The 116840-nt window shown below is 40.0% G+C and overlaps 1 pseudogene across 1 annotated transcript; it reads right to left on the reverse strand.

The window, feature by feature from the left end:
- Window positions 1-443: 443 nt before the first annotated feature.
- Window positions 444-101773, reverse strand: LOC308527734 (serine/threonine-protein phosphatase with EF-hands 1-like; annotated as a pseudogene). Its single transcript has 3 exons — window positions 101704-101773; window positions 33691-34227; window positions 444-557 (listed from the first exon to the last, which is right to left on the reverse strand). The product of its transcript is annotated as a serine/threonine-protein phosphatase with EF-hands 1-like (transcript).
- Window positions 101774-116840: the final 15067 nt, after the last annotated feature.

The following is a 116840-nucleotide window of genomic DNA, read 5'->3' on the forward strand; positions in this document are numbered from 1 at the left end:
TCTTTTTGTTCACTCTTCTGGAGAGATGGAGTAATACCTGCCAGCATCAATCATCTGGACCTTTGAAATAGTTTGAACTAGCAATCTTTCCGTGAATGAGTGGAAAAGGGCATTGCGATGAAATATTGGCGTAATTCTGTTAGACCTTATTGAGGGGATTAGTGAAGTACAAAATGAGGAAAAGTGCGTGCTTTTTATTGGAAATGAACTGGTTGAGTGGACTTTCATACAAATTAGAGAGGGGTATTATAAATATGGCCTCTAGTGATGAGGATGAAAATCTGAGCATTTATTAAGAATGGGAAGGTAATAAATGCTCTAAGAGACTGCAGAAAGATGACTATAGGGCTAGAGGCAATGGTTTGGCTGTGCTGAGGTGTCACCCACAGGAAGTGGGAGAGAAAAAGAACAGGCGCTTCCATGTAGGCATCTCTGTGCCTGAATTAACCGAGGTTGCCATGTATCTGTCGCTTCTGACAGTTGGTGTTTTTCTGGGCTGGTGATTTTATCTCCTGTGTGTGCTCATTGGCAGGGTGGCGGCTAGTATCGGGCAACCACTAGAAAAGAAAAACATTTAAAAATTTTGAAATGTCATTCTTTGATAACTTTTCCAAGTATGTCTTAAAAGGTAGAAACAAATGTCCTTTGAAATTTATTTTTTCCTTCACATGCTATTCTTGGCCTATCTACCAGCCTAGAGAATGACTACTCTTTTCTTCTCTCTTACCACCAGTGAGCCACACTTCAGTTTTGGAACTCTTAAAGAAGTTAGCAAATGGTTCCACAACCCCAGAAATTTCTCCTGTGTGCTACTCTCCCTCATCACCCAACACACACTTTCAACACATGCTGCTGAGTGCTGGCTGCATTAACCCTGAACTAAGCCTCCATATCTCTCTCTCTCTCTCTCTCTCTCTCTCTCTCTCTCCTCTCCTCTCCTCTCCTCTCCTCTCCTCTCCTCTCCTCTCCTCTTCTCTTCTCTTCTCTTCTCTTCTCTTCTCTTCTCTTCTCTTCTCTTCTCTTCTCTTCTCTCTCTCTCTCTCTCTCTCTCTCTCTCTCTCTCTCTCTCTCTCTCTCTCTCTCTCTCAGTTCCCTGTCAGGATGGACTTGAGTGAACCTCTGCCAGGTAAAATGGATGTTTCTCATTAATGAGACTTGCTCACAGTAGATCCTAATTAGAAGGCCAATGAATAATTGATGTTTTCATTTTTGATCGATTTGATAGCAAAAACTAAAATGCCCGAGTATTTGAAACTGTAAAAGGGATTCAATTCTAAGTATTACACGGACTGGTTTTCATCGTTGGTAGCATCTTCATGCCCAGAGAAGGTATATGTGAGGTGGTGCTGAAAGGTTTTGACAAGGAAGGGAACGGAGCAGTTCAAGTTAAGGGCACAGTGTGAACACAGGAAGGAAGGCAAGGCATTGTATTGTATACACAGCAAAAGGCAAATAATTTGGAGAGGCCAGTGTGTAGGCTTTGGGTAATATTGTGATGGGACATGGAATTGGAGATCGACTTTGCAACCATCTTCGGAAGTCCTTAAATGCTAGACTAAAAAGTTGAATTTAATTCACTAGGCAAGAAAAATTTTGAAGACGGAAAAGATCTAACCCATACATTAGGAAGAGAATTTATAAAATAATAAATGTAACTTTAGTGTACAGAATGCTCATGTGTACAGAGTTCTAAAGTTTACTTAGCTTTTCTACCTACTTTGAAAACATTTAATTCTGTAGAATGAAGTAGTTAAAGCCTTAGGTGAGGCTGGGAATTTGTCTCACACAAAGTCTATTTGAAATCACTGCAACTGACCCCCACTATTTGAATGACTCTATATAAAAAGGGTATAGATTTATTCTGTATTGATTCCTAGGGAATGCATAGACCTAAGAAGATTAATTCAACTCCTCCAAAAGTCTTTAAAAGTTAGTAAGATGGAAAACACAATTAAGTAAATAACAATTTAGAAAACACCAAAAGTTGTCTCCCAAAGACAACCAGTTTTTTTATGTGTGTGTGTGTGTGTGTGTGTGTGTGTGTGTGTGTATATATATATATATATATATATATATATATATATATATAGATTTCAGAGAGGAAGGAAGAGAAAGAGAGAGAGAGAAACATCAATGATGAGAGAATCACTGATCAGCTGCCTCCTGCACGCCCCCTACTGGGGATCAAGCCCACAACCCAGGCATGTGCCCTTGACCGGAATCGAACCTGGGACCCTTCAGTCAGCAGGCTGATGCTCTATCCACTGAGCCAAGCTGGCTAGGGCTAGTTTATCCTTTTTACAAAATTATCATATATTCCCATCCTATTCTTAAATTAATATTTTAAATTATCATTACATTGTTTGCACTTGCTATGCTATTATAGATGTATCATTTGCATAATATTTTACCTTGTGGACATCACATATATTTTTTCTTCTATTAGACAATTAGATGGCTCCCAATGTTTTTGCGATTATAAGCAACTTTGCCATAAATTATATACCTGATTTTTTCTACATTTTAGATTATTTTCCTAGAAAATATTCCTATAAGAATTTAGAGCCAAAGGGGCAAACATTGATAAGGTGTGGTTTTTTTTAATAGTGGTTATTGCTTAAGAAAAAGTGCAAAATGTATTCTCTATTCAGCAGTATAAGAATAAGCCCATTTTATAACAACCTCGCCACATTGGTCATACTATGAAAAATTGATTTGACATGACAAAAGGAAGCTGATATTCTTCATCTTCATTAGAAAGGACTAGTCAATGGTTCCAGTGGTCAGAAAATGCAAGGGGCTATCTTCTGCTTTTGTGACCTCCTTGCAACTAGAGTTGTGGAAGTCCAGACTGAATTACCCTCTGATTATCAGTCTAGAAGCACTGTACAGTCTCCATTATTCCTTGGGGATTTTGCCTCTCTTCTGTAGCGGTGGTCCAAAGGGATCACTAATGAAAATGTGCTATTTTGTTGATGATGGCTAGAGGGTCATTTGATAGGGAAACATGGAGCATGTGTGGAAAAAGGAAACTTTACATAATCCACGTAGCCTATCATTGGAAACAGGAGAGAGGCTTGCATGACTTAGGGAAGAAATGCACGAGGAGAAACAGAGCACCTGTGAAAGCAAGAAAGGCGGGAACCCGAGGGCTCAGCAGTTCTAGAGACAGGACAGGTCGCCAGGGCGTCTGCTACAGATATGCCACAAGTATTAATTGCTTTGTTAGGAGAGAACCGGCCTAAAAATATGTGAACAAAGCTGGGCCCTAGAGGTACTAATGGCAGTGGGAATGGTTGCCATGACAACGGCAAGGAAAAGTCAACCAAAGGAATTACTAATACATCTGAGTGTAAATGTGTCTGACATTGAATAATGTGAGCCAATTCCTTGGCAGATTCCAACACTATTTTTGAACCTGAAGAAAAAAAGTTCCAGCGTTTATCACATGCAGCTTTTAGTTTACGCATTTTGTGGTAAGGAGTAACTAACTTTTTGTAAGAGGTGAGCTTTGATTTTAAAATAACTTTTATGATAAGACTATCGAGGAACAGTAAAGGGTATTTTCAAAGGGAAAAAAAGAAATTGTTTGTCATCCTCCCTGTGGATACAACAGCTTGCCTTTTCCTGCTTTCCTATATCCACCTGCACTTTTACTCATCTGTAATCCTAATATTCTGACAGTTTTGCATTCTCCTTTTATCATTTAGCCTCACATCCTGAGCATTTACCATCCTTTAAAGTCATCTTTGTAATCAACAATGAAAATTTCTGTGCATCAATTACATTGTATCAATTACTAAGCTCTTCACCTATTGGAGGAAATTAATGTATTATTCCCAAGTTGTGTTATAGGCAATGCAGAAGGAATAGGTGGAGTTCAGGTTAATATCACTGAAACACTGGCTCTCAACATTACACAGAGTTGAGCTTGTGTTTGGGCCACAGTGCATTATGATACACAAATATCTGCTAGCTGGAGGGTGGGAGGGGTCAGTAATTCTGGATTATCAGGTAGTGCCAATAATTAATAGGATAGGGAAGGATGCTTTTCTCATTATACCACATATTGCTTTATAATGCACATCTGCTCCCAGACCCGGGGCTCCGCTGAAATCACCCAGTGTTTTTCTGAAAGACCATTTCTTACCCCAAATGAATCTGTCAATAATAATTATTGTGGTAAAAGTAAAAACCCCAGATAACATGATTGAAACACTTCCTCATAGTCTGCAGTGAAGAGAAGTAATTATATATCACAGGATGACGATTGTCTCTCGCATTCATGGTAAATCAGGTGTCTTTCTTTTTTAAATCCTGTATTGGAAGGGATTTCGCTTGGCCTCATAAACTGTGCCATTCATCTTGTTTTGTGCATGTGATGATGCTACTGGCTCGGAATGGCTGTGTCAGTGCTTCCCGTTGTTAATAGAGCTGTTTGCTTTCATGAGGGTGCCTTCTGAATGTAGGGCTCTGAATATAAGCCTGCATGATTAGCAAATCAAAGGGCAGCTTCGTAAGTCACTCTGTAGAGGTGCTGCTGGAATTTGGGGCGTCCAGTGTGAGCTTATGCCCCTGGTGATGGATTAATGGCAGACTGAAGGTGGAAACAATTGTTACCAATACTACTGTTCTGGCCTGTTCTGATAGCCATTTACTTAGGGAAGAGCTGTGCTAATTCAAACTGACCAAAGGATGTTGGTTTTGTGTAATTGTCATTAAGAATACATGATGAAGGATTATAAATTAGCATTTTGCATTCCAATAAGTTTTTTGGCCTGAAGGAAGAATGGAAGGATTTAAGGGGGTAAAGGAATAAACAAGAGGGGTTGGGAGAATGGGATAAGCACAGGAAAACCAGAAGAATTAGGGTGAAGTACCTGATCTAAATCACCAGACACACTCACTTGGGAAAACGTTGGGGTAATTAGTTATTAGCAAGCCACTAGGTCAGAGAACTGTGCCGGACTTTCTTCTATGTGCAGAGATACCTGGGGGCAGTATTTGAGAATCAGACAAATTTCTGCCACTTAGCTTAGGACACTGAAAAAGTTCTTGGTTTCTTTTCCCCAGATCAGCAAGGGCCTATACATCAGAGTTTATTTTCTTGGGCTGAGTGTATTCCTAACATCTCTGCCAGGAAGCTCAGATCCTGAGGAAAAGGGGATTCTACTCCTCATTGCAAGAGAAACAAAAGGAGGGTGGAAAGGGAGCCCAGAGTTCTCAGAGAAAAGGGGTGGGAGGGAGGAGGGGTTAGAGCAGTGGCTTTGGAACATTGGCCCCAACTCAAACACACTGTACACGGTGACACAGTAGGATGTGTATTAGCACTCCACACCAGGCACATGTTTTATGAAACAGTGCTTGTATTTACTGTATAAGGCTGACATCTTCTCATCAAACACATCGCCACCGGTCTACTGACAGGACGACATGCATTAATTTATCTAACTGCGTCCTTATAATAACCCTAAGCAGGTATTACATTGCTGTTTTCTAGATGAGGAACCAGAGCTCCAAGAGGTGAAATCATGGGCCCATGTTCTCACGGCTGGAGTGGTGGAGCTGACATATGGGCCTGTCTCTGACAGATCAGACCTAAGCCATCCTCCAATATGCTCAATGGCTTTCCCCCCAGGAACCACTGAAAATTGGCCCTGACTTCCTTAGCAACTAAAAAAGGGAGGGAGAGATGACTAGGTAAAAGGTGAAAAGAGAACTGTGATCTCCCAGGAACTGCTTTCAGATTCCATATGTGATGCAGAGCAAGGGCTCCATGGATCCATGCCTGGTCTGCCCACTGCTGCCCCACACTGACCAGCTGTTGGGCCTTAGGGAAGTTAAAACCTCTAAATGTCACTCTTCTCAAGGGTTAAGTGCTAATGTTAATAGTAGCCTCCGTGTAGGTTTATGGCAGAGATGAAAAGATAGGATCCAGAGAAGTATTTAATGTGGCCTGGGGAACAGATTTTGCATTCCCAAAATGTTAGTTGTTACCATGGACATAGAGAAAATGCATAAGCCGGTTAGAAACCCCTTCATTCAAAGCCTGGCCCCTTCAGCTACAATGCAGTAACTTTTTTGTTTATGGCAACCCAAATCCTATTGAGAATCCAAATGTGTTATCTAAGCCAATTAGGGCTAGATGGAAATTCATAATAAACATTTGCTAATCATGGACAGACCCCCTAAGCAATTACTATGATGATGGGGACAAAATTGTCTCTAGCTCATTACTTTCATTCTCCAGCTCCTAAAATCTGACTAAAAACAATCAGGAGTTCTCATGTGAATAGCAGCATTTATGTGAATTAGTGGCTTCAGTTCAGTTTCCATTACCTAAGTCTCTCAATCACAAAATTACATATTCCAAAATTCGAAACTGACATTCTAAAATGAATGGAGTAAACCTAGAAAGCTTGGAAGAAACACTGACTAATTGTTACTGGGATTTGTTCCTAAGATCTGCAGTTAGAGCAGCATTAGGAGTAATGTTCTTTGATTTTGATTGTTTCATTAACACCTAATCCAACTAGGCACCTGGACCAAGCATCAGAGCAGCGATTCTCAACCTGTGGGTCGCGACCCCTTTGGGGGTCGAATGAACCTTTCACAGGGGTCGCCTAAGGCCATCGGAAAACACATATATAATTACATATTGTTTTTGTGATTAATCACTATGCTTTAATTATGTTCAATTTGTAACAATGAAATTGGGGGCCACCACAACATGAGGAACTGTATTAAAGGGTGGCAGCATCAGGAAGGTTGAGAACCACTGCATTAGAGGCACTTGGACAGCATGTAGAAGTAAGAACAAAATCTCTCTCTCTTGTTGAAACACCCTCCAGTTTTGTCAGCTAGTGACAGCTCAGCTTACAAAATGGGGGCGTTATCATAAAAAACTGACGAGTAATACCGATTGGTCAAAAGGAAACAAATCTATTGAGATAACCCTATGTATGGCGTTTCATTTTGTGAGTTAGATCTCATTAGGTAATAGTCCCACCTTTTTCTCCATCTCAGCAGCTGTATTCCTGGGCAAGTTGTATAAAGTTTGGAGGAAAGCTCTGTCCAAAATCTCAAATTCTTGAAACATATTATTTGGGACTTGGTTAACTTTACCAGTGAGGAACTCCAGTGGCCCTACTGTTTGGAATGAATTGGAGGGGGACAAGTACAAAGACTTAATTGATATAAGTTTGAATCTTATTATGCGCTCATAATTTCCAGAACATATTTTGTCCCATATTTATACTTTCTTTCCAAATACAGACTTTGTGGCATGGATAGGCTCTTAAAATAATCAAGAATTGCAATACTGGTGATAGTAATGCTTACGTTTTTAAGTGCTTACTATGTACCAAGCTATGCTCAGTACTCTGCATTCAAAAAACTCATTTTTTTACTTACTGCAATTCTGTAAGGTCAATGCTATTACTGTCCCCATTTTGTAAATGAGAAAACGGAGGCACCGAGAGGCTACATCTTACCCAAGGTCATATTACTAGCAATGTCTCATGTTGACAAGCCATTAATCATGTTTTACTTCCGGGTTCTCAGGCTTGATTTCCCTTAATAAATCTCCTGGGAAAAAATAACTGCACAGAGCAGTGGTTCCTAGCCACCCAATAGGTCTTCCAAAATATATTTCAAATAGCATACTGAGAAACGATGACTGGCATCAAGGCTGTAACAGAGGTTAGGGGTAAGGCAGCGGTTCTCAACCGGTGGGTCGAGACCTCTTTGGGGGCCGAACGACCCTTTCACAGGGGTCGCCTAAGACCATTGGAAAACACATATATAATTACATATTGTTTTTGTGATTAATCACTATGCTTTAATTATGTTCAATTTGTCACAATGAAATTGGGGGTCACCACAACATGAGGAACTGTATTAAAGGGTCGTGGCATTAGGAATGTTGAGAACCACTGGGATAAGAGGATATATTTAAGAAATATTTTAGAAGTAGAACTTAACTGTGTTGGTGATGAGGTGGAGGGAAGAGGAAGGTTTTGAGCTGGGTGACTGCCTGGGCAAAGGGGCCATCAGTGAGCTGGGGACACAGGAGAAGTCAAGTCCTGGAAAGTACAACACTCTCAGAGTGCATTTTGCTTTACCTTCCATGGAGGGTTTCCTTAAAGATGATTTGGTTTTTCTACTTCAGCGACTTCTACTTTCCCAGATATTATGGAAGTGTTTTATGAGGGCCTCTCCATAAATTAAGTGGATTCTGTGGATGGTTTTATGGTATAGGTAAGGATGGGTAAGGGAGAGGAATTCTAGGAGAGATGAACGAGGCAGAGGGTGTTTGGGGCTACATCGTGTCCTTTTCTCCTTGCGTGACCCCTACAGTGCTGTGCATGCAGCTGCAATGGGGAACACTCAGCAACCATGCAAGTCATTCACCATTTTTTTAAAAAAGATTAACATTAATTTATTGTTTAAATATGACACAACGGCAATAATGTTTGAAAGGGGAGTCATAACAGGGAGAAGTCAGCAACAGCAGACTCTTCCTATGTTCACAACCAAGAAAACCCCGCTCATCTCTGCTTTGAGGAAAAAAATTCCGTAAGGTAAATACTATTACTATCCCCATTCTATAAATGACAAAACTGAGGCACAGAGAGGTTACAACGCCTGGTAAACCCCAGGGCAAGGGAGAAGCTGTGGGTGTTTTCCGATCCTGAGCTCTTTTCTCCTAGTCAATTCCCCAGGAGGCACTACCGTGACCGCAAATGAGAAAGGATGCTCACGGGAAGATGCTTGTCAGCCAAGTGGCCATCATTCATGCTCCAGCGATGCTCTGCCTGGAGGAGGGAGAATGAAACATTTATGAAAATGCTCTTTCCCGGCTGCACATCATGTCTGTCAAAGAGAAGCAGGCAAAAAACCAGGAATCATCTCTCCAAAGAGACCACACGGGTTTTGCTTTTGCTTGTGTCTTCAGGACCAGATGTCCTGTGTGAGGATGTTGAATGTAACCCACCCCGTGGTTCATGGCCCTGACTTCCCTGTTTCACTGCATCTCACAATGTCCGTTCTACTAAAGCCCCCATGAGGGCAGCCGAGAGTGAACTTGATCTTCGAGGGTTGGAGGTGCAGCCTGAAGCACCCCTCTCAGACATGAGAAATTTCTTTGCAATGCCACTTCAACCCTTAAAAAAGAAAGCATGCCCCTTTTGCATTCTCTTCCATGAGGTCCCCGCTGTGTTACAGTAGCAATCATCTGTACTCTCCCACTGGAGGCATAAAATTGATGGGATTCTCCCCGGATGACACTAAGGCAACTCAACATTCTGCAAGTCTTCCTGCCACTCATTAAGCAATTAGAGGCCTTTTCTGAAACTGATGGTAATTTTATCTAAGGAGAAGGGCACAGTAGTTCACCGGAAGGAGTAGAATCCAACTGTGGTCGGAAAAATAATGAGGTCTGTTTTGAATCAGAACAGAGGTTTAATCACCATTGGCCTTGTGCTCACACAAGTTTTGCTGACATTTTTTTTTCCTCCTCCAAATAATTTTAACCACACTCAAGCTTTCTGGTATTATCTGAGAACGTGTGGAAAGAGCAGCGGGTTGGCAAACCAAGTGCTGTCATGAACAAGCCCTGTGCCCTGGGAAAGCCACTTCACCCTGGCTTCCTCACCCTTACCATGAGAAGTTTAAACTCAGTGATCTCTGAAATCAATTCCAGCTGCCAAGGTCCTCTTTTCAGGGTAGGGAACAATGTGAAGGGCTCATGTGCTCCGACTGTGCAAATACTTGGTGAAAACAGCTGGTGGGGAAAATCAGGCTTAAGAGTTTGAATTTGAGCTGCATTTTCTTCTCTCTCGAATGATGTGGCACAGGAATAGGACTTGAGTAATATTTGTTTTTAAGCAAACATCTTAAGACGAACATTTATATACTGCCAGGTACTCTTCTAAGCTCTTGACAAATACTGCCTCATACAATTCTCATGATCTTGCTGTGAAGTGGGTGCTAGTATTATCCCCATTTTACAGATGAGAGAACTGCAGCATGGAGGTTAATGAACTTGTCCAAAGTTACAACTAGTGAGGGCAGAGCCAGGGTTTGAACCCAGGCAGTCTGGTTCTGAGTTTGTGCTCCTAGCTGCCACACGATGCTGTCTCTCCATGTAATAATAGCAATGATATATTTTCCCCTGAGGCCCATGGTTATGCTGCAAATGGTGCCATGGCATTTATGCTCATGGCATAAAGATGAATAAGATGTGGCTCCTACCTACCCTCTTGGAGCTCACAATTTAGTGGAGGAGAGAGAGACATAAGTGCTTTCAGAAGCATAAGTGAAGACCTACAGGAGGTAGAGGACACAGTGGTTCTGTCTGGTTAGGGGAGGATAGGGGGCACGGTGAAGAATGCAAGGAAGGCTTTGAAGGAAATTTGGACTAAGAATTGTGGGAGGCTCTGAAAGAGAAGGGAGCATGGATGAGTCTGAGTTGACATAAAATTACGTGTGAGGTCCTATTAGGAAGGTCTTATCTACATATATAAAAGCCTAAGCGGCTAAACAACTGAACAACCAATTGCTATGACACGCACTGACTACTAGGGGGAAGTTGCTCAGTGCAGGAGCTGCCCCCCCCCCCCCCCGTGATACAAGCCTGTCCCGCTTCCACGACAGTGCTATCGAGTTGCAAGTGGAGGTAGCGGCAGGTGCAGTGGGGCTGGTATAAGCGGGAGCAGCACCCAGCCCTGGCTCAGGCTCCTCCCTGGCCGCCTGCTGCTTCCCACACTGCTATATCCCTCAGGGGTCCCGGATTGGGAGAAGGCGCAGGACAGGCTGAGGGACAAATCGTGCACCGGGCCACTAGTAGAAGATAAGTTAGACTACATTACTGAGATGTGACTACTAATATGTTTGTAGGAAAATGTATGTGTATGAAGTGCCGGATGCAAAGGCTGTGGGTCAGAGGGCTGTATGGATTGCCCAAAGAACCAAGAACGAAAAACTGCTTTGAGCTTTGGTTGATACCTTGTGAAGTGTGATCTTTGAACAGTTTAGCATTCATTGAGTTCTTACTGTATACGATGTAGGGAAATCAACCCTATGGGGCAGTGGGAGGGAGTGCGTCTAAAAGACAAAACAGGTGCTTTCCTGAAAGGCATTCATAATTAAGGAGACATAAAATAGCGGTGCATCATAAGTAATTTGAGAACAACTATAAAGAGGGAAACTAGAAGCACCAAGGTCACCAGCACAGACATAGTGTGTATGAGGTGAGGGGTGAAGTAGGGAAGGATGGTGGGCTCCTGGGGAGAGAGTCTTACAAGAAGTGAATTTTGAACTGGGACTTAAGAAATTCAGATTGTTATCAATGAGAAGGAGATCATTGGAGAAGGAGGTAATAGCTTGAGCAAAAATAGTGAGAAGGATCCTAGGGAGATATGTTTGGGAGAAAGCTCAGAAAGACAGAAGCTCAGGGCTATGTTGCCAAAGGGAGTTGTATCTCCCTAAACTACTTTGTATATAGAATTGTAGGAGGCTCTGAAAGAGAAGGGAACATGGATGTACAACATACAATTCTGTTGTATATCTAGATAAGGATGAGCATTATGAAAATAAATAAAAATGTGTTAGAAATGCACTTAAAAATAAGCCAATTGCTTTGGGCTTTCAGTATTTTACAATATAATTCCCAGGAAAGAGGTCCTGAGTTGCTTGCTGAGTCATTCATTCCTCAGCATCTGTTGAGGAATATGTTACAGGCATCAAGTCAAATGTAACATAGTAAACACACATCTTTTTCTTTGGGACAAGAAATTGTATAAAAGATAAACGAATGCATACACACCCCGTGGCTGGGAGTAAAGCATTCATTCCCAGAATAATATGGTGCCTGCGTGAATAAGGAAGGAAGATATTTTTAGAGAGCTTCTGTCCCTACTTTGGAATGTGAAGACAACACCTGCCCAGTCTGGCACCAGCTGATCACGCTCTCCAGCAGACATGCACATGAACAACTGACTCAGCGATGTGGCTGACTTCAAAACCCACAGGAGTTTCTGGGCATAGGATTTCAGCTCCCAGTGTCGTAACCCCGTGCTAATTCCTTCAATATTTTTAGTAACGCGTAGTTGCAAGTACAAAATTGTTAACAGCAAGAGCACAAAGGACAGATTTTATGACTCCTGGATACTAAATGGTAGGCTTCTGTTACTGAAGAATGAAGTAAAAATATTTTTAGAGAATGTTCTTTCTCAAACTACAATTAATTAAGCTCTAATATTTCACCAAATGACTTGAAAGAAGGAAAATGCATTTTTTTTTGGTCCATTGTATGTAGCTCATTAATGAATGATCCTCATTGTTTAAGACTATGGGCTGTTAATTTATAACCCGGACCATATCCTGCTCTCTCAGCATTCTTCCTATTGAATTGATGTTTTCTCTAGGAAAAATATCTAGGGAACGTATGCACACGTGAAAAGAATGCTGAACATGGATATTTTATTTTTCTTCAATTCCTTGATTCAAGTAGAAAATTATAAAAAGGCCATGTAAATAAAGATAATTATAGGCAGCAACTCTGAAAAGAACTGAGTGACCCTTAGGCTTCTCTGTCACCTTGAATGATATGCTCTGAATGATCATTCCTTCAGGTTAGAGGAGGTGTTTGGCCTCATGACAAACTCATCTTCCTAATTAACCTGAAATTAATGCCAGGAGCATTTTTAAACTTGTGGCTGTTTGTAGCAAATTTCCCCCAGCTGACCTCTGAAAATTCTCAGGTAATGGTGTCTGTATGTGTGTGAAATAGGCTCACGTGTAGGAGAGAGGTGAGTAGGTCAGTGTGCCCCATATATTTCAGTGACTCTCATAAACCACCTACTTTAGCCCAATGATAGAAAATTGCAGTGTTAAAAATAGTATTAGGCTAGCAGTCTCTGACATAACCTTTCCTAACTTTGTATGAACATGCCTATGAAGGTACAAGGAAAATCATAAAACTACATTATACCACCTAAGAAGATAAAGAAAAAAGGCTTATTGACAGAGAGTAGATTAAGAAATACCTCCTCATCTTCCCTTTTTGGCACATCCATGCTTTACCTTATGAAACAGACACTATTTGAAAAAAAAAGAAAAGGAAAAATACTGTGATTCCTCCTACTTAGCATCAGCCTCATCTTAGGGACTCAAGGTCTGAACATCCTTCCTTCATAATTGATGAATTTTAAGATGGCAAAAGTACAAAATCCCACCTCCCTATCTTTCAATATTAATTTACACAAAAGGTTACTAGAAAAACAACAGTTGCAAAAAGGGGATGAGTATAGGAGCAATGAATGAACAGCTAAATCTGGGTTAGAATCTTCTTTTACATAATAGCTGAGAGGCTTTGGGGAAATGACTTATTCTTCTCAAGCCTCACTTTCCTCATCTATATCATGGAGACAATATTGTATAAATTGAAGATATAAAGTGTGTTATATACAGTGTCAGTACATGGTAGGTGTTCAAGATGTAGTGAATGATGATGATGATGATGATGATGTGTAGTTTTCAACAGGTAAAACATTATGGTCAGGGGAGGAGACTGGAAAAGAGACATTTGTTGCAGTGCATCCTGGGGAATTGGTTTTTAATTCACTGGATTGGTTCAGTATGCCAGAGACCCTAGGAACAGGGGGAAGGAGACTCCTCACTTCAGAACAGCAGAGCTGCCTGCTAGAAGCAATCTAAATTCTACTCCCAATCTACAATCTACTTTCCAGCTGTATATCTGAGTAAGAAAGATCCAGTACTCAAGAAACAAGTAGGCAAGAGAAGTTCACTTACCTGACTTTGAGCAAATATTTTATATAATAATTTTTTACTTCATTTAAAGACAAAAGTCGAGTACTCAACATGGGACATTTGGAAAAGGTGATAAAACAGGGAAGAGTATAAATATGATACTGAAAACTCAAAAGAAGAGCATATCTTTGAAAACAAAATACTGCAAGATTAAGATTTCAGGTAATTATTTTATATCATCCATAGAATGCAGGAAGATACATGGGTCAATAAATCATAATTAGGCAACAGACTTAGATGAAAAAGGATAAAATAAAGAAGAATATAGACATGACTAAAATAGAATTTAAAAATGCAACAGCAGAACATGAAGGTTAAGGGACTTTAGTGCCAACTTCCCTTCCAATCTTGGAATACTTCTCATGTGACATTGGACAATTTCACCTAACGTCTTTGTACCTCAGTTCCCTGATCTTTGTAATGAGGATAGACCATACCTCAGAACTGTAAGGATTAAATGTGTTAATATACATGCATGGCTCCTAGAAAGGTGCCTATTATAGAGTGAGCACTTTTAAGTGACAGCTATTATCGTCTAAGACTTTTTCTAGTTCCAAAATGCTACAGTCCTGTGGAGGACTAAAGAGTGGATGGGAGCTAGGAGCAATTATGCCTTTCCCAGTAGAATAACTGAGTCCAGAAGAAGGAAACAGATCCTAATGAATTGTGCTTTTAGCTCAAGGGAAGTCTTTCAGTTTCAGGAAACTCCTGATTCCAGGCACTGGTCAAATGGGCTAAAGTTATGTCACTGACATAAAGAGGAAACAACGAGAAATAGCATGCCCCGTTTATTATCTGCATGAGCAAAGCAAATGTATAAAATGGTAGTACAAACTGTACAGAGGTGGGGGTGCGGGGTAGGTGAGGAGACAAGTTCTCTTTATTCTAACACATGGATAGTAAGTGCAATTCCAATTTTCCCCTAATTTTCTTCTTTGCATGAAAGCTGAAATTTTGGATATATTTGCTAGAAATTATCTTTTTTTCTCAATTTAGTCTTTTATTTCCTGTTTGACTCCGTGATAGTGTTGATGAGCTCTTCATTATTTCTCCATGGTTGCCCACATGACACACACCTACCAGAGCTGTGATGAAAACAATAGATGAGCTGAGTGGAGGAGGAGTAAATGTAAATCTGCCATGTGTCCACATGATATCTGCACAGAGCAAGGGGAAAGAAGTAGCCATTCCCTGAAATACAGCTGTTTAGAAGTTGAGTGGGAAAACAATGTGTGACCAAAAACACATACTGGTTTTTGAGGCTCCCCCTTTTTCTTTTAAAATTATTACGTTTTTTTCTTAGTACAAAAGCAACATATGCTAATTGTAGAGAAAAAAGGAAACATAGACAAAAAAATAACACTACCTATAATCCCAATGCCAAATTTTGTAAAGGATTAAAGAATAAATGTGTGCAAAGAATGAACTACTCTTTAAAGACTACAACATGTTGGTGTATATCCCTCTGATCTTTTATGTCATCTTTTTGTGAAAATGTAGTCGAATGATATTTGGCGTTTTATACTACTTTTTGGTTTAATATATTACAACTATATAGCGATAGGATTTTAAAGCATTTATGAACCCAATTTTATAGCTGCATAAATTCTATTGTAAAATTTATTATAAATATCATAATTTATTTTACCTACCTCCTGATTTTGGACATTTGGATTACTTCTATCCTGTGACTATTGTTGTACATAAATCTTTGGGCATATGAGTTATTTCCTTAGCATAAATTCTTAGAAATTAAATTGCAAGCTCAACTTTTAAAATCAATTAATTGGTAGTTCAAAGTTTACATATATTTTAAGGATCTTGATAATTTGCCAAATTGCTCTGAAGAAAAGGACTATCAATTTATGATTTATATACCAGCTTGTATAAAAATGTCCAATTCTATCTTTAATAATTCTAGTCATTGCAATTATTTTTTATATTTTTATTCTATAGGACTAGTCCTGCCCTCATAAAGATTTCAGTTTAGTGGTGCTGGAACAACTGCTTAAGCATTTGGGAGAAAAAATGAACTTCAAGGCCTATACAGAGATCTGACAAAAGGGTTGTATCTAGAACATATAAAGAACTCTACCACTCAGCAATAAAAGACAAACTGCCCAATTTAAATGGTACTAAGGACATGGCAAGGGGCTCCATATCTGTCATTAGGGAAATGCAGATTTAAATCACAATGAGAAGCTACTTCAAGCCTACTTACATGGCTAAGATTCAGAAGACTGCAACACATGGTGAGGATGGGAGGCCACGGGAACTCTCAATTTTGCTTGCATGTGTATCAAATGGTACAGTCATTCTGGAAAAAGGTTTGGCAGTTTATTTAAACTTGTTAAAAAGTTTACATCGTCATCTACCTGAAGACATATCTATTCTAGCTATTTCCCTGGGGAGAAATGAGAAGATCTACCCAATTTGTCCATAAAGATGTGTGTTTGTGAGTGTTCATGGAAGCTTTATTCATTAGAGTCCAAACTGGAAACGACCCAAACATCCATCAACAGGAGAATGGGTAGACAAACTCTTGTATATTCGTACAATGGAATACAGCTCAGCAGGCTTAGCAATAACGTGGAGAAACCTCAAAAACATTATATTGAGTGAAAGAAGACAGGCACTGTACGATTGCATTGATATGAAGTTCAAAATAGGCAAAACGAACGTATGCAATGGAAATCAGAACAGTGGCTATTAATGCGGTCTGTGAATTGCTGGCAAAAAGCCACATGGGAACTCTTTGGAGTGATGAAAATGTTCTGGAGCTCAATGTTTTTGTTGTTGTTGTTGTTTCTTTGGTTGTAAATGTTTGTCAAAAACCATCGAATCATACCCTTAACATCTGTGCCTTTCTCGGTATGTGAATTTTACCTCAATGAAAATGCATTGTGGCTATATTAAAGATTTTTAAAGATGTATTAAAGAGCATATTTTCATAATCTTGGGAAGGGAGAACTTCCTAAGCAAGACAAGAAACTCAGTTGCAATAACAGACTGAGACATTAAACTTCAGAAACTTAAAAACATGTACATTTAAACATAACAAATGAAAGCAAAAGATAGAAGACATAAAGGAAAAATATTTTGACATCTATGATAGACAAATTTAATAAACACTAATAAACAGTGATCAAAATAAGGCAAATGCCCTAATTGAAAAAATGAGCAAAATATATGCGCAGAAAATTGACAAAAAGAATGCAAATATCCAGTTAATACATAAAAAGGTGCTCTGTCTCACTAGTACTTAGGAAAATAAAATCATTGGTCTGTTCAAAATGGGAAATTTTGAAAACACTACATGTTAGTGAAATTAAAAATGGGTAGTCATACATTGTTGGTTGGGATTAGAAATGTGAGAACTTTTTGGGAAAACATCTGGCAATACCGGTCAAGGTTTAAAATACATCATGGTTACCATGTGATGTGCTAACAAACCACTTGTGAGAGCCAAATGTTAATTTTCAAGAACTTTGTAAGCAGTTGTTAAGCAAATTATATAAACATATACCTAAATAAATTATATTAAAAACAAAGGCAATACTTAGATTGAGGTGATGGTTGAACAGTTCATGTTGGCTCACCATGAAAACAAACAAACAAAAAAACACGTGGTGAGTTTAAGGAAACACACGTGTAACGGAGATTGGCTGCTAGGCCCTCATTTTGTGGTCTCACAGGAGCCACGAGCAGTAAGAATAGTTGTTATGCAAGAAAGACCTTTGAGAGTCGTTGGGTGCCTGGGTTCACACTGCTTCCCAGACCTTCTGCCTGAGTGTGGCACCAGCAGGGGGCCGGGGGGATTCTCCCCCTTCATTACCCAGAATTGAGGGCCGTTGGCTGCTGCTGTGCAGCCTCAGGGGTGAGGGGTCTTGACATAGCTTCTCACTGGAGCGGAGCAGGAGAGGAGGAAATAGGGAACCTCGGTGTGAAGGCGGAGACACCCCAGTTGGGAACCTCAAAAATAGCTGGGGAGACTTTGGCAGGGAAGTGTCTCAAAGCCCTGAAATCTTTGGCGAGAGTGTGTTAAGTCACATGGAATCTGGAGAGGACCTTATAGAGGGTGACCGTACAATTTACATCCCCAATCAGGGAGACTTTTGAGAGTGAAAGGGGCTATTACTAAAAGCCAGGACAAAAGGCGACAATAGTCCCGGGCAAACTGGGTGTATGGTCACTCTGCTTCTAAAGGATCGAATCTAGTAGTTCTGTGAGGAGCCTTTTCCAGAATAAATATGCAGCTGAGGTTGGGGAGATGAGTGGGGCGGAGAGCACAGTTATTCAGATTTCCTCAGGGAGAGTATGCGTTTACAAGAGCTCTCAGGGGACTGCCTTGTTTGCCCACCCTGCCACCCACACTGAGCATCACAGAGGTACGAGGGTCCCAGGCGGCAGAGGCAGGACGGTAGCCAGAGCCCAGCACTGCGCCTGGCACAGAGAAGTCTTGACTGACTGCTGGACGGACGTCAGACGTTTTGCCCTCTAGTCTGTTTTCCTTCGCACGCAGTTCTGCCAGTTTCCGGGGCGGGGCAGCCTGAAGCTTTCGAATGCGCCTGCGCACCTGCCCGGGTGTGGTGTGCGCCTGCGCAAACGCAAGGCTGCAGCCTGGCTCTCATCCTCTTGCACCTCAAGGCCAGGCCGCCCTCAGGCTGTTCCTGGCTTCCCGGCACTCACTTGTGTAAGTTCCCAGCAGGGGGACGCGACCCCAGCCGCCCAGGCCCCGGCCGCCTGTGTCAGGGTTTCACTCGGGAGACAGTGCCTTCCAGCCACCAGCCAAGGGCCACCTGGCGCAGGGCGGCGGGACCAGCGCCATATTTCCTGGGTCTCGGCTGCGAGTAAATGATGGGGCACAGATGTTGCTGAATATTTTATGATGCACTTGCCCCAGGAGTCCCTAAATGTTTTATAATTTCTGGGTAAAGGAAGAAAGCATCCAGGGCTGCGTGCTTCCTGTAGCAGGCTCGGCATCCCAAGATCGGAGACGTTCCTTCTCCTCGCCATCACGCTTTTAAAAGGAGACAGTAGCCGTGAAGGTTCACGCTTCGGGTTTAATGCGAACAGTACGAACCCAGGGAAATAACCACATCCAATCGGTGAGGTGGAGACTCATCTCAGGACCCCAGCAATGATCTGCGGCTTGGATTTGGACGGGATCTTGAAACTGAGATTAATGTCTCATGAGAATGAGTAGGGCGCCTGCTCACTTACCATGCTGGAGTTTTGGAAAATATTACAGACTAAGGATACACACACATACACACACACACATACACACACACACATACACACACACATACACACACACACACACATACTGGTTGACTAAAAATATTCCTTATAAGATGTGAATAGGTTTTGCTGATTATTTCATATTGGTTTTCCATTTATTTGAGAGGTGCTGGTATTTCACATCTAAATGACGTGAGAGTGTGGAATTCTGAAATAGAAATTTGAAATAATTCTCTGAAATAATGCTATGCTGTTTCAGGGAGAAGCTCGATACACCCAAGAATCAAACCAGTTTAAAGAAGAGTGACATAAACTGTTTGGAGGTGCTTTCCAAACGTTGTTCCAGGTTTGGGGTCTGAACATGCAAGGCAGTGGCTTTCTATCACACTTCGCTCGGAATGGTAGGAACCTTCTTCGATGCAGTTGATAGAATTTCAGTCTTTAAGGTTTTTTAAAAAAATCACCTGTTCCTTTCTCTCCCATCCTCCAATTTAGTAAAAATTTCCTGGCATGAGGCTAGGTTAGCAGCATTTTTACAAGCGTCTCAGGTGGTTCTGCTTTGCAACCAGCATTGTGAGCCCTTGGTTTACACCAGTGGTTCTCAACCTTCTGGCCCTTTAAATACAGTTCCTCATGTTGTGACCCAACCATAAAATTATTTTCGTGGCTACTTCATAACTGTCATGTTGCTACTGTTATGAATCGTAATGTAAATATCTGATATGCAGGATGGTCTTAGGCGACCCCTGTGAAAGGGTCGTTCGACCGCCAAAGGGGTCGCGACCCACAGGTTGAGCACCGCTGCTTTACACCAACTCATTTTACTGATGGGGAAAGTGCTTTTTGCTGGTGGGGAAAGTACTTGTCCATCTTCCATGGAGTCTCCAGAGTAGAGAGGCTTAAAATAGAAATCCAGCAGGTCAGAAACCTTCAGTGACCCCTATCCCTTTTCTGCCATCCCCCCTCAGTTCTCAGGACCAAGTTCAAGGTCTTCCATTGAGCTCACAGCTTTCAAGATTTACCTCCTGCTAGCCATCTCACTTCACTTTTCCTGTTCTCCTTACTTCTCCCCTTACACCCTCCTGCTTGCATTTCTAGAATGTCATGTGACGCTCCACACTACCACACTTGAACACAGGACTTTCCTTCCTCCCACTTGGCTGCCTGTATCTCTTTTTTCATTTTCAAAATGCAGCTCAAGGTGAGATAACTTAATATAGAGGCAATGAGGGGACATTCATTAGCTGTGGCTGACTGGGTCAAAACACTGGATTGCTTTCTTTTTTTTTTTTTTTTTAATGGGGAAAGACTATTTGAGATTCCTGAATTTCAAGCTCAAATGGGTGGAGTACCAAGTATAAGACAAAAAGTGATGGACTCTGGCTGCCTAGCAGCATATGCCTCATTTAAAGATGACTAACTTCAAATTTTTGAGAAACATGGTGTGGTTATCCCAGTGGCTGTCAACTCACAACCCTTGCAATCACCCTGTTTTGCAGATGAGGAAACAGAGCCAGAGAGAGCCCTGGGAACTTGGCAGTGAATGTCTGTGTTAGAGCTCCAGGTATTCTGGATATAGATCCAGTCTTTTTCACAGCACACCACAAAATTTTGGTATATTTCCTACTGCATTTATTCCAGAAAATAATTCTCAGTAACATTTATATAATCTTAAACCATTAGGAAAAAGAAGCACCAACTCCTTTTTCTAAACTATATGTTGGGAAGGTGCTATAAAAAAGATGTTTCATGCTTCCTAAGTCAGACCTTCTGTTTGCGGAGGCAGAAGACAGTTTTCTCAGGTCTGCCTGGAGTGGGCCTGCTGTGGAGTGCCGTCTCAGCTCCAGTGATATTCTAGAATCTAGTCTGAGACCGTGTAGGGGTCAGATGGGTCTCTGCCACACTTCTCTCCCAGCTCAAAGTTAATATACAGCAAAATCTTTTTTTATTTTTATTGATTTCAGAGGAAGGGAGAGGGAGAGGGAGAGGGAGAGAGAGAGAGAAACACCAATAATGAGAGAGAATCATCAATTTGCTGCCTTCTGCACGCCCCCTACTGGGGATTGAGCCTCGTTCAACCAACTGAGCCACACGGGTCAGGGCACAATGAAATCTTAAGCTCTGATGTATGATTTATTGATTTCCTTCTCTAGGTTGCTTGGGTTGATTTTACCCCTTAACCCTTTTCAGTCCAACCTCGAGGCTGACTTGACAGACCAGGCGCTAGGAGCAGGTCCAACGTCGAGCAATAAGAACATTAAAAAGTTCAACATTCAATCCCGTCAATTAATTTGGACCAGAGTGTTTGAATTCCAAAAATAACATTGGACTGCAAAGGGTTAAGGATTTCTGAAAATAAAAGCATCTTCCCCAGTCTTCTTTTCGAAAAGAAAGGAGTTTATTCACCCAGAAAAAAAGTATACACTAAAATGTTAAAGCTATTCTCGTGCAGAGATTGAGGCAGGGCATTTTCTCTGGCCTGGTAGACAGGTACTGTACGGACTAGGTTCTGAAGGCTTCCTTGCTAGGGGAAAGATAGGGCTTTGTTCTGACACCTGGACACCCTGCTTCAGGTGTCATGTCCAGCGTAAATTCTGGAGAGCACCTGGGTCTGCTTTGACTCTTTAGTGGGAGTTCTCTTAATTCCATGTTTCTCTAGGTCTCAAGAGACAACTAAAATAATAGCTATGTTTGCCTTTTTGCCAAGAGTCTCACTGTTGGAGATAGAGTCTTATACCATACCATCAACAGGAATGGGAAAGAGCAAAAGTACTGACTGGGTACAGGGAGTACTCCTCATTACTTGCTCAGGAGATGGCACAGATTTGGAGAAGAAAGGCTGGGAATTTGGGATGTTCATTGTGTTTAAGATGATCCCCCCCCTTGTCCCCTTACACTGAAAGCATCTTGTAATAGATGGGAGATTTCCTTCTTAGCTCCTGGGCACTTGCAATCTTTTTGTATTGTTCTTATATTGTGGTGACCCATAATGGTTTATGAAATGCAGGCAATTTCTGGCCCAGTCTTTATGCTGTGGTCATAGAAAGGGTAACTCTTTTTGAAAAGCAGGAAAGTGTGTTTAATGCCAACTTTCCTCAGTTAATACACTTTCAGACATTGAAAGTCTTTTTTGAAGAAATATAAATATTTATGTTAAAAAAATATAAATTTAAAATGAAAATAAACCAACAGGGTCTGAGGAAGGGAAAGGGACAAGCTATAGGTTTATTTTATTTTATTTTATTTTATTTTTTTAAAATTACATCTTTATTGTTCAGATTATTACATTTGTTCCTCTTTTTTCCCCCCATAACTTCCCTCCTCCCAGTTCCCACCTACCCTCCGCCCTCACTCCCCACCCACTGTCCTCATCCATAGGTGCACGATTTTTGTCCAGTCTCTTCCCGCATCTCCCACAAGAATAGTCAGTCCATTCCCTTTCTGTGTCCCTGATTCTATTATAATCACCAGTTCATTCTGTTCATCAGATTATTTATTCACTTGATTCTTAGATTCACTTGTTGAGAGATGCGTATTTGTTGTTCAGAATTTGTATCTTTACCTTTTTCTTCTTCTTCCTCTTCTTAAAGGATACCTTTCAGCATTTCATATAATACTGGTTTGGTGGTGATGAACTCCTTTAGCTTTTCCTTATCTGTGAAGCTCTTTATCTGACCTTCAGTTCTGAATGATAGCTTTGCTGGATAAAGTAATCTTGGTTGTAGGTTCTTGGTATTCATCACTTTGAATATTTCTTGCCACTCCCTTCTGGCCTGCAAAGTTTCTGTTGAGAAATCAGCTGACATTCGTATGGGTATTCCCTTGTAGGTAACTGAGTTTCTTTCTCTTGCTGCTTTTAAGATTCTCTCTTTGTCTTTTGCTCTTGGCATTTTAATTATGATGTGTCTTGGTGTGGTCCTCTTTGGATTCCTTTTGTTTGGGGTTCTCTGTGCTTCCTGGACTTGTAAGTCTATTTCTTTCACCAGGTAGGGGAAGTTTTCTGTCATTATTTCTTCAAATAGGTTTTCAATATCTTGCTCTCTCTCTCCTTCTGGCACCCGTATAATTCTGATGTTGGTACGCTTGAAGCTGTCCCAGAGGCTCCTTACACTATCTTCGTATTTTCGGATTCTTTTTTCATTTTGCTTTTCCGGTTGGGTGTTTTTTGCTTCTTGGCATTTCAAATCTTTGCCTTGATTCTTGCGCTCCTCTGGTCTGCTGTTGGGAGTCTGTATAATATTCTTTATTTCAGTCAGTGTATGCTTAATTTCTAGTTGGTTCTTTATCATAACATCAAGGGTCTCATTAGATTTCTTGAGGATCTCACTATATTTATCGGCAGTCTCACGTCTTTTCGAGGGCCTTACTAAATTTATCAGCGGCTTCTAGACAGTTCTTGAGAGACCTTAAAAGTGTGGTTTTGAATTCTATATCTTCCATTTCTGACATTTGTGTCCCGTTTCTTTGTCTCCGCATTTTTTATGCTTTCTTGGTGCACCCCTAGTGGTCTTTGTGCGCAGTCTTGTTGTAGTTAAGCCTGGATTGATGTAGGTAATACTGGGGGGGATTTGACCTCCAGGCCAACTGGCTGTGAGAATCAGCTGTGTCTGCAGTGGGAGAACTTCTGTCCTCTAGGGAGGTGCTAATCTAGCCTTTGCCTGAGGCTATCCGGCAAATGCCTCTGTGCAGGGCTTGGGCGGGGCGGGTCCCAGGGGATCAACAGGGTGGGCTGAGTGAGCAGTTATGGCTGCTCTCAGTCCCATCCCCAGAGGCTCTGCCTCTCATTGTCCCAGCAGCCGCTGCAAACCTCGGAGAGAAAGCTGCCCTCAAGTTCCGACCTATGCCAGACAGTTCCGCTTCTCCCGTTTGAGTCTGGGTCCCTAGAGACTCGCCGGGATCTGGAGCTCAGAGCCTGAGACTCCCTCCCAACTGAAACAGACAACTGCGCCCTCAGCCACCTGCCTGCTCCGCGAGCACCTCCGCACCTCCGCGAGCACCTTAGTATTTTACTTCCGCACTGCGCCTCCTCTGAGTCTCGGTATGCTTTTCTCTTTCCTTCTAGTTGTAGAATTTCCACTCAGCCAGCCTTCCTGTGGTTCTGGGTGATGTCCGTTCTGTCTTTTAGTTGTATTTTTGAAGTGGTTGTGTGAGGCAGCAGTCTCCGGTGTTTACCTATGCTGCCATCTTGGTTTCTCCTATAGGTTTATTTTAAATACCAAGATCTCCAGTAATTAAAGTTTCCTTTTATATACAACTTTAAGGAAACAATATTATTTTATTTGTATTTGTTTATTATCTACACTTTTCTCACTGTTCATCTATATATACTGGAGGCCCAATGCACGAAATTCGTGTAAGAGTAGGTCTCTGCAGCCCTGGCTGCCTCAGCTCTCGCAGCCTTGCGGCCCAGCGGCCCCACTACCTACCTGCTCTGGAGGGTCGTTCTGCTGTCTGGTCTAATTAGCATATTAACTCTTTATTATAAAGGATAAAAGCCTAAGTGACCAGCCAACTGGTAGCTATGATGCACACTGACAACCAAGGGGCAGATGCTCAACGCAGGAATGGAAACCACAGGCATGGAAATATGGAACAGACTGATGAATCTCAGAGGGAAAGGGCAGGGGGAGAGGGTAGGAAGAGATTAACCAAAGATCCTATTTTCATACTAGAGGCCTGGTGCACAAAATTTCTACATGGGGGTGGGGGTGGTCCCTCAGCCTGGCCTGCGCCCTCTCACAGTCCGGGACCCCTTGCTCCTTACCACCTGCCTGCTTGCTGCTCCTGATTGCTCGGCTCGCTGCTCCTTAGCGCTGCCACAGAGGTGGGAGAGGCTCCCGCCACTGCCGCTGCACTCGCCAGCAGTGAGCCTGGCTTCTAGCTGAGCAGCACTCCCCCTGTGGGAGTGCACTGACCGCCAGGGGACAGCTCCTGCATTGAGTATCTGCCCCCTGGTGGTCAGTGTGAATCATAGCGACTGGTCATTCTGGTTGTTCCACTATAAAGGTCACTTAGGCTTTTATTATATAGACTAGAGGCTGGATTCGAATCTGTGCACTGGGCCTCTAGTTTTAAATAAAGCGAACCTTATATATAGAAACCTAAGTAATCTTTATAGATAAGAAAGTTCATATTTATAAAAGCTTCTTTTCCATTCAGGTCTTATGATATTCATAATTATGACTAAATTGAGCTTTGTTTTATCCCATGGTTACAAGTTTCAAATTTGTATTCACAACCTGATAAAGTTGTAATTAGACATTATATATTTTATTCCCTGTGTTGCAATGTCCTTATGTATCTGACATTATGACATTTTCTGGATTTACTGCTGGAGATATCCCTCTTCACAGACCAGTTATTAGAAAATACATAATATTCAAAAGGAGCTAATGAGTGGGAAGCATCACATTTATTCTTTAAAAGATTTTAAATGCTAAATGAATCCAAAGGAAAGCCATCTTTCATAGTGGTTTCCATGTTCATAAAATCCCCAAATGTTCAGTTTTTTCCTTTGGTAATTTCATTTCTGCTGCAGATGTCTATTCAATTTATCTGTGATCTATCATACACTTTAATTTATAGTGAAAGTGCTGGCCCAGATTTGCAAAGAGATAACATTTTTTCCTTACCTCATTCCAGTTTCAATAGATATTTTTTCATTATTATTAAGTTATCTTTGGACATTAATGCTTTTAAATATTGACTACTTTCACAAAGTTTCCCCCAGCTGTCACATTTTAAACCCAACACACATGGAACCTTCTTGTTCCAATATTGCTTTATATTTATCTTAATAAAAATTATTCTAGTCTTAAGTCTGAGTCATTCTACATTAAAAATGGACTTAGAGAATCAAAGGTTTGAAAAGAATCTTAGAGGCAAATAAAACATGTAATTTATTTGATTAATAAGTGTTATCTATATTATACCTGGAGAGTGATCATCTGATCTCACTTTGATCTTCTTCAGAGACAAGGAACTTATTCCTTGTTGCAGATACCCGTGGTCGTCATTTAGGCCTAATTTCCCCAAATACAACTTGTGAGTCCTTGAGCAAGTTACTTACCCTTATATAGGTCAGAACGTTCTCATGTATATAGCGGAAGCGTAGTACTTGCCCTGCCTACTTCAGAAAAAGGCCAGTGGTTGGGAGAAATGAGTTTTGTGCTTAGAGGGGCCAGTGTTAAAGTCTTAGCTCTGCTATTTAGTACAGTGTGATTCTTGAAAAGTTAACCTTTCTGAACTTCAATTTCTTCATCTAAACCCGTGGTTCTCAACCTTGGCTGCACATTCGAATCACCTGGGAATCTTTTTAAAATCCTGATTTCTGGGCCTCATCCTCTGGAAATTCTGTTTCTTTGTTACTAATGTTGTGGCCTCGCGCCATAACAAAGAAACAGAATTTCCAGAGGATGAGGCCCAGAAATCAGGATTTTAAAAAGATTCCCAGATGATTCTAATGTGCAGCCAAGGTTGAGAACCACTGACCTATACAGTAGGGAAAATAATAATACCAACCTATAGGTTGAAGATGAAACTCAACTATGTATTTCATGTGTGAAATGTAATTCTGGGCATATTGTGTGTTTCCTCAATTATTTTTGGCATATTTATGCAAAATTTATAGGTACCTATTTATGAAGATAAAATAAAATATACACAAAAGTGGTTTATAAGTATTAAGGAGCTATTCAGATGTGTTGGTACCATTACTTGAACATTCTAGTTTTTTTTTGTTTTTTTTTGAGCTGGAGACTTACAAACCTCCTGGGAATCTGAATGAAGCAACCACTCAGCCACAGGAAGGCAGATCCTTCTCAACCTTCTGTCTCTGACCCCAAATAGCACCACCCTCTATTGGGCAGCCACTGTATTACAGGTCCTTTGCTTTGCCTATTTTATCATTGACCTGCACAACAGTCTTCCAAGGTAGGTATGGTGGTGCACATTCTACAGATGAAGAAACTGAGCTCAGCAAATTTAAATGCATTTAGTAACTTGTTTACATTTATATTAAACAGCTTAAGTTGGAGAATTAAAGTCAAAACTGAAGTTTATCTGTTTGTAAAGATGTATGCTTTTCAGTATGCCATGTCTCCCAGTGAGAGTGTAACAATAGTTGTTAGATTTATAGCTTGTCCTGGATCTGCCTCTCACAAGTCCCATGTCTTAGGTAATTTGGCTTATTACTCAAGCCTAGGTTTCTTTATCTGTAAAATGGCAGTAGCAAGACCAACCCATGGGGATGTTGTAAGTATTAAGTTAGAAAGCACATAGTAAGTGATTAATGATAGCTGTTCGTATTTTGTCTTTTGGTGCTTTCCATCTCCCGAGGGGTTGCTGGAGGTCTGCTTCTTTCTCTGAAGGCCAGCAGGGGTCAGTAGAGACCATAAAGGATATGACCAAATCAGGGCTATATACTTATACACTACCAGCTGATGTCCACCTCACAGTCTAGGAATCTTTGAATCAGATCCTGGTGCTCTCTAACTCTGAATCTCATAAGAAAAAAACGCTGATATTTTTAGACAGTAACAAATACAAATACAAAACCACCACAATAGTAAACCCTAGTGTTTGCATAAGGCTGAGATTAGATGGTTTTATATTATACACGAAGGCAATCACAGTTGGCTCATGTTAATGGTTTCATTAACCTCATGAGGATGTTAACATCATTAGGAAAACAGAAGGAGAATACTTCAAACTCCTCCATTAGACCCAATTAGCAGAGCGCTGCAGCACAAAGTAGGTCCAAGCATGCCTGTCTGTGCTCACGGTTGCAGCTGCTATGATCCCCATTAGATTGTCACTTGCCAGAGTCATTAAAGCAACCTCATTTGTGGTATGGAGACATCATTCCCCAAATAGATTGCTTTCAAGAAATGACTATTGGCCCTAACTGGTTTGGCTCAATGGATAGAGCGTCGGCCTGTGGACTAAAGGTTCCCAGGTTTGATTCTGGTCAAGGGCATGTACCTTGGCTGTGGGCACATCCCCAGTAGGGGGAGTGCAGGAGGCAGCTGATCGATTATTCTCTCTTATCGATGTTTCTAACTCTCTATCCCTCTCCCTTCCTCTCTGTAAAAACTCAATAAAAAATACATATTTTTTAAAAAGAAATGAATATTGGTAAGTAATAATGATGACAAATTAACACAAGATGCTAAAGTAAATACAAATGCAGACTGTATCCAACATTGATAGATGGAATGCAGGTGGTATATCTTAGTTGCAGTTGCTTTGAAATATTATCTTATGTTTCTTTCTTCATTTTTACAACATCTATGAGATCCGCATTATTTTTATTTTTACTCTTGGTTTTTCTGGCTTGCTCTCACTTGCTGTCATGTGCCCCTGCAAAGTCCTCTGTGTTTCTCTGGTAGTTCTCAAAGGTGGCAGTGGTGTGGGAGCTCACATGTATTATGAATAGATATAACTGGTTTCCACGTGGCATGTGTAGCTTAATTCCCCTTCTGGTCTCATGTCCTCATAGGCAGGGATCAGTTCCTCCCACTGGCCATGGTTCCCTGTGCTCTGTAATGTGGCTGCTGCTTTTCACTGGCTATTCCTATAGGTGCTCTCCAACTCTAGAGGTGTCACACTTGTGGTGCTTTATGCCCAAGTGTGTGTGTGTGTATGTATGTGCGTATGAAGGTTATGCCTTTCCTTTTCTTAAAAAGATCACATTCTTTTAGACAATCTCAGCACAGTACAAAGGGGCCCCTGGATTCTTTATGAACAGAGACATCTTTTGGTACACCCTACCAATTCTCATCCTTCCAGATTGAGTTTAGATATCCTGTTCTCCAGGGAGTCTTCTCCAAATCCCAGGTTGTGTGTGAGAATCCTCCACCCCTTTGGTCCCAAAGCACCCTGCTTATTGCCAAAGTGTAGTGAGTACCCCTTATTCACCTTTGTACCCCTAGCACTAGACAGTGCCTGTCCCATAGTGCGTGCTAAATCCATGTTCATGAAATGAACCTAATCTCCTCTTTGGATTTTTTTAGAGATTGCTCCTGTTCCTGTCCCTTACACCCCTTTAACTTGCTCTAATCATCTCTGTCTGCTGCCTGCCTTCTTAGATATATCACCTTGAATGCCTCTTTTTTCCTAGGTCTCTGAATTACTGGTCTGGTTTTGAACGGAGCACCAATTTTTTTTTTTTTACATTTACCTTTTGATAAAGAGATCTTAAGCACATTGCCTTACTTACATAGTACTGGAAAACTCGAAGGGTCAGACCAAAACCCAGCCTGATGTAAGCTCCTCGATCGCTGCTGCCTTCATAATAATTAGAAGCAGAAAATACACTAATAACCTTCCCATCATGTCAAATTCCATACCCTTCAGACTTATGTTCATGAAACCTAATGAGCATCTTCCACTGGCATTTATTGAGAAATATAGTAAGTATTGGGAGGTAATATCTGGTCCAAAATAGCAGCCCCCCTTCTCAACATGTGTTTGGATACAGCCTCTTTTGCCTTTGGGATCACGCCACACAATATTGAAAACCTGTTCCCACCACTCGTGCTTTGTTAACGGTTCAGAAAGGGATCCATCTGTTCTGACTCCCTGAGGTATATCTACTTTATTTCTCTTCAGGTCTGCCGGGAGCCGGTCCATCCTTGCTGTTTCAAGGGACCTGGCATATATGGCATACTGTTCTTTTTTTTTTTTTTTTTTTTTTTAATTAAATCTTTATTGTTCAGATTATTACATTTGTTCCTCTTTTTTCCCCCCCATAACTCCCCTCCTCCCAGTTCCCACCCCACCCTCCGCCCTCACTCCCCACCCACTGTCCTCATCCATAGGTGCACGATTTTTGTCCAGTCTCTTCCCGCATCTCCCACACCCCTTTCCCCCCCAAGAATAGTCAGTCCATTCCCTTTCTATGTCCCTGATTCTATTATAATCACCAGTTCATTCTGTTCATCGGATTATTTATTCACTTGATTCTTAGATTCACTTGTTGATAGATGCATATTTGTTGTTCATAATTTGTATCTTTACCTTTTTCTTCCTCTTCCTCTTCTTAAAGGATACCTTTCAGCATTTCATATAATCCTGGTTTGGTGGTGATGAACTCCTTTAGCTTTTCCTTATCTGTGAAGCTCTTTATCTGACCTTCAATTCTGAATGATAGCTTTGCTGGATAAAGTAATCGTGGTTGTAGGTTCTTGGTATTCATCACTTTGAATATTTCTTGCCATTCCCTTCTGGCCTGCAAAGTTTCTGTTGAGAAATCAGCTGACAGTCGTATGGGTATTCCCTTGTAGGTAACTGAGTTTCTTTCTCTTGCTGTTTTTAAGATTCTCTCTTTATCTTTTGCTCTTGGCATTTTAATTATGATGTGTCTTGGTGTGGTCCTCTTTGGATTCCTTTTGTTTGGGGTTCTCCGCGCTTCTTGGACCTGTAAGTCCATTTCTTTCACCAGGTGAGGGAAGTTTTCTGTCATTATTTCTTCAAATAGGTTTTCAATATCTTGCTCTCTCTCATCTTCTGGCACCCCTATAATTCTGATGTTGGTACGCCTGAAGCTGTCCCAGAGGCTCCTTACACTATCCTCGCATTTTTGGATTCTTTTTTCATTTTGCTTTTCCGCTTGGGTGTTTTTTGCTTCCTCGCATTTCAAATCATTGACTTGATTCTTGCGCTCCTCTGTTCTGCTGTTGGGAGTCTGTATAATATTCTTTATTTCAGTCAGTGTATGCTTAATTTCTAGTTGGTTCTCCAATATAACATCGAGGGTCTCATTAGTTTTCTTGTAGATCTCATTAAGTTTATCGGCGGCTTCTAAACAGTTCTTGAGAGACCTTAAAAGTGTGGTTCTGAACTCTAGATCTTCCATTGACAATTTTGTCCTGTTTCTTTGTCTCCGCATTTTGTTATGCTTCCTTGGTGCACCCCCTAGTGGTCTTTGTTTGTGGTTTTATAGTTAAATCTTGATTGTTGTAGCTAATTCCAGGGAGGGTTTGACCTCCAGGCCAAGTGGCTATGAGAATCAGCTGTGTCAGCAGTGAGAGAACTTCTGTCCTCTAGGGAGGTGCTAATCTGGCGTTTGCCTGAGGCTATCCGGCAAATGCCTCTGTGCAGGGCTTGGGCGGGGCGGGTCGCACAGGATCAACAGGGTGGGCCAGAGAGAGCAGTTATGGCGGCTCTCAGTCCTGTCCCCAGGGGCTCTGCCTCTCTGAGTCCCAGCACCCGCTGCAAAGCTCGGAGAGAAAGCTGCACTCGCTCTGACCGAAACCAGGCAGTCCCGCTTCTCCTGTTTGCGTCTGGGTCCCTAAAGACTCGCCCGGATCTGGAGCTCAGAGTCTGCGACTCCCTCCCGATTGAAAACGCCAACCTCGCCCTCCGCAGCCAGCCCGCTCCGCGCGCGCACTCCGCACCTCAGAATTTGACTTCAGCACTGCGCCTCCTCTGAGTGTCCGTATGCGTTTCTCTTTCCTCCTAGTTGTAGGACTTCCACTCAGCCAGCGTTCCAGTGGTTTTGGGTGATGTCCGTTCCGTCTTTTAGTTTCACTTTTGAAGTAGTTGTTCAAAGCAGCAAAGTCCGGCGTTAACCTATGCCGCCATCTTGGTTCTCCGGCATACTGTTCTTAATATGTTTGCGCACCTTCTTGGCACTATGTGTTTTAACCAAGGTCACCTCTCTGAGAAAGGTTGTTTCCCCAGGTAGGGATTTTCCTCTGAAGTTAGGGAGGGAATAAAACCCCTTAACTAAGTGCCAGGCGGGTAATTAATCACTTTAACTACAAACAATCATGCTTAAGCTACATAATCTTTACTCCCTGGAATGGAGATAAGAAATGCCCTAACCTTTGGAATAGAGATTGATAGGATTGGAATCAACTGGTATAAATACAGATGTAACAAGACAACAGGAGACAGAACCTAGACACAGAACCTACACACAGAACCTACACAGAACCTAGAGACAGAAGAACTTCGCTGGAGAGAACATGGCAAAAGATCCTGGACAGAAACTGGAGACAGAACCTAGCGAGAGAACATGGCAAAAGATCCTGGACAGAAGCTGGCCAAAGAACCTAGAGACAGAACCTGGCCACAGAACCTGGATAGAACATGGCTAGAGAACCTGACTAGAACCTGGTGACTGAACCTGAAATGGAGAACCTGGACAGAACCTGGCTGAAGAACCTAGCGAGGGAACAAGGCTACAGAACCTGGCTGGAGAACCTAGCAAGAGAACATGGACACAGAACCTGGCTGGAGATCCTAACCAGAACTTCGCTGTAGATCCTGACCAGAACTTGGCTAGAGATCCTGGCTAGGCTGCTGATCAACTGAACGCTGTCTCCGTGTCATTCTTTCTTCGCCGACTCCGTCCACACCTTTGGGGACCCCTGGACCTGCTGGGGTTGGACCCTAGCACAGGTCAGTATCCTGGTCTCCATCTATTGGAATTAGTGACATCAGTACATATTTCATTTTAGTTTCTTTCTAGATGGTGAAGTAAATTCAAATCTTTGGAGTTTAATACCCAATCATGTGTGACCAAGACTTCATTGTCAATGATTGTATGAATTGGGAACCAGGCATAGACTTCTTCCAAGATTTATAACACCCCCACCCCCATGTAGCTTATATTTATGTACGACTTCTTTTGTGAAGCTGAATCTCATATTTGTCAAAAAGTCTTGATGGTTCCCTCTGTTCAAGTCCAGGTCACCAGGATAGACAAGAAAAGTCACAAACAGGATCATTAGGATTTCATGAAGTTTGTCCTCCATCTAAAAAATCACCATTAAAAGCATACGGATTCCTCCCTGAGGGGAGACTGTTCTTGTAGGAGATGAAACAGAGATACTCTAGTTTCCCATGTAGATCATCACAGATTGCTAACTGTTTAGAGGGGCAAGTTTTTTTTTTTAATTAATTTTTTTAAATTATAGTTTATATTCAGTGTTGTACTCTATTAGTTTCAGATGTATAGCAAAGAGGTTAGAAAATAATATGCTTGACAGAGAGGTCACCCCTGCTGCTTCAGGTACCCACCAGGCCCCATTCATATTTATCACAATCTTACTGACTATAATCCCTATGCTATAATCTCCATCTCTGTGGCTGTTCTGTAACTACCAATTTGTAATGCATAATCCTTTCACCTTTTTCACCCAGCTCCTAACCCACCTCCCTCTGACAACTTTTAGTATTTCTCTGTATCTAGGAGTCTGTTTCTAGTTTGTTTTTTTATTTTGTTCATTAGATTCCACATGTAAGTGAAATCACATGGTATTTGTCTTTTTCTGTCTTATTTCACTCAGCATAATACCCTCTAGGTTCATCATTGCTGTCCCAAAAGGTAAGATTTCATTCCTTTATACAGCTGAGTAGTAGTTCACTGTGTATAGGTACCACAGCTATTTTTATCTCCTCATTTATTGATGGGCACTTGGGTTGCTTCCATATTTTTGCTATTGTAAATAATGCTGCAATGAATAGAGGGGTGCAAATATCCTTTTGAATTAGTGTTTCAGGTTTCTTTGCTTTTATTTTCAGAAGTGGAATTACTGGGTCATAAAGCAATTCCATTATTTATTTTTTGAGGAACCGCCACACTCTTTTCCATAGTGGTTGTACCAATCTGCATTCTGGAGGGATATGTTTTATGTGAGTAAAATTCAGCATTTGTTTTAGGACTTTCTTGGTTTCCAATAGCATTTCTAAGACATAATAAGCATGAAGAATCTTTGTTCCTTGAAGGACTCAATAAGTAAATCAGTATCAGTAGATGTGAGTAACTGAAATTACAGCCTAGGGCCACTATAGGAGTCTGGGATACCTATCAGCCCCACGTAGTCCTGTCTGTTCTTGTTTTCCTGGTGTAACTAAACAGCAGACTTACTAATTCTGAATCTTTCTCACTTTTATTGGGTAGTTTTCCAACATGAAGGAAAAGAAGCTGGAGAGCTGCAGTTGGGCTTGTTCACTGGCATATTTGCTGGACTGGAAGATGGTGAGTGCATAGTGTTGTCTTATCTTCAACCGAGTGCTGTAACCTTGGTGCCAGTTCTGGATGATTAATGCAGATCTTAGTGCATTCTCAGATTTCTTGCTTTTTGTTGAAGATGAAGCCCACGTCTTCTAGATTTTGTACATTCAAAAAAGCTTCAATTTCTTATTCCAAGATGGTTTGAAGAATGCTTCCCTTATGCCTGGCTGGCATGGCTCAGTGGTTGAGCATCAACCTACAAATCAGGAGGGCACAGTTTGATTCTGGTCAGGGCATATGCCATAGTTGCAGGCTTGATCCCCAGGAGGGAATGTGCAGGAGGCAACTGATTAATGATTCTCTCTCATCATTGATTTCTCCCTCTCCATTTTTCTCTGAAATAAATAATAATAAAAAAAAGAATGCCTCCCTTTATGTTGTCCCAACATTTTGGATGCTTAGAACATTTAACATGTTGTCTGGCCTCATAAACATTTTTAAAAAGTGTATTGACACTATTGTTAACTATAGGCATGATATTGTAAAGCAGATCTCTAGAACTTATCTTGTATAACTGAAACTTTATACCCATTGAATATCTCAATTTTCCCCTCCTCTCAGCCCCTGACAACCACAATTCTACATCTATGAGATTATTTTAGATACCTCATATCAGGGCAGTATATCTTTATAAGGGCATATTTATATTTGATGAGAATCAATTTGTTGCAGTTATTTGAACTTACATGACAAATTAATTTGTGTGTAACTAAAATCCAACAATTCTGAGCCCATCATTGCCTATTTCCATTATTTAAGTCCCATATGGTCAAAGTCATAGTTATTTTACATAGTTTTGAGCAATGTTCATTAAAGAGCTAATTCTTGGTTGAGTACATGCTGAGTATTAGATTACTTATATCAATATTTTCATGAGATAATATTGTTTATAGATAGAGAAATGAGGTTCAGAGAGATTAAATAATGTGTTGAAGGTCACACAGCTACCAAGTGTATCAGCTGGAACACATACCCGGGCTAGCTCACTCCAAGGCAAGAACCAAAGCTCTTACCACCCAAATCTATGTTGCTGGAAGTTGAGTTATTGGCATAGAAGGCTCTTAATTACATGTGCAGAAAATAAACTGGCAGACATTAGGCAGGTGTGGCCATAAACACTGCTTTGTTTCGGTGGATTTAATTGTCTCCTGCTACGGCTTGATTGGCTACGAACACACTGATAGAAAGTAATCAAGGAGCTGAATGCTTCATAGGGCCTCCACCAGGCCAGCAGAGAAGTGAATGTGCCCTTTGTTTTTAATAGGCCAAGTATTTCTCTCTTGTTCCCTAGGAGGCCATTGGAAGAGACATGCTGATAGCTCCCCTTGGGGCATTAACCGGAATCAGATTAGTGAAGTGAAGCTTAACTTGGTCATTGTATTCCCAGTTCACAAAAAAACAGGAAATGAATGGTAGTGGGAACAGACATATTTTAGAATTCATCAAACCTTACAAATTGTATTATTGCAATATATTCATTATAGTAATTACTTCATGGGCCTAGTAATATAAAAGTATCACTTCAGATAAATTCCCATTTTTCTGCTGTGGTTCTTTTAAGGCAAGTCTTTTCTAGTATAATGAATATATTAATAACCAACATGGACCCCTCCCCTTGCCTAGATTACTGATTCCTCAGTGACAGAGTTCCATGATCTACGTTTAGTTTGTGCCTTATAGGTGATAAGCGCAGCTTCCCTGTCTGTGGGGCATGGATGACCTCTATGAAAGTGAAGTGTGCCCACCCTCGTGAACTCTGGCCATATGTTTTGAGTGTCTTATAATCATGATGTAATTTTCAAGACATCATTTGAGGAGTCAAAGAAAGAAATAATAACTATCCCATATGCTCTTTTAACATTTTTTCCCCCTGAGATAAAGTAAGAGAGGTTGAAAATATCTTAAATCAGAAAAGAAACTTATGGGCAATAAGAATCCCTGGTTTGGGGATACTTCCATTCTGGGGGTTTAGAGTTGTTTCATGGAGGATCAAAGTGCAACTCTAAGTAAACTTCTAAGGTTCCACGTAAACAGAGGCCTGAAAAGAGGAACAAGACAGGCTTTTAGTGTTTCAGTGCACTGTGTTTTTCTCAAAATCCACTAAATTACGAATTTAATGAAGTTTTTCAGATACTTAGGAAATCAAATGAGAGTTGTGTATTTTCAGTTGAATTATGCAGCTTGACTATTGACATGTACAATACTTAATTTATTGCTGCTTACACAGTTATGGACAATCATTGTAAATGCGCAATGAATTTGGCTGCATTTTCAAAGCAATAGCCTCACCTGGGAATATGAACAATAAATGGATGTGGCAGCTCTCCAAAGGGAAGAAACTTTTTTCATGGATATCGCATTTGATATCATAACTATATATAACTATTTAGTTGAGCAACAATATGTTTTTATCTTCAGAGCTGTCATTATATTCCTGGCCTGTGCTAGAATCTGTGGTTTCTGAAATAAATAATAGTCCTTTGATTTTAAAAAAGCCCATAGTCCTTTATTGTGTGTACCCTGAGAAAGAAGATACCTACTATGAAGTGCTTCTGGTGGCTAATTGGGTTCAAATTTAAAAAGCAGAACCCAGCAGTCATTTCTATATAGGGGCATCTCATGTAAACTGTACTGCACAGAAGAATCTGTACTGAACTGCCTGCCTGTACTGTGTTCCTGTCTTCTGAGCCAGCCCTTATAAAGGAGTTCCTGGAATCCTATTTTAACTAAGAGAACTGAGGCTTTCCCCATCTAATTGGAACTACACAACTTCAACCAATCAGAGTAACTCCATTCTGACCAATCAGGACAGTGCCTTTTTAAGCAATCACACTGTATATTTGGAGTCCTCATTTGCATGAGGACAGACCAATCAGGAGTCAGGGGTAGGGACATTTTTTCTATATAAACCAGCTCCCCGCTGGCTTGGGGAGCACACTTTCCCTTTCCACTGAAGATTTAAGACTATGTTTTCCTGACTGAGCTGAAAGATGTCTTGCTAGTGCATAATGGAACAGACCAGCCCAGACCAGCACAGTGCCAAGCAGACCAGCATGGAGCAGGGCCTGGCCTCAAGGCCACCTAGACCAAGGCCACCTCCATAGCTAAGCTGTTTGCACAGTCTTTGCACTGAATAAAGTCTCCTTCTTCACCACACCATAAGTTGAGGATTCTTGTTGGTGCTAAATTGGTGCCAACAACCATTGGTTGAAGATTAGAAGGTTGAACTATTTATCTTTAATAAGTTGAATTGTGTCTTATATCTGTTATCATATCCAATGAATTAAGGTTCTGTATGATAAATTATTTTGTAAAGAAAATATTATTTTTGTAAAAATAAGTTACTACAAATTGATCTTTTTGTATTCTTTTTCCTTATGTGGGGGCCTATCTCAACATATCTACCTCTTAAAACAGATGTTTCAGATAATAAGATGGGGGGACTTCAGGCTTTGTGAGCCTCCTATCTTCTGGCTACTTATTTCCCACTTCCCCTCCCTCTCAATCCTCCACTTTAGGGCTGCTTCCCTTACTGGTTCTCACAGGGCTTGTTCTCACCTTCCTTAATAATTTGATCAGTATGTCTCTTTCACCCAGAATTTATTTACTCTGATAATACAATCTTTCATTGATTTTTAGGGTTTAGTCCAACTTCTTCCTTCTTAAAGCTTGCCATACCCTTATCCAGAATTTCCTTTTATTCATTGAATTCTGGGAATAATGCCAGACCAATTAGCACTTTGTCAGTTTCTAGTGTTATAGTAATATTAATGATAACAAAAACAAGAACAACTTCGATTAAGTGCTTAGTGGGTTCCAATGTTACAACCACCTAACACACAGGCACTATTATTATCTTCATTTTATGAGAACATTAAAGCCCAGGGGACTTTAGTAACTGAATCATGGCCACAGAGCTGGATAGTGGTGGGGCTAGGAGTCAAACCTAGACTATTGGACTCCCAAGCCTGAGCTCCTATTCACTGGTGTTTCTCGGTGTATCCTTCTGGCCCATTGCATTAGTTAGAGTCACCTATGTGGGTGCTGTTAAAAAATGCAGATTGCCGAAACCACCCCCGATCTACTGTCGTGGAATCCTTGAGTCTAGATGTGGAGCCTGGGAATCTGCATCCTCAACATGCTTTCCAAGTGATTCTTATAAACTGTATTTTGAGAATTATTGCACACACTTTGCTGACTTTTCATTTTTATATTCACCTCTCTAATCAGACTGCAAACATTTTGAGGTCAGGGATTGTTATCAACTACATTCGGAATCCTAAAATTCCCAAAGTCTGCAATAGACATTTAGACATTTACTACCTGCCTGCTCAATACTTGCATTTTTGATGTAGGCAGCAAAATTAAATCTATTCATTAACAGTGGGAAAGATTCAATATGATGGAGCTTCCAATCAAAGCTTCTGGTAATAATGGAAGGCCCCACAGAGTTAGAACCCAGAGTTAGGACACCGTCTCATGAATACTCTAGGTTCTGACTGACACTCACTGCATCTTAATTTCCTGCTTCAGTTTGCCTGCCTTTAAAATTGAGGAGATTTTAATAATAAAGGAATAGAGATATTGGTCAGAGTTAATTATAACTAGAATATAGAATTTTAAAAGTGATAAGACTAACATACCACCTAGAAATTTAAGATAAATGAAATTAGCTCATTCTTGGAGTGAGATAATACAGGGTCCAGAAAAGCACTCTTACAATCCATTGTAACAAAACTTCCATATTAATTTAATTTAATAGATATTAAGGGGCCACACCAAACTGTCCTATATATTCTGAGGGTCTTGGCAATTGTTGGACAAGCCACTAGAAGTCTATCATTGTTGTGTAGTGACAAGGTCTTCTTGCCCACACCATCCTGTCCATTATTTAGATATCTTCCAATTCAGTCTCATAGTTTTAGAGATGAACTATGTAATCTCCCAAGGTCAAGCCAGATTTTTAATCCAGATCTTATTCCAGATTCAGTGTTCTCCCACTACTTCATACTGCTTCCTTTGTAACATGTCACTGAACATATGAGCAAGAGAATAGCCTAGGTAACATGCAAATAAGGCCAATAACAGAAAAGAGACTTATTATATGCCTCATTTGTTTTTGCTAACCAATCTCTTATGTGGTATCAGCTCCCAAAGGACCATGATTATTGAATTAGTTATTTAAATTTTATCCATTTACACTCAAAATTATGAAATATGACCCTTTATTTTTAATCTGAATGCTAAGTATATCACTAGGCACTTGTTACCATTAAACTTGAACAATTGGCTAATGTACAATTAATAATTTAAACCTTGTGGAATCCTGTGGGTTACTCCCCTACCTAAATGTGTTGCTAATTCTAATCAAAATTTTGTATAAGGAATAGTATTGGAAACAACAACAAATGGAAAATGTGAACATCATCCACGTACTCTGTTGAGGATGGAAAATGCCTAATATTTATTTAGAGATTGAATGAACTGAGGATAGAGGTTTTGCCATGACATATCTGTCTGTTACTTGCCTGTAAATGTTTATAGATATGTCCATAGAAATTTATTTATTATATTTAGATATTCAGTTAGGTATTACTGACAGGGGAGTTTAAACGTTATAAAAATACATAATTAAGTAGTTTCTTAAGCATCTATGTATTCCAAAAAGCTTCTCTTCTCTTAGAGAAATCTTAGGATGAGTTAGCCAGTGTACACGCATTGCTGAAGCCCATCCAAATGGAAGATGAATTCGGCAGCCTCATTCCTTTAATGGCCTCCTGCCTGAAATAAAACTGGTGAGCAAACAGTACTTATCGTAGTGATGTTACCCTTTCATATCACAGAGTGACCGCGTAGTGTCATAAACAGTCCAAAAGTGCTGACTTTTAAAGGCAGTTGATTTTTTTTACTTGCTACTGTTTTATAGCTTTGCATAAAATGCTAATGCCACGACATTTGTAGAACTATTAAATCATTTTAACGAAAGAGTAACAGTTATATAACTAATTCATTGGAGTGTATTTCCCTTGCAGAATTCTTTAGTAGATGATTGTAATGGGAAGGAGGTTGTTTTTTTTTTTTAGCTCCATAATTTTGTTCTCACATGCAACCAAATCCCATTATTTTAGTGTAGTTTGTCCCTAAGTCTAATGGAGCCAAATCTATTGACAATTTGTTGTCCCAAATCTGGGCTCATTTGCCTCATGGTCCCCAGTTAATTTGATCTATAATCTAGGCAAGCCAAGCCTGCTTTTATTGAGAAATATGGCGTTCTGCTTCCCTTTTAAAGGTTTAGGGGTCAATATATAGTCGTGCATTTTCATTTACTGAAAAATGAGCTCAATTGCCATAACACTCAATCAAGGAAAATATTTGGGCTTTAACAATTATCTTGTGATCACATAAAAAGACAGCTGGGATTGATTCTTATCCTGGGGCCCCATTCAGCATATGCTGTCAGACCAGGGCCTCTGTAAGAGGAAATGGCTGAAAATTCTTGGAGACATTAAGCACTGTGAACAGCAGAATCAGATCTGCACTCCCAAATAGATCGCCACTGTACAAACTGCAGCTTTCTCCTGGAGGAGAAATGATTCTTGTCTCTCTCTATCTGCGTTCTCTCTGTCTTTCCAGACAAAAGTCCCGTCCCCATTTATAAATAATTCTTGAACAAAAATTTTCTTTCAGAAAATTGCATTTTCCGATACCCTCAAATGCTTGGGAATCGCAGAGAATTAGCTTCATTGTCAACATATTTTTTACCCCTCATAAACACATATGTTTTCTTGTGAAATGTGGGCGCCTGAATTTACTTCGCTTATCCTGCCTATAATTTTTTTTTTTTACTTTTCATCACTTGATTTTCTTTTGAACCAGCTAATATTATTCTACTATAAGTTAAAAGGTTTTCCTGCTGAAATGTTCAGTCATTCAGACATATATATATATTTTTTCACCCCAGGCTTTTTTTGAGCATAGTTGTAAAATATTGCAGAGAGATGCAGAAATTAGAATGTATTTCCTTAGGATGAACTAATTCTTTATTAAACCCAATATCTGGAACAACAATGCTTTTCTGCATTTTATCTAGTTTTGATTAATCATTTTGGAACAGAATTTTCTTCTAAAATAATTTTCATACATATCACTCCTATGATACAACAGTGAAATTGATGTCCTTTTAATTCCCTGATGTTCAATTAGTTTACCATTCACACAGTGTTACTGATTAGATGAAACACATTTGTGCAGGTTCTTATTGGCAGCCTAGTTTACTATATTCCATCATTTACAATGAAAGGGCTAGAGTTTCTGTTTGTATTTATCTATAAAATTTAATAAATATTTTTCAGATAGTTCATCAGAATGCAGATTTTGTCTATTAAAATGTCACATTTCTTGTGGTTACTGTTTTACTCATTATTTTTTATAAACTGTAGTAAAAGTAAATTGAAAATCACTGACATTTAATTCTGTGTAAGATTAGCTATACATTAAACTTTAGGGATCTGATACTACTAAGAACAACCAACAATTGTACAGTAATTGAAAGTTTGTAAAACATTTTCACCAGTATTTGGCCTTCACAACATTCCTGTAAGGTACATTTGTAATCCAAGTTTTACTATTGAGAATACTGAGGTTTCTACTAATAAACTAGATGTTTGGTTCCTGCCCCCACCCAACTTTATTGAGATGTAACTGACAAATAAGATGGAATATATTTAAAGTGCATAGCGTGATGCTTTGTGAAATGATTACCACAGTCAGGTTAATTAATATGGATGTTAGCTTCTGACCAGTGCCCTAGATGTCATTTACTATATGTTGCTGAATGAGCTGAAAAATTATATCTAAATTGTTTGTTAGCAGGAAATAAGGATGAATATAAATACCTCATTTGCATGGGATATTGTGGACACAACAGGACTGGTGTGTTTCTGGAAAATTGTCATTCAGGTCTGCTGCGTAATATTATTGCTGGGTAGACTTGGTTGTCATGAACTTACTAGTAGATGTATTTTATTTTTATGTATTTAGGTAAATAGATTAAAAATATTTAAAATTTTTTTTTAGTATATATTTTTTATTGATTTCAGAGAGGAAGGGAGAGTGAGAGAAAGAGATAGAAACATCAATGATGAGAGAGGATCATTGATCGGCTGCCTCCTGCATGCCCCACAGTGGAAGCAAGCCTGTAGAATGTGCCCTGGCCAGGATCGAACCTCCTGGATCATAGATTGACACTTCAACCACTGAGCCATGCCAGTTGGGTTAAATTGATTTTTTAATTTAAGAATAGTTGGTCTACAATCTTATATTGGTTATATTAGTTTCAGGTGTACGCTGTAAGTATTGGACTATTTTATACCTTACAATGTGATAACCCCACTAATTAGATGCATTTTAGATGGTGCCTGTGCCATTGCCAGTTTAGCATCAGCCCATGAAAAGGCCAGGCTTCTATCAGTAAGGTGTAAGGTAACCAAGTGTTTTTGATGAAAGAGCGTTAAAAGATTACAGATTCAAAGACTAGCAAGGACCTCACAGACCACTATCATTTTCTCGTTCTTTCAAAAAGCCTTAACTAGAGAGAGTAGCTGAATTTCATGGGTGTATTTGAGTACAGAAAAACTTTCTTGCTTTTTACTACTTCTCCCTTAAGCATGATCTATTCCTCTTTCCACCTATTTCAAATATAGGAATCATTCTCTTGGGTAATAGGCATTTGGCTGAAATATCTGCATAATTACTTTCGTAGTCATGATACATTTTTTCATGTGTAAACAAATTTAGTGTTTTCTAGGCTGTCTCTTCCTCTTTTCCTTCTAGACATTTTTCCTGGGTAATTTTGTGCATTCCCAAGTATTCAGATATCACTAATATACTGGATTCTTGATTCTGTAGCTCATCATTCTGGATGTTCCAGGCTTTTTGTTTTTCAAATTTAAATCCAATTCATAATCTTGTCCCCAGAATTTTATTTCTTTGTCTTCATTAATGAATGGCACTCCTATCTCATCAGATGCATAAGTTAGGAACCTCAGTGTTTCTCTTCTTATATGTGAAATAGGTTGTTATTGTGTTGATTCTACCCCTCAAAGACTACTGATGCTGCCTTTTTCTCTCCATCTCCGTGACCACAGCCCAGCTTTAGCCCCTCATCATCTCTTGCAGGGATCATTGTAACTGACCTTTGATGGCTCTGGTCTCTGTGCTATGGTTCTCTCCTTTCAATTCATCCTCTGTGCTCTTATCACTGATTTTACAAAGCTATGCCTTTCTGCTAGATTAAAACTTCTTTTTTTTTCTTTTTAAAAAAAAATATATTTTATTGATTTTTTACAGAGAAGAAGGGAGAGGGAAGGGAGAGGGATAGAGAGCCAGAAACATCGATGAGAGAGAAACATCGATCAGCTGCCTCCTGCACATTCCCCACTGGGGATGTGCCCGCAACCAAGGTACATGCCCCTGGCCGGAATCGAACCTGGGACCCTTCAGTCCACAGGCCGACGCTCTATCCACTGAGCCAAACCAGTTAGGGCTAGATTAAAATTTCTGAATGGTTTCCCTTAAGGTCAAGTTCAGTTCCATAAGAGTTATAGTCAAAGACCTTCACAATCTGATTACAGTTTAACAACAACAAAATATATATGTATGTACATGTATGTTTATATATGCAAACATGAGTATACACACACGTGTATATGTATATATGTGCACTCTAGCTTATTTTTTCTATTTCCTACCATGCTGCCTATGTGCTAATCCCACTAGACCAGTGGTTGGCAAACTCATTAATCAACAGAGCCAAATACCAATAGTACAACCATTGAAATTTCTTTTGAGAGCCAAATTTTTTTATTTTATTTATTTATTTATTTTTATTATTAGTTAAGGTATTACAAATATGTCCTCATCCCCCCCATTAACCCCCAATCTCCCCCCCCCACACACACTCATGCTCCCATCCCCCTGTTGTCCATGTCCATTGGTTAGGCTTATATACATGTATACAAGTCCTTCTGTTGATCTCTTCCCCTTACCCCCGCCCTCCCCTACTTCCTTCTGGGGATTGATAGCCTGATCGCTGTTTCTCAGTCTTTGGGTCTGTCCCTTTTCATCAGTCTATGTTGTTCTCTATAATCCACAAATGAGTGAGATCATGTGGTATTTATCTTTCTCTGACTGGCTTATTTCACTTACCATAATGCTCTCCAGTTCCATCCATGCTGTTGCAAAAGGCAAGAGTTCCTTTTTTTTTTACCGCAGCATAGTATTCCATTGTGTATATGTACCACAGTTTTCTAATCCACTCATCTGCTGATGGGCACTTAGGCTGCTTCCAAATCTTAGCTATGGTGAATTGTGCTGCTATGAACATAGGGGTGCATATATCCTTTCTGATTTAGAGCCAAATTTTTTAAACTTAAACTATATAGGTAGGTACATTGTTATTAACTTAATTAGGGTACTCCTAAGCTGGCCTTTGCTAAAAACGTCCTTAATCTGAGGGGTTGACCTCAGCGAATGTACCCCCACTTCTTCTAATGCTACTTCTTCAAAATAGACTCGCCCAGGCCGAAAACCGACTTCTGCGCATAGACCATGAAGTTTCAATCGCAATGTATGTGTGCGCCTGCATGTGGTATTTTGTGGAAGTGCCACACTCAAGGGGCCAAAGAGCCGCATGTGGCTCGCGAGCCGCGGTTTGCCGACCACTGCACTAGACCAGCAGTCGCCATCCGGTGGTCTGCGGACCGCTGGCGGTCCGTGAGGTCCAAAAGGTTGGTGACCACTGCTAGACAAGCCATAATTACTCAAGTGTAACCTATATTTTAAGCCTCCTTGCCTTTCCTTCTTCCTATATGATAATATTCAATTTATGCTCTATAATCAAGATCAATATTATTTCCTTATGAAACCCCTGTTGACTATTTCTTCTCAATTCCTTGTCCAACCTAGTGCTCCCAGGTGGAATTAATGCCTGAGGCTCCCCCCCCCCCACCTTGTTATAGAATGGATCTGAGCATTGCATGTGGAATGGATTCAGTGGTTGCAATTCTTCCCATTCTTGAAGGAGGGAAATAATCAAGATTTACTCATGAGGCTTGGTCAGTGGTTTTATTAACCTTAGCTGAGATGGTCTGATTTCTCCTTACGTGAGCCTATCACATCCCTTTTATTCTCAGACTTTTATGGTTAATCTCACCTGGGCAAACTATTGCCAAAGCTGGGGAGGGAAATTGTTCAGTAACCCAAGCTCTTCAGATGGAATGATTCAGTTTCTATGAATTTATTTCTCAGAATATTACTGATTTTTCTAAATCTGTGCCTGACCTAACTTTAGAGAGCTGATCTTGTGCTGTTAGCCACCTGCCTGATTATTTTCTTCTGTCAATTACCTGCCATCTGAATCCCTGGGCACTGGACTGCTGCCATCTGTACCTGCCATCTCTCTTGGCTATTCGCCAAGCTGTCCAGTATTCTGTGCTTCTGTGGTCATTGGAAGTATTTTACCTTGATCCTCCTTGTTCTGACCAGTGACCTCTAGCTCAGAATCTTGGAGCCAGACTGATAATTTGTTACCTTTGAAGAGAGATATTCTAAGGTGCTTATAATTAGAATATAGTGTGGCTTTTTTTGGTGCTAAAAATAGAGAATATGGCTGAGAAAATGAGACCCTGTACAGGTAATTTTGACAGAGAGAAAAAATAGGGGATATGCATTTAGGGGGCTCTCTATGGGCAGGTCTGAGTGACACATGACAGTAGTATGGTATCTAGGGAAAAGGTGAAGAGACATCAAAGACAGCTTCAGCAATTTCAGTATTTGGCATAGGCCCAGGCAGTTCGGCTGCATATGCCCTCACTATGCAACATAAAACAACACTCTCATGGTGGATATAAATTCACTAGCTAATTTATATAAGCTTTTAGAGTTGGGAGTAGGTCTGATCATTTAAATACATAATAAAAGCTCCATGTATCGCTTTATGCATACTATTACAGTTTCCAGGATCTAGCACCTGAAAACTGTTATTGGAGAAAATAAAAATTTAATTGTAATATTTCATTTCATAGAAAAATTCAAATTTAATTGCATACATTTATAGTATACAGTTTACTATTGAAGTATAATTTAAGGTGGGACAGTGTCCTTCCTGTACATTGGTAGGATTAAGCATTCAAAGATTTGCAGTGAGATAACATGACTTGGGTAGACATGGTTTGGGCATACTCGTTATCCAGAAATGCTGGCTGTCAGGGAGGGAGTGGGGTCTTTTCACCAGGCATAGGGTAGGGGTTGGTGAAAACTTGCCTAGTGATAGAGGCTTGACTTGGAGCAAGAACACAATGGTATCAAATTTATTCTGAAAGGAAAAAGGTGGGTATAGCTCCAGGTAATCCAAAATCAATACAGGGTGATCATTGTTTTGGGATATCTTTCCATATCCATGTGGAGAATGTGGAGATAAATTCACATTCTAGGGAAAGGGGCTGGAAAGATCTAGAATCCAGGAGGCAGTATGGTGCAATGGAACAAGTACCCCCTGTTACCTTGTCTATAAGATGGCAATAGCACTCACCTGAGGTATTGTTGAAGGTTAGAGGAATAATATGAGAGGTAATGTGTTAAATATATGAAGAACTTAGTATAGGGCCTTACTATTAGTAGATGCTCTCCGTAGATCAGTCACTATCCATAACTCCTAGCTATATCCAAGTATTTTTATTGGGCCCGGAAATCAAAGTCACCTTCATATAATAGGACTCTAGCCAAAAATAATGGAAATGTGGGCAGAGGTCCAGTCCTAGAAGAGGCGCTGCAGCCACAGGAAGGGTAATAAGTCAAATGAATGGGGCAAAGGTGGGTGGGCTGCAGCTGCCTGGTGCTGTCACAAAGCACTGATTTCTGTTCCGGGCTAGCAAAATGAGGGGATTAGAAAATACTTGATCATAAAAAGACAGTTTATATGATTTATTGATGCCAAATGTGCATAAGAGATGATCTTAAAAACAATAGTATAAAATGTCCAAGTCATTCTCTGGGGTTATAATAATGTTGTCTTGTCCTTTTCACTAAGAATGCTAAAGCATTTTTTTCCCTGTTTAATGCTGTAATAACAATTGTTATTATTACTGACCTCATATCCCGTTAACTTCTATGTGAAACAGGATGCTATGCAAATCTCTAGTGGCCAGACTAAACTCAAGGAAGACACTTAAAATCACGTGCCAACCAAAGAATGCCTTCCTTTATTACCCTGCCAGGGTGCTATATGACATGAGAAAAACAACCATGATGGGGTGATCTCTGGGGAAGATACTAAGAGGGATAAGCACAGAGGTGAATGGGGTACTGCCCTGTGCTGTGGATGCAGCTTCCATGGGGATTATCAGTTGTCAGTAGAAATGTGATTTCAGATCATAATTCATTCATGGTAATGCCCCTATTGCTGTACATGGCTGATTTCCCCCAAATAAATGAAAGCAGGGGTTAAGAAATCTAGGGTCACTTATTTGTAAATCACACATTGGAGATTCTGTTGAAAACTTTATTAGAAAAAGACTACATGTGAAACATGAGTGAGGTTTGGCAAGTTCCTATTCGTTTATTCTGTAAGGTATAATCAGGTGACGGAAACACGCAGGCAAAACAACAGTTTTCATTTAGCAACTGTTTGTGTAAGCTTCTGCGCTTTCTTATGGTCCAAGAGCTAATGGTGTTTACATTTTTATATGGTTGAAGAAAACCGGAAAGGAGAGTATTTTGTGGCATCTAAAAGTTATATAAAATGCAAATTTCAGTGCCTATAAATGAAGTTATATTGCAACACAGTCACATTAATTATTTTCATATTGTCTGTGGCTGTTTTTGTGCTTCAGTGACAGAGCTGAATAATTGCAACAGAGACCCAACGGCCCATAAAGCCTAAAATATTTACTGTCTGGCCCTTTGTAGAATCAGTTTGCTGAGACGTAATCTTGACTTTCAGTAGAGCTAAAATAACATAACAAATCATGACTATTTTACTCTCTCTTATGTATGAAAAATTTAGGTCCTTAGAGGTTGAAGCACATTGAATGAGAAGGATTGACAAGTCCCTACATTTATCATTTGAGAAAACGTGAAATTATAGTATCTGACACATAGTAGGTCTTTTAATTATTTATTAGATGAATGAATGAAATGACTATGACCTGAGGCAGAAAACATATGTATGTTAAATACTTAAATATGGTTTTTGGTAATAGGAAAGGCTGTGACCATGATAGAAAATAGACCATAATATATATTAGCAGTATATCATATGATATGCTGTTTATCTAAGATGATGATGATATGCTAATACTATTTCCTCCTTGGAATCTTATGGAAACCAACACTATATGTAATAGCCCTATTAAATAATGGTGTTCTTAATATTAAAAAAGAATAAAGGATTAAGTTCATTTGTTTTGGCAAGTGACACGTATATTCTCAAGCTAGAGGGCAATTAATCTTTCCCCCCAAACCTACTGTATCAATAAGGAATAAGTTCTGCTACAACTGCTAGGCAGCCTAGTTAACAGAGGCCTAAACAAACAGGTGCTTACTTGTTTATTTGTCTTTCTAACTAAGCCTTTCTAACCTAAGCCTTTTCTATTTCTCCCTCTGTTGTCCTTGGCATGCTGACTTGTTAATTGCATGGCTGCACTACAGCTGCTGCAGGTCCGGACATAACACCTGTGTGTAGAGAAGGAAGACAGTGCTGTGGGATGGTTTGGGATGGGTCATGAGGGTTGTATAAACTTCATCAGGTTAAGCAGAAGTTTCCAGTGGCTGCTGAATGATTTCTGTTTATGACCCAGTTTATGAATCAGTGGCCCAGTGCACAGATTCGTGCACATTGAAAGGAAGTTAATTAGAAGGAAGATTTGTGTGGTAATTACATTACTGCAAAAAGTTACATCTCAAAATAGTATATATGATATAGTATTATAAAATTAAAATACAAAATATTTTAATATTGCTATCGCCCATTCTCTAATAGAAGTGTCAGAGATGAAAGAAAATTAGTAAAATGTATATGAAAATAATACATAAAAACAACAGACATTTTATATTAAAACATGATATAAAAACAACATTGATAAAAACAGTGATTGATAAATCTATATAATAAAAAATCAGTGGGTGTAACGCCATAACGACCAAAGACTGGTCACCAGGAGGCTGCGTGCATGGCGAGGTGTGCATGGGTGGGCGGGGCTGCGTGCACAGCGAGGTGCGTGCGGGTGGGCGGGGACTTGACTCTGGGTCCTGTGGTGTTCCGGGACCTGGGGGAGTCCTGTGGCGCCAGTGGGACTTGGCGGTCCCAGGTCTCGTGTGATTTCCTGTGGGTCTGGGTCACTAGTTGATTAATAAATAAACAACAACAACATGGTATAACAACAACAAAGGGCCCATAGTTGGTCTTCAGATACATTCTGGCATCATATGCGATTGGTGCCAGCAGGAGCTTTATATATATCTTACCTGCGTGAGTCAACGTTTATTTTTAAATTAGAGGCCCAGTGCATAAATTCGTGCATGGGTGGGGTCCAGCTGGCCCGACCCAAATGGGGGGCTGATTGGGTTGGGCTGGCCAGGGGGAGGGGCTGTGGGCAGTTGGCCAGCAGGCCCAGCCCCCGATCGGGGTGGGGGGGCCAATCAGGGGTGGGGCTGGCTGGGGCCAGGGGCCGTGGGCAGTTGGCCGGCTGGCCCCCTCCCCTTGTTGAACTTCCAGTCGAGGGGACAATTTGCATAGTAGCCTTTTATTATATAGGATTGCCAGTGCGCATCATATGTACTGGCCGGTTGGTTGGTTGGACGGTCAGACGGATGTATGGTCGGTCACTTAGCCTTTTATATATTTACAAGATAGCTAGAATTGTCATATGTTCATTTTTAACTTCAAGAATAGAGTGGAGAAAGACAAATATCACATGATCTCACTTATTTGTGGAATCTAATGAACAAAATGAATTGACCAACAAAATAAGACCCGAAGCATGGAGGCATGGAACAGACTGACATACCTCAATGTGGTGTTGGGGAGACAAGAAGATATAAACCAAAGAACTTATATGCACAGTCCAAGGACACAGGCAATAGGATAGTGAAAACCTAGGGTGGGTGGGTAGGGGCTGGGAGGGGAAAGGTAAAGGGGAGGGAAATGGGAGATAATCTGTAACACTATAAAAATAAAAGCGTAATATGCTAATTAGACTGGATGTCCTTCCAGACATCCTTCTGACGACCTTCCAGACAAAGCCAGGGCTGCAAGGGAAGCCTGGGTCCCAGGTGCCTGCCAGTGGCTGGAGGGAAACTCAGGTTCCAGGTGCCAGAGGGAAGCAGGTGCTGGCAGCTGGGGGAAGGAAGGCCTACTCTTGCATGAATTTTGTGCATCAGGCTTCTAGTCAACAAAAATAATACACACACACACACACACACACACACACACTGATTGGCTAGATTATCATGACCACCAGACGTTTGTAGGCAAATTAGCCGTGTACTGCATCGTATGAGATATGGAAGCTGAAGGCCTGTTCCAACGCCTGTGCTGTCTGCAGTTACAAGATAAAATGTCTCCAATTCGCACAGGAACACAAGGATTGGACAGTCGAGCATTGGAAAAAAGTCATGTGGTCCGATGAATCACGTTTCCAGTTGCATCATGCAGATGGCAGAGTGAGAATTTGGTGGAAACAGCATGAAAGCATGCACCCCACGTGCATGAGTACAACCCTTCAAGCTGGTGGGGGCAGTGTTATGGTTTGGGGCATGTTTTCCTGGCATGATTTGGGCCCTTTAATTCATGTGGAACAACGTCTGAATAGCACAACATACCTAAGTATCGTTGCTGATCAGGTTCATCCTATCATGTTGATGGCGTATCCCAATGGACACGGCTTCTTCCAACAAGACAATGCACCATGCCATGGTGCTGGTATTGTGCAGGAGTGGTTTCAAGAACATGAGGGAGACTTTACCTTGCTTAGGTGGCCCCCACAATCTCCAGATCTCAATCCAATTGAGTATTTGTGGGACGAAGTTAAAAGAGCCATCAGGCAGCTGGTTCCACAACCATCAAATCTCACAGAACTGGACTGTGCTATTCATCAGGCATGGTGTCAGATTCCTCACATCACCTTTCAACATCTTGTGGAGTCAATGCCAAGAAGAATCGCCGCAGTATTGAAGGCAAAAGGTGGCCCAACGAAGTACCGATGGGGCGGTTTAATAATCCGGCCACTTAGGGGGTGTGTGTGTGTGTGTGTGTGTGTGTGTGTGTGTGTACACACACACACATTAAAGAATAGGCTGGAAATGTATTCAAACTTTAATGAAGACAGGTAGGTAGAAGAAGGATGGCAGGCAGGCATGGGTATTGGAAGTATTTGCCACACTCACCAATAAATGTAAGTAACCACTGTAGACATAAGTGCTCTAGCTTTTTGTTTGTTTAAGTACACTTTTAAAAGACATAAATGTTCTTAAGGGCCAAAGCCAAAATGGGCAATGAACAAAGCAAGATTCAGAAGCACCTGCTGACTTAGATACAAGTGATAGCTATTTTAGAGAATATGTCCATGTTCATTTCCAAATTATCCCAACACATGTTTTCTATACCATACAAGCATAGTTAATAGTTACACATATTTGGAGAGGAAAAGGGCATTGCATCATCTTTGTGACTTTTGCAAAGTGATTAAACACTTTTGTGCAGAAACATTTCACATAAAACTGGGACTGGCTGTGAAAATGTTCATCTGTTTCCATTTTAATTCTCATTTTATGATCAAAATGCAAATCAGAATGTTGGAGCAAGTAGGAGGGCCTTCATAGACCATTTAGTCTGAAGTCCTAATCTGTGATTCAAAGCGGGAGTCCCTGTGCCAGCCCTATGGGAAGGTATCCGTGTCTTCTCCAGGACGGCAGGACGGAGCTGTCTGTTGCCTCAGTGACTTCCCTGTGTTGATGTACAATATACAGGCCAGCACTTTCCCTTTGCAGAGATAGTCTTTGCATGTATAGCAGATGGAAACTTAGGGAGTGCCAGATAGTCTTTCTGCTCTCATTGCTTCTGTCTGTTGGAATGGTGAGTGATTTAATTGTGCCCAGATGCAAGTCCTACTGCTGGTCTAGAATCGGTTTTTACAGGAGGAGTCGTTCTGTGTTACCTATAATCTGATACACAGGAAATCATAGATGCTGAAGTTTAAGGGAGCATCCAGTTCAATCTCATTTTTTTTTTGAATGAAAAAATAAAATAAAATACAGCACCCAAGGTTTGAGCAATACGCTAAGGTCACACATATATTTAGTGCTAAAATAAAAATTTGCTTCTGATTTCTAACCCAGTACTCTGCTCATTATACCACGCTACAGAGACTATTATTTGAGGTTGTACATAGAAGCAAAGGGTAAAACCAAACCAAACCAAAAATGATTATAAGATCTGAGACCAAGATGAAAACCTATGTTTTTGTCTTTGACCTGATCTTTTAAAAACAGCTTTATTGAGGTATCCTTGATATATAACAAACTGTACATATTTCAGGTGTACAATTTGATAGTGTTTGACATACACAAACACACACACCCAGATATCTGTGTACAAATACAATGTGAAGCAATAGCCAGAGTCAAGATAATGAGCATGTCCATCACCCTCAAGTGTTTCTGAGGGCACCTTTGTAATTTCTCTCCCTCTCTTTTTAAAATACAGTGTCTTTTATTTCTGGCTACTTTTATTTATTTTTTATTGCTTAAAGTATTACAAAGAGTATTACATAGGTCTCCTTTTTTTTTCTCGCCTTGATATTCCCCCGGGCTTCCTTACCCCCCAGTGTCTTATGTCCATTGGTTATGCTTATATGCATGCATACAAGCCCTTTGGTTGATCTCTTACCCCGCTTCCCGCCCCCCAACCCTCCTCAGCCTTCCAGCTGTAGTTTGACAGTCTGTTCGATGCTGCTCTGCCTCTGTATCTTTTTGTTCATCAGTTTATAATGGTCTTTATTATCCATAAATGAGTGAGATCATGTGGTATTTTTCTTTAATTGACTGGCTTATTTCACTTAGCATATCTGGCTACTTTTATAATTTATCTTCTCCTCTAATGATTATTTTATTTTTCCAATTTGGTTATGATGTGCCTTGGTGTAATTTTCTTCTCAATTCTTTTATTTGAGTTCATTGAGTTTCTTTGATCTGTGGGTTGATTGTTTTTAACAAACTTGGAAAAATTTCAGCTGTAATTTTTCAAATATTTTTGTCCTCTTTTTATTTTTCCTCTTTTTCAGGACCCTGAAATCACATATATAAGCCATTTGAATTTGTCCCACAGCTCACTGATGCTATGCTATTAAAATATTATTTTTTCTCTTTGTTTTTCTTTTTGGGTATTGCTATGTTTTCAAGTTCAGTAATCTTTTATTCTGCAGTTGCTTTTCTCCTATTAATACCATCAATGTATTTTAATTTTATGCATTGTAGTTATAATCTTTAGAAAATCAATTTGGGTCTTTTAAATATCTTCTCTGTCTCTACTTAAGATTGTGAAATCATGGATCACAGTTATAACTCTTTTTAATGCCTTGTTTACTAATGCCAACATTTGCATCAGTTCTAATAGAATTTTCTCCTCACCTTAGATGATAGTTTTCCTGTTTTTTGTTCTTTTTTTGTAGGCATGGTAATCTTAATTGGATTCCAGACATAGTGAATTTTACTTTGCAGATTCTAATATAATTTGTGGAGGTATACTGACTAAAGAAGCAGTGTACTACTATCAAAACAAATATCATTTACATGCAGAATTTAGTAATGTGTATTCATTCATCAAGTATATGTGTAATTTGCACATTATGGTGATTTGAAGAAAGAATTAGCATATTTTTTTCACTTAGTTGCCATCAAACATAATGAACTCTAAAATGTATAAGACTATGGATAATTACATTGTCAAAATGTGGTTTAGAGTTAAAGTTTTGCATAGGAGCATCATCTGATGGTGCAGCTACAGTGATACAAGTATTCTTCAGTAGTTACTTAGATTATATTAATTTATATTATATTTATTTTTTTAAATAAACATATTGCCATCAAACTTATACCTACAGTTTTTTAGCCTGCCTTATTTACTATCAAGATATAGTAATTTACCAATACAGTAAGTCCTCATTTAACATTTTTTTTTAAATATATCTTATTGATTTTTTATAGAGAGGAAGGGAGAGAGATAGAGAGTTAGAAACATCGATGAGAGAGAAACATCGATCAGCTGCCTCCTGCACATCTCCTACTGGGGATATGCCCGCAACCCAGGTACATGCCCTTGACCGGAATCAAACCTAGGACCTTTCAGTCCGCAGGCCGACGCTCTATCCACTGAGCCAAACCGGTTTCGGCAACATTATTGATAGGTTATTAAAACTGCAACTTTAAGCAAAACGACGTGACACCAATTTTGCCATAGGCTAAATGATAATTGAATTTAGTTTCTACAGCATATTTCCAGCCACAAAAACATCAGCAAGCTTCTAAATAAAGACCCACACAATTATAATATTAAACATTAAAATGAATGTGAACCATACATACATTTAAGAAAGATTAATAAAAACAAGTAAGATAATTTCCAACCTGCTTATTCTAGTTCAGGGTCATGGGTGGCTGGAGCCTATCTCAGCAGCTCAGGGCATAAGGTGGAAACCAACTATGGATAGGATGCCCTTCCATTGTAGGGTGCACTCACACCCACACCCACGTTCACTCAGACTGGGACAGTTTAGGAACACCACTTCACCTCACCTGCACATCGTTGTTTGGGGTGTAGGAGGAAACCGGAGTGCCTGGAGAAAACCCACACAGACATGGGAGACCATGCAAACACCACAGACAGTGGCCCTGGCAGGGAATAGATTTTTTCCTCTCATCAATGTTATAACAAAACAATGTTGAATGACACAATTGTATTCGAGGACCTTCTGAAGTATATTGGCATCTTTCTCTGTTATCAAAATTTATTGCTGGGGGAGGTAATTGGAAGGACATGGTTTTGTATTCTGCAACCTTACTGAATTCATTTATTCTAATAGGTTTTTGGTGGTCTTTAGAATTTTCAGTATGTAAGATCATATCTGTAAACAGAGAAACTTTTACCCTCTTCTTTCTGATTTGGATGCCTTTTCTTTCTTTGTCTTGCTTGATTGCTCTGGCTAGGCCTTCCAGTATTATGTTGAATAGGAGTAGGGAGTGGGCACCTTTGTCTTATTCTTGATCTTAGAGGAAAAGCTTTCAACCTTTCGCCATTGAGTATGATGTTAGCTATAGGCTTGTCATACATCACCTATATTATGTTGAAGTACACCAGTTTGTTGAGCGTTTAATTATGAGAGGATGTTGAATTTTGTCAATGCTCTTTCTGCATCTACTGAGATGACCTTTTGATTTTCATCTTTTATTCTATTAATATGATGTTGAACATTCATTGATTTGTGTATTGAATTATCCTTGCATTTCAGGAATGACTCCCACTTGATCATATTGTATTATCTTTTTAAAGTGCTGTTGAATTCAGTTTGCTAGTATTTTGTTGAGAATTTTTGCATGTGTATTAATTAGGGATAGTGGCCTTTAGGGTGTGTGTGTGTGTGTGTGTGTGTGTGTGTGTGTGTGTTTAGTGCCTTTATTTGGTTTTGCTCTCAGGGTGATGCTGACCTCATAGTATGAATTTGGGAGTACTCCTTATTTTGGAAGTGTTTGAGGAGGATTGGCATTTATTCTTTAAATGTTTGGTAGATTTCATCAGTGAAAGGCTTTTCTTTGTTGGGAGGCTTTTGATTATTGATACAGCTTCTTACTTATTATTTAGTCTTGGTAGGTTTTCTGTTTCTAGGAATTTCTAATTTTTTTCTTGGTTGTTCAGTTTGTTCATATATAATTGTCCATAGTAGTGTCTTATGATCCTTTGTATTTTTGTAGAATCAGATCTGAGCACTTACTTGTTGCAATAAATCCTGTTCCCTTCTCCATTTCTATTTGATCACCAGTGGTTGGGCCTATCAGATTCTTTCAATAATCCCCATGGGATGAGAACTAAGTGGGCCTCTTGCAAAGTGTCCCATAAAGCTAGAGAAGCTGAATATCTGCCTTGGGAACTTTATTAGCCACTGGAGAAATTGTAAGCCCAGGGGAGCTCTTAGTGTGGTGCTGTACTGGTCTATGGAGGGGCAGTGAGTTCAAAGTGAAAACTCTCCCCATCCCCTTCCAATGGGAGTCTTCTTGGTCTCTGTGGCCCACCAGAGGTTTCAGCCTTACCTCAGGATTCTGGGATTTTCACAATGGTGTCTCCTCTATGGAAGGTTGCTAGTTGATCTTCTTATGAGGGATTCTGAGGTCTAGAACAACCTATGTCGCCATCTTGATGATAATGTCATTAACCTGTATTTCATCATTTTCATCTCTTTATGTCTCTGGATTTCATTTTGGGAGTTTTTTGAGTATCTATTTTTTAGTCCACCAATTCCCTTTTTTAGCTCTGTCTTGTCTATTTTATCCCTCCATTGAGGTTTTAATTTCATTTATTTTAATATCTGTATCTAGAATTCTACTTGGTTCCAATTCTGTATGCTTAATTATTCTCTATGGACTCTTGTTTGTTTATCATATTTTCAAACTCTCTTATTTCTTTAAATCATGGGTATTTTATTTTCAGGGACTCAGAATTCCATTTGCAGATCTTTTGGGGAGGGGTCTATTACATATTTCTCATTTATATTGCCTTATTTTCCTTGTGTGTTTAGTAACTTCTTTCTTACTATGGACTCTTCATTTTCTTTGGAATTATATCTCTGAGCTCTGGATTGAAGTTGAGTTCCTCTTGGTGGGATTAGCATTGGCTTCTGCCAATTGCTTAGTGGAATGATTAAATTGGGACTACTTCGAATTAAATATTCTGCTTGAGGATTTTTGTCCTCATAGGTGGTGTGAATTTAGACTGCAAACTGAAGTGCAACCTAGTTGTTACTAATTCTCAGGGTTGTTACTAATCCCCTCCAACCTCCTACCCCCCACTCTCCACTTATTGCCAAAGTGAAAATAGGCAAGATTTTGACATTCCTTTTTGTGCAGTGGGATTCATCTTGCACCGGAGACTGTAGTGTTTCAGCTTTATGTGTAGTTTTTAAAAATTAGTTTACTCATTTTGAGTAGATCTTGGGAGTGCTCTCTTATCCACTGAGATCCATGCAGCCATCAAAATAGAAGCTTGAGGTCCCCAGGGTTCAACAGAAGCCTTTGGGTAAAAGCCAGCTTTGGTGCTTTGCTTACCTGCATGAGTGCCTGTTTTCACTTCATTCCAGGGCTCTGTGTGTATATATATTACTTTCTTACCTGCTCAGTTTTGTATTGAATTTCATTTTAAAAGTATTTAAAAATTTTATCTAACATGCTATTGTTTTAGTTTTGAGGACTGTTCATCCACTCTCATCTACCATGCTGCTATTTTCATTAATGAGAATTTGGCTAATCTTTATTTCTGCTTTAATCCTTATTTCTGTATTTTTGGCATTTACTTTTGATAATAAGAAACTTCAATACAATTATAAAATAATACTTTCTAATGTTTAAATGGGAATACTAGAATCTTATAGAAATAGCTTCATGTATGAACAATAATTTTCTTAATAAAGAGTTTCCAGTTCCCCTAGCATTCTTGGTAAACTTGGCACATCATTGACTTCTTAACATTTATTTATTGCCATGTTCACTTCCCATTTCTTCTTTTATAATATTAACAAATTATTTTTAATTGAAGACAGCCATCCATTCTCCATTAGCTCAATCCTTGATGAACTTCTGTATTCTGTGCTATACAGTCTGTAATGCTAGTGATATTTATTATTTAGCCAGGAACATTAAAATCACCAATTCTCTTCAAAGGACTTCATTTAATAAACTGCATTAGCAATCCACTTAATGCAATCATAGGGTAATTGAATAAAAACAAGAACACCAGCCCTGATGGGTTTGGCTCAGTGGATAGAGCGTCAGCCTGTGGACTGAAGGGTCCCAGGTTCGATTCTGGTCAAGGGCATGTACCTGGGTTGCGGGCATATCCCCAGTGGGGTGTGTGCCGGAGGCAGCTAATCGATGTCTCTCTCTCTCATTGGTGTTTCTAACTCTCTATCCTTCTCCCTTCCTCTCTGTAAAAAAAATCAGTAAAATATATATTTTTAAAAAAGAATACCAGTATATTATGCCAGGCTAACCTACTGGAATTTGTAGAGTTTGCTGGGAAAACACAGTTAAATTATAAAATCCTTGCTGTATGCTCTACCTCAGTTCTTTCTTCCTCAGTAGGAGAGAATCTGTACTATGGCATCATTATGTAAAATACTTGATGGTGCCCTTAATGTGCAAAACTGCACTTACAGTATTTTTATTCATGGTACATTCTGGCATAAAGAACTATGTGCATTTAAAAGTATATTAAAGATAGTGGAAGATGGAGGATAAAATAACTTGATGAGATTCTTTCCTCAAGGAGTTTTTTTTAGGTTGCTCTGAGAGAAGGTATATTTGATGTTGACTCCCCAAACCATCAGGTTATTTCAAGCTTAGGTTAGCTAAGTTTTCATAGGAGTATATCTTTCTTAGGTGGCCAAAAGCATCATTACATTACTACATACATTACTATAAAGTGAAGAGCATTTCAAAATGTGGATATCTTACTGCTCTAATATATTGAGTTAGTTGAGCACAAACTTCCAGGTGAGTATGAGAGGGTGGAGGAAGGTTTTCTCTACCTGCCTGTGGTTTCCACCCAAAGCTTTGGCCATTGCCTGAGAAGATATTTCCAATGCCACATTTGCCTTGGAAAGCCAGATGAAATACTTATTTTCAGAGTGATCCTTTTGTTCTGCAAAAAAATCTGCTCCAAATGCAGGGCCCCGGCGAGGTCAGGGGATCCTCCTGGGCTCTATAGCTCCCTGTAAGAAGCATGCGTCACATAGTCCTGATGTCTGTGTGTGTCTCCCCACCAGACTGCCTAATCCCACACCTGTCTTTCCTATGAGATTCGTCAGTCTGTTCCATGCTTCTATGTCTTTGGATCTATCTTGTTAATCAGTTTATTTTGTTCATTAGATGTACCATTAGGATTTATATGTTTCTTTTATGTGATGAATCTTGATTCTTGCTTTGACTTTTTAAAACTGCCCCTTTGATTCTACACTCATGCATGGAACACTGAATATTCTACTTTGATACATAAAGAGGGTAAGAATTAGACTCTTCTTGACATGTTTTAGAACTAATGGGCAAGAAAGTGGTAGAGATGCTGCCAAGAAAAGTGTGCATGTGTTTGTCATTAATTGTTACAATTAAAGCACTAAGGAGGGACAGACCTCCCACCCCCACCCCTTCCACTGTGAATACCTTTTCCCCAGAAGTGCAGGGCTAGGAATTTTCTACGTTTGTTGTCTTCACTTGTTCACCTATCCAACAAGTATTCTCCACTATGTGCCAGGGACTTGGAATCAGTACCTCTGCAATTGTTTTCTCACCACCAGAGGAGGGGCAGACATTATTTGCAGACTGTCTGTCACATGATGAAAATGCCATAAATATTAGTTGTTACTGTTATTATTATAGTAATGCTACAGTATGGAGGTCCATAGACCAACAGTGTCATTTACACTGTCATTACATCTTAGCTTTGGACACAGGAAAACCATATTTCAAGAAGAAAATGTAGGAACTACATTTATTTATTTCAAATTATTTATTTCAAAGAACCCATCCACCAGGAAGATTGACAACCCTCCTTTGATGAGTCAATACAACAAGTTCAGGGACAGCCCAGTAAAATCGGAGGCTCCTTGGGGGCAAGCCCACAGCAGGAAGTGTAGTAAGGATGCTGATAGACAGTATCACCCCGCCCTCATTATTGCTGTCCAGGGCCCCTCTTTCGTTCATTGCAGGTGACACCAGGATGTGCCCTGGCTCTCTGTCCTTTTCCCTGCTCCAGGCTGCCTACCCTTACAGTACTTAATCCATGTAGTTTACTGTTCTTTAGTACTATATTTGTTATGTTATTAGTTTCTCACTCAGAAAGTGTCCTTACTTTTTCTGGGACATCTTTTATTTTTCATCCTCACTGCAAATTAGAATTCCAAGACCTATTCCAGGTTGTGATACTGGTGTTGCTATGTAGGGTCTTAATTTATGAGCCTCCCACTTTAATAGGAGTATTTTGATTCAATTTATTTTCCATTTTAATATGAATATTTTAGATCTGAGATGCTATCTTGGATATCATACCAGTGTGCTTAACTGTGATTTATGAATCAAAGCCACAGGGAAGGTGTGAGACAGATTTCTGTTACTACTTCACATCTATAGTACTTCCTGTATAGTGTCCCCCCCCAATGTAACTTTTCAAATTTACATTGTGAACTTTCAGAATAATGTTATGTTCTGCTTCCCCCCCCCCCTTGAAATAAACATGAAGCCAATTTGGCAGTAGAGAAGAAATGTTATTAATCAAATGGCAATGTTTTTTTCATAAGGCTCAAATTAAGCAACATTCTATAGGGAACATACCAGCTATAATAATTTTCTATAAAAAACAGAATGAATTAAAATTACCATATTTTTAGCACATTATCAGATATGTCACCTGTGAGGATTCCCACGTGCAGGGATGATATGCTCCAATAAAACATGTCACTTTAATATGTTTTTATGTTATTTTAAGTAAAAAACCTGTTTAACAGAAAACATGCATGTAATCTCTCAGCACTTTCCTGAACATTTTTAGATTATCAAATATTCATGTCTCTTCACCTGACTTTACTTTCAATATTAAATGCCCTGCTTCAGTTTAATTCAGTCAGACATTGATTGCACATTTACTGTGTGTCAGTTATAGCTTTCTCCCTTTTCTAAGCTCCTGTAAACGTGCTGTCTGAATCACTTATATGGCACTGATAGATATGTTAAGGTTTTTTTGTGTTTAAGTCTCATCTACTTGACTATATTTCAAGGTCTTAAAGTTTAGGAAAATACATGACTCTGTTCCTTTTACAGTACTTAATACCTAGGCACAGAGCAGTCAATAAATATTAGCTGATTGGATTAATGAGTTATTCTGTGTAACAGCACTTACTGGGACATAATAAGTAACCTGATGGGTAAATAAATTTATTTTTAAGCCCTGGCCAGTTTTGCTCAGTGGATAGGGCATCAGCCTGCAGACTGAAGGGTCCCGGGTTTGATTCTGGGCAAGGGCACATGCCCAGGTTGCAGGCTCAATCCCCAGTCGGGGGAGAGGGGGTGTGGCACTTGCAGGAGGCAGCCAATCAATGATTCTCTCTTATCATTGATGTTTCTATCTATCTCTACCACTCCCTTCCTCTCTGAAATAAATAAAAATATATTTTAAAAAATTATTTTAAAATTTACTGAGGAAATAAACACACCTAAGGTTGGTATATTTTGGGAAGTGGTGTTGGGCACATAGAAGGGAACAGTAAATTTTTGGTAAATTATTCAACTGATGATTCATATAAATCTATATAGTGGTAATTTTACTGAGGTTAGATCTGTTTGGAATCAACTAGACCGGGAGGCAGTGAATTGGTAGAAAGTTATGGGCTAAAGAAAATTATAATAGGGATTAATTAGAACATGGTGGGATAAAGGATAGTTTATCCTTGGCTGAGCATGTGTTGATCAGAATTGAGGATGTTGGAATGAACTGGATTGACAGAGACTTGGTTTCCCTCTTGGTTAAGGCAGGTGGATGGTTTGGTGTAGAATCGAGTGCTGGGAGGAAGTTTAGTTCTAGTTACCATCTTCAATCTTAGATTCTATCAAGTAAGTAACTCTCAGCTTACATCATGGAGATGGGGCTAAGGAGTCTAATGCAGAAAAGACTAGGATCAGATGCCAAAAAAGACCCCCCCCCCCACCCCCCTGCCCCCAGTATAGTCTCAGCAGTGAAGGCAGAGCCAAATCTGTACTGGGATCATTCTGTGTGGCATCTGCTGGGGAAGTTGGTCACCTGTGCTCACATTGTCATTTATTTTGGAAGATCTTGTTATTTATCCTACGTTAATGTGTCCTGAAGTTTGAATACATCAGGTCTCCAAAGTCAATCAAACTATCAAATTCAGAGCAGTAGGTCACCAGCAGAAACAGAATCTGACAAAGTTTAATGTCTAACAATCATTTTCCATTTCCTTGGTGTCAGGAGATGTGGATATATTGAATGCTGATATGATTCTCTCTCTCTCTCTCTCTCTCTCTCTCTCTCTCTCTCTCTCTCTCTCTCTCTCTCTCTCTCTCTCTCTTCCATACACACAGGTGTAAATCCAACACATTTAATTGTTTTGAGCTTTTTTTGGGGGGGGGAGGGGGGCGGTCAGAGCTTCAGCTGCAGTGTGTTTTTCTTTGCAATTGAATGCACTGCTATTTTGTTTTATTTTTAAATCCAAGCTAAAATTAAGTGTTCCTTTTATCATTTTAACTTGTTATGAGCCTCATCAGTTGGTGAGAACACATTCGTACTAATATGCTATATTATAAAGTCTTTATGCTTCCACTCTGACTTCCAGCAATAAGTACAAACGTCACCAGGTTCTCTGGAAATCCAGATGCTTACCTGTACTAAAAAGTCTCTCCTGGTGTCGAGCCTCAGGCTTTGGAGTTTTGATTTCTGTGTTGCTCTGTACATGAACCTTTGTTTACTCTGCTTTAGGTCACCACAAGATTCCTGACTGGCATTTTTAAAACTTCTTTGCATGAGTATTGGGCACAAGCCTTTGTCAGAGTGTGTCCCCATTAGATGATTGAGATCAGACCGGCCACAACATCAACAAGACTGATGAATGTTAGGGTCGCTGAAGGAGGAACGCACAAGGCCAAAAGGGGTGAAGAATTATAAATTTATTAGGTCATCTGGATACAAGAGGAGCCCCCAAATGGCTCCAGCTCCCAAAGATGGGGAGTCAGGTTTTTAAAGGACTCTACCAGGCTTTTTCTGGATGGAGAATTTTCTGTGCAGGTCTGGATTCCGGGAAACTCCGGAGAGTGGTCTAAGCAAGATAGAGATAATGGTCTAAGCAAGTGGAATGTCCATTGTGAAGTGGCCTAAAGGTCAGTTCCCAGGAAAGAGGGTATCGATTCAATTCTTCGATCAGACTTAACAATGAATATTTAAGAACAATGGAAGGGAAGTACACAATATGGAATTTAACCCCAAACCCCTTGTAGATGAGGACCTTCTTAGTTTTCATAGGTCTGGATCCATGATGATGGGTCCCTCAAGGCTGGTGACACTTTGAAGGCCAGATCCAATTTCCAGAGAGAGAAATGAATTTCTTTGTTTCTCTAGTGTATGCCTGGCTCCTCAATTTTCACTTTGTGCCCCAGGATCTGCTCTTTTTCAGAGAAATTGGCAGCAGGGATATTTTCTCCTTTTAAAGAAATTCCCCTGCCAACTGATCTTGACCAATGGCTCCCATAAAAGCAACTATACCAAGTTACAATAGCCCAACATCTGCACATTAAGGATTTACAGATTTAAGTAAGGTGGCCTATTAAAGGAAGGTGGCGGTATTCCTGTCCAGTTTGAGCCATGCTGAGTCCAGTTTAATTTGCTTTTAAAGCCGCTGAAGATCTTGCCTGCTTGTTTCTTTGCCATCCTGGGAGTCTCATATCCTTATCTATCTAAGCAACTCTCAATACAGCTTCCTTTTCCTGCACCCACGCATTTCCAGGGAAAAGCAATCATATTATTTAAATCCATGCATAGAAAAGAAATAGTACTATAAAGATAAACAATAAAGCCTTAGAGACATAATACTGGCAAAGACATTTTTACAACAATCTGTATCTACAATGGAAATTGAATCTTTTTTTTTTTTTGGAGTTCTATGTTTTTATTTTATTTATTTATTTATTTATTTATTTTTATTATTAGTTAAGGTATTACAAATGTGTCCTCATCCCCCCCCATTAACCCCCAACTTTCCCCCCCCCCCACCCCGCACACTCATGCTCCCATCCCCCTGTTGTCCATGTCCATTGATTTGGCTTATATACATGTATACAAGTCCTTCGGTTGATCTCTTCCCCTTACCCCCGCCCTCCCCTACTTTCCTTCTGGGGATTGATAGCCTGATCGCTGTTTCTCAGTCTTTGGGTCTGTCCCTTTTCATCCGTCTATGTTGTTCTCTATCATCCACAAATGAGTGAGATCATGTGGTATTTATCTTTCTCTGACTGGCTTATTTCACTTACCATAATGCTCTCCAGTTCCATCCATGCTGTTGCAAAAGGCAAGAGTTCCTTTTTTTTTACCGCAGCATAGTATTCCATTGTGTATATGTACCACAGTTTTCTAATCCACTCATCTGCTGATGGGCACTTAGGCTGCTTCCAAATCTTAGCTATAGTGAATTGTGCTGCTATGAACATAGGGGTGCATATATCCTTTCTGATTGGCGTTTCTGGTTTCTTGGGATATATTCCTAGTAGTGGGATCACTGGGTCGAAATTGAATCTTCTCAAACTAAACATCTGTGTTCATATTATATCACCATTTTCCTGAAGAATGATGAATGATAACAGTGGATTAATCAAAGGGCTAATCTGATATTATTTTTCCTTAAAAAAGGGAGAATCAATCAGAAAAGTGAATTCAAGTCTTCTCCATTAGAGAGACCCAAATGACCTGTAGCTACTTGGCCAGCTATTGTGTTTTTCTTCCTCCTTCTTGCTTCTTTCTCTCTCTTTTTGTGCACTTTCCTCTCTGTGTTCTTTGTTCATGGATTTGTTAAGGGAGACTAAACTATGGAAACACTTTGCCACAGAAATTCTCTCTCTTTTTAATCTTCTTATTATAGAACTAGAGGTCCAATGCATGAAATTCATGCATGGGTAGGGTCCCTAAGCCTGGCCGGTGATCAGGGCCGATCTGTGGGGCAACTGGTGGGGCGAACAGGATGGGGGGAGGGCGGGGGGGGGGGAGGCTGCTGGCATCCACCTTGGCTGGCCTGGGGCCTGCGACCTGGGGGCAACTCCTGCATTGACTGTCTGCCCCCTGGTAGTCAGTGGACATCATAGCGACTGGTCGTTCCACAGGTCCTTTTGCTGTTCGGTCGATTTGCATATTAGGCTTTTATTATATAGGATATTTCAAACATATATAATAGCAAAATTGAAAAATGCATCTTCATGTACCCATTAACCAGCTTCAACAGTCATCAAATTCTTCCAATTTCTCATCTTTCCCTCCCCACATATTTAGTTTGGTGGCACATTTAAAGCAAATCCATGTAATCCATAAATATGTCAGTTTGTTTATAACATAGAAGTATTTAAAAACACCACAATACATTAGCAAAGATTTCATATCATCTGATTAAACAACCACTTTGAAAATGTTCTCATTTGTCCCCAAAATGCCATTTTAAGTTGTTTTTTTTTTGAATCCACACATTGCATTAGTTTGCCTCTCTTTCTAAAGTCTCTCTTGATCTCCAACAGCCCTTCTCACCTTCACTTTTTCATACTGTTTATTTCTTAAAGAAACTGGGACAATGAATTCGTCTCATTTTTGTAGTTGGCTGATTGCATCTTTATGGTGTCTTAACATCCTCTTCAATTTCATATGTTCCCTGTGTACTGTTAATTTGATCTAAAGGCTCAACTAGACTTAGATTCAGTTATTTTGGCAAGAATAATTCACAGGTGGTGAGGCACAGAATGACTGTTTCACTTTTCATGGTATTTTAAAGTTGATCTGTAGGTCTAGGTGGTTTAGCCAGATTAACGATCACTGTTAGCTTGTCACTTAATGGTTTTAGCTTCCATTGGTAATTAAGGTCAGATCCTTTATTCATCAAGCTTTATATAAAGGTTGTTTTTTTTCTAATTATCTTATTTTCTTTTCTTTTTTTTAAAAGAACATTTCTCTTTTTTTTATATATATTTTATTGATTTTTTTACAGAGAGGAAGGGAGTGGGATAGAGAGAAACATCGATGAGAGAGAAACATCGATCAGCTGCCTCCTGTACACTCCCTACCGGGGCTGTGCCCGCAACCAAGGTACATGCCCTTGACCAGAATCGAACCTGGGACCTTGAGTCTGCAGGCTGACGCTCCATCCACTGAGCCAAACCAGTTAGGGCTTTTATTTTCATTATTAGTGGAAATTCTTTTATGAAAAACTTTCCTTCATCATCATTTTGTTTATAGAAACATTTAACAATCTGAGTCAGGGGTGGGCATACTTTTTGACTCGAGGGCCACAATGGGTTCTTAAACTGGACCGCAGGGCCGGAACAAAAGCATGGATGGAGTGTTTGTGTGAACTAATATAAATTCAAAGTAAACATCATTACATAAAAGGGTACGATCTTTTTTTTCAATAGTTTTATTCATTTCAAACGTGCCGGATCCAGCCCGCGGGCCGTAGTTTGCCCACGGCTGATCTAAGTGGAACATATTCTTTTGCTATTGGCAGGCTACCTCTCCTAGAATCAGCCCTGGAGGTCTCTTTTAGCTCATGAGCCCCATGGAACACAGCAGGCACTTCATCAAGTCTCACCACTAGTCAGTGGCTCCCCTCTTACCACCATATCCATCTCCTATTCTCTGGCAGCCTATTTGATAATCAGCTGATGCTCAAAGGGAATCATAGAACCTTTTGATAAAGAGGTTTTCCTAGCCAAAACTACGGGGTGGATCTTATCAAAATACTCTCATAACTGTGAAGATTGCCTGCATTCATTTAGCTGTACCCTCATTATTGATCCATGTGTTGCAGTCCCCAGGACTTGGTATTTTTGTGAATCTTCAGGGCATTACTGGGATTAGACAGGCATGACATGAACTTTGCATAGCTGTTTAATACTGTCTAGAAAGCTCTCTGCTCAGGAACACAAGAGCTGAGTCTGTTAGCCTTCTGCTTTGTGAATTTTCTATGTGGGAGGATGCCTTTTGCTGTAGGCTTATAAAAGTGCCTTGATCTGTAGTTGAAGAGGACTTCCATTGCTCTGTTAATGAGTAAATGTGAGTCATAAACTCATATTCTGTATTGGTGCAAGTAAAAAAGAGAACAAAAAATCTGTAGCTTTAAATTCAGCTGCTGATTTCATAAATTTCTTGAAAAATGTGTAGTATTTTTCCCCCCTCCAGAATGGAGCAGTTAACAAGCAGTTTTCTAAAAAACTAGTTAAGTTGTTATCTAAATTCTTCCCAGTACAGTGGAAATCCCCAGCCTATTTCATTATAATTATAGATATTTTGATACTAACTCCTTTCTTAGAATTCCCCCTTAGATGGAAATAAGTTGAAAGAATGGTTGAAAGATTTGCTCTAGAGACAACTTTTCTTCTACTACCGAATCAATTTAATAGAATTGGCTACATGGTAAAATTGAGTCCCCCCTCTGTGCTCTAGGACAGTTTTAAAATGGAAGCCCAAGGGTTTTCAGTACATATATTCATTGCTTTATTTGGACAAATTCCAAAAATTTTGATTTCTATGTCTGGTTTTATATTTTTCTATGGATTTCTTCAGGTTAACATTTAGTATGGGATTGAGAGGGGTTGATGGCTCTGCCATTATTTGACCAAAAATTTAATATTTATGTATGTTGACTGCCTTTTAAGCAAGGCAGCTATTTCTTCTCCAGTCTCCTCATCTGAGACAGTAGGAAAAGGCATGAAAAATGAATGTGAAAGGAAGTGGCTTTAACTCCCTGACATGCCGTATTTATTGAAGTAGGATCAGTGGCAAAACATGCCACTATATCCAAGGGGCTAACACCCTATAAATCAATGAAATAAATAGCTGCTTGGTGCTATATTTTCACCTATTTATTAACTGGCAGATAAGTCCCTTTGTTGCTATGGTAATATGAAAGTGGAAAAAGGAGAGGTAGTAGCAGGTAGTTACAAAGTCTAAAACTTTTTGAACTCCTTCCTAAAAATTTTAAAATTTTTTGTTTTGTGGGTTTTGGGCTCTATTGGCATTAGTGTATTTTTGCAAAAGGTATTCTTTAAGAATTTGATGTCATCTGTGGCATCTAAGTTGCTCTAGAGAATTCCCCTAAAGACCACGAGTTCTTATCCTACAGGGGCTCGCTTTGAAAGCTGCCGAGACCTGATATGTCACATGACAGAGGGACCTGGAAAAGAAAAGGGTAAAATAAAATTTAGGGGTAAAAGAAAGTTTTCCTTGAAAATTGTCCTTTGATTAAGAAAAGAGAAATAGATTTTCTATAGCAGAATCTTGCTACCTAATTGGATTTTCCTAAATATATTAGTGTTAGGACTATAATATATAATCAGAGTGTTCATACATCTTTTTCAAAGAACTTTCACATCCTCTTCCAGACTAAGCTTCCTAGTTGCACTATGATAAAGGTAAGCCTTATCTCTACTTCCCAGACAGAGATACTGAGGCAGTAAATGTAGATGAATTGAGCAGATGCAGAGTTACAGCTACAATTAGTGTTTTCTGTTCCTTGAACGCAATGTTTAGATTTTTAAAAATATTACAGCAATGCTTAAATTATACCTTTGTCTGGGGTGAATTCAACCATCAGGCTCAGTGAAATCTCCAGAAATGGTTGAATGCATGAAATATGATTTACTTAATAAAAATATGACTGAAATATTTTATTATCTTAAACATTGAAAATTATGTTGAACTGAAATTATTGAAATATTTTTTAAAAATATATTTTATTGATTTTTTACAGAGAGAAAGGGAGAGGGACAGAGAGTTAGAAACATCGATGAGAGAGAAACATTGATTAGCTGCCTCCTGCACACCCTGCACTGGGGATGTGCCCACAACCAAGGTACGTGCCCTTGACCGGAATCGAACCTGGGACCCTTCAGTCCGCACGCCGATACTCTACCCACTGAGCAAAACCAGTTAGGGTGAAATATTTTAAATATATTATTTTTTTTAAACATTGAAAGAACACAACCTTTTTTGGTATATGACAGTGCTCAACCATCTGAGCCACCCAGATAGGGCACATATTTCATTTTAAACCAAATGACCTCTTGATGATCTATAATAATAAAAGCATAATATGCTAATTAGACTGACAGCCAAACAACCTTCCAGACGTCCTCCTGGATGAAGCCATGGCAGCGGGAGTGAGGCAGAGGCAGTTAGGGGAGATCAGGCAGGCAGGCAGAGGAGCTTAGGGGTGATGAGGCAGGCAGGTGAGTGGTTAGGGGTGATGAGGAAGGCAGGGGAGCAGTTAGGGGCAATCAGGCAGGCAGGCAGAGGAGCTTAGGGGTGATGAGGCAGGCAGGTGAGTGGTTAGGGGTGATGAGGCAGGCAGGGGAGCAGTTAGGGGCGATCAGGCAGGCAGGCAGGGGGGTTAGGGGCAAGCAGGCAGGCAGGCAAGTGGTTGGGACAATGAGGCAGGCAGGCGAATGGTTAGGGGTGATGAGGCAGGCAGAGTGGTTAGAAGCAATCAGGAAGGCAGGCAGGCAAGTGGTTAGGAGCCAATGGTCCTGGATTGCGAGAGGTATGTCCAACTGCCAGTTTAGGCCCGATACTGCAGAGATCCCACCCCTGCGGGATCGGGTCTAAAGTGGCAGTCAGACATCCCCTGAGGGGTCCCGGATTACGAGCGGGTACAGGCCAGGCTGAGGGGATCCCCCCCCCGCCCCGCACAAATTTTGTGCATCAGGCCTCTAGTTATTAAATAAGAAATGTTTGCTCAGACAAGTTGAATGTTGAAAACTACAGAAAAAATATTCATTGTCTTTCAGAGAGTGACTGAACTTTTTATTGATCAACGGCTGCATTATTGCAGTGAAATTACTCTTGAGATTGTAATTCTTCATCCCTGATCTTACTGGAATTGTTCCTTGAGTCAGGTTTAGTATTCTCTTTTTCCAACTCATACCTCATCTTCAAAATAACCATCTTGGGCCACCAAACATGTTTGTGAAATGTAAAACAAAGACAATAAATAACCACACAAAATATCACAAAAAATTAGTTTCAAAATACAGTTTATTTCTAACCTTGACAAACCACATTTTGCAATGTTTAAAATTATAGCAAAATGACAGAAATGGCAGGAAAGCAATTGAATCACAGCACATAAAAATTCACTCTTTAGAATGAAAATTTTCCTCAAATTCTTTTTATTACACCAGAAGAATTTCTTTATTCACATAAACAGCCCATAAATAGAGGTTGGGTGATGTAATTTTGGAGAGAATGTCTTCAGCCTACCATAGTGACCTTTATGCAGGGCAGCACTCACCAATTATTAACAACCTCCTTTATTTTATGTCAGAAACAGAATGGTGTTAATGCAAAAACAAAAAACAAAAAAAACCCCCAAACACGATCCTATAGTGCACTGCTGTAAGATCTCTTACTGAAGACCTCTTACTAAATATTGGGCTATTGAGTCACTGTCCATCATTTCATCACAAGGCATTTGAAGTTTAAGACTAATGTTGATTATTATTTTTTTGAATTATGATCTTTCACAGAACCACTTGGGTTCCTTGAGAAACACAGTGTTAGAGTGTTCTCTTCTCTGAGGTCAGTTTTACAGGAGGTTTTGTGAAGACTTGTTGTTTGGGACCTTCCTTTAGTTGGGAATTCTCATATGTCTTTTTTGGGGGCAATTCAGGGCTCTATTATATTTCTGCGTGGAGACAGGACTATATATTTGTGGCTCTTAGTACTCTTGGGTCTAAGCAATGCAAGAAGGCTGGATGAGAACCTCACTATTAAGAATGTAGACTTTTTATTTACCACTCTTGTTTTTAGCATGGCAGCTCTTCCCTACCTTCCACTGTATGTCGGTCTGGGTTTGGAGAATCTCTGGTTTAATTTCTTCATAGATTTAATTCCCTGTCCTACTGCCCTTTGCATAGACAGTCAGCCAATGCTCATATTTTCAGCCCCATACTTCATCTGCAATTTTGTAAACCTGGTGCCACCAATTCTTATGTTTTTATGAGGCTAACGGTATGAATTGATTTACTTCTCCTTATCACCCTTCATTGCAGGTTTTGGTATTTTCAACTAAGATAAATCCTCCATTTATTTTCCATCTTTCAAAAGTTTGTTGGCATATCTCCTCTCTTGTTATCTTTATTATTGCAGTTTTCTCCACTCTTTTCTTAGTCCTTATGGAATTCTACCTTATTATTCTCATTTGTGGAGTTTTGAGAAGGAGTAGAGATAAGCGCATGTGTTCAATGTGCCACGATTTACCAGATGTCTTTCACTGAGAGTGTTAATCCCTTTCCTATTGAGGAACGATTTAGCATGGTGATGGATGTTCATAAAAAATGTTGGAACTGAAGTCAGATGTTCAGGCATAAGCTCAACCCAGAAGCAGAAAACTAGCAGCCTACAGATTCAAAACAGCCCCAGACTGTGTTTTGTTCGAATATACAAAGCTTGCTCTTTATTGAATTAGTACTATTATAAATATAGGGCAGTGTTCACATTATAACCAAGAATTCATACATCTTTAAAACAGATCAGAAGAGGTGGTCATACATTATCACCTGGTACCAATTGACTGGATATGAGGGGTGATTGTGCATATGCTCATTGGCTTGCTACAGTCATCCCAATATCAGCTCCATTCACAGCTCTGAAACAATTATCTGTCACTGCCCAACCCTGGAACAGTGTTTCCCGGATTTAGGAAATTAATTACAGCTTATGCACTTGTATTATTTTCTATCCACCGAAACATGTTATCAATAACCTCTTTTAGTAAAATATATCATTTTCCCCCTCATTTATTTTATACAGATGTAGCTTCATTCTTTCGTTTTCCTCCTTTTGAAATTATTAACTATAACTGTTTTCTTGTAATAATAAGACAATGACAATATCATTTACACAAGACAAAATATAGATAGTAGACAAATTCATGGAAAATGCTCAACCATGTCAGCAATCAATGATACATCATTTTGTGCCTTTTTTAAAGTAATTTCTCTCCCTCAAAACCCCAAGAATAGCAAAAACAACACATCAATGCAATACTGATGAATTTATGATAAAACCAACACACTCATATTGCTGAGGGAAATATAAAATGATGATTCCCTTTGGGAAAACAATTGGGTAACATGTATTTTAAAAGAATGTATAAGTTATATGCATGAAGGTAGTTCTGAAAGTTAAGTATAACAGCAAGAGGGGAAAAAGAGGAGGGAATTTTAAACATCCAATGAAAGAGAAAGATTAGGTAAATTGTGATCCAGCAACATGAAAGGAATATCATAGGTTTATTTAAAAATATAATAGTCTGTTATATGTTAGAAAGATTGTAATACAATGTTTGGTGAAAAAAATAAGAGTATTTAATTTATACTTTTAAAAAATTATGCAAACATGAAAGCATACTGACCAAGACCAGAAAGTGTATTAGGATTTCCTGTATTGACAATTAAGTTGTCTATGGGTAAATATAGTTTTATTTCTTCAATTAGAATATCTAGTACTATGTTAAAAGATGGAGGTAAGAACAGAAATCCTTATTTTATTCCTGATGTTCGGGGGAAAGTAATTATGTTTCCCTTATGGAATTTAGGAAAGTTGCTAATTACTAAATACCAACAAGTATGTCACATTTTAAACAAAAAATATATTGTGTTTAATAAAAATAGCTTCAAAACCATTTTTTTCCCTATGATTTATATGAGTGAATGTTAGAGTTCATTCACTTTTAGGATGTAACATAATACTTAAATATTTAAGTTTAGGAAGGTGTCATAGTAACTACTTTCATAGTTACTATGTCTTTGCTATTTAAAAATTAAACGATGTTGGAAATGGCAAGTAGCCACATATTAATAAAATGGTGTTTGTAGTGGCTGAGGGCTGTTAGTGTTGGATAGCAGTGCTGGTTCTTAGGAGACCAGAAACATTTTTGCTTTATAACATTCAGATTGTTCTGGACAATAGACAGTAAGATTCTCCAAATCTATAAAGCCGCTCTTTTCTATACTACATACTTTAAATGCTGACCATGGTAGCAAACCCTGATTTGAGTCTAAAAAGACTTACTTATGAGTCTTGATGGGAAAAGCCTACATTGTAAGATTCATCTTTGTCCTTGGGGTTTCTCTATCAGACTCAGCAGAGTTCAAATATTTACTGAAGACCCAACCAGTATTTTCTTCATATGCTTTTCTTATCCTTGGTAACCATGGGGGTGTCATCTAACAACTAGCACTGCTAGAGCAGTCCTTGAAAGGGGTTTCAGCTCCAGAGGATAAGAGGCTCTTAAAGCCACTCTGCCCAGAATTCATTTTATTTACTTGAAACTTCTGTTAGTTCCAAAAGGATTATTTAGAGTGCTGTCAGAGATCTCCAAGGAGCTGTAAAACACTGCATGTCACATGGTGTCTATACCAGCTAATGTTGTTACAACTCTTAGAGGCTTGCCTACTGGGTCTGAGAATATTAATTGAAGGTGTAAGCTGTTTTTATGCCAGGAATGAGTAAAATGAGTCAGGCTTCTTCCTCTCACCATCAGTACCCTATACTTTACCTTTCAACTCTTACTCGTCCTTCGGTCTCTCTGCGTCTCCCTCCTCGACCTGGGCTGGGTGACAACCCTACTTTCGGTCCTATTAGCATCTTGTGCTCCCCTTCACACACAGTAACTGACTGTGTCATGATTGCCTCTCAACATGTTTGGATTTCCCACCAGGTTATAAAACTGTATGAGGTGGCCCACTGTGTCCAGCTTAGTCATTATTATGCCACCAGCAACAATGCCTGGGCCATAGTTGGCATTGGTAGACATTTGTTGGACGAATGTATGAATGAAGAAATGTACAGAACAGATGCTGAGTGGGTAGGAATATTTCAATTCCCAAGTAAAAGTAGTAAGAGAAAGTTTTTCTTCTTAATGAATAGAATTGGTTGATGAGGAGTTGAAAAGTAAGTGAAGGAATAAATTCAGAGTTTTAGGAAGAAAGGAAGATGACCATTGCTATAGAGCAGCAGTTCTCAACCTGTGGGTTGTGACTCCTTTGGGGGTCGAATGACCCTTTCACGGGGGTTGCCGAAGACCATCGGAAAACACATATATAATTACATATTTTTGTGATTAATCACTATGCTTTAATTATGCTCAATTTGTAACAATGAAAATACATCCTGCATATCAGATATTTACATTACGATTCATAACAGTAGCAAAATTACAGTTATGAGGTAGCAACGAAAATAATTTTATGGTTGGGGGTCACCACAACATGAGGAACTGCATTAAAGAGTCGCGGCATTAGGAAGGTTGAGAACCACTGCTATAGAGATTAGAGGAGACTTCCTTAGGAACCTGTGAGGGTCTGGTCATGAAATTACCTGTTTGTGACTGGGGTCTGCAAGGAGACTTAAGCATGGCTTCTAAAACCTCAAGTTTAGATATGTGTGCTCTTATCAGCAGGTTGGTGCATGGGTGTGGAACACTGTGGTAAAGACTCAATCTGTTATAAAAATGTAGAATATTTTGACAAAAAAGGGAAGGGAATGCTGCTTGTTCCTATTTGTAGGTAACTATCTGTATTGATCCTTGACATGTTTCTGACCTTTTTTTTGACTCTGCCATTGTATTTTGGTAAGTTATAAGATTGAGGACTGGTGTTCTTTTGGTATATATATATATGTTTCCCGAAATATTCATGAACCTGGTTTTCTTTTACTCTTGTTTTTTTTGGAATGGGGGGTTTCCTCAACATGAGTGAATTTGAGCTGGGGAGAAAATGGACACAACTGGAACGTACAAAATTTAACATTTTAAATACATATTTGTTTTTAAAATAGTCATACTATTGCCAAAACCGGTTTGGCTCAGTGGATAGAGCGTCGGCCTGCGGACTCAAGGGTCCCGGGTTCGATTCCGGTCAGGGGCATGTACCTGGGTTGCGGGCACATCCCCAGTGGGAGATGTGCAGGAGGCAGCTGATTGATGTTTCTCTCTCATCAATGTTTCTAACTCTCTATCTCTCTCCTTTCCTCTCTGTAAAAAATCAATAAAATATATTTAAAAAATAAATAAATAAAATAGTCATACTATTGAACTCTCCTATTAGTTCCAATATTTATTTTTATTATCTTGGATTTTTTTCAGATAGATATTTTATTATGTATAAGTAAGGATAAAATTTCCTCCTCTTTTCTGATATATATACTTCTTTTTAACTCTAGTGGTCTTATTTAATTGCCTAGAACTGCCAGAAGGATGTTAAAATATTAGCTGTGATGGTGGGCATATTTGTTTCATTCTTTACACTAATAAAAATGTCCATAGTGTTTTAAAATATTTAAGTATTATGTTGCCAACTAATTTGACTATGGAGATTCCATATCATATTGAGGAATACCCTTCTATTTCTACGTCATAAATTTAAAAGTTTATCAATGGTTTTTTAAAAAAAAAAACTCTGAGAAAATTAGATGGTTTTTCTCCTTTGATCTATTAATATGATGAATTATAGATTTTCTAATATTGGCCCATAATTGCATTCATTCCTGGAATAAATCCTACTTTGTCATGGTGTATTATTCTTTAAATGTCCTGACAGATTTAATTTTCTAATGTTGTATTAATGATATATGTATGTATCGTTATAATTGCGATGGCCTAGGAGAGTGGGAATTTGACTCATAGCTACTCTTGCTTTCATCCCCTGCAGGTGTGAGCTGGGTTGGGGAGGCTGTTTGTGACTTTTCCTTTGGGTTCTGGTCCCTTTCTTCCCAGCCAGATTGTGCTCTTTTCCTTCATTTTGTCTACATCTGTTGTCTGTGCAGCAGAAATTATTTATTTATTTTTAAATATATTTTTATTGATTTCAGAGAGTAAGGGAAGAGAGAGAGAGAGAAACATCAATGATGAGAGAGAGTCATTGATTGGCTGCCTCCTGCACACCCCCTACTGTGGATTGAGCCCTTGACCGGAATCCTACCTGGAACCCTTCAGTCCACAGGGTGACGCTCTATCCACTGACCCACACTGGCTAGGGCCAGAACTTTTTAAAAAAATCTTATTTACTAGTTTTTTCTAATTCAGAGTGCTCAGTTTTTTTCTTCCTTTTCTATTTTCCTTTGCATTTTATTCATTAAAAATTGGGAAGGGGGGTAGGCAAAACCGATTTTATTAATCCAAAATTAATTGCTACTTGCTTCAAATCTAAGAGCAATAAACAAAACAAAATTGCATAAGATTTTCATTGAATTTACATTTGAGACTAGCATTTCTAAATCAGGGTTGAGCTTTTGAATATTTCATAATGGTAAATAAAGTCTTTGCCTCAGGGCGGGAACAGTACCACGGAGCTGCTTCCCTTGTAGTTGAGAATACCTCAATGGTTGGTCAAGATCACAGCTGAGGAAGCTGACAGTGCAGGTCTTGAGTGCTAAGCCTTGTGTCAGGAGGAGTACTTCACTGTGAAGACTTTTATGTAGGTGCTGTAGGTAGAACCTTTTGTTAACGCTGGTAATTGGAACGATGCACACTTTTAAGACCACTGGAGTTCTACCTGCTTTTATGCTGTGTAGTATTGTGAGACAAATAGGAGACACATTCTGAATCTTGTGTATACTTACTATTAGGCCCTGAAATACCTGGAGAACATAAAAGTGAAACCCTCATAAAAACCACAGTCACACCAGCCACCAATTGCAAACATCAAGGATGTAGGGAGCTTGTGCTAAACAACACTTTTCCATCCATAGGGTTCACCCGGGGAGTGGCCCATACAGCAGATGTCTCACTTGAGGGTCCCTTCTCTGCAGGGTCTCTATCCCTTTTCCTTTTCTTTCTTCTAGCCTTCCCCTGCGGTTTTACTTTCCTTAGTTGGTGATCCTTGTAGACAAGGCCAGAAATTCTAACTCTGAATTCCATCCTGGGAAAAGATTGAGGATCTTTTTGGCTCAAGGATTTGAGGTTCTTTGGGGGTAGAGCCTCAAGTTGATAAACCTTTCTCTGGTTAAGGCCGGTTCTTTTTCGATAATGCAAATATACTGATTAGCAAAAGGAAGATTGCCTCTCCACCAGGAGTGGCTGTCTGGAGGGTGAAGGCTGTAGAGGCTCCTCCTGTCACCTGTTTCCAGTGGTAAGGGCCATTTTAACGGCTATTTTACAGAGCATTGTAAAGCTGGCTAAATGAATGTATCGCCAGGGTCTCTGAGCTCAGGGTAATGAATTTGGTTTTCCATAGCCAATGGGTAAGCAGTCCGGACAAGAGTCTTAGGACTACTGTCTCTCTGAGCCTCTGTGTCCCTGAATGACCTTGGGCAAATGCATTACTTCTCCCTTGGTAAAAGGAAGGTGACTGTGCTGTCTCCTCCATTGCAGAGCTGTTGGGAAGACAAATGTGAAGGTGTCTGTAAAGAGCTCTGAGCTTCCCTGAGAGGGGCACTATGTAATTATAGGATGTTACTATCACCACTCCTGTGAGGTGCGTTGAGATTGTGGTGGCTGGAACTAAATAGCTGCACATGCCGGTCTTTTATCTTTGTCTTTAAATGCTTCCTGTTTCCCATACAGCCTGTAAGCAAATAAATATTATTTTTCCAACTCAGGCTGTCTTCCAATGAGTCAGGGTTGGCTCTTGTCCTGTATCCTTGAGCCTGGCCTCTTTGATTGACTGTGTGGGGAGTGGGTTCTTTTCATGGCCAGACAGCCCCAGCCTCACTGCTGTCCAGCACAGTGACCTTGATCCTGTTACTAAACCTCTCTAAGGCTCTGTGTCTTCAGCAGTAAAATTGGGTTACTTACAAGTTTTGTATGGACTAAATGAGATTAGTTCTCCAAAATTCCTGGCAAGCAGAAGGTGCTCAAAAAACATCAGTGTTGTAAAATTTAATTTTCTTTTATTCTCTCACTTTTTGGCTCTGTCATTAATGTGACATATACATATCTATTGCAGCATCTTGTTTAGGGTAGCAAGTGATATTTTGGATGCTTCAAGATATGGCGTCATTATTCTGTAAGATTTCATTATGAACCGTGTGTCTTGATTCTCAGCATCCTCAAAGCAATTTAAACAAACCAAATGCATAAAAGCATTTACTCTGTGACATTTATTTTCACTAGCTTGTGAGCCCTCACATGCTCTTAATAGAAAGCGAAAGCTACAAAAGCTGGCCTGCTTGTTAGGAGGTGCTATTTAAAGCCTCAGTGGGCCAAAAAATGACAATTTGAAACTGCGGAGTGTGACGATGCCAAATACTAGCAGACACCCAGGAAACCTGTCACATTTGCCATGTGTTACCAAAAATCTCAAGAGATTGCGGAGGTTTTTGGAAGAGTTTTTCTCTTGGGAAGCTTTTGCCATTTTAATCTATAGATTTCCCTTTTGCTGTGGATGGAACATGATATGGAAAGGAATCTCAGAGTGCACACTGGGACTCTGTGGATAGGGAGGCTTTCTCCCATGCTGAGAAATTTGTGAGGCTTCCTGCTGAGTTCAGCTACTTGACAGCTTTATACCTGGGAATAATGATTTCATTGAAAAGTATCTGTTTCTGCTGCACATGGTTGTTTCACGGTGGTGTAGAAGCCTGCTCTGCCTCTGACTAGCTAGGTGACCTGAGTTACTTAGCCTGTGGGTGTCCATTTCACTGTCTGTAAAATGGGGAGAGTGACACCAACCTCATGGCATTTTTGTAAAGATGTGTGGTAATGTATATAAAGTCCCTACATCGGTATTTGACATATAAAAGGTACACTGATACATTTTAGTTATTTTTCCTTAAATGTTTTTTTTTTATTTAATAGTTGCAATGGTTATTTAATGTACTATAAACTCACTTAGCAATCTATTTTAGGATCTAGGCTGTTTCCAAGTTTTTGCATTTCCGTATTTGATTTAATTTTCAGGATAGATGTCAAGAATTTGGATTATCAGGCTATAGTTGCCAAATTGGTTTCCAAAAATGCTATACCAGTCTATCTTTTCTAAGGTAGAAATGAAATCCACTTAAAATTCAATATTGTTCTTAAAAGATCTCAGGCACAAGGAATTTCTAACTGGCTGCCTTTCCCCCACAGGCTCCGGCATCTGGCTGTGTCCTTCAGCTCCCTCTCTCGGTCTACAATTCATTTTCAACCTTTCACTGCTCACCCAACCTCAAAGTTCCATTAATTTCTAAAGCACAACCATTTGGTCTTGCTCTCTTCTTACATTATAAGCCCTAAGGACCTCATCTTTGTCACCCAAAATGACTCATCAAGGTATTTTCCTTTTTTTAAATTTTCCTTTCTTTATTGATTTCAAAGAAGAAGGGAGATGGAGAGAGAGATGGAAACATCAATGATGAGAGAGAATCATTGATCAGCTGCCATCTGCACGCCCCCTACTAGGGATTAAGACCGCAACTCAGGCATGTCCCGTTGGCCAGAATCAAACCCGGGACCTTCAGTTTGCAGGCCGACACTCTGTCCACTGAACCAAACTGGAGCAGTGGTCGGCAAACTGCGGCTCGCGAGCCACATGCAGCTCTTTGGCCCCTTGAGTGTGGCTCTTCCACAAAATACCGACTTCTGTGCATGGGCCACGAAGTTTCAATCGCACTGTACATGCGCGCCCGCACGTGGTATTTTGTGGAAGAGCCACACTCAATGGGCCAAAGAGTCGCATGTGGCTTGTGAGCTGCAGTTTGCCGACCACTGGGCTAGGGCCAAGGAGTTTTTCTGAACAAAGTTAGTTCCCTCCCTATAAAAGGCTCTGGAGCCAGTTGTAAAGATAATGCTTTCAACACTCTGTTTCACTAATGCTTGAAAAACACCTATTTACTTATTTGTTTATTTGAAAAACATCTGTGCATTTCTGATTCCAGAATTCATATACATTTGTTTATTTAGGCTGATGGGTTTTAGTATCGTAATAAGGATGAACTTTCTAGGTATAGTAGGTGTCTTAAAGAGAGAGTGGCTTGCAGGAAGTAGTGAGCTCTCTGCTACTGCAGATGTCCAAGCAGAGATTGAAGATTATTTGTTGGGATAAATTGTAAATGGAATTCAAGTAACAGTGACCATTGGGCTAGAATAGATGACCTTGAAAATCTCTATACTCTTGGGAGTCAGTGAATCCATGATTTTTCAACTTGTCTAAATATTAGGACAGTTATTTATTAACTAGAGGCTCAGTGCACAAAATTTGTGCACGGGTGCGGTCCCTAGGCCTGGCCGGCGATTGAAGTGTGAGTGTCTAGTGTGGAAGGGCAGGTCCCAGATGACCTCTGGGCCCTGGGCAGCACCTGGACTTCTGGGACCCCACATGCCCCCCTCTGCCTGAGTCACATTGCCCAAGTCCCCATGCGGAGATGTAGTGAGTGCAGCCAGACACCACAGGCTGGGGTGCAGTGTGGGCCTCTGGGCTGCCCATCAGCGCCACAGAGAAGCCAATTGGGCAGCACACTCTTCCCCAGCCAGTGTGCTCTCTCCTGGCCAGCCTCGCAGACCAGCTCCTGTGCAAAGCCCACGGGGAGCCTGACTGGTCCCTGCGGTTCTGGCGGCTGTGGCCCGGCTCACCTGGAAGATGCCGTGCGTGTGCCTGCGGGTGCGGGGCGGGCTTTTCACCTGAGCGTGGGTGGCGGGGGGGAGGCGGGTACCTTTCCCTGGTGCGCGTCCCAGGGGACGGTAGCAGGGGAAGTGAAATCGAGCTCGGTGGACACCCTGCATTCTCACTGCACCTCTGTCCCTTTCATCCCCGCCCCCAGGTAGCTGGCAAGAGGTTGTAGCATGTCGCTGACACTTGCCATGTTCTGCGCCACCCCTGGTGGTCAGCGCATGTCATGGCGAGTGGTCAAACTCCCAGTCTCCCAGTCGAATGACCGCCCAAGGGGGCAATTTGCATGTTAGGCTTTTATTATATAGGATGATCTATTTTTAAGGCCTCTTTCTTTAATAACAGGCAGGCTTAACGTGTTGGGCCAATGGGTTGGACACTTATGTCATGTTGCTTCCCCACCTGTGATTCAATGTGTTAATTCCCTCTGGCAGGGTTGCTCCCAGTGGAATCCTTTTAGATACTTTTTCTGCCTCTGAGACATTTCATCCTTTCACTATTTTAGGAACACACTTCTAAATTATACAAGGTTTTGCTGACACAAGGGCCATAACACCTTGTCCAGAGGAATTCTCCACAAATGGAATAAATTAAGAGAGAAAGCCTGTGAAATGTGTATCAATGCAGCTCAGCTGCTCTTCCCCAAGTTCAGCACTGCCTGAGGCTAAGGTTTCCTGACACTCAGGACCGAAGATGCTCTTCATATCTGAAGTTAGTTACATCAGAAGTGCTGATACCTGAAGCAGCCTGGGCCTGGAGATGCTGGTCTGGTAGCCAGCCCATGTCTATCAGCAAGTTACCTTCACTGGCTACTCACATCACCCATACCTTTTATTTCAACATCATGTTGCTGTTCAGAGTGGCTAAGGAGCACCCTAACTTGAGTTAATTATTCCACTTTGCTTAGAAACAGTCTCCTAGACCCATTATAATAAGCCCCAAATAACAACATTGAAAAGAACTTTGATTGATATAAATCCTAGGGCCTGAAAGGTACCAAATGTGGACACTTTTTATCCCAACAACTTTACTTCTTGCTAAGGAAATAATGAGATGTTCAAGCATGCCTTATTGCAGCACTTTATAATATCCAAAATCTGGAACTCGCCTCAATGTCCTCAAATATGAAACCATGTTCTATATTTAAGAAACATGTTGTAGAAAAAGATTTAGAGTATAGAGATGTTTATGATACACTACTTAGTAAAAGAACCAGGCTACCAAATAATTAACATTTTGTTATTGTTAAAAATGGGCATGTATTCTTAAAGATTGTGTTTGACATAGATCGAATAATAATAATTAATATTTATTGAGTAAATACTATATGTAAGGCACTACCCGAATTGCTTTACATGTATTAACTTACTTAATGCCTAACAAAACTCTTCCAGGTACCATTACTGTCCCCATTTTACAATGAGAAAACCGAGGCACAGATAGCTTAGATATCTTGCTATGGCTACTAGGTAGAAGTGGCATCTAATTGGGTAAACCTTTGCTTAAAAGCCTGAGCTGTTAACCACAACACTGTTTCCAACAGACTAAAAAAGACAACATCAGAAAGCTAAATGTAAAACTAGAAGCAGGGTTGCAGAGATACTATGCTACTAGCCTTGAAGATGAAGGGAATTGGGGGTAGGGTGGGAGAGGGACGCCCAAGCCAAGGAATGAGAGCAGCTTCTAGAAGCTAGAAAAGGCAAAGAAAATGATCCCCCTCTAAATCTCCTCTAGATCTCCAGGAGGATCTAACCCTGCCTACTTCTTGGTTTTTAGCCCAGTGAGACCCACTTCAGACTTCTGACCTCCAGAACTGTAATATAATAAATTTGTGTTGTTTTAAGCCACTCAATTTATAGTACTTTATTACAGCAGCAATAGAAATCCAATCTAGAGGATGATTCCCATTTTATAGATGAGGAGCAAGAGGAAGAAGCATGCCAGGATTTGCACAGTAGCAGCTGGGAGCCCAACCCTGGTAATCAGATTCTGGAACTCATGCTCCTAACCACTGCTGTACTGCCTATGAGAAAAGGATGCCTGGCAGTGACTGTCCTACCACCTGTGCTGATGTGACAAAAGTGAAGCTGGTGAGCTACAGTGACCCCAGAGGGAAACAAACACTCATGTACACTCCTAGACCTTTGTCACATGAAACTTTTAAACCCTGCTGAGAACTTTGAGCCTGCAGTAAAAGTTTATCATCCAGACAATTTTAAATTCCTATTTACTTACCTCTGCCAATGGGTGTTTTCTGTTATTTATTTAAATTTTATAATCACTTTATGGTTTATAAAATGTATTACATTTGTTACTTACTTGATTCTCACGATCATCTTGTGTGGTAGATAAAGTAGATGGCACTGAAGCTCAGAAAGCTAGTTTTGCAGCTAAGCCCATACAACTAATAAGGGTCAAAGCAGGAATTCTAGAATTTCATTTCTTTTTTAAAATATATATTTTTTCATTGATTTTAGAGAGGAGGGAGAGGGAGAGAGAGAAGAAACATCAGTGATGAGAGAGAATCATTGATTGGCTACTTCCTGCATGCCTTCTCCTGGGGATTTAGCAGGCAACCTGGGCATGTGACCTCCTGGTTCATAGGTCGATGCTCAACCACTGAGCCACACTGGTTGGGTTATGGCTTCATTTCAAATCTAGAACTATATGCAATATATACAATACATATTTTTTAAAAAAATATATATTTTATTGATTTTTTACAGAGAGGAAGGGAGAGATATAGAGAGTTAGAAACATCGATGGGAGAGAAACATCAATCAGCCGCCTCCTGCACATCTCCCACTGGGGATGTGACCGCAACCCAGGTACATGCCCTCGACCGGAATCGAACCTGGGACCCCTCAGTTCACAGGCCGACGCTCTATCCACTGAGCCAAACCGGTTTCGGCATGCAGTACATCTTGATGTTGATATTGATAGCTTCCGTTCATAGCTATAAATCTGTTTTTTCATTTATATTGAGGATAACCTCCTCCTTTTAGAAAGTTGTTACTCAGAGAGTCTGATAATGATACATGAGAGAATTGAGAGCATATCTGTCACTTTCAGTTACAATCCCTACACAATACATCTTAACATCAAAGACAAATAAAACCCAATTTTTCTGTTGGCTTATATTTGTCATTTTCTAGTGAGTTATTCATTATCTTCAATCATTAGTCTGTGGCTATTGTTTAAAGTCACTGTGCTTAAAATAACACTCAAAACTATCTTATACAGCTGGGTCAAAATCAGTTTTGTGCGTCTATGACAGGCAAACCCAGAGGACTGTGAAAAGAAAATTCTGGTTAGATGTAAGTTTTTTGTGTTTGAAGATCTATCCTATGGATATTAAAATGTCAATGATGGGAGATCTTAGAAGTATCATAGCTTGCTCACACATTGGAAATAGTCATAAAAACATTGATCATAAAATAACTCTGGGCCTGCATCAGCTAATTAATTAATATATTAATAATCTTCTACAAGTGGCTTGCATTGCCAGGAACTGTGTAATAGGTATAAGATAATCCAAAAGTGAATAAGACTTAGTTTCCACCCTCAAAAAGCTCACAGAATTCCAGTCGAATACTGAACCATAAAATATAAACCTCAAGGCAATTGAGTCCTAAAGGAGACTTAAGTCTTTTTGCAGGTGGAAAGTAGGCTAAGAATAAAGGTGGTACTGTACAAGGCAAAGAATTTCAGGAGTTTCAAATGGAGGCAAATAAAGTATGTGTGTGTGTGTGTGTGTGTGTGTGTGTGTGTGTGAAAGAGAGAGAGGGGGAGAGAGAGAGAGAGAGAGAGAGAGAGAGAGAGAGAGAGAGAGAGAGAAAGAGAGAGATATGTTGTATGGCCAGGGTAGGGAGTGTGGGTGTGTCCAAGGAGGTAATATGAATCATTGAAATATTTTAAGGAGAAACAGGTAAAATCATTAGAAAAATTTAAATGTGTCACCTTGGTTGCTATGTGGAGGCCTGCCTGAGGATCAGTAATTAAGATTCATGGCTGTAGTTACAGTGAGTAAGGCTAAGGGTTTGGACTAAGATAATGGAAGTGAGAATGGAGGGAAAGGGGTGGAATTGTGGGATCTCTTAGAAATGAAAGCCATGGGCATTTTTAAATGGAGACAATATTGAAGGAATTATTTTTAATTTTGTCATTAATTTTTTCTGAAAAGATAATCTATTTGGTGCCCAAATGGTTTTGATTTTATTTAGTCATTCATGCAATAAGCATTTGTTGAGTAGCTACCTAAAAAAAACATCACCCAATGTTTTAAGCATGTGGGACTGTGTATTTTATATATTATTTGGTCTTGATCCTTAAGAAGCTTATAGTGTAGGGGAACTTATTTAAGGACCTGGAAATATTGTATTATTCTTTAATAATATATGTGTGTTGATTTCAGAGAGGAAGGGAGAGGGAGAGAGATAGAAACACCAATGATGAGAGAAAAGCATTAATTGTCTGCCTCCTGCACGCTCCCCACAGGAGATCGAGCTTGCAACCTGAGCATGTGCATTACCTGGGAATCAGACCATGACCTCCTGGTTCATCGGTCGATGCTCCACCATTGAGCCATGCCAGCTGGGCTTGTTTTATTCTTAAGTCATGCTCTCTTCTGGGATTTGCCAGTAGAGCAAGTGACACGGAACCAATGGGTGGTGGTCCCTTGTAGGCTGTGCCCTAGAGCCTCTTCTATCCACAGGATGGACTAGAGTTTCTGCATCTTTATCCTCTGGAGCTTCCTTGGTTCCTATTTCCAAAGCTGATTTTCCAGCCTTTTCTTGATTATGTGAGTCCCTAGAAATCCTTTGAAAACATTCCTTATCCTATCTAATAAAAGAGAAACATGGTAATTAGCGTATGTCCGCTACCCTTCCCTTTGGCTAATCAGCGAGATATGCAAATTAACTGCCAGCCAAAATGGTGGCCGGCAGCCAGCCAGCTTGAAGCTAACATGCTTGCTTCAGTGAAGGAGGAAACCAACGTTCCCCGCCTGCCTTGCCGGCCTCTGAGCTTGCAGTTTGAAACATTGTTACAAATATAGAAGCTAAATAAAACCCGAGAAACCTGCTTTCAGCCCGCTGGAATCTCAGAGCTGGAGTTGATACAGTGTTTCAGTTATAGAACCCAAACAAACCAGATACCGGATTTCAGCAGCAGAGGCCTCAGAGCTGGAGCCAGAGCTAAAGCTGGCCCAGAATAAAAAAAAAAAGAAAAAAAGGAGCAGTTGGAAGCTTCAGTCACCTGACAGCCTGAAAATAGTCCTCAGCCCCTCACTCAGACTGGCCAGGCACCCCAGTGGGGACCCCCGCCCTGAAGGGTGTGTGTCCAGCTGCAAACAGCCATCATCCCCTCACCCAGGCTGGCCAGGCACCCCAGTGGGGACCCCCACCCTGAAGGGTGTGTGACCAGCTGCAAACAGCCATCATCCCCTCACCCAGGCTGGCCAGGCACCCCAGTGGGGACCCCCACCCTGATCCAGGACACCCTTCAGGGCAAACCAGCCAGCCCCCACCCGTGCACCAGGCCTCTATTCTATATAGTAAAAGGGTAATATGCCTCCCAGCACTGGGATCAGCGGAGCTGAGAGGCCTCCCAGCACCGGGATCAGTGTGACAGGGGGCAGCGCCCAAACCCCCTGATCACCCTGCGGCTCTGTGTGTGACAGGGGGCGGGGCCATAACCTCCCTATCCACCCTGCTCTGTTTATGACTGGGGAAGGCGCCCCAACCCCCTGATCAGCCCTGCTCTGTTCCTGATAGGGGGGAGCTCCCCAACCCCCTGATCACCCTGCAGCGTGTGTGACAGGGTGCGGCGCCCAACCCCCTGATCGGCCCTGCTCTGTGGGTGATAGAGGGCGGCGCCCCAACCCCCTGATTGGCCCTGCTCTGTGCGTGACAGGGTACGGAGCCCCAACCCCCCTGATGGGCCCTGCTCTGTGCGTGACAGGGGGCAGCGCACCAACCCCCTGATTGGCCCTGCTCTGTGCGTGATAGGGTGGTGCCGCAACCTCCCCATCGACCCTGCCTTGAGTGTGACAGGGGGCGGTGCCCCAACCCCCCAATCGGCCCTACCCTGAGCGTGACTGAGGGTGGCATCGCAACCTCCCGATCTGCCCTGCTCTGTGCATGACAGGGGGCGGTGCCCCAACTCCCCAATCGGCCCTGCTCTGAACCCGACCAGGGGCTGCACCTAGGGATTGGGCCTGCCCTCTGCCACTCGGGAGCAGGCCTAAGCCAGCAGGTCATTATCTCCCGAGGGGTTCCAGACTGCGAAAGGGCACTGGCCAGGCTGAGGGACCCCTCTTCCCCCCGAGTGCACAAATTTTTGTGCACCAGGCCTCTAGTCTCTATATATAAAAGGCTAAGTGTCCATCTAATCAGTAGCTATGATGTGCACTGACCACCACGGGGCAGACACTCAATGCAGGAGCTGCCATGACGGGCACTGGCCATTTAAAAATAAACGGCACTGCGGACCTGCCATTTCCCCCAAGTGGGACACAGGTCCCACCACCACCCCGGAGCAACACCCCCCAAATCGCAGCTAACGCTGCCAAGACCTCATGGCGCAAAATGTGGCTCACAGCTCAGTCCTGGAAATGGTGGCTGTGGGCTCCAGGTAATGATGTCATGTAGCAACACCCAGCTTCATCTCCCTAGCGACTAGCCTCCTTGGAGTTTCTTCATCCCAGGGACCTGACTTGCTTTATAGCCAGGTGCAAACATTTTACAGTTTAACCAAATGTTTGTGAAGATTTTTCCCATGCCTCATTTTATTTGATCCTCACAGAAGTCCTGGAGTAGTTAGATAGGAGACTCAGTAGAATCCTATTTTCTTTTCATTAGCAAGAAAACGGAGATTTAGAAAGTTTAGAATCTTGACCCAACTGAAAAGAAGTAAGAAATGGTGGAACTTGAAAATGAGTTCAGGTTTCCTCTGACATTTCTATTATAGAGAAAGGGCAAATAGCGATATTAAAATATCTCTTATAATTAATTTTTTTTCAATGTGCATGAATCCGTGCACCAGAACACTAGTTTCTTATATTAGTCAAAATCAGTTTAATTGGCATGTCTTCCACATGTGCTTATATTTTCAATTTCCTGTGTATCTTTGTTTTTTCTCTTCTACATTTATGGAAATTTTCAAGTTTGTCTTTTCTATCATTGATTCCATTTTCTGAAGTATCAATTCTGCTCTTAATTGCTTTCAATGTTGATTCTAATTTCTCTGTTGCACTTTGCTCCTTCCATCTCTTTTTCTATTGTAATCTCATCAGCATTGTTTTTCGTTTTAGATTGGTTTCTTCATCTGGATATTTTTTCTTCTTCCACAGGGAATTTGCCTTTCTTCATACAATTAATTTATCAAAACATTTTATTGGGATTAAATACCAAATATTTTCTGACCACAGAAATAATGTCTCATTTCCTTGAGACAGGCAAAGCTGTTATTTAATTCCTTAAGTCAGTTGCATTATTAGGGAGAAAGCCCAGGATGCTGGAAATGATGCTTTGAAGATTATATCACAATGGAATTCAAATACATTCCTTCTCACTGTCCACATCAAAATGTCAAGGCTTCAGAATTAAAAAAAGAAAGAAAGAAAGAAAAATAAAACAAAACCAATCATAGACACCCCTGGATCTGTGGCTTTCAGTTTGGGGTCTTTAATATTTTCCCTCCCATTGTATATGAAGTCTACTTCCCTGGGATTCACAGGCCATTTCTTCCATAAGCAAGGCTTATCACAGCACATTTTTATGCCTGCCTGGCCATGTTCAGACATACATCATAGTATTTCAATGGACTAGAAAGACTTCTTTACATTGTCACTAGATGAAACTCGTCTCTGTTTTGAACCATCATTTTACTAATGCTCATAGGCTTTTTGTTTTTCTTTGCCGTCCACCGAAGATGTTTTGGCTCACACCCAATTCTCATTTCCTTAGAATTTCTGTCATTTTCTACAGAATGGGAGAAACTCTACTTTGCCTCTTTTGTTAAACAATGAGTATCTTTTCCTATTTTTCTTCTTGTCATCTTTCTGATTCTCATTTTAGAGGCTGATAATAGGCTGAATGTAAGAGATTGTGTAGACTTGCTCTTTTACATTTCGTTGAAGGAGAGAGAAATGAGGCAGAAAAAAACTTATGTAGTGTTGTTTTATTACTCCTTATATGCTTTGTATGTCCACCTGCCTATGACTTTCCACTTGGATAGCTCACAGAATCCTCAGACTCATATGTGCAAAACTATGTTCATCTCCCCCAACTATGAACCCAACCTGAAGCCTGCTCTCTCTCTGCTGGCCCTGAATTCAGGAAATACCACCACTGTTCACCACCCAGAAACCTGGCACTCACCCTTGACACCTCCACTCAAAAACTTCTCTTTACCAACTGAAGTATATCTCCTGAGTATCTCTCTTAAATCTCAAATTCGTCACAGTTATCCATGTTTACTGCTACAACCCTACTCTTTGCTAATGGTATTTCTTTCCTGGAGTACAGCCTCTTAAGAGTTATCTCCATAAGGAACTTTCGGTGGCAAATAATAGAAAACAGCTTAAACAAGAGAGAACTTTTATTGGTGTATATAGTCAAAAACGCCAGAGTTAGGGTTGGCTTTGGGCAGGACTTGATTGAGAATGTCAACAGTATTCCCCCTAATTCTGGTTTCTTTCCATTTCTCCTAGCTACTTTCTGCTATATTATCTTCCTGCTCAAAAAAAAATCATCCTGTCAAATAAGGGGGCTATGAGGGGGTCCTAGGTCCTCACAATTCTTTGCTCATGATCTTCATAAAGAGAAAATATTTCTACTAGCAGGTTCCATAGAATAGTGACAAAGCCTCTTAAAAAAGACCCTCATACATCATCTAATTTACCAAGTTCGGGTCATATCAATCACAGTAGTCAGAGTGATGGGTTTTGCTGATTGGAGGCTGACTCTTAGAGTTAGAGGTAGAGAATCCCATTCAAACTACAAGGCTAAGAATGTCACAGGGGACATAACTTGGAGGAATTTTGGGGACTTGTAAACTGAGAAGGAAAGTCAAAACTATGTTATCACAGGAGTTATCCCTATCCCACGTTCACTTTTCCTCCCTCCAGTCTTTTCTTCACAATGCAGGCAGTGCAGTCTTTAAAAAGAGAAATTGTGTTGTGCCACTCCATTATTTAAAGCCATTTGTTGGCTTCCCTTTGCTCCTTGGGTAAAGATGATAATACTTAAGACACCTTACAAGTTCCTGGTGATGTGACCTGCCTACTCCTCCAGCTTCATCTGTTGCCACTCTCTGTTCTCAGTCACTGTCCTCTCACAGAGCTGACTCTTGTTCATTCTCTTGGATTTTCAGGGCTTTGTCCTGTTTCAGAGCCTTCAAATAGGTTGTGCCATCTACCTAGAATGATCTTACCTACACCCTTTACCCGGACAACTCCTGTTCACCTGTGCTTCTCTGTTATAGTCCTTTTCACTATTTAAAATAAGTTCTAATGAGAGTGTCCACTTAATGCTTATCATTCCAAATAGATGGTTTGTACCACGAAGGAAGGTAAAAGCAGGGCCTGTACTCTGGAAAAACCACTGTGTCCCTGGTATCTAGTATAGTTCTCCAGTCTTGTTTAGTAAAGGCAACCACCACTTCCACTTGAAATAAAACCTCTTGTTGGGTATCAGCAGCTGTTGCCCCTCCTGCCTCTATTTGTTCATTTGTTAGATAGGACAGCAATACCCAACTTATTCTTCACTTTGATTGAGAATCTTGGCTTTAAAGACCTTAAGTGTCCTCATAGCTAACCTAGGGAAAAGGTATTTGCCTCTTAGGGTGTTATGAAATTAAATTAGCTAAAGTATGTATAAATGCCTAGGATACTTGGTACAGTCTGACAAATATTTACTAACTTAAAATTGGAATCTGTTTTTAGAGAACTTTCCATCAAGTGTCTAGCACTGAATTAACTTCTTCCCTGGAAAATAGCTGAATGACTCTTGGAAAGTTATTTTGCCCTTTATCTTTATAAATATTTGTGGAAAGCTTGGGATATGTAGCATTTTCCGAGGCTACTTAAGGACAAGTGAGGAAGAGCATATTGAAGACAGAAGAGATAATGCTACAGAGCTGCCAGTCTTGTTTGCACTTCACCCCAACTTGACATTAAAATACTCACTTTGCATTAAAATTGTTTTCTATTATTAAAAACTGAATCTCATTATATACCAACTTCCAAGGTCTTCATGAAGGACTCGAGTCCTTTGCTCATGTTTTAATTTTTTAGGTTGTATCTATGCTTGGCTGGGTTTATTCCTCAGATGTGCTTTGTGAAAGGCACTATTATAAAAAATAATTTTTATCTGAATTATAATTTTAAGAATGGCTTTCTTAATATATTTCTAAATATTCATTAAGGTGAATCCTATGTTAGGAGTGGCTAACATAGGCACTTTAGTATTCATTATGTCAGTTCATTTTAAAACTTACCTTTTTTGTGATAAAAACAATGCATGGCTTTTTGCTACTGAAAATTTGGAAAACATAGATAAGGAAAATAAGCATTTGTACTCTTATCACTCAAACATATAACCATTATTGACATTTTGATATTCTCATTCTACACATACACCCACATGCATATGTGGACACACACAGAAACATGCATGAACACTATTTCAGATAATTAAAAGAAAGTTAAAATATTCATCCAGTTTTTTAATGTGTTCCACTGAACAATAAATTGTGGTCTTGATTAACTCTTTTATCAGTTCCTGTAGTTTTACCACTGATTTTCTTGCATTTATCAGATCTATCACATAAATATATTTTGATGTCATTTTTGCAAATATTTACATTGCTGTTTTTGTTTTCCATCATAATTGTGTTGACTTTCCAGAACAATTATAATTAATTGTGATAAATAAGTCTGTCATATTCTTGACTTCAGTGGAATTGTGTGTAACTATAGGTTTGCTGTGTGTGTATGTGTGTTGCATGTGTATGTTAGAATTGATGGTATTATATGAAAGGTGTCCTGAGAGTCAGAGATTGGTTGGTGGGGTGGGATAAGTAACTATCAATAAAGATTAGGGGACTGAATAAATTTAGAACACATTGGCCCAGTTTTGGGGAGTTAAGAAAGGATTCAAGACAATGGAGAATCAAAGCTCATTCCCCACTGCTCTTTCTGAGACAGTAGCAGCTGGTAGAAATTCCCTTACACACCATATTTTGGAGAGGAAAAGGTGAGCTGGGATGCAGAAAGCACACAAACCATTTAGAATCTCTTTTGCTGACTTGGAGCAACAACCCTGAGAGCAGCCCGGAATCCACACAGCAGCTACTAAATTAAGCAAAGGCTGGCAGCTGGAAAGGGTGTTGGCACCCAGCAGAAAGTCAGGGAGGGAGGCTAGTGAGGGCCAAACCAGGGAACTGGTGCACTTGTGGGCTAAGCACAAATCTCTTAAGAGAAAACTGGCCTGTGTCACAGCTGTGCAACCAAACACTAAGAAGAAATGACATGTGAAGCTTCCTTGCTACAGCTGCCATTGGTTCACTGAAGTGTGAGGTGAAGCTATATCAGGGGTGGGCAAACTACGGCCCGCGGGCCGTATCCGGCCCGTTTGAAATGAATAAAACTAAAAAAAAAAAAGACCGTACCCTTTTATGTAATGATGTTTACTTTGAATTTATATTAGTTCACACAAACACTCCATCCATGCTTTTGTTCCGGCCCTCCGGTCCAGTTTAAGAACCCATTGTGGCCCTCGAGTCAAAAAGTTTGCCCACCCCTGAGCTATATAAAGCAGCATTCAGCTTAAGGTGTAAGAAATTCCAACATGCACTGGGGCAGTGAGGGAAAACCTGGGCCTTGGCAGACCTCTTCTAATTCCAGTGTGAGCAGATAAAAGAAAACCAATAGAGGATTCTTCAAAAATAGGTGAAGTCATTAAAAATTCAGAAGCACAAACTTTCTGATAAAGATTTGCTACAGGATTTATAAATTATTTTGATAGCATCTGTTTATAGAATTAATTAGATTTGTAGTTTTTCATCAACTCTATCATGCAAGGTCAAAGACAGTGTAATGAGACAGCCTGTTAAAATGAACACAAGAGCTTTTTGAAAGACATGAAGAAATAAAGACCTGAATTCGAATTTAAATGAAAAACGTAACTTCAGGTTTAAAATCAGAATGAGGAGCTTACAAGACAAGAGAGATTTTAGAAAATTATATATGTGGAAGACAATTTTAAAATGCTGTTTTAGAATATAAAAAAAGGATATGAAACTATAAAGATGATAGGAAAATGATGGGAATGGAAACAGAAATTAGAAATATAAAGGCCATTTAGAGAGATCAGGACAGAAGGAAAATACATTGCTTAACATTTTTTTTTCTCACTGGAAAACCACCTGAGTTTGCAGGTCAAAAGGATTTGCAGAGTCTGAAATGAAAATCCTGGTAAGAAATACATTTCATGGCTAAAGGAAAAAATCAATAGCGAGGGCCATGCCACCTGGAGTTCCTTTTTTACACACAGATCAATAACCTTTGGAAGTGGCTCTGATGGGGCTTAGAGAGTAACAGGATCATACCAGATAGGAAGCCAGCAGGGATCAGGCTTTCACTTGACGTGCTTCTCACTAATAAGATGGAATCCCCCCCAAAATGATGGGAGTAATGTCAGGGAGAAGGAGCCCGTCAATCATCCTGAGTGCAAGAAATAGAAAATCAAATACAGAAGGCAGCTATGGTTTCTCAACAAAGAAGTGATTAACCAAAGACCAGTGCTGCCATCCCCATAGTCCCAGATCCCTTCCTCAGGCTGCTAGCTTAAGGAACTTTCCTTCATTTTAGGATTTAAGGGAGAAATTTACCAGATCATTTTGGGATACATAACAGGTTAAAGTTATCCTCATTCAAGGATAATAATGCCAATACAGAACAGAATGGAATCTGACACAATTGTAAATTATTCTGAAAAGTAAGAAAAATAAAATAGAGGCAGAAAATATACTTTTGAGAAAAAATTTCAGCAAGAAACAGAAATGCACCTACACTGTGTTATAAGTTAAAAAAAAAAAAAAAGAACGTTTGCCAGGCTGGTGTGGCTCAGTGGTTGAATGTCAACCCATGAACCAGGAGGTTACAGTTAACATTCCCAGTCAAGGCACATGCCTAGGTTTTTGGCTCAATCCCCAGTAGGGGATGTGCAGGAGGTGGCCGATCAATGATTTGCTCTCATCATTGATGTTTCTATCTCTATCCCTCTCCTATCCTCTCTCTGAAATAAATAAAAACATTTAAAATTTTCTAAAGAAAACAAGAACTTTTATAACAAGAGTTAATTAATGGGATGTTAGAAAAGCAGTGGAGTTAAAAATGGAGCCATCCCAGTAACACAAAGAATGTAGGGAAATGTCCCAAACACATGTTAACATGTCATTAGAGAAGTGCACATTAAAACAGCAAGGTATTACTGCATGTCTACTAGAATGGCTATAATCCAAAAGATTGGTGATATCAAAAGTGGCAAGAATATGGAGAAAATGCAACCCTCACACATTGTGGGAATAAAAGGTGCTATAACCATTCTGGAAAACAGTTTAGCAGTTTTAAAAAATTTTGGATTTTTTTTTTAGTTTTATTGGTAAATTGTTGACATACATCACTGTATAAACTTAAGGTGTACAGCATGATGGTTTGATTTACTTACTAGGAAGTGATTACCACACTAGGGTTTGTTAACATCCATCATCTCATATAGATGCAATAAAAAGAAAAGAAAAACATTCTTTGTGTAATGAGAATTCTTAGAATCTACTCTCTTTAACAACTTTCCTATGTGTCATACAACAGTGTTAACTATAGGAGGTCAAGAGGTACAGACTTTAGTTAACTCTGCCCTATGATATATAGCTGATTCTTAAAACTTTAACCATACAGAGTGGGGCAAAAGTAGGTTGACAGTTTTGAGTACAGAAAACACAGTTTATTCTTGTATTATTATTTATTAGTATTCTCCATAAGAAGAGCTATAAAACAACTTTGCCCCACCCTGTATTTATAATACTTAGCACAGCATTCAGTATATGGTTTAGTCACAGTAAAAGTTTATTGAATGACTAACCAAAATATATATTCTAACCATGATTATTTCTAAGAAGTAGTAATAATTTCTTCATAATAATTTAAATTTTTCTAATTTTTCCTTAATTGACATTAAGTTACTATTTGATACTAAAATTATAAACAAATGAAAAAAAATCAATGGATCTGAATCCAAGTGAATTTTGCCTACACGACTTTTTGAGGAATTTCTTTGAATTACTTTGTTTTTATTGCAACTAAAAAAAGTAAGCTAAATAATCTGCCGAGAAACAAGAAGAAAATTTTTGATAGGTTGTTAGGTGACTGAATCATATACAAAAACCCAGTTTTATTTCTGCGATTAAATGATATAACTTGTAGTTAAATTTCTGAAGGTACTGTGAGGTCATGCTAATTAGCCTTTTAACAATTTGTTGCTTGTTAAATATTTAATAAGACTCCTAGTGAGCAGGGCTATGGTATCATATGAGTAGCTTCCAGACTTTGTAAAGTTGAAGAGTTCAAGGTGATCCTCTATGACCATGATCCCCCAACGAGTCAATACTGTAAATAAGCAGAATATAAAGGAGTTGCCACTGACAAACCATGGAAGGCATACAGGAAATGTACTGCAGTACAACAGTTTTGTGTTTTACTAATATCATTACTTACAGGTAAAGTAGTTTTTAATTTCATTATAAAATTCCATTATTAACCAGCAGGTTCTCAAAGCTATTTATTCATTTGCTTAGTCTGTTTGTTTTTATACAGCATCTAATCTCTGACTTTTCTTAATGACTGTTGACGTTGCTGTAAACTGGATCACTTAATCATTGGATGGTATAAACGGAAAATCACTCTCTGTGCTGCATTTCATCTTGCAGTTACATAACTCTACAGGCTCTTTTAGGGCAAATGAGAAAGCCAAAAGGAGGAGGATTATCAAGCATATATTGTGAGTATGAAAGAAGCCCTTCAGTTTGTTGCAATGTATAGTGTTCTTTTATAAAATGTTTTTATTGATTTTAGAGAGAGAGCAAAAGAGAAGGAGAGGGAGTTATAAACATCAGTGATGAGAGAGAATCAACAATCAGCTGCCTCCTGCATGCCTCTTTTTGGGTATCCAGCCCGTAACCCGGGCATGTGCCGTGACCTCCTGGTTCATGGGTTGATGCTCAACCACTGAGCCACACTGACAGGGATGTACTAGTATCGTGTTCTTTGAATTACTCATTGCATAAACTATACTGAACCTTCTGCTTACACCAGCATGATAACAATGAATTTTACTATGTCATCTTTGGTTTTAATGTTATTTTGAATCCTTCTCTGTTATGGATTAGGATTAATAGAATAGGCGACTGTCATTATGAATTATTTATATTCATTTACATATGCACTCATGTAGATATATATTTGTAGTAGCATCACTGCTTTATCTCCATGTCATACCTGGGTACATTTGACTCATGCTGTAGCATCAGGAAAAAGTATGGCGTCAAATGACTATTTTCATCCAATCTACCATTGCTGGTCATGGGTACATCAACCCACCCTTCATTTTAGATCCCCAAGAAGGGATTTGATGAGCATCCAATGTACAGTGAAAAAAGTCAAGGAAACGAAAAATCACTGTTGACAAACATGTTGTCTGGGCAGACTGCTTCTCATTTGATGATGAAAACAACCACCACCACCACCACCTCAGCAACATCTGCCACGACAACAAAGGCCAATGGAAAAGTTGTTACAGAGCCAGGGACAGGAAGGAAGGACGTGGCCTGCCTTGGAGGCTGAGGCTAAACACTGTGTGTGTATGTAAATCATGAAGCTAAAAATTATGTATATGTGTGCATGTGTATAGTTTTAGAAAATTATTTGTTAATAAGAGTTACTGCTATTTTGGAAAAGAAAAAACTAGAGAAATAGAAGCAGAAGCAATAATAGAGATATATAACAGCAGAAAAGTTTCCTGAAAGGAATCTATAAAAATAAAAAAGAATTAAAAAGTATAAAGAGAAAAATCACACATAGATATTTACTGGCAAAATATGTTCAGATGAACAGAAAATTTTTAATGCATATAACATGTACCTGAAAAGGAATAAAAATCTGGCTGGCTCAGAATTCTCAGGAGTGATAAATGGTAGAGAACAATGGGGCACTGATTTCAAATTTCTGTGAGGAGACTTTTGGAGCTCACCAATTTAATACCTATTTAAGGTAGATTTCATGTGTAAATGGAAGAGAAACACATTTTCATATATGCAGAGCATGGAGAAACACTTAAAATTATTGAATGTTTTATTCCCATGTCCCAAGAATGAGCAAAACATATGGTTATAAAAGAATTGTGGTTATGTGAAACTAGTGAAATGTAGGATTAAGCCAAATATTTATAGTAAAATGAGTTTTTTTTGTTTGTTTGTTTTGTTTGTTTTTTAATCCTCACCTGAGGAGTGGGGACATTTTTTCCATTGATTTTTAGAGAGAGGGTAAAAGGGAGGTGGGAGGAGGAGGAGAAGGAGGAGGAGGAGGAGGAGGAGGAGGAGGAGGAGGAGGAGGAGGAGGAGAGAGAGAAAGAGAGGAGGGGGGGAGAGAGAAAGAGAGAGAGAGAGAGAGAGAGAGAGAGAGAGAGAGAGAGAGAGAGAAGAGACAGAAACATTGATGTGAGAGAGACACATCGATTGGTTGCCTTCTGAACGTGCCACGACTAGGGGTGGGGATTGAACCTGCAACTCAGGTATTTGCCCTTCAAAGGGACTGAACCCTTAACTCTCTGGTGTGCAGGCTGACGCTCTAACCATTGAGAAACACCGGCCAGGGCGTAAAATGAGATTTAAATTAAATGAAAATTTCAAATAATTTTTTGAAGAGTATATGTAATCTTACAATTTTATTAACAATAATTTGGACCTAATATGTCAGGAAAGTTGGAGGTATATGTGATGAAAAGCATTCCATATGTTTTTAAACACACACACACATACACTGTTCTTACATATTCAGTTCTTATATATTCAGTTGCTAAATACAGGAATGATAGGCAGTCAGCACACATACACTGGCTGCCCTGTGTCATTATACAATTTGTTTATAGCTGGTAACCTTTCTGATTAGACAAAGTGAACATTCTGATGGACTGTACCATACCAGGTGTTAAATGTTTTGAATATCATCCAAGTTGAATGAATGAGTGGATAAATGAATTATTACAGTTGATCTCCCTTCATCTTCACCCTATATTCTTCAGGGTGTTTCCATCTCACATTTAAGAGTCTCTGAGCAAGGTGTATATCTTATTTACACTAAATATGCCTCTCCTTTCTTCACATAAAGCATAATCAGCCATTTTTATGCAGCTGCCTGACCAAGTCTGAGGACAACATTAATGTTGCCTTTTATTTTTTATTTTTTACAATATAAAGATTTTTTAGTTCTCTACCCATACTCTGTATCAGGGGTCCTCAAACTTTTTAAACGGGGCCAGTTCACTGTCCCTCAGACCGTTGGCGGGCCGGACTATAGTTTGAAAAAAAACTATGAACAAATTCCTATGCACACTGCACATATCTTATTTTGAAGTAAAAAAACAAAATGGGAACAAATACAATATTTGTATTTGCATGTGGCCCGTGGGTCGTAGTTTGAGGACCCCTGTTCTATGTAATAGTGGATGATCATCTGCAACTATGGCTATTATTTCTGAGTCTATTCTTAATTTTTGTCTGTGGGCATACTGGGTTCCTTGGGCACTACTTAATTCTTTCCATGCCATGCCTGTTAGGTGTCCTTAATAAGTGGATATATACCTCACTTCTTAATTTACTCCCTCCCCAATAGAGATACATCTAATACTAAAATTAGAAGGGCTCATGGGTGTTATGTTGTCCTTTAAAAAGTGACTAGGATGGCAGTGGTTCAATAGTGGTATTTAATTATGCTTAATTGAGGCAAAGCTTCGACCAATGTCCAGACCTCCTGTTCCATTTTCAGGACCTTTTAATCAGGTCAGTTCATTTTGGGGCAAACATATGCTTCCCTGTATTACTAACGTGTGCTGCATTTCTAGCCCAAAGCTTAGCATTTTGGTGCTTTAGCTTGCAGTCCAGAAATCTAAATTTCAATCCTTGACACCATCTGCGTAGCCAGTCTTTCACCTCCCATAGCCTACTTTCTTTGTGAAGCTCCCAAATGTTAGTTGGAAGAAGCAGTGACAACACCACCTGTGCCCCTCAGATTCCTGATCCAGACTCTCCAGTCCCAGAAGATGTTTCCTGGAGACTACTTTATTGTGTAATTAATTAATTAATTAATTAAAACGTAGTGAGCAGCTATTGTGTGCCAGGCAATGTGCTAGTTGCTTCTCTCCCAGCTGAACTGTAGCTGAACCGATTATGAATTTATGGGAGTATTTCTCTTGCAATATGCAAACAAGTAAGTTGCCTTTCCCCCTGCTAAGAGTATTTCTGGCTTGCTTTCCCCCTAGAATTCTAGAGCTACACTTAAGCTACCTTGGAATAAAATTCCATTTTATTTTTTAAAGCTTCTCTTTTTTTCTTTTTAAGGTAAGCACGTTGTGTTCATTTAGACACATTAGAAAATTCAGGTAAGCAAAAAAGACAAAAATTGTATAGTGCATGCTTTAAAAAGATCGGGGAGAAAGTACTCTGACTTTCTGGGACTTGAGACTTGAGGCAGGGAGGGGAAGAGGCTAGAGAAGATACTTTGTTCACTTCTGTATGGCTTGAATTTTTATGATCGTATATTGTTTTTATGTAAAGAAAAGATCGAAATATACAATATGAAACGAAAACATCAAGGTCACCTAGAATTGGCAGTCTTTTCCCTTTGGAGACACACAGGAAGAAAACTTAAAGGAACTAAACTATACTTGCATTTAATTGTTAGGATTTTATTAGATTCAGAATGTGGCTTGTAATCTATTGATGCTGTCTGGATCTGACCTTGAGGAGGCTATTGATAGACAATTCTGAAGGATGCTGGTATGGGTTGAATTGTGTTTCCCCCAAAATATATGTTGGAGTCCCGACCCCCTGTACCTCAGTATGTGACCTTATTTGGAGATAGGGCCTTTACAGAAGTAATCAAGTTAAAATGAGGTCATTAAGGTGGGCCCTAATCCAACATGACTTATGTTCTTATGAAAAGGGGAAATTTGGGTACAGAGACAAGACAAAGGGAAAACACCATGTAAAGTCGAAGGCAGAGATCAGAGTGATAATCTACCAGCCAAGTGACAACAAAGATTATCAGCCAACCACCTGGAAGAGATCTTTTTCTAGTGCCCTCAGAGGGAGCATGGCCCTGCTGACACCTTGACCTCAGGCTTCTGTGAGATAATAAATTTCTGTTGTTTAAGCCACTCAGTTTGTGGTACTTTATTATAACAGCCCTAGCAAACTAATACAGATGCTAAATTGTAAGGCATATTTCAGATATTTAGTAAATTGGCCTTTAGTAGAAATCTGATCTTTGAAGTTTAGCAAATGTAATTGCCTGAATCAGATGTTCAAAATATATAATTCTTAAAAAGGCCATTTTTCTCAGCATTTGCACATACATATTTATGAATAAAAGTTCCTAATATTGTAAAAATTTTATGGCCACAATATAATGAAATGAAATAGAAATTCTTATGTTGATGTTTGTTTTTCTGTAGGTCAAAAGATCTATTGGGGCCCTAGCCGGTTTGAGTCAGTGGGTAGAGCGTCGGCCTGCGGACTGAAGGGTCCCGGGTTTGATTCCGGTCAAGGGCACATGCTTGAGTTGCGGTCTCGATCCCCAGGGCGGGCGTGCAGGAGGCAGCCGATCAATGATTCTCTCTCATCATTGATGTTTCTATCTCTCTCTCCCTCTCCCTTCCTCTCTGAAATCAATAAAAATATATTAAAAAAAATTAAGCATGATTAAAAAAAGGAAGAAAGAAAAAGAATCTCTTGGGCTCCCAATCAATATACTTAAAGGTTAGGTTTTCCTGGGGCTTCGGGTCTCCAGTTCGGGAGCTAGTGGGGAGGTGCCTTTTCTTCTGTGTTTGATGTCTGTCAATCACGTTGCTTGTGATTTGGGGATTTAGAAATCAGTAAAGGGACAAAAGGAAGAATGGAATACCGTATTATTCAGAATTTAGTTTAGAAAACAGGACACACTCTAGGTATTTCTGCAAGAAGGGGATTTAATACAGATAATTAGGTGCTTTCAAAACCATTAGAAGAGCTGAGGGTATAGAAGGTCAAGGAAGGCCATTGCTAGATTTCAGGTTTACCACCAGCTTTCAGGGAATTAGCAAGTTCTAGGAACATCACAGTCCCGCAGCACCAAGTTGGAGATTCATGAGGAAACATGTTAGAAGTACTTGTAAAATCCTGCATATACAAAGGCCCATGTTCACTGTAGCCAGGGAACAATGTTTGACTTTCCTCTCTCCTGTCACTGGACTGATTCTGTGCCAGGTTGTGCTGGGGTCTGGTCCTGCCCTGGCATGGTCTATGACTCCGGGTTCTGGACTTGTGCGAGAAAGATTTCAAGAACGCGTCTTGAGAGTCCAAGTGAGAGCAATAGCAAGTTTTATTCAGTTGGAGACAGGACAGGATGTGGGTGCCACTGTGAAAGAAGCTAAAGCACACATCTGAGTGGACATGGGCCAGACTGAGAGTGAGTTGCACATGTGGTCAGTCAGTTCTTGGATTTTATGTGTTTCCAAGGGGTTGTTTCTAAGCTTTGGTGCTGTATTCTGACTCCACCTTCTGGTTGGGAGGGTGGTCTTGTTTCTAATATAGTCTGTTCTGAAAGTGTCATGGCATTCATACTCTTATACCTGTGGTGTCAATTTCCATTACAATGATGGTATAATGAGCTTTGGAGTCTGTGCTCAGTTTTTCCTCCATCTTGGATGGATATGGTCTTATCTTATCTTTGTTGTTTTTGCTGTTAACTTCTGGACCACCGAAGGGTTTTCTTCCATAAACTATTTCCCTTTGATCTTGTGGAGGGGGGCTCTGGTGAGAGGACCTAGGGACTTATCCACCTGAGATGTCAGCTTCTACTTCCTCATCCCACTTGTCAGGATTTCCCCCTAACTTCTTTCTATCCTGCTTCACTACCTTTGAATCATACAGGATGCCTCGCATTTGCATTCTATAATCCAGAACTCTGTTATAGGGATTTTGGGAAATCTAGTTCCCAGGCAGTCATTCCCTGAGATGAAGGTGACAGCATAAAGGGGTGGGGTTGGGTGGGATAAATTATAAATGGACAATCTGCACAGAAGCCTTAACCAATATTAGATAGAGGATCTTTTTTTCTGTATTGAGTACAACTTTGAACTTTCCCAAAGTGCAGTTCCCATAGTCATTAAAATATATTATAGTTGAATATTTTCATTATAAATACAAAGTATAAGGTCTAAGTTTGCCATGAAAATGACATCATTTTTCAAACAAGGAAAAAAGCTCATTATTCCTTTTGAGAAAAGCAAAGGCCTTGGTGCATTTATTAATATGGTCAGGTATTCATTTAATTTATTGTTCAGTTACAGTTTACCTACAATATTATATTAGTTTCAGGTTTACAACATAGTAATTAGACATTTATATAACTTCTGAAGTGATAACCCTGGTAAGTCTAAGTATCCATCTGAAATCATACACAATTATTTCAATATGATTGACTATATTCCCTATGCTGTACTTTACATCCCCATGACTACTTTTATAACAGGCAATTTGTACTTCTTAATCCATTTCATTTTTTCTCACCCCTTTCCCAGATCCCACTCCCATTGTGCGACCATCAGTTTGTTCTCTGTATCTATGAGTTGTTCTTATTTGTTCGTTTCTATTGTTTTTTAGGTTTTATATAAGTGAAATCATATGGTATTTGTCCTTCGCTGTCTGACTTATTTCACTTAGCATAATACCCTCTAGGGCCATTTATGTAGTCACAAATGGCAATATTTCATTCTTTTTTATGGCTGAGTAATGTGATATTGTGTATATGTACCGTGTCTTCTTTACCCATTTTACCGACTGACAGACACTGAAGTTGCTTCTGTATCTTGGCTATTTATAAACAATGCTGCAGTGAGTATAGGTGTGCAAAGCACTTTTCAAATTAGTGTTTGAGTTTCTTCAGATAAATACCCAGAAATGGGATAGCTGGGTCATATGGTAGTTCTGTTTTTGAGGAACCTCCATATTGTTTTCCGTAGTGGATGCTCCAATTTACAATCTCAAAAGTGCACAAGAGTTCTTTCTTCTTCACATACTCAACAACACTTTGTTGAGTTATTGATGGTAGCCATTCTGACAGGTGTGAGGTGATGTCTCATTGTGGTTTTAATTTACAGTTTTTCTGATGATTAGTGACACTGGGCATCTTTTCATATATCTCTATGTCCTCTTTGGAGAACTGTCTTTTCAGGTGCTTTGCCCATTTATTTGGTGTTAAGTTGTATGTGTTCCTTTTATATTTGGGATATTAACCCTTTATCAGATATATCATTAGCAAATATTTTCTCTTGATAAGGAGGTTGTCTCTTCATTTTGTTGATGGTTTTCTTCACTGTGCAAAACTTTTCAGTTTGATGTAGTTCCATTTGCTTATTTTTTTTAATATATTTTATTGATTTTTTACAGAGAGGAAGGGAGAGAGATAGAGAGTTAGAAACATCGATGAGAGAGAAACATCGATCAGCTGCCTCCTGCACATCTCCTACTGGGGGTGTGCCCGCAACCCAGGTACATGCCCTTGACCGGAATCGAACCTGGGACCTTTCAGTCTGCAGGCCGACGCTCTATCCACTGAGCCAAACCGGTTTCGGCCATTTGCTTATTTTTTTATTTTGTTTCCGTTGCCCAAGTAGACATACCCAAAAAATATTTCTAAGAGTGATGTCAAAGAGTTACTGCCTATGGAAAGTGGTTGTTTCATTTTTTTTTTTTTGCATGTATCTGCCCAGTTTTCCCAGCACCATTTGTTGAAGAGACTGCCTTTATGGCATTGTATATTCTTGTCTCCTTTGTCATAGATTAATTGACCATGTAGGCATGAATTTGTTTCTGGGCTCTCTATTCTGTTCCATTGATATGATCAGCTATTGAAACATCAATCAAGATGGTGGGCTTCTGCCAAGTTAAGAGAAATACTTAATTGAAGCAACTTGCTCTATATGTTAGAAGAAGTGAGTGATTATAACTCGCTAACATCCTGCTCTATGCTAGCAGCTTTCCCTAGGATGAAATCCTCAAGGCTGAACATACATCATAGCTTCAGTTTTCTGACAGCATCTGCAGAAGACATCATTGCCATAGCAGAACAGTCACTGTAAAATACCTGAGTTAGAAAAGTGAGAGTCCCTCAGTAGAGAAATTAAAGGAAGAAGACAAAGAAGAAGGCATACTACGAATTTTACCCATTTATTGCTTATTTTATTTATCCCCATACATGTAAACCACAAATGTCACAGGTACTTAGTTTTGTTACTTCTGTATTTTTAGGGTTGGAACAGAACCTGGCATATAAAAGTTACTCAGATATTTTTGGGAATTAACTATTCAATCATAAGATTTGTTTCTAAATAGGGAAATTTGTAGTTCTTAGGTTATAAATGCCTTGAGGGTAGCCATTTGACACAAACAAAATATCAACAATGACTTGATTAACAAAGAATTTTGCAGTAGTATACACTGATATTTCCAGAGTTCTTGAAAAAAAAAGTAGTTAGAAGAGATTAAAGATTAATGTCATACGTGGGTCTCCTATCACTTTGTCTTAATTTGCTTAGGATAGCAATTCTTTCACAAACTACAGCCAAACCATTGTCATACTTCATGAGAGATATCAAATTAATGGGGTCTGAATGAAGTGATCTTAACAATCTGTATAGAATTGATGACTGTCTATTGTAGAAACATCATTTGGTCTATGTATATGTAATTCATATCTTAAGGGACTGATGGAAGGAATTAGAAGATTTAATTTATGCTATGAAAATATTCTTTCTGAGCCTCACTCACCAGTTCAACACATAAAATCAAAAGTTTACTCCTATATATTAAATATGGTAAGTGGATAATTTGAAAGGGAGGAAGAGGAGAAAGCTATAGAAAGAGGTATAGTTTTCTAGAGAATAATCTCTTTCACCCTTTGTCTTAAGGAGGTTCTTTTGTACCCCAAACAATAAGACTGGGATAAATGGCATTGATCTTCGAGCTTATAGACCTTAATGCTGCCCAGCGGACTTAGAAGAGACTGACAGCAGACTCATGCATATCATATTATGCAAGTTTTTGAGGTTAGAAATATTTAACAGGCTGAAGACACTATTGTTCTTGAGATTAGATGGATCAGTGAGTTTGAAAATGAAACCAGGGTGGAGAGCAAAACCAGAAAGGATCTAGAACCAGTGACATCTTACATTTTGTGGGCCAACTACAGCCCTGAAATGTGGTTAGTGAGGTCTTGTCTTGAGGCGACATTGCCAATAGTTAGTTTGCTTAGCAGTGGTTCTCAACCTTTCTAATGCCGCGACCCTTTAATAGAGTTCCTCATGTTGTGGTGACCCCCAACCATAAAATTATTTTCGTTGCTACTTCATAACTGTAATTTTGCTACTGTTATGAATCATAATGTAAATATCTGATATGTAGGGTGTATTTTCAGTTACAAATTGAACATAATTAAAGCATAGTGGTTAATCACGAAAACAATATGTAATTATATATGTGTTTTCCGATGGTCTTAGGCAACCCCTGTGAAAAGGTCGTTCGACCCCCAGAGGGGTCACGACCCACAGGCTGGCAACCCACAGGTTGAGAACTGCTGGCTTAGAGCCTAGAGCAGTGGTTGGCAAACTGCGGCTCGCGAGCCACATGCGGCTCTTTGGCCCCTTGAGTGTGGCTCTTCCACAAAATACCGACTTCTGCGCATGGGGCACGAAATTTCAATTGCACTGTACATGTGTGCCCGCACGTGGTATTTTGTGGAAGAGCCACACTCAAGGGGCCACAGAGCAGCATGTGGCTCGCCAGGTGCAGTTTGCCAACCACTGGCCTAGAGAATTGTGAGTTCTTTTTGGTGTTGCACTTGAAGAGAAAGTAGGCAACAAATGAGAAAGAGGATCCTTTCCGGTAGCTGGAGGGAGCATGGTACCAAGAGAAGACAAAAGGAAAACATCTCACCTGAACAGTGTTGCTCAGTGGTTGAGCATTGACCTATGAACCAGGAGATTACGGCTCGATTCGCAATCAGCAAATGCCTGGGTTGTGGGCTCAATTTCCCAGTGTGGTATTCAGTTGAACCCCCTGCATAGGAGGCAGCTCATCCATGATTCTCTCTCATCATTGATGTTTCTATCTTTCTTTCCTCCCTTTCTCTCTCAGATAAATTAAAAATATATTTGAAAAAGCAAGACATCTCAGTGTAGGTTGGATAACATAGCATGCAACTGTGCAGAGGCCAGCAAAGTCCACAGCCAGGGCCACTGACTTATCAGGGTAGTAAACTTGTGCAATACAAAGAGAATTCTTAGAGAATGTTATGATTATTTTAACTATAGGACAGAAAGTCAGACGAGGGCGTAATAAAGAGTTAAAGATGTTTAGGACTGGAATGAAAGTAAGAAGATAAAACATCCTGCTCCTAAGCAAATGATCCTCTTATTTTTTTTTAATTTTTTTAATTTTTATTTATTTATTTTTTAATTTATTGCTGAAAGTATTACAAAGGGTATTACATATGTGGATCCTCTTATTTTTATGTTCTGGGTTTTTCCTTCACTAAGCAATAGAAAACAATTGAACTATACAAGGAAAGACCCCGCTTCAGGTGACTTTGTCTCAGGAGGGAATATGGTATTTAGAAAAAGGACCCTATCATGTTCTCTGGGTTGATGCTGAGATTTGACACCTCCACCTTGAACGAGCCCCTGCAGTTGAGAAACTAATGGCAGTCCCGGGTGGTTCAGGAAGGATCAACATTGAATATACCATTGCTACATGCATTTCTGGGGAGGAAGTTTGGATCTGGAGAGTGTGTTGCTGTGGAATCAGTGGAGTTGGGTGCTTGAAGGTATTAATGCTTTCTTTTCTTTTTTAAAAAAATAGTGTTCTTTAATGTATAAGCCTTTGCTTCAAGATGTTGGGTATTTTATGTATTCAGTTGGCTCATGTGGGGAGATTTAAAAGGCTTGGTAGAAAAAGTTCCCCATTCTCTTTAGGTAACTCATTAACCAGCAGAATGACTCTAAGCATCAAACACCAGGAAGGAACAGTATGAAGGCCTGTGAGGCAGTCACTGACATCCCCAAATTAATTTGGGAGTGGAAGACAAAGATAACCAACAATGACCAGATCTATCAGAAAATTTAAAACCCTAGTTGCAAGGAATAATTTAATCTTATTCAAAATCTTAAAACAGAAAGGTAATGATTGAAAACTGAGTTCAGATGCAGTATAAAATTTTATCTTAAATCCAAGATTTGCAGTTGCTAGAATGTAAGTTGTCATGTATGTCAGGAAATTTCAATATTCCAGTGTTGGGAAAATGATTGTGTTTTCCCGGGTTAGTTTTTTCCACTTGAAGACTGTAATTGTGTGCACAGTTCCTGGTCCTTAGGATACAATGATGGTTTCATAATCTCACCCCACCTAGTCACAGTGCCTCTGCAGTGCACCCTACAAAGCACTGAATAGACTTAAATAAAAGTCTTCTGACTGCACAGTAGAGAGATGATTAATAGCAAAACAGCCAGGTCCGCCCAAAGTGATTGCACCATAGCTCATCTTCTCAGTTTCTCGCATTTTTTATTAAAATGGTAGATTGATTTTTCTGCTTTCACAGCTTTTACGGTATAAGATGATGCATTTCTTGTCTGGCAGCCTGCAGTTGGAAAGTTGAGTCCCTGTGACTGTGTGTGTGTGTTCGTGTGTGTGTTCGCACATTTGTATTTGTGTGTGTGCATGCATGTGCATGCTCATGCATGTGCAATAGTGCGAAAGTTTTGGGCTGAGTGCTAGGAGACCCAGGTTTTATTTTTGCTCACTGTACTCACAGTCCAGATGACTAACCACTTTGAACTTTTACATTTTGCAACATCAGTGTTTCTTTGGTGTTCCTCACAGGTGTGTGAGAGCACTTTGTCAGTGTTGCTAGGTGAGCCCATGAGGCACTGTGGTGTAATGGTTAGGATCACTGGTGCTGAACACAAACAGATCTCTGTTTTGAATCCTGGTCTTGTCCTTTATTCTCCGTGTGACTGTTGAGAAATTGCTTTGCTTCTCAGACAGTGTTTCCTCATTTGCTTGAATATGCTGCCATGAGCTTCACATGAGAATGTGTTGATACCAGAAAACCAACATCTTCCAAAATGATGACAACTTGTCTTTTGATAATTAATAAATTTGATTCTCTTTTAATATAAGATCATACCTGATAATATATCTGGTATTAATCTTTAATCACTACCTTTCTGGTTCAAGAGAGAATTCAGAAGAGATCAGTTAAACATCTTAAAGATAGAGTTGGAAGTATACGTATGTGGTCCTGTTCCTTTCTTTATACTTTTTTCTGCTTTACCCCCAAAATTCTTGGGGTCTGCAGTGTGCCTCAGTGACTGATATTGGAGGTTTTCAGATGAACCCTGCATTTTTCTAGTACATAAAATCATTAATATTGCCACTATATTACCGTCAACAATAAAATGCCTAATCTCCAAGACATATTCCTAGTGTCCTGTTAGTCAACCTTTGTTTCAGATCATCCATGGGTATTTTATTTTAAAATGTTCTGCCATTGTAACCAGCCTGTTTTATGGGGAATCCCCCCAAAAGCTTGCATTGTTGCTTTGAAGAATTATTTATATTCTCCCCAATTTGCCATGAAAAGAAGAAAGATGTACATCATAGTGGTCTATTATTTATTTTCCTAGTAGCAATTTTGTTTGCCCTTTGGACAAAAAGGCATTGCTAAGCTCTTTTTCCTCGCAATCAGGGAAAGCAGTGAAAACCTGACAGAGAGTAAGTGTGATTTGTTTCCTTAACAGTGGCTGTTACTCAGAGTTAAGAACATTTCATCATTATCACTGCATTTGTAATATGCGCTTGGCGATAGGTGTTCCGTTAGCAAAGGAAAATACCAGGTGGGAATAAAGTCAGTGAAGAGAAGATGTTCACTAGGAGGAAGCTAATTATCTAACAAAAATATGTCTTGAGTCTAAAAATGTGTCTGGAGACCTCAATGCAAGGACCATGTTGGAATTTATACCAGGAAAAGAGACCACACTATGAAAGTCAAAATAAGCAAAACACTTTATTTGGTCAGACTTTGATGCTTAGGCTATTTGTATTCTGCCCGATTCATAAGATGATTTAAGGTATCACACAAAGATTCATATATGGTAGAAAGATAAAATAAGTTGGAATTGGAATGAAAAATGAATCAAAGGAAAAATAAAGATAGGAAAGTACAATGGAGCCCGGAATTACTTTAGTACAAAAAGACGAGCGGTGAAATCCTATGCACTTGCCAAGAAAGGGCCAAAAGTTGGCTCACACCTTCCTGTTGGCCATTGTTAAAGGGACATGCAATCCACTGTGCACTTCACAATATTAGTAATATACTGAGACATCCCTCCCAAGGATATTTATAGGGAGGGCATTTTGAAATCTAGTTAATGATCATCAACAAAATAAACACAATTAAAAAATTGTGATAAAATGCACATAACATAAAATTTACCACTTTACCCGTTTTAAAGTGTACAATTTAGTTGCATTAAGTATATTCACACTATTGTGCGACTGTCACCATTATCTTGTTCTAGAAGTTTTCATAAAATGAGAAGCCTATATCCACTGAGTCGTCATTCCCCTGACAGTCACCAATCTCCTTTTTTTAAAAACAACATTCTTGTAGTAAATGTAATAAACACTTTCACGTCCTGTATTATAATGTTACAAAGTGGGTGACAGCATCCCATTTTCATATTTATGTCTAGAAAAACGGACTTGACAGAAGAGAGGGTAGATGGCCTCCCTCACCTCTGAGACCACCAGGAGAAACAACTGGGGAGAATTGTTCTACCTAAGTGATTAGGTTGGAAGAATTTCTAAAGAGAGACATTCACCATGATTACTATGGCCTTTAATTTGGTGAATAAAAAAGGCTTAGGTCAAGTTTGTTGAAGAATGACTTATAGCCAAGGATTATTGAACTATATTAGCATTTATCACAGTCCTAAGGGTCAACTCAATTTCTTCTATTGATGAGGCTAATCCAATGTGAGGAATAGAGGGAAGCCAAATGGTTGCTCTGAAGGAAAAAGAAACAAGCAAAGATTTGGAAAGCTGGAGGTGAAATAAGTATGATTTATGTCCACTGTGGTAAATTCCAAATACGCAAGGTTTAGGGTAGGGAGATGGGAATCAGTAAAATCAGTGTGGAACTCAATTGGGCTCCTTAATTTTTTATTTTAATGTGGTAAGAAGAAAGACTGGTTGATTTTGGCTCCAATATTTAATTTGAGTTTTGAGTCATGAGTAAGAGTAGGCATCCTATATAATAAAAGCCTGATATGCAAATTGACTGCCTGGCTGAACGACCAGTAGAACGACTGGTCACTATGATGCATACGGACCACCAGAGAGCAGATGCTCAATGCAGGAGCTGCCCCCAGTCCGCAGGCCCCGACCAGTGGCTGTGGCAGGCGGCGGGGCCAGTGAGCAGGCAGCGCCAGGCCAGCCAAGGCAGGTGCCAGCGGGGGCCTCCCTGATCGCTCCACCGGTTGCCCTGCAGAGGGAGGTGACTGGTGGCGGTGGCAGGGGTTGGGGCTGGCGAGCGGGTGGTGCCAGACCATCCAAGGTGGGTGCCAGTGGGGGGCCCCCCCAATCGTCCCACCGGACACCCCACAGATCAGCCCTGATCACCGGCCTGGCCTACGGACCCTACCCATGCACAATTTCGTGCACTGGGTTTCTAATTTGAGTGTAAAGAATCAGCATAAGTTAAGCTATGGAGGCTTACACTTTAGGGTACACTCAGAATCATTTTTTTTAGTCAGATATCCAGTTATTTAATGAGTTTTCTTATTTAATCAGTGTTTTTCTTTCCCATAATTTCTCTCCCATTCTTAGAGTCATAACCCTAATGCACATCCTTGGCATCTTTTGTTTGGTTGGCTCCTGAGGCTTTGCAACTGGTCTTTCAAGCTCTTGACCATTTAATTCTTTCTTCAAACTTCCCAGTATAAGTCCCTAAAGACTGTTTAGGTCACTCCACTCATATTACCCTTTTCTTCCTAAGCATCCTATCTAATAATAGAGAAACATGGTAATTAACCATAACTTCGCTACACTTCCCATTGGCTAATCAGGGCGATATGCAAATTAACTGCAAACCAAGATGGCGGCCGGCAGCCAGGCAGCTGAAGCGAACAGGAGGCTTGCTTGCTCCAGTATGGAGGAAGCCAAGGTTCCCCGCCTACCACTGCCGGTCTCTGAGCTTGTACTCTAAAAGACAATGTTGCAATTATAGAAGCTAAACAATCCCCAGAAACCTGCTTTCAGCCGTCAGAGCTGGAGCGAGCAGGACCACAACAATGTTACAATTATAGAACCCAAACAAACCCAGATAACTGCTTTCAGCATCTGAGGTCTCAGAGCTGGAGCCAAGCCTCAGAACTTAAGCCAGCTCTCAGCTCCAGTGACAGCCATAGAAGGTAAATAAATCCCAGAATTTAAAAAAAAAGAAAAAAAGGAGAGGTTGGGAGCTTCAGTCACCTGCCAGCCTGAAAACGGCCCTCAGCCCCTCACCCAGACTGGCCAGGCACCCAAGCAGGACCCCCACCCTGAAGGGGGTGTGACCAGCTGCAAACAGCCATCATCGCCTCATCCAGGCTGGCCAGGCACCCAAGCAGGACCCCCACCCTGAAGTGGGTATGACCAACTGCAAACAGCCATCAGCCCCTCACTCAGGCTGGCCAGGCACCCAAGCGGAACCCCTACCCTGATCTGGGACACCCTTCAGTGCAAACCTGCCGGCCCCCACCCGTGCACCAGGCCTCTATCCTATATAGTAAAAGGGTAATATGCAAACTGACCCTAACAGCAGAAGGACTGGGAATGACTGATCACTATGACACACACTGACCACCAGGGGGCAGACGCTCAATGCAGAAGCTGCCCTCTGGTGGTCAGGACACTCTCACATGGGAGGAGCTCTGCTCAGCCACAAGCCAGGCTGATGGCTGCCAGTACAGCGGTGGTGGTGGGAGCCTCTCCTGCCTCCTCAGCAGCGCTAAGGATGTGTGACTGCAGTTTAGGCCTGCTCCCCGCTGGCAAGTGGACATCCCCCGAGGGCTGCCGGGCTGCCAGAGAGATGTCTGATTGCCATTTTAGGCCCAATCCCCCGGGGAGCGGGCCTAAGCCAGCAGGTGGTCATCCCCTGAGGGGTCCCAGACTGCAAGAGGGCACAGGCTGGGCTAAGGGACCCCCCCTCCCCCCTGAGTGCACAAATTTTTGTGCACTGGTCCTCTAGTTTAATATAAGAAGCATATGATAGTGGTGCCATCTAAATTAGCAGAGGAAAAAATGATATCTATAATAATAAAAGCATAATATTCTAATTAGACCGGATGTCCTTTTGGACAACCTTCCAGATGAAGCTGGGGCTGCAAGGGAAGCCTGTGTCCGGGGTACCTGCCGGCAGCCGGAGGGAAGCCCGGGTCCTGGATGCCACAGGGAAGCTGGTGCTGGCAGCTCGGGGAAGGAAGGCCTCGTCTTGCATGAATTTTTTGCATTGGGCCTCTAGTTTCAAAGAATTGTGCTCAGGCATAAATTATTTACCTTGAGAAAAACACCACTTAAATCATCATCACATATCATAATATATTGCATTAATAATTGTATTAAAAGAATGAAAGTATTCAAAATACAGGTGAATATTTCTCTAATTGAAGTTTAGGTAAAAGACTTTCAATGGGAGAAACGACAAAGAAAAAACTGATGGCCTTGACAACATACAAATTTAAATTATTCAGGTAAAGAATATCATAAAAGAAAATGTATGCATGAAGCTGGTCAAATACATAATGAATATGAGAAATCCCTCTTGTGTCTTTTTATTCTTTTACCCTTACCTTGTGGCACTTACTCTTCCCTTGCATGTGTGGTTCCCTCTGCCTGGAATGCTCTTCCTGCATTTCTCTCCATGACTGGTGTTTCTTTATTGTTTAGGTCTAAGGGCAATATTTTCTTCTTAGAAAGGTCTTCCCTGTTAACCTTTTTGAAAGTAGCCAGTCCTCACCCTTTCACCCTTTTTGACCTTTACTCTGTAACATTACTTCATAGCTGTTATCACTAACATAAATCATTTAATTAGTGTTCTCACCTATCCCCTAGTATGCAAGATACATAGAATGTATAGACCTCACCTGTCTTGTTCAGCAGCATCTTTTTGAAACATGGTAGGTGCTCAATAAGTGTTTGTTGAATGAATGAATGGACAAATATATATGTAGAAAAATTGGGAGGATACATAACAAAATGTAATAATAGGTAGAATTTTATAGATGATTAAGTTTTTCTTTTTAAAAAAACGTTTGTGTTTTTCCCAGATTTTCTAAAGTGAATATGTATTACTTTGTCAGAATTATAACTAAGTGGCACTTAGAAGACATTTTATTAAACAATAGCATCTATTGTGTCAGGTTATTAATTTCAATTAGCATTGACAAAAGATGATAAACTAGCAGACTATAAAGAACAAATTTCCTACAAATAAGACTGTCAGCTTACATCCTCTTAAATATCCACATATCAAATACATCCAATTAGCTTAACTAATAATGAAGAAATTAGGCCCAAAAGCACTATCTACACGGGACCTTCTTTTAAGATTCTAAAATAAAACTCTTCAAATAAGAATTTAAAAAAATTAAGTACCACTGCCTCATTTTAAGAGATGGTTGCCAGAAGTTTAGTCTCCCTAAATCTGCCAGATATTTAAAAGAGAGGTTGGGGCAAAGGCTTGGATATAAAACAATTTGAAAAGTATCACAGGGACACTATCTGTATTGCCTAGTCTTTTGGGGAAGCTTTCATCACCTTGTGAGTTTCTGCAGGTGTACCTAACAAATTAACATGTGCTTTACGAGGGTAAATATAAAAGACCAAGGTTGGACTGGGCCCTCTCTTTAGACAGACTCTAATGAGGAAGGAAGATTTAATGAAGAATGAATCTGAATGCTCTGCTGAAATTCTCCTTTTGGTACTCTCACTAAGCAGGCAATGAATAGAGACTTTTGAATTGGTGTGTGACCTATGAGCATGTGTAACAAATGACTTTGTATATCTGGGGAACATTGGCAATTCTTGAATGTCTGTGTGTGCCATTTAAACGTGAGTAACACTTGAGTAAGTCCCAGAGTCAGCTGGAGTCAATAAATGCTATAATCAATATACCATGACATTTGTAACTTGTATCACAGCTCCTCCTAAATCTCTAGGTGCTTGCTCCCTGCAACACATCATTTCCATGCTTTTGTTGCACAGTCCCAGCTGCTGCAAATCTCATCGAGAAGCATTTTTTTCTACTCTGCATTTTCATAGAGTTCAACTTGTATGTTCCTCATGGTTTAGCTCATGTCCTGTCTTTTGTGATGGGAGTGATTTATACTAGTATGCATGACATCTCCCCTGGAAGATGTAACAACTCTCAGACTCAGGGCCTGCACCCAGGCACATCCCTGGGAGCCTACCTCAGGATGGCTCATAAATTCCCATCGGCTATTATCACTACCTGGCTATTGGCTGATCACTACCTGGCAATCTTGATATCCTGCTTCTGCTGCTCTAATATTAATCTAGTGACTCTTAGGAGCCTCTTGAACCCAAGCAGGGCTGTTAGACTCTCTCAGTCTTTCATCGCCTGCTTTGGATGTCTGGAATGTAAGGTACGTTTCCCAGAGCCAGCAAGGAAGATATCCTATAGGTACCCCACAGTATCTCGTCTCCAGTAGTTCTTTTCAAGTCTAGTGTCCTATGTCCCATGAATGACCTCGAGAGAAGGATCTTACATTCTCTTTTCAATTTTTTAAAATTTAAAAGCAGTCTAGTGTTTATTCCTTTAAAGGTAATCCTTTTTTCCTTTTAAGTGAATTTACTGTGGTGACACTGGTTAACAAAATATTACAGGTTTTAGGTGCACAATTCCACAACACATCATCTGTAAACTGTATTGTGTGTTCACCACCCCAAGTCAAATCTCCTTCCATCACCATTTACCCCCCAATAGCCTCCACTACCTCCTTTCATCCTTTTCCCCCAGCAATCACCACACTGTTGTCCATGTCTCTCTTTTTTTCTCTTTTGCTCAATCCCTTTGTGCCCCCACCAAGGCGCCCCCTTTCCTCATGACAACTGTCAGCTGTTTATGGTGGTAAAATACACAGTGTAAAATTGACCATCATTTTTGACTGTATGGTTCAGTAGTATTAAATATATTCAGATTGTTGTGCAATCATTACTACCATCTATCTCTAGAACTCTTTTCTTCTTGTAAAACAAAAATTCTATATGCATTAAAAAATAACTCCCAGCCAACATGGCTCAGGAGGTCATGGCTTGATTCCTGGTCAGTGTTGCGTGCTCAATCCTCAGTGTGGAGCATGCAGGAGGCAGCCAATCAGTGATTCTCTCTCATCATTGTTTCTATCTCTCTCTCCCTCTCCCTTTCTCTCTGAAATCAATAAAAATATATTTAAAAAAATAACTCCCCATTCCCCCAATCCCCATCAGCCTCTGGCAACCACCATTCTGCTTTCTTTCTCTATGTATTTGACTACTATAAATACCTCATGTAAGTGGAATCACTCGGTATTTGTCTTCTTATAACTTGCTTATTTCACTTAGCATGATGTACTCAAGGTTCATCTGTGTTGTAGCATATGTCAGAATTTCCTTTTTAAGGTAGAATGATTTTCAATTGTATCTATATATCACATTTTGTTTATTCATCCATTGGTGGACACTTGGCTTACTTTCGTTTCAGCTATTGTGAATAATGCTGCTGTGGACATTCTCTTTTATTTTGATTCTTTTTTATCCATGGGAGTCCCTAAGAGACTGGATTTATTCTATTTTAATCTGTGAGAAGACTGAGAAGAGGATTATGTGTAAGTGATGGATTAAAAAAGCTCCCAGGAGATTTAGTAAGGGATTGGGGGAAGTGGAATTGGGAAGAGGACAAAGCCATCACTTGGAATTTCAGGAACTGCCAAGAAGGTAGCGTTAGCTTGATCTCATAGACAAAATTTGGAATGTAGATTAGGATTCAGTGTTGTCAGTAACAAAGCAAGAGATCTGAGTTTCATACTCCTGTACCTTTTCGTCACCCCCTGTGGGGTATAGACTCCCAGGCACTTCTGGCTTTCAGTGTGCTCCAGCAGCCCCAGGGCAGTCCTCCAAATTAACACACCATAGCTGGGGAAGGGGCATACAATGAGTAGAAGGGACCTGAGGGGATCTATGTAGAGCACAAGCAATATCCACTCCAACTTCTCACTGGGTGTTTACATTCAGTCTCCTAGGTATAAACCATCACTTACAATGTCCACTTCATGGCATTTCCAGGAGGTCCATTAAGAATTCACGAACTCTTTCCACTGTCTTTCCATGCCACCATAATGGTGCCATGAATGTCCTGGCTGATGCTATCAAGAGTATCAACAATGCCAAAAAGAGAGACAAACACCAGGTTCTTGTTAGGCAGTGCTCCAGAGTTGCCATCTGGTTTATAACTGTGATTATGAACCATGGTTACATAGGCAAATCTAAAATTATTCATGAACACAGAGCTGGGAAAATTGTTATGAACCTCATAGGCAGGTTAGACAAGTGTGGAGTAAGCTTCAGATTCCACGTGCAACTCAGAGATCTAGAAAAATGGCAGAACAACCTG

The sequence above is a fragment of the Myotis nattereri genome (genome assembly GCF_964212035.1).
Source record: "Myotis nattereri genome assembly, chromosome: 12".
NCBI lineage: Eukaryota > Metazoa > Chordata > Mammalia > Chiroptera > Vespertilionidae > Myotis > Myotis nattereri.